Consider the following 144,179-nt stretch of genomic DNA (forward strand, 5'->3'; position numbering starts at 1 on the left):
GTAGAAGACAATAACAATAATCCTGCAGAACCATTAGCGATTTTGCAGAGTCCTGTAGCTGAGGCCAGCACACCTGAAGAAGCAGACATCTGTCCCTCATCCCAGCCCACGGTCAGTCTACTGATACACACCCTCACACAAACTCAAGCTTGTATATTAATCATTTTTAGAAAATCCTAAATCCATTTAGGTTTCATTTCCAGCACTGCAGTTGTTGCCTTTTGGCAATATTTTACTGTTTTGAATATAACCGTTATCATCATCATCATCATCATCATCAATCTGTTATTACATATTAATATATTGTTATTTAGATAGTATATTACAATAGTCTAAGTTCAGTATTATATTTTTTTAGGTTGTATTATAATATGTAATTAAACAATAAATTATGTATTTGCAATAAAAGATTAGTTATTAATTGCAACAACTGGTGACTTAAAATAAAAAGGTCACCTTTTTCATATCTCAAAAGTCTGCAGTTATGACTTCAGTTAATTTTAATTATTTTTTTTGTACTCTGAAAAGCAAAAAAATAATAAGAAAAAAACAACAATATTAAAACCGATATTTACTAACCCATTTCAGATTACAAATGAGAAAGTATTTGATTAAATTGAGATATTTAATCAAGATTTATTTATGCTTATTTCGGTCACATTGAGTAGTTTTCTCATAACTTGGGTAACAACGCATAGGTAATGCACAAACTACACTACTGTTCGAAAGTTTTGGGTCAGTAACTTTTTTTTTTTTTAAAGAAAAAAATACTTTTATTCCGATAGGATACATTAAATTGAGCAAAAGTGACAGTAAAGACAATGTTATAAAAGATTTCTATTTCAAATAAATGTTGCTCTTTTAAACTTTCTTTTAATCAAAGAATCCTGGAAGAAAAAAACATATGGCTTCCACAATATTAATTAAGCAGCAAAACTATAATAAGAAATGATAGTAATAAATTCCATCACAGGAATAAATTACATTTGAAAATATATTTAAATAGAAAACAGTTATTTTAAATTGTAATAATATTTCACATTATTACTGTATTTTTGATCAAAAAATACATGCAGCCTTGGTTATCATAAGCCTTCTTTCAAAAACATGAAAAAAATTCACCCTACACTTTTGAACATGGAATAATTGTGCAACATCGTCTGTCCAAATACACTCATTTCGACAGCAGCATAAATATATGAAATGTCACTTATGTTCACATTAGTTTCCGTCTCCTTTTACACTGACAATTACTCTCATTTGCTATATTGGAAAGTCTCAAGTTGACATTATTAATGTGTTTACATCATTACTAGCTGATATAGATACACCAGATATCGACTACATTGTCTGAACAAACCAGTCAGATTATATTTCTTGCAACAGTGTGGACAATCAGTCCTAAAGAGCTGATCTGAAAAGCAAATCAGATTGTGTGCTGTGTGAACAAAGCCTAATGGTCCATGTCCTCAACAGGGCAAACGCACGAACTTAAAGAAACCCAACTCAGAGCGGACGGGTCACGGCCTTAGAGTGAAGTTCATCCCACTCGCTCTGCTGCTGGATTCCTCACTGGAGGGCGAGTTTGACCTTGTACAAAGGATAATCTATGAGGTGTGTATGATAACATGAATGCCATGTGAACACTTTACACACTGCTTTATTTTGCCCATTTTCATTAACAAATTCTTATTTAATTCCTCTCATTTCATAGGTTGAAAATCCCAGCACCCCTAATGATGAGGGTATCACACCTCTCCATAACGCAGTCTGTGCCGGGCACCATCACATCGTCAAGTTCCTGCTGGACTTTGGTGTTAATGTGAATGCAGCAGACAGTGATGGCTGGTGAGGACACTTTGTTGGATCTGTCAGTGTGAAAGAGATTGATCAGTCTATTCAAGCTAACTGACGTTGTGTGTCTCTATGTGTAGGACACCCTTGCATTGCGCCGCCTCCTGTAACAGCGTGCACCTGTGTAAGCTGCTGGTGGAGTCTGGTGCTGCCATCTTTGCCACCACTATCAGTGATGTGGAGACGGCAGCAGACAAATGTGAGGAGATGGAGGAGGGTTATATACAGTGCTCACAGTTTCTCTATGGTAAGAGTGCCTTTCTTTTCCTCTGTGGGTCTCAGAATAATTATTTGTCCTCACATACCATCCATTTTGAGAATTCTAATGAATCGTATGGGAAAGTGAAGGCAATTTTTAGGATCAGATCTAAATGAAAGTTACTCTACAAAATTTTGAGAGACTCTAGTTTCACTTAATATATGAAAATAGCTGTGTAAGATGACAATATCAAACTAAATAGCTTATTTAAACTCATGTGGTGTTCGGGTCCTTTTTGCTCTGAAAAAAATATATTTTCCCCTGAAAATACTAGTTAATGTTATCGCATTGGACTGAAATTTTGTGACTTTGTTCACAAAGGATATAACTACTTCTAAAAAATGTTTTGATAATTTTCATACTTTTCTGGGGGAGATTTTTCACCTTGTCACACCTGTGATGTTCCAGGGCAAAAATTACCCGGCCTCAAACAAATGCTTATAAATCGCTCATTATGCTATATTATCAACAAAGATTGGATTCAATCTTTTTGTCAACTTCTTATCTTTCATTTAGGACTGGTTTTATATTTATATTTGCTTCTGATTAATTGTAGGCCTCAGCTCACTCACCCACTCACTCTACCCCCACCCACCCACACACACACACACACACACACGCACTGGCTTCACCCTGCTTCAACAGCTGACACAGAACAACATACGCTGTTTGCGTTCAGTGGATACTCTCCAAAATGGCACCAGGGTGACGCGGAGGAGACAAATTGTTGAATAAAGTCATTATTTTTGTTTTCTTTTGCGCACAAAAAGTATTCTCATAGCTTCGTAATATTACGGTTGAACCCGATGTCACATGGATTATTTTACCGATCTCCTTGCTACGTATCTGCACCTTGATCGTGGTAATTACATTTCTGTCTATGGGAGGGTCAGAGAGCTCTCAGAATTCATCAAAAATATCTTAATTTGTGTTCCGAAGATGAACGGGGGTCTTACGGATTTGGAACGACATGAGGGTGAGTAATTAATGACAGAAGTTTCATTTTTGGGTGAACTATCCCTTATATAAGATTCTATATAGAGAACATTTCATGGAACAACAAACCAATATTTATACTGTCACAAAAAATAACACTGACACTGTCATAGAGAGACAATGTCATGCAACAATAAATCTGACCATTGTGACATGAAAAAACAGCACTGCCATATCGAGAACATTTCATGGTTCAACAATATTTATATGCTCCGTCTTTGTGCTAAAGCATTTATTAGTAAACTTTTGTCTGCTTTGTGAGAACATGAAAGCCTCAAAACCTATTGTCATAATATTTTGTCTAGAAGGTGTGATGAAAGAAAGATTATTTTGAAGCAGGGTGAAGCCAGTGCGTGTGTGTGTGTGTGTGTGTGTGTGGGTGGGGGGGTAGAGTGAGTGGGTGAGTGGGCGAGTGAGTGAGAGAGAAAGAGAGAGTTATACTATCAGATTGATGAAATGATATTGGCTGCAGTTCATGGTAGGATGAAATAGAAAACTTGTAATACTCCCAATAGTGTGTGTGTGTGTGTGTGTGTGTGTGTTAGCGTGAGAATGCATGCATCCAAACATGAACAGGTACAAGGCCTTTATGTTTGCAAGCACACGTACATATGTGAACGTGAACATGATCAACATGCTCCTGAACACTAATAGTTTCTATTACTTTCATTCTTTCCCATTCACTTTGAATGGCTGGACATTTTTGACCGGGAACACCACAAGTGTGACTTTGTGCCATTTTGTACAAAATAAAAGCATTTAAAAGCAAACTCCCCGATTAAACATTAAAGTACGCTAGTGCGATAAACAGTGCAAATTTTCATCAGTTTTTATTTAATATTGTGAAAATTATTCATAAATAATGCTTTTTTCACTCAAAAAATGAGGTGCCTACTCTCAGATAAATGAGGCCTATGATTAATCAGAAGCAAATATAAATACAAAACCAGTCCTAAATGAAAGAAAAGAAGTTGACAAAAAGATTGAATCCAATATTTAGAGATAATATAGCATAATGAGTGATTTATTAGCAATTTTTGAGGCCGGGTGCTTTTTGCTCTGTAACCTCGTAAGTGTGACAGGGTTCTGAACACAACACAAGGGTTAAAGAAAGAACAAAAACACTTTTTTACAAACACAAATAAAGCTACAAATGAATAAACAACTACATATACAGATAATTTTTCTTTGATAGTTAGTGATGATATAGATTTCTTGGTAGAAAATGTCATTGAGTGTCACACATTTTTGAGTTCTCATTGCAATTACGCTGCTATAACCAGCAGATGTCCCCAAAGTACAGAGTTTAGAGCTCTTACAACAATAATTTACAAAGATTTAAAAAGCCTGACTTATCCCATCACTACGTGCCCATTGTCGGGCTTTTAGGCATAATCGATGTAAGAATTCTCCAAAAGTTCCATTAACATATTAAGTACACTACCATTCAAAAGTTTTGGGTCAGTAAGATATGTTTTTTTTTTTTTTTTTTTAAGAAATAGATACTCTTATTCAGCAAGGACACATTACATGTATAAAAAGTGACAGTAAAGACACATTACAAAAGATTTCTATTTCAAATAAATGCTGTTCTTTTGAACTATGATATTCTGAAAAAGTATCAGATTTTCTACATGAATATTAAGCAGCACAACTGTTTTCACTAATAATAAGAAATGTTTCTTGAGCAGCAAATCAGCATATTAGAATGATTTCTGAGGGATCATGTGACTGAAGACTGGAGTTCAAAATTCAGCTTTACCATTGCAGGAATGAATTACTTTTAAAAGTACATTAAGATAGAAAGCAGTCATTTTAATATTTCACAATATTACAGTTTTTACTATATTTTTGATTGGATAAATGCAGACTTGGTGAGCACAAGATACTTTTTGTATAAATATAAATCAAATCTTACTGACCCAAACTTTTAATGTACGTTGATCAATAGTATTACTCAGTACTCACCAATATAATGTAACAATTTTTTTGTGTGGTGCTCATGTTAATGCCATAATATCATACCAAATGAGATATTTCCATGCCTTATTAAGACCTTTTTCTCTCTGTGTGTTTACAGGTGTGCAGGAGAAGCTGGGAGTGATGAATAAGGGAGTCGTGTACGCGCTGTGGGAGTATGAGGCTCAGAGCGCAGATGAGCTTTCCTTTCAGGAGGGTGACGCCATTACTGTCCTACGCAGGAAGGACGATACCGAGACAGAGTGGTGGTGGAGTAAACTCAATGACAAAGAGGGCTATGTGCCACGTAACCTATTAGGGGTAGGTGCACACACGGGATATAGCAGCAGAGTATATTTAAAAATGTAATTTATTTCTGTGAATGCAAAGCTGAATTTTCAGTATCATTACTCCAGTCTTCAGTCACATGATCCTTCAGAAATCATTCTAATATGATGATTTGCTGCTCAAGAAGCATTTTTTTCGAGCTTTATTTTCAGGATTCTTTGATGTCCAAATGATCAGAATTTATTTGAAATAGAAATCTTTTGTATATATTTCACTTTTGATCAATTTAATGCATCCTTCTTGAATAAAAAGTGTTAATTCTTTCCAAAAAAAAAAAAACTTTTGAAAGGCAGTGCATATTATGAAATGATATTAATAGCTGTGTCTTTTTGTTTCTCCGTAGCTTTACCCCAGAATAAAACCACGTCAGAGGTCTCTGGCATAACCCTCTCGTGGGTGACCGCGTGGACTGATGTCTCGAGGTGTTGAACCTCCATCTTTCACCTCTATGTGCCACTTGGACCATAGAAGGGGTGAAGCTGCTAAACCCTGAACCTGGAGGCACAATTAACCGCACTTCACACTCTCCAGTGAACACCAGGCCAAACAAGCAGCCTCAGGTTTCTCGGTCTGCCCCCATCAGCTCTGCTACCAGGCCTCCGGATCTCCCACTCCACTCCTCACACGCTCTCTTGTATCCATGTAAAATGTATTATAGCTGTACATCACACCTTGGGGATCAATCGCTTTGACGAGCTTTTCTTTATTTGTAGTTGCTTACCCATGATGCTTTGCTGAGAAGACCAGGGCAGATGGTGCTCTTTGTCAGAGAGAGATTCTGTATACTTTGAATTGAACTGGATGAATGAGAGCTGTTATGGAAGTTTAAAACAAAGGACTTGAATTTTATAGTTTATCTACAAAGCGAGTGTATAAACTGGAAGTATATTAGAGCAGAGAACAAAATATACAGTTTGCATAGAACGATTATTCTGATCTATGACTGAGGAATCCCATATCCTGATGGGCATGTATATGATTCATAAAGGCACATATAACTGAGTGTATGTGTATGAGTGTATAATTTTATGTACGAGTGTGATCTTTCTTTTAAACTGCAGTGAGCATCATGAAGTGTGAAGTGTTTTTCGAAGAGTGTGTGAAGTGTATAGAGAGATTAAGATGAACCATCATTATAAAATCAGTAAGTATTTAGCCTACAGGGACTGACGCTATACAATTTTGTCGGTTTTTTGGCTGTAGAGGGTTTGGCTGGAGCGCCATGGCTCCGATGAATTCAGCTGAAAATTTTCTCTGCATTTACATATTTTATACTACTTTTTTTCATGTTTCTTTATTATACCAGCCCATTCCACTCCACTCCAGTTTTTAGTCATGTGAAATGATTTTTATATTCTGCCATTGAGGCAGTGAAGAGCTTTGTGGAGTTTAATCTTGTAAATACTGTGATGGGGACGGGAGAGGAGACATGCTTGACTCGATGCTGTTAGACTAAACTGCCCGTGTGGGCTTCTGTGAAATACAGTGACTTGCACCTTGTGTTCTATACATGTGCACAATAAAAAGAAATGAGTCGTAGCAAGAAATCATGTCTACTTTGGGTTATGCTCCTTGCTCAGTCTCTCCCTCTGTTTTTGATTGATAAATTGATTAACATCTGGTTCAATGCTCTTTTAGTGGCCTAAAAAAAGCCAATTGACTGAAACAACCATCGACAACTGATAGGAAGTATATGATGGAAGATGAGATCAAAGTTCTTCAGTTAAAAGCAAAGCACTATATTTGGGGCACATCAAATTCAGCCTTGCACTCAGGTATCATTATTCCAGATCTCACTATTAAAATGACATAGAGAAAAATATGGGATGGGGGGGGGGGGGGGGGGGGGGGGGGGAAAAACGATCAAAACAAGCGCATATAAATATACAAGTACAGTTCTTTTGGAAGAGAGAACTACGGTCTTGTAAAGAAAAGAAAAAAAAAAACTGCCCTTGAGATTATGGTTTCTCTAAAGCAAATAATGACCTTGTTAGTCCACCTATAAAATAACCTTAAAGCACAGGGATTATCCGACAGGTTATAAACACCACCAAATCAAAGACACATTAGAAAGGTCTGTAAACATAAAATAAGCTTCCAACATAACCACTAGAGCACCACCCATACAACAGGGCCTTTGCCTTCTAGCAACGGGACACATGCAGAACAGTAGTAAATGAAATGGATTCAAAACTACAGCAATCAAATTTAGTTGATCTTTTAGAAATAACATGCACAGAAAAATCCATGGGCCAAAGAGACTTTATTTCTGGTGTTAAGCTCCATCTTCAACATTGCAGGACGTTTGGGATACAAAATCCTTCATACTGATGGAAGACTCGTCTAACTTTAGTGCCACTACCATTTTGGTGGAGTGTATGTTCCTTGATGTAGTTAAGATTATTGGTACTGGAGGAAGGGAAGACTGGTGGAGGCAGGGAAGGAGTTAAGTTAGGAGTCACGAAGTGTTCACTTCTGCTCAGGCATAAGGTCATTGATCGACTGGCCTGCCTCCAAGCGTTTCTCCATTTCTACAAGCAGCTTAACGCCATCCACCACCATCTGAACCAGCTCAACCTCAGAGAAGCCCAGACGGTCTGCGTTGGAGATGTCAAAGACACCGCCTACTGCAGCAGTGTCAACTCCACCTGGAGACGAGAGCAAGTTTAGTATTGGAGATGGTATTCTGTACAGGTAACTTTTTATGGCTCTGGTGAATCTATACCTGTTCCACGCTTTTGGAGCCTCAGCCGCTTGAGGATCTCACCAAACTTCTCATGCTTGCTGAGGTTAGGAAGTTTGACATGAACGCCACCACGCAACCCTGTGCCAAGGTTGGAGGGGCAGGTTAGGACATAGCCCAAGTGCTCGTTCCACATGAACTCATGGCCCTTCTCTTTGAACAACTCTTCAATCTGCAAGACAAGCAGGTTTGGATTTAACAATGTGCAAACACTGGAGCTGCTCGCAATGTTGAAGGTCTCAGATTGCTTAAAAACCCAACCTTTGTGAGGCCTGTGCAGAAGCGATTGAAGACTTCCTTCATGTTGCCCCCCTTCTGCATGGAAATAACACGAAGGTGGTCTTCCTCATTCACCCAGACCAGGAAGGTCTTGTTGTCATTGTGCCTATTTAAGAGCATTAAGAGGGGTGGGGAGAAAAAAAAAAAAAAAACACACACACATTTAAAGGGATAGTCCACCCAAAAATGAAAATTGTCATTACTTACTCACCTTCATGTCATTCCAAACCCGTAAGACCAGCAAGGGAACTACCACGTTCAAGGCCCAGAAAGGTAGTAAGGACATTGTTAAAATAGTCCATGTGACATCAGTGGTTCAACCATAATTTTAAGCTACGAGAATGCTTTGTGCGCCAAGAAAACAAAAATAACGTCTTTATTCAACAATTTCTTCGCTTCGGTGTCAGTCTCCACCGTGCACTCATGAGAGTACCACAATGCACGTGTGCCTTCCTCTGCTTGAAAACAAGGTACAGCGCATCTGGATTCTACGTCAGAACGCCTCGTGAACACGCACCGACTGACACCGGAGAGAAGAAATGGTTGAATAAAGTCATCGTTTTCTTTGCGCACAAAAAGTATTCTCGTAGCTTCATAAAATTACGGTTGAACCACTGATGTCACATGGACCATTTTAACAACGTCCTTACTACCTTTCTGGGCCTTGAACGTGGTAGTGCCGTTGCGGTCTATGCAGGGTCATTAAGCGCTTGGATTTCATCAAAAATATCTTTGTGTTCCGGAGATGAACTAAGGTCTAACGGGTTTGGAACGACATGAGGGCGAGTAATTAATCAGCTCCAACATTTTCATTTCAAGATGGAATCTCCAAATAATATCTACACTGGATATACTGTATAATAAACTTTAATATTTTAGCCAAGATGGCACCCAATGTATCCACTTTGTAATATAAAATACAACATTATACAAATCTATACAATAGCATCAACATGGCTATTTTCATATCAAGTTGGAATACTCAAATTAAAATTGTATTGCTACTACAAACGTTTTAATTATAAACGTTCTTATTTCATTTTTAAAAATTATGCATTTATTGAAACCAAATCTTAATAAATGGATAAAATGTATTATAACATTGATAAAAGTTATTCTGTAATATTAAAGATGGCACCTAAATGCATCTATTTTGGATATAAAATGCAACATACAAACTATACCAACACGACTTTATTTCAAGCTGGAATTACCCATTAAAATAATAATGATAATAATAATAATAATAATAATAATAATAATAATAATAAATTAATATCCATAGAGAGAAAAGAATTTTTTTTTTTAAAAAACACCTTTCTTTATATTATGAAGAAAAGAGTAATTGACCAATAAATTAATATCCATAGAGAGAAAAGAATTTTTTTTTTTTAAAAACACCTTTCTTTATATTATGAAGAAAAGAGTAATTGACCAAAAAGGCTGCTCTCACTCACCAGATCCCTCTGCCATCGGGCCAGTCACGGGCCATCCCAGAGGCCAGCAGCAGTGGGGACACAGGCTTATCAAATAGGAAGTGGTCATCAATCAGCTGCTGCTGCTCCTCCTCTGTCATGTCCTTGAGGGCATAGTACTTTCCTTTAAGATCACCATCAAGGACACCCAAAGCTGTGAAAACCGCAGGATAGATCACAACACAACTGCATCATTACAGAGTGGATGCTTCAATCACTCATTTCTGCCCACTCCTCTTGAACGACCAATCATGAATCATGTACATCCTATGAAAACAAGTGCCTAGACGAGCTCACCCTCAACGGACAGACCCTCGATGGCCCGTCTCTCCCCACGGCTGCAGTGAGGAGGGAGGCAGAAACCACGGATGCTCCTGCCAGTTCGCACTCTGGAGCTCAGAACATAGTTGGGGTCAAGGTCGTCTCCACCCTATTAAAAACACCACTAAATTAACAGCAGACTATTTTAAAATGTTAAAGCCTATTAGATGCACCAGACAGTGCGCGGTGTACCTGGAGGTTGTCTGGGTTCAGGTCAGTCTTGTGTTTGTCTGTGGGTTTGTATCCCCCATGGCGGTCCTCAATGATGGGGTCCAGGAGATCTTTGAACACTTCATACGTCTCCTCATCTCCAGCAACGCACCCCACCGTCATGATGAAAGGATGACCTGGAACACAAAAGATCAGCAGTACTTCAATATGCCGTGGTGGTGACAATACAAAGAATTTTCGGAAACTTTAACGCTAATGGCCCTCATGATTGTAAAGCGCTTTGGGTGTACAGCAAAATGCTTCATCATTCATTCATGGCAAGCAGATTGTCACAAGCAACAGCTTAATATAGCCACACGTCATGTTTATCACCACATGGTTGGTCTTACAGTAATCATGAGATTCAAGAACACACAATTCCTCTTTTGTTGGGCTTCACCAATATTACACCTTAGATTGTCGTTGCAACTTTCTCTCAGTTTTTGCAGAGTCAAATGCATGAGGGAAAATAAATGGTGCATAATAGGGTTGGGCCAATAAACGATGCCATAGTCCATAACCGATGGCTGACAGACATCACGATGTTGAGCACGGACAGACGAGCTCGACACATGCGCAGTATCACCTACTTGACTCGCACGGTCTCAACATTCACTCAGCACAAAGTCCCCCCCTCCCTCCCTCCTTCTCAATGTCATCATCCATCTCAATGTTTCACTGTAGACATCGTCCGATGTCAATTTGATGGACATCGCCTGCATCACATGCATTAGCCAGCAGGATTACAGCAGCAGGCATGAGGAAGCAGCACGGTTTGAAGGATGCAAATCTGAATGTAGAGGCAGAGTGCAATTAGGTTCAGTGCCTCCTCATTTTGCACGCATCAGGCCCAAGAATGCTTTGAATAGTCAATGCACGCTTTTTGTAAGCACTTAAATATCGGTGCAAAATCCCCATTCTCCATAGTGGAGATGCAGAATATTCAAGCTTATTTTTGTCCTGCTTTTAACATCTAATTACTAAGCTACACGCTTATCACACGGGCATGAATGCTGTCATTTAAAATGTCATCCATTACACATAAATGGTTTAATAACGTTTCTAGCAAAGCGTTCAGAGACCCACTGAATTGTCTATTATTAGCAAAGTGCGTCATTCCAGCACAGCCAGGAACCATGATTTTACTAGCTCAATTTATTTTTGTACAAGACCAGTCAGCTAGAAATAGATTCAAGCCCTTTCAACTTGAAAGTGCAACTTTTTAATTTACTTTACCAAGATGCAATTATTGGTTTTATAATCCGTAAAATCGCCAATTATATGTACAATATTAGAGTCTGAAAATGTGCATTTGTTCTTTATTCATGGTAGATTTGTGAAAACTTAGCGATTATAAATAAAGCTTGGTAGTTGGCTGCAGGTGGTATTAGGGGGAGGGACGTTCTTGTTCTAGACGGTCTCAACATTCACTCAGCACAAAGTCCCCCCCTCCCTCCCTCCTTCTCAATGTCATCATCCATCTCAATGTTTCACTGTAGACATCGTCCGATGTCAATTTGATGGACATCGCCTGCATCACATGCATTAGCCAGCAGGATTACAGCAGCAGGCATGAGGAAGCAGCACGGTTTGAAGGATGCAAATCTGAATGTAGAGGCAGAGTGCAATTAGGTTCAGTGCCTCCTCATTTTGCACGCATCAGGCCCAAGAATGCTTTGAATAGTCAATGCACGCTTTTTGTAAGCACTTAAATATCGGTGCAAAATCCCCATTCTCCATAGTGGAGATGCAGAATATTCAAGCTTATTTTTGTCCTGCTTTTAACATCTAATTACTAAGCTACACGCTTATCACACGGGCATGAATGCTGTCATTTAAAATGTCATCCATTACACATAAATGGTTTAATAACGTTTCTAGCAAAGCGTTCAGAGACCCACTGAATTGTCTATTATTAGCAAAGTGCTTCATTCCAGCACAGCCAGGAACCATGATTTTACTAGCTCAATTTATTTTTGTACAAGACCAGTCAGCTAGAAATAGATTCAAGCCATTTCAACTTGAAAGTGCAACTTTTTAATTTACTTTACCAAGATGCAATTATTGGTTTTATAATCCGTAAAATCGCCAATTATATGTACAATATTAGAGTCTGAAAATGTGCATTTGTTCTTTATTCATGGTAGATTTGTGAAAACTTAGCGATTATAAATAAAGCTTGGTAGTTGGCTGCAGGTGGTATTAGGGGGAGGGACGTTCTTGTTCTAGAGCGCATATGATTGGTCAAAAATAGAGTAGTGCAGGATGAGTCACATTTTTGGACACTTTCTGCTAAAAGTACATGTCTACTGACATTCAAATGTAAAGTAGCATTTAGAAGAGCTCAGAGCTAACACACATGGACTAAAAGCCGCAAAACTCAACTTTGCGAATCAAACCCTTGCATATTTGATCACACCCTGAAACACAGGTGCATTGCCATCTTGAGCATCCGGGACGTCACGTCACGTCACGTTACCTGGGTTGTCAACTCCGGTCTGAATGACGTCATCCACGGTAAAGCCGCTCGGGGTTTGTTTGTCCCGCAGGTTTGCGTACATCTCGAGCGTCAGCACCTTCGCCATGTGGTTGTTGTGCTGGCTGAGGTCGGGATACTCCTGCTCGGCGATGTAGTTCATCTTCAGCTGATTGTGAGTGTTACCGAAAGGCATGACTGCGTCTACCTGGTGCAGATATTTGCAAACAAGGACACGTTAAAGGCAAGTTCAAATCCGACTCAAAGCCAGCCCCTCAGCTGCATTAATGATGTAACAGCATTAAAGCGCATTTGTCACAACGGAGGAATCCGTTTCAGATCGCTTGAACGTCACGGCAACAAACGTGTTCCGTCACGCGCTGTAAATGCATGCGGATTACGCAGTGTCTAACGTGCATTATGAAGATTCATTTATTATTCTCTGAAGCATGCTGATGCGTAATGCGCAACGTCTCCAAAGACCTTGCTGAAAGGGAGGCTGACTGCAAGGTCGTTGCTGATGTTAGGGACACAAGCACCTTGTCATGCACGTATCTGCGATCTTTTGGCCAGCGTATCATTTAAAGCGTTTAAATGTCTCTGTATTGACATTACTAAGCTCGCGACACGTTTAAAGAGTTTAGGTAAACATAAACGGCGCATTGCAAATTGCCAACAGAGCTTAAATACGCGACTTCTGTTTGAATGCCGATGCATTCCTGAAAACACTTGAATCATTAATACACCTCACAAATGTATGCTTTTGTAAATTGATCTGGCAGTGTCATCAGATCATGTTCTCGGAATATTATCACAATAAAGGCTTGATTTAATGATCTCAAACAAAATCCATACCTTGTACTGATTTTCTTTGGGAAAGCGGAATTAATCCTTCCTAAAGTCCACCAGAACCCACACAAAGACTGCTAATGGTGTCCAGACGTAAGCGGCTTTGTTGGGGTTTTTATATCAAGCCCGAGCTCTCCTCTGATTGGACGCTATTTGAGTCCATTCATTCTATTGGACGGCGTCGCATCACATCCACAACATCCAGTATTTGCTTACATTGATCGCATGATGTTTTTCCTTGACGGCTCTGCTTGTCATGGTTGACAACAAAATTGAACAATGTGGAATTCGATCACATGCGTTTATCAGACTCTTGTCTTGCACCTTAACCAGATAAATTGTCTAACCTGTACTAAACAAGAGTAAGTCAGTAAGATTTTATATCTTTTTTATGAAGAGAATCAACTTATATTAGTTGATTATTTAATGCTTATCAGATTTGTATTTATTGATTTATTTTTTGATATTATTATTATTATAGTCTTCTTCACAGACCCCCTGGAGTACTTTGAGGGACCCCTTCGAAATCTATGACTTATTGTTCTGGCTGAATAATTTATGCGGCACTAAAGTCTTTCTATCAGTCTGTCTGTTTGTGTTTGTTTAGGCCTTAATATATATCACCCTAATGCACCATTACTTTGATGTAGTGTTGGAGTGGTTTTGTTTTCCCAGGAAATGAATTTCGGTTAGCATTTATTTCTGGTTTCATGTTGTCGTCCTTTAGATTGCCTTGTGAAACAAAACACTGTTTATGCAAGTGCTTCTTTTTACTGTCTCCTTTAAAGCAGTCTCTTTTGCTCTGTTACGTGATACATTCGGCAGTATCTATATACAAATGAATATGAATGAACAAAATGCTTCAGTCTCACTCAACTAAACCAAATCTTTCAGTAACATAATGTTCTGTTCAGTTCATTATGATTTTAATTGTTTTTTACATTCACTATGGTCTTTGTTCCTAGGCAATATTAACACTAATCAGACCTTTAATGCTGAGAATTGATGTTCATTCTGGTGTCCAGAAATGTAACAATCGTATGTCTGCTACTTCACCTGTTCACTGAATGTACTCTCTTTACTTTTGGTATTTTGTATTTAACAAATATAATTACTCCTATAATTCTTTCAAAAATGTCTCTTACTGACCCCACACTTTGTTATCTGCCGTATAGCTGTAGTATCGTGTAAGAATTTTGCATGAATTTGTTACCAGAATTTGGACCTTTGCATCTTGTTTCAGACAGACCTCCGGTCTTCTCTATATATTGCTAATGAGAACCTTCTGGATTTCCTGGATTTAAGAGACCACCTGCTATGAAGGAAATGATATACTGCTCCTGTAAGTGTGAGGTTGTTGCCTTGCCGTTGTGAGTCTGAGCTATGTTTTTACTAGAAACACAGCTTTAACTATAGTCTCCTGTGTACAGTAAGCTCACCTAGGAGCTTAACTGTGGGCTCATGGAGAGACCTCCATGCTGAGAAGATAATGTCATCTCCACTCTGCTTGACTTCTAGTGTAGTTCAATGCTGTTTGCGTTGCTTCTACCTCCTGCTTTGTCAGAAATCACACAACATATTGCAGTTTGTTTCATGTTAACCTGTATCTTTCTGTTTCTCTCTAGTATCCCAGAAAGCCCAGCCTGACCACACCCTTGTTTGTGATTGATTGACTGTCTCATTGAAGGTACAACACATATTTTGCATGATGTTTAGTGTTCAACTTAGCATTAGTATTAGCATAACAACTGGTATGCTGGTCAGCAAAGGCAGAGTTTTCACTTTGAAATATTCTTTTAAATATTTTACAAATTCTTTTACAAAAAATGTTCGATTTGATAAAGAGAGAACTCATCTCTGAATAAAACCTGAGTCTGCATCTGATGAGTGTTCATGATGGCGGTGTTTTCCCCCTCAACCCTGTAGACTGTTTTTTTTTCTCCCCGGTTCAGGGAGTGCAACGTAGTGTGCACCAATCACATTTTGACAGGGTGAGACAAACGCTGATGTCATAGAGGGTCTAAGGCAGAATATTTAGCCTTTAGCTCGCTCGTTTTTATAGAAACAAAGCATTGGGTAAAATACTGATGGACGAAAAACAACACTGCATGTATGCTAAAGCAGAACAAAAGAGCAGCTATAACAGCATGTCGTGCTAATTGTCACCTTGAGAAGCTCACAAAGCACTACTAGAATAATGAAGTCCTTTTCTCAGATCATTTTATCTTACACAGAAGGCTAACAGCCTACAAAGTCTCTCCCTATAGCTGTGTTTTCTGTCAAGCCCTCCTGACAGGGAGCTGTCAAAATCACCCCTTCTCTCTCTTCAAATGTCTCATTTGCATCGCTCTTAAAAGCATTTAATCCTTTCTTTCTCCCCTCCTCCTCCTCAATTACCTCTCTGAAGCTCTGTGTAGAGGCCAAATCAGCACTATTTAATGAACGCAGACAGGAAACCAAAAATGATTCAAATGTATTCAAATCTGTTACTCGTTCAAAACTCTTTTGGAAGTTGATTTTTAATATAATCACACCTCAGTGCTTAGCTTATGTACACTACCATTCAAAAGTTTGGGATCAGTAAGATTTTTATTTTAAAAGAAATTAATACTTTCATACAGCAAGAACACATTAAAGCCATTTGTTACAAAATATGTTTTTGGAACTTTCTATTCATCAAAGAATCCTGAAAAAAAAGTAATAATAATAATAAATGTTTCTTGAGCACTAAATTAGCAAATTCGAAAGATTACCAAAGGATACTGAAGAGTAAGTAAAATTCAGTTTTGCCATTGCAGGAATAAATTACATTTTAAAATACAGCTATTTGAAAATTGTAATATTTTACAATATAAATTTTTACTGTGTTTTTGATCAAACAAACAGCCTTGTTGAGTGTAAGGGATTTTTTCATAAACATTAAAACATCCAACTTTTGCATGCAATATGGAGGTTTGTTGGATAAAGTTGAAAATATTTAATGATCTTCATTTAATTTGAACAGTATATTAATAAGCATTTCTGGAATGTTAAATGTCTGTCAAAGGCAATTTTGCATAATTTTTGCATATACACCACCAGGACTGATTAAATTCACAGAAGTGAGATAAGTCAGCGTAGCACATCATATATTACATATCGCCTTCAAATGATATGTTCAAACCATTTCTATCTGGCCTGCCTCAGAATGCTCATGTGTGCAGTGACATTGAGCTGAAGGTCAACAGGATTCCTCAGCTTGGCTGTTTTCCATGCTTTCGGTTGATGCATCCCAGCCAGGTAGATTAAAGATATATGTTGCAGCTAATCTGCCTTTAAAAAACCCTGATTACATTGCTTTCTATTGACTTACACTTACATTGACCAGTCGGCAGCCATCTGTTCTCTATTGCCCAATCCAACTGCACCACTCAGATAGTTTTTGAACCAATGAGCATTGCGTCTATAAAAGTCCCTGAATGTAGACACAAGGGTGTTTGCAGCATTAAAATGTTTGAAAAATTGCACTGGAATGAATAGAAAGCTCCTTCATATCATAGTTATTAGTCACATTAATTTGAGTAGAGCACTTTTAGGGACTTCTGTTAAACTGAACTACTTCACAATAAAAATACATTGTATATGGAATAATAAATAGCTAAGATAATGAAAATATGCAGAACTAGTGCATGACATAATGTAATACTGGAAGACAACTGTACAACCATGGCAGATTGCCCAAGTCTTTCGAGTAAAATGGCAAGCGCTATTGTATGCATCAGCTTGGCGCAACCAGTTTTCCAGCTCCTCCATTCAGTGCCCAGTAAAAATTGGCTTCGCCTTTGCTCTTGACCTATTGTGATCACAGAGGCTGGCAGTGATAGAGGCCATTTAAATTTTAACCAGCCAAATGAATTTAGGTCAGCATCGGCTTTCATAAGAGCTTAATTATCTTGAATAATAAATCTAGACTGCTGTCCCTCCTGCTGTGACAGAGCCCATCCATGAGTGGAGAGCCTGCCCTTCAGTCGCTGCGCCAAACAACAGTGTATTCAGCTGAGAGACTGAAGCTGGACAAGAGCACACTGTAGAGTTAAGCACTAAACTTTCTCATGGGGGTTGTTTCAAAACTGTAGGTATATGGTATGGCTGTTCAAAGGCTTTACATGATGGTTAACACACATGTTGGTGTGATCTTGAAGGAATATTCATGGTTATAAACAAGTTAAGCTCTACTGAGCGTATTTAAATGTTAGGAATAGAAGAATAACAAAAGATAAAGTCATATTATGACAAAGTCGAAAATTAGACTTTTTATCTCAGAATTTTGACAATTTTTTCATGATGAAATCATGATCATTTTTGACATAATTTCTATATTTAATCTCATATTTATTTGTTGTCGTAGAACTTTGTAATAATCATAACTTATACGTTTGACTTAGTATCTAATAATTTTGACTTATGTCGTAATTATGATTTATTTAGTCATTATTTAGTATACGTTTAGCTCATAATTGTAACTTTGCGTCTCATAATTTGTCATAATTATGATTTTTTTTTAAATCATAATTTTTCATTTTTATCTCGTAATTATGACTTTTATTTGACATTTTATGATTTTCTTTTCATAATTTTGACTTTTTATCTTATAATTAACTCTATTTTGACTGTTTTTTGTGCTCTTTATTTAGACTAATTTGTGCATCCCTGGTGCAAAGTTAAAAAAAAAATACTGTTAGTTTGTTTACAGCTAAAAATTTTAAAGATGAGAAACCTGAAATATTCCTTGTAGATGGGACTGATTAAAGCACTGTGCAACAACATGCTTTGCTGGGTGCTGTCTCTTTAGTACCAGACTGGCATATTAAACCATTAAGTACTCAGAACCCCTCTTATAATGGATCTCAAGTGAATGTAACACTTTCAGTCTTTGAGAGGGATTACGCTTAGTGCTTGTGAAGAGCTCTGCAGCAAAAGTAACCTGTTCCCGAGTCCATAACGTGTACGTTGTTGTTTAATGTAGTGCACTTAGCTGACTCACCGAAAAACAGCTCTCAGCTGCAGATGGGATGGACCATTCAACAGACACACTGCATTACATAACACACTCACATATTTTCTAATTCACTGTCATTACACACACACATACACACGCTCTGTTTCTCACTGAGTCACACAACATGCAACGTCACAGTGATGTGCATGGGCTATGCAGCAGGATTGGTGTGTGTATCAGAGAATATAATGTCTGTAGCAAATTTATACACAGAGGAAGGGGAACAATCGATCACACTGATCGTGTTTTGCTGTGATATGTGAAATATTATCTAAATTTCAGAAGGAGGTGAGTGGGTGGGGTCTTTGTCTCTCTGTCGTCTGCTGGTGTCTGTGCTGGTCACGTGTAGAGGCATGCATAAGATGCTGCATATATATCATATATCATATATAGCATATATATCATATATCATATACAGCAGACCTCATCTCAAGCTGTGAATGTTTTGGAACAATCTACATTTTGTGTGTGACTGTTCAGTATTGGTTGAAATAGTTTTTTGTTGTTGGAATTCTAATGAATGCCTTGAAGTTGGCTGGAACATCGTTGTTTTTAAAGAAGTAAAGTTAGTGTTACTTTTTTGTTGACATTTCATTTTTTTTGTAATGTTCAGATTTTTTATTATTTAAATTGTTATTTTGAATTTATATTGTTATTGTAAATGCTTTTTTGCTGTCATCTAACACTTAATAAAAAATAAATTGGTAACACTTAACAACAAAGTCTGATTAGCATTAACATTAACAATGAGCATTTGTTGCAGTGTTTTTAAATCTAGGTTAATGTAATTTAATAAATATACAACTGTTCATTGATAGTTCATATTAGCTCAGGTCCATTAAATAATATTAACAATAATAATAAAAGTAACTTTTGATTTTTAATAATGTATTAGTAAATGTAAAAAAAAAATTCAAAAATAACTAGGATTAATAAATACTTTCGAAGAATTTAAATTTTTAGTTGACATTAACCAATGTTATTAACTAATGTTAACAAAACTTATTATAATGTGTCACTAATATATCTTTACAAAAATAAACATTTAATAGCACCATTAAATGTAATCTTTATCCAATCTCAAAATGAGTATTATACTGTACATTATAATGTTGTGATGTCTAAATTCACTTGTAACATTTAAACAATAATTGATTTTAACAATTTGATGTTGTTATTATTATTATTTAATTAATTGAGAAAAATAGTATAGAATTTTAATTTTTGCAATTTATCAGATTATTAACATGAAAATAATTATGAGTTTATCTATTCTGTTCTGTTCTATAATGATTGTAATGTTTTCATTCTGGCGTTTTTCAGTTCACTCATCATTGTGATGGAACATGGCCTCTGTATTTCTCTCGTCTCTCTCTTTCCCCCTCCTCCAGCTCCAGTGGTTTTGTCTAATCTGGATTGGGTGAAAGTGGAAAGGCTCATTTATCCTGTGATGCATTGTTAAACACTCTCTACAGCAGTGTTTATGCGTTCAGCTCCTGTTCCCCAAAACTACTTATTAGAGACAATAACGGAGAGGGAAAAACCCAGTCACCTTCATCTGTTTGCTCCTCATTTGGTTTGCCCTGTGGCCGTCTCGTCCCGTCAAGACTGCAGAGTTATTTTTCCTCCGTTCTCTGCGCTGTAATTGATTTCTGGGCTAGGAGACAAAATTGGACCTTGTGCCTGTGGCCTACATGTCATTGTAGTTCTCGCTGTCTCCTGCAGACGAGCTATCATTAGACCAGTGCAGAATAGCTCTCTCCTCCCGTTTTACACCTGCTGGACGTTCATTCACAGACTCCCATTTGCATATGAATGCCATGGCTACTGTATTAATGAAACATTGCCTCCATTGTTGCCATGAGAACAAAAGTGGCGATGATGTCATGCCGCTCCTTTCACCTCTCCACGCTGGAAGATTAGCTGAGAGGACACAGCAGGCTCATGGAGTAGCTCATTATGAGTGAAGGCATGATTCCCAGCCTCTGCACAGTCTGGATGCCCACGCAGTCTCCCTGCCAACCATTCAGCATAATGGTGGAAAACGGCACATTAAACTGATTCATTTCATTGTTCAAAAGGTCTTGAAAAGGCATGCGATATAGAATCTTTCTTGCTTGGTTGACCTGTTTAGTGCACTGCTTAGATGAATTCATGTCTGTATGAGTTTTCTTACAGTTGCAAAAGACTGAAATGTTGTTGGAGGTTGCAAATGAGAGGCAAGTAGGGATGCACAATAGATTGGAAGCAAATTGGTTATTGGCTGATATTAGAGGTTCGTATTATTGTTTTATTTTTTATTTTAAAGGGGCCATATGATGTGATTTCAAGTGTTCATTTCTCTTTGGAGTGTTACAAGCTGTTCGTGAATTGATAAGATCCCTAAAGTTGCAAAGACTAAAGTCTCAAACCCAAAGAGATGCAGCATCATGACCCCTTTAATTTAATTTTATTTTATTGGTTGTTGAATCTATATTTAAATTTTCATGTCTGTTTAAACTATTTTTACATTTAGATGACTTTTGTTGCCATCTAACACTCACTTAAATTAGTTTCAAAAATGAATCATTTAATAACACTGTTAAATGTAATCTTTAGCAAATCTCAAAAAGAATATCTATAAAGAATATATATATTATAATATATTCATACTGTATATTATAATGTTGTGAAAAACACTGATTTTAGTATACAGTGTTTTATTTTAAATGTATTTACATGAAACCCTGGAGGTTTGTAAGGGCATTCGTGAGTTGATGCAAAGCTAATAATCAACAAATTCAAATGAAAAATTCAAAAAGGATAAACATTGAAAATATACATGTACATCATTTTCAACATTTGTGAGCACAGAAGTTTACAGAATTGTACCAATATTCAAAAAAAAAAAAAGCTCAAGGATGTTGAATGTTTGAAAGTGAAGAATTTAAGACAAACATTAGTATTGTGAATGGTTAAATAAATTATCATTCATATGAAATATATTTTTTTTTACTTTACAGTACAATTGTGCAGTACAATATATTTCTGTCTTCATTTTTTATAATTAGTTAAAAAATGAAATAATAATAATCATTTCCTTTAATGTTTTTTAATAAAAACATTACCAAAAAAAAAACACTTACTAAAAATATTACATATTTTTCATTTTACTGGCATATAATCTTGTCATTATCTGTCATCAGAGAACAGTGAATATCAGAATGTGTTGTTAATTTTAAAAAGTTCGGGACTGATTTAGACTGAGTAGTACTGTATGTTAATAATGGCCAATTATCAGTTACTGACCAGACATTAAGTATAATTATCAGACTGAATTTTGATATTGGTGCATTTCTAGATGCAGAAAACTGGCTTTACACATCTCTGGGGTTTTGGGCTGTATTTCTTCCACATCAATGAATGTGTAGTGTAAAGCTTGCCTTTATCTCTTACTTATTCTGTCATTCTCCCCACTCTCCTCTCTCACCCCATCATGCAGTGAATTTCACATCCATAAGAGTGTTATATAATCATGTTTAATGCCAGTGTCCTTCATCTCTGTATACTGATCGAGCTCAGAGCTGCTCAGAGCTCTTTTCCAAGCAACCAACCCAATGCTAAAATGCTAACAGCAGATAATCTGCCCCAAAAATGTTTATGATACACTGGTCTACATAATCTATTAAAAAGATTAAAAAGGTCATTCTTGATGCCCTAAAGTGATTTTCTGTGTATCTTTTGAAGGGTGTGACAATATGTCCCCAACATCACCTCCCCCCCCAATTCTCCACCACCCCAGTTTCATTCCCTTCATGTCTTCAATTCATCTCTTAGTGTAAACAACTTCTAGGACATTTATTACCCAGAATCCATCACTGTCAGAAGCATCCCCCTCCTACAAATCCTCCTATTAAAAGCACAACATGATTGGCTCTCCTGTGTACCTTCATTTATTTTCACAGCCTGTGTGAATGATGTATCTTGTCTCCGTGAAAATCTAATTAAAACCTACAAGTTGACTTAAACTACTGTTCAAAAGTTTGGGGTCAGCAAGTCTCTTATGCTAAAAAAAATAGTGTAAAAAATCTAATAAAAAATACAGTAAAAACTGTAATATTCAGAAATATTATTACAGTTTAAAATAACTGTTTTCTATTTTAATTTATTTTAAAATGTAATTAATTCCTATAGTGGCTTTACCCCAGTCTTACTCAGAGTCACATGATCCTTCAGAAATCATTCTAATATGCTCATCCTAAAAGTCTTAAATAACATTCTAAATATCTTTACAATCACTTTTGATCAATTTAATGCATCCTAGATTTTTTAAAAAGTATTAATTTAAAAAAAAAAATGAACTGACCCCAGACTTTTAAAATACTTTTTATTCAAAATAGTAGTTTTTTTTTATTGACCTAAACTTCTCATATTGGAGTTATGCCTGCATATCCTTTAAAATGGATTCTTCTGAAAAATAAATAAAAATAATCTGTGTTCAGATGGTTTCAATTGGCCCTTTTATTTAACAGCCACACTTAACTTTTCATCCCAGCCAACTTCACCATGGCCTAATTCATTGTAATGCAGCATCTTGATGGGGTTATGATCATGATTTATATTTAAGTAAATGGGCATCTATTCAAACAGTGTTGATCAAGTGTAATTGTTTAGCTTGGCACCTGCCTTTAGTTTTCAGAGACATCTGGAGGTCCTGCTGCCCCTTTTGGCATTGCTTAACACGGGAACACTACTGTGGCTTTCATACTCACTGTGTGACAATGCTGTTCTATGTTTTTCTCAAAGCAAGTTGCTCATCAAACCTCTCTCATCTGACACCTGTGACTACCACCGAGCCATGGGAAATGCAGAGGATTTCAAAGCACCGTTGACAAGATGCATTCACAAAGACTTGCTAAAGTGTTTCAGGGACATGGAGAGCAATTGTCTGCAGACTGTAATTATCCTCTCGCATGATAGTTTGGTCTTGCCTGGTCTCAGCTGTTTGGTGCTTGTGCTCAAACCTACACACTTTCACCTCTCTCTCTGGATAAAAGGCCACGAGGATGGAGGGAACTGAGGAACTGGGACAGAGGAGGGGAGGTTGCAGCCCACCTGTCTGAAAGATTGAGTGTCTTTGCTCATTTTCCACCTACAAGTGCTCTCACAGTTTAAACTGCTTTGCTGCATTACATACTGTGTGTAGTGCATTACAGCAGTGTAAAAATGTAATCCGTAAAGTAACAGAAAAAGTACTGGCAGCTCATTACCGGGACATTATCCATTAATTTTACAGACATTTCTGTTAACTCTAAAACACAATGCAATGCTTTGTTGCCTATTGCTTACATAGGCGGCTGTCTTCAAGACACCAACAGGGTAAAAACATTGATCCAAGGAAATATCAAACAATCATAAATGTGTTTGCCAATATGGGGAAAAAAATGTTTTCAGATGTATTTTAAAATATATTTCAAAATATATACAAACAGTAACCAAATGCTAGCATATATATTTTGTTCTTTTAGTATTTTTATATGGATTATAGTATTTATATAGTGTGTGTATATATATATATATATGTGTGTGTGTGTGTGTGTTTCTATATAGCTTTATTTTTTATTCATATTTTTTTTGTATTGTTAGTAATTTTAGGGTTAGACATTGGGGTTAGGATTAGGCTTGAATTTATTTATCTTAAACTTATTTAGTTTTTAAGAAAACATTTAAAATGTTCATTTTAGTTTTTTATCTAAAATGTATAGTTTGTTTTATTTCAGCTTTATTTCAGTTACCAAAAATGATTTAAAAAAATTGTTAGAAATAATAACACTGATTTTGATAAATGTATTTTTGATACGTTTAGTTACTTATTCCTCATATATTTATATTGACCACAATATTTATAAATATTCTTCTGCTGTTCACAAAGTATATTTAGCATGTATTTGAAATATTTTGGCTATATATATACAGTATGTATATATATATATATATATATATATATATATATATATATATATATATATATATATATATATAATCTGGAACACTATACGCAGCTCACGCACCATGCTAAATTTTGCTGATTGCATTAAGCACAGTTTCCAATAGAGTTTGACATTAGCATGTTGCTAGGCTAATTGCATTATTTAAAGGGGTCCTTTAAATAATGTACTTTGTTAAACTCTCCATTGTAATTAGATTTAACTGTTTTTTTATCAATACTTTTTAGTAATGAATTAAATTAGGCCCTATTAGTCTACATTTCTAATGACTCTGTCCATCATCTTGGATACTTTTGTCATTGAGCATGTCCTAAAATGTTCATTAGGTTTTGGAACCGAGCTAAAGGCTCTCTTTTTTCATTCAGTTTTATGTCTGATAGCTCCATTTGCTGAATGGGTTGAGGCACTGAAGCACACAGAAGGCTTTTTTCTTCAGAGCAGAAGTTAGAAACAGCAATTAGGCACAGTCTGCCTTGAGTTATGAATGATTTAACATCTCATCTACTAGGCTGCATGTGGGATTTGTACATTAAGAGTGTCACTGTCCACTCATGCCTTTTCCAAGTGCCTTTGAGACTTCTCCTTCTGTGATGTTTTCCTCTCCTTGTGAATGTGCGAAGCTGATAAGGTGAGTGCATGTGTGTGAATCTTTGTGTGTGTTTAAAACATAGGAGGAGGAGCCACTGCAGTTAATGCTGCAGTGCTGCAGTCTCCCATGATGCACCTGGGCATCTCTCACTCCTGTTAGGACTTTTATTAACTTGTCCTTTATCCTCTTGTCCTTTCTTCAAACAGTTGTTCTGTCACTCACACACACTGTTCCACTGCAGATGAAGGAAGATGCTGGTTGCTGTAAGATGTCCTTATATAACCTTGCCACCAAGCTGGTTAATATGACATGCTTTGGAAATTGTTTAGAAAGTATATGTTCATATAAGAATCTTAAAATGTATGTTATGCTAACATTTCACTCAGTGCTCAAAAATGTATTTATTTGGTGCAGGAGTATATATTAAAGTATTGCACATTTTTTATATATATATATATATATATATATACATTTAAATAATGTACTTTGTTAAACTCTCCATTGTAATTAGATTTAACTGTTTTTTTATCAATACTTTTTAGTAATGAATTAAATTAGGCCCTATTAGTCTACATTTCTAATGACTCTGTCCATCATCTTGGATAGTTTTGTTTTGTCATTGAGCATGTCCTAAAATGTTCATTAGGTTTTGGAACCGAGCTAAAGGCTCTCTTTTTTCATTCAGTTTTATGTCTGATAGCTCAATTTGCTGAATGGGTTGAGGCACTGAAGCACACAGAAGGCTTTTTTCTTCAGAGCAGAAGTTAGAAACAGCAATTAGGCACAGTCTGCCTTGAGTTATGAATGATTTAACATCTCATCTACTAGGCTGCATGTGGGATTTGTACATTAAGAGTGTCACTGTCCACTCATGCCTTTTCCAAGTGCCTTTGAGACTTCTCCTTCTGTGATGTTTTCCTCTCCTTGTGAATGTGCGAAGCTGATAAGGTGAGTGCATGTGTGTGAATCTTTGTGTGTGTGTATGTGTGTGTTTAAAACATAGGAGGAGGAGCCACTGCAGTTAATGCTGCAGTGCTGCAGTCTCCCATGATGCACCTGGGCATCTCTCACTCCTGTTAGGACTTTTATTAACTTGTCCTTTCTTCAAACAGTTGTTCTGTCACTCACACACACTGTTCCACTGCAGATGAAGGAAGATGCTGGTTGCTGTAAGATGTCCTTATATAACCTTGCCACCAAGCTGGTTAATATGACATGCTTTGGAAATTGTTTAGAAAGTATATGTTCATATAAGAATCTTAAAATGTATGTTATGCTAACATTTCACTCAGTGCTCAAAAATTTATTATATTGTCCTATCATAACAAACCATACATCAATAGAAAGCTTATTTATTCAGCTTTGTGTATAATATATATGAGATTTATGTATAAATCTCAATTTCCAAAAATTGAGCCTTAAGACTGGTTTTGTGGTCCAGGGTCACACACACACATATACAGTGGGTACGGAAAGTATTCAGACCCCAAGGGGGTCTGAATACTTTCCGTACCCACTGTATATATATATATATATAAATATATATCACAAACAAAATGTACCTTTTTATTTTTAAGTATAAATCAACCATGCATTTTAGCAATCTTACAAAATATTTATAATAAAATAATATACGTAACATAAAGCCAGGAAAAAAATATCTGTGCTTACAAATGTTTGAAACAGTGTTTACAAAAATGCAGTAACATCTATCACATAACATCTATCTATTTATCAATTTATTTATTTATTTATAAGTATAAATTAAGCCTGTGTACATTTTAGCAATATAAAATAACCAATTAAAATAATATACATAATATGATAATATATAAACAATTCATAAATGATATGTATATAAATAAATAAATAGCAACTTATAACACAAGGCCCGATGTATGCTATGAGGATGTTAGGGGTGTTCAGAAAATCTGTCTGAAAACAGCTGTTTTTTATTTCCATTTGATGAGATTAGTTGTGCAGAAATGATACACTTCACGTTAAAAATAAAAGAGTGATTAACCACAATTCTCAGGATATAGGCAGTGGAAAGCTTTTTCCAGTCTGAATAGTTCAGGGTCAAAACAACCTTGTAACATTCAAAAGAGGCACTGGACACAAGTCAGCATTAAAGAGGAACGGAGAGAGTGAAAGAGGAGACATGGTGTCATTTTACTTCTGCTATACCTTTTCCTGCATTACTCCATTTTATCAGTCTCATCTCTGATGCATGGCTTGGTCTAAGGCCATTCACTACCAGCCGTGGCACTCTGATTACATTAAAGTTTAATAGCAGTGACAAGCAAGAGAAGTACTGCAGCCACTATCCCGTTACACATATAAACCCTCCTCCAGCTTCCCCTTCTGCGTGTCTTCTTCATCAACTCACATCTGCTCTACATCTTTTGCTCTGTCTTATATTCTCTCCCTATTTGCATTTTCAGGTGATCTATTCCTTTAAAGGGAAATTCTGTCCTTATTTACTCACCCTTATGTTGTTCCAAATCTGTATGGATTTCTATCTTCTGCTGAACACCAAAGAAGATATTTGGAAGAATGTTGATAACCTAACAGTTTTGGTTCCCAGTGACTTCTTTTGTCTTTTTTGTCCATACAGTGTAAGTCAAAGGGAACTGAAACTATCTGGTTACCAACATATCTTTGTTTGTGTTCATGAAGACAGAATGTCATCATGAGGTTCGGAATTGTTTTTTTTGGGTGTACACAGGTGTAAAATAACCCACAAAAGCATAGGTGGCATTACACAGCAGCTGATATTACATTAAAGGTATGTTCATAACTCCTGGCAAATCTACCACCTAAAGCTTGAATCCTTAGCCTCAAAAAGATTCTTTTGAATTGTGTTGCACAAATGAGCACAGGAAATAACCTTAACAAGACATTATCTTCTTTGACCTTCCTTTCATTTAACATCTTCAAATACCAAGTGTATTTAAGGATAAAGGTTAGATTCAATCCTGTGACAATTCAGCCAGTTCTTACGGTGACGTTGGAGGAGAGACAAGTTTGTTAATAGGCTGTAGTTGATAGTGTAACTGAATTGCTGTCAGGTTGCGGCAGGACTCTGAGAGTCATTGCAGCACATTGTGGTCTCACTGCAGCACTGCAAGGCTCATTAATTCATGAGGAAACAGCCTCAGCAGCAAAATGGAGGCATGTGGATGCAGCAGCACATCCAGAGCGGGAGGGGTGTGTGCTCCACACTGCCTTACCTCAGTCAAAGGGTCACCCGCCGCTCTGAATTTTTACCTTCTGAACAGGAATGGCTTGGGCTCAGAGGAGTTTCACTGACCTTGTCAAAACAGATTGTGATAATATTGTTAGTACAGCATATGTGTATGCTTGTGTATGTATGTGTGTGTGTGTTTTTAAAATACTACATAAAATGTCTTTTGTATTGTACATTTTATGTCAAAGTATACGTTTCTATTTTTATATTTCCTGTATTTTCTGGTGTTGGGGGAGGGACAGTCTCATTGTAGAGGGCATCTGATTGGGCAAAAATCTGTGTATTACAGGATGAGGCATTAATATGTTTTTCCCCCAGAAGAAAAATACTATACATTTCATATTACATGTGTTTATTCAATACAAGTGAATACTGTCAAGATGACACTAAGGGGGTGTTTACATGACACTGTTTTCAACTAAAAACGAGTTTCAAAGTGCACGTTTTTGAAAACAATACCGTTATCTTATCTGAGTTAGTGAAAATGGATGGATCCATGTGTTTCGAGATTGACAACTTCTGTACGTGAAACTTCTCAAAAACGGAAAAACTTTTCCTGTATCTGAAGAGAACGTAGGGTCTCGCCAGGTCTCCCCATACTTTAGGGCCCGTTGCAAAGCGACGTGCAGCCCATGGCTATGCCTGCATTGAGTAAGCTGTCAGTCCCCTTTTCAAAAGCTGCCCTGTTACCGCGGCAACAGGCTCAGTGTCTCCATCACTGCCATTCAGGATTTCACGGCCTCTGAAAACGGCAGAAGCAGGTCCCACATCAGCATCATCTTTCATCTTCCAGCCTTTAACACCAGACAGGTTGTGTTGTGCTGCGAGGTCTCATGGGCCAGTGTCTGTGTGGATCTTACTGCAGTTAAAGCTGCTTTGTTTCCTCTGCTGTAAGTCTGTTTAGTTCATTTTGTGTCTTTTCTGCAAGTAGGCTACCCGTTTCCAAAGCATAAAGAGATATTCTGCATGTGTTTTACAGTGACTTAGGTATGACATAATTTCTTAAGGGAAGAGTTCAACCAAAAATGAAAAGTTACTGAAAATTTACTCACCCTCAGGCCATCCAAGATGTAGATGAGTTTGTTTTTTCATCAGAACAGATTTGGAAAAATGTAGCATTACATCACCAATAGATCCTCTGCAGTGAATGGGTGCCGTCAGAATGAGAGCTGATAAAAAACATCACAATAACCCACAAGTAATCCACATGACTCCAGTACATCAATTAATGCCTTATGAAGCAAAAGCTGTCTTTTTGTAGTAAAAAAAAAATCCATCATTAAGAAATTGTAACTTTAAACTGTCACTTCTGGTCAAAATCAAATCCATAATCCATGGTAATGCTTCCTCCAGCAAGTATTTAAATGCTACATTTTTAGATGAACTATTCTTTCAGATGAACTCTAATCTATTTCCACAATCTCCCTGTTGTGATCATGTAGGTATGGCACTGGATTTACATACCTTCTTTCCTTTCTTTTCTTTGATGTAAAAGTAGCTGAGTATCACCAAAATAACACCAAAGTTTGTCAATTTTGTGGAAAACACAATATGACAGAAAGCCAAGGGACATATTAAACTTTCACTCCATGTCTGTGCTGTACAGCGTGATGCTATCACAGTCCTCTGGCTGCCCTCCACTTGCTTGTCTATAAACCAATCTCACCAAAACAATTTCATCCCAATACGGAAGAGGATTAGGGCCAAGCAAAAAATAAAACCATCTCGAGATTAAACTAGTTAAATTTCAAGAAAAATTTTGAAATAAAATGTTGTGAATAAAATTAGAATAAACCAGAATAAAGTCATTGTGTTTCAAGAAAAAAAACTCGTTCAATTTCGAGAAAAAAAGTCAAAATAAAATGTTGAGAATAAACTCATTAAATTACAAGAAAAAAGTCCTTTTGTTTTCGAGAAAAATTAATTAAAGGGATAGTTCACCTTCAGTTGCTGATCCCTATAAGTCAGTGAGGCCAGCAACTGAAGGTGAACTATCTTTTTAAATTTCGAGAAAAAAATCTAAATAAAATATTGAGAACAAAACAAATTAAATTTCGAGAAAAAAGTTGTGTTTTGAGGAAAAATTCATTAAACTTTGAGAAAAAGTCCAAATAAAATGTTGAGAATAAACTCGTTAAATTACGAAAAAAAAAGACTCTGTTTAAAAAAAACTTGTTAAATTACGAGAAAAATGTAGAAATAAAATGTTGAGAATAAAATTATTACATTTCAAATTACAAATACATTCAAATACATTATTAAAGTTGTTGTGTTTCAAGAAAAAAAATTTGTTCAATTTTGAGAAAAAAGTCGAAATAAAATGTTGAGAATAAACTCATTAAATTACAAGAAAAAAAGTAATTTTGTTTTGAGAAAACTTGTTAAAAGGGGATAGTTCACCTTCAGTTGCTGGTCCTCATTGACTTGCATAGTGTTTTTTTCCCCCATACTATGGAAGTCAATGGGGACCAGCAACTGAAGGTGAACTATCCCTTTAAATTATGAGAAAAAAAGTTGAAATAAATTGTTGAGAATAAACTAATTAAATGATGAGAAAAAAAAGACTGTGTTTCGAGAAAAACTCATTAAACTTTGAGAAAGTCGAAATAAAATGCTAAAAATAAATACATTAGTTTGTTCATTTGAACGTTTCAATCCACGTCTGCAGTGGCGTTGGTCCTATGGAGTAGAACTCCTGGAGGTAGTTTCTGACATGATCAACTAGAGTTGTGTATGCCTCCATCCATAGAATGAAACTGCTCTATCTATCTGTACAGCCATTAATGGAAATGCTGTATGGTTTTAGTTTAGGGCAGTGGCTATTTGCGGCTATAGTGAAAATAGCAAAAGATGCTTTTTGAACTATACGTGCAAATAGCCATAGATGCTATTTACTCTAAGTGAAAATATTGATATATTCTATTTACACTAAGTGACAACAATAGCATTTTTAGCGATGTGCTATTTACATTAAGTGAAAATAGCGATTTTATTTACAGCATGAAAAAGTAGCAGATCTTTGCAATAAGTGTAAATAGTAATTAGATGCTATTTATACTTATAAATAGTGACAGATACTATTTGCCCCTCATTATTGTTGTACATTAACAGGATGCAATAATAACATAGTGTGAATGATTTTATTGATCAAAATTATTAAATAGACCTCATTGGGACAACAAAGCCCTCCCTATAGCCTATTACCCCTAAACCTACCCAATTAATACATCATTATTAAACAGTCGTTAGGCAATTGATTTCCACTTTTCCGATGTGATATGTGATGAAAAAAGGAAGAAAAAGCGAGTTCGAACTCTGGTCGATCGCATCATATGCTACATCCACCAGCATTACTCTCTATGACCTATGCCACTGCCCAACGAGGTAAAAGGAATATGAAATGATTGTGTTTATACTTAGCATTTTATTTGGCCTTTTTTTCTAAATGTAACACGTTTTGTTCTCGAAACACAATGACATTCTCGAAATTAAATGAGTTTATTCTCAACATTTTATTTCGATTTTTTTCTTGAAAAACTGCGAGTTTAATCTTGCATTATAATGACTTTAATCTCTAGATGTTTTTTTTTATTATTATTGTTTGGCCCTAATCCTCTTTCGTATCCCAAGACGATTTTACTGTAAAACATAGAGGTGATCTGTCACGGTTTTGTTATGTTTGTGTCTTCTGTGACCTATAGGTTTCTCCTCATGTGTTGTGATTTGATTTGTCACTTAATCAATTAAAGGAGACATATTATGCCCCTTTTTACAATATTTAATATAAGTCTCTGGTGTCCTCAGAATGTGTCTGTGAAATTTCAGCTAAAAATACTCCACAGATCATTTATTATATCATTTTGAAAATGCCTAATTTGAGTGGAAGCAGAAACGCGCTGTTTTTAGTGCCTGTCTCTTTAAATGCAAATGAGCTGCTGCTCCCCGCCCCCTTTTCCAGAATAGAGCTGTGCCATTACAGCTCGTACCCGCTAAAAACATCTGTTCTGTCAGGACCACTATCGTCAAAGATGATTGACAATTAGCATGCAGTTTGGATTGGCGGTATGGTTCCGTTCTGGGCAAGAACTCCCTGCGCATCCATGCAGCCTAGCATGGATGAGAGCAGGGATAGCAGCGATAACCCCCCCCCAGGGTAAACAGAAAAGAACCAACATAAATGCATTGCAGATATCTTTAAAGTTCAATAATGTTATGCACACATTTTAGAATTAGTCTGATTCAAAGGAGAATCAGAAGGCTGAATCCTGACTGACAGAGGAGGAGTTGGGGATGGAGGAGGGTAATTAGCTATTGAGCAATGTGAAAACTGCTGCTACTATTGCGGGACCTTATATATGAATGCTTAGATAAGTGTCTTATTCCCATAGGTAGATGGGGATCAGCTGAGAGTCAGCTGATGTGAGCTTGACTAACGTGACCTGCCAGAACTAACGCTACGCTTGATTTTTGGTTCTGATTATCATGTTTTTTCGCGCTGATATCATGCGTTCTAAACCATATGAGTTTAAACTTCTGATATAAGGTTTTCTGAGAACACTCATCCGAAGCACACGGAAAGAAAGCGGTTGTCACAGCATGTGAGTACTAAACTACGTTCTCATATTTCACACACGTTTACGTTAAGAACACACATGAGTTACAAAAAACAGTCGGTTATGTCTGTGAAGGTAAACAGCTGGGAAATAAATCGCATGTTTATTTTAGATCTGTGTGGCAGCAGCAATATGCATTAAATAAATCAATAAATCCACTGCTCTACTGTCTCCTCTGTGGCTGGGACTCTAAATAGTGATCTGTGCCCGTCTGTGCAGCCAAAGACAGAACAGTTAGCATGTTTTGCTCAAACTTTCGCCATAGCATTAGAGCTACGTTGTCGCTTGTGGAAAACATAATAACGGCGCCATGGGTGTAAACTTACAGATTAAGGGGCGGTAATATTATAATGAGATCCCTTTGCCACGTCACCAAGGGAGCGAAATCAGACGTGCTCGTTTTTTCAGACGCTTGCAGAAAAAGGCTTCCCAAAACAAAGTTACTGGGTTAATCTTTTTCACATTTCCTTGGTTTGTAGATGCACGGGGACCTGATTATAGCACTTAAAACCTGGAAAAGTCAGATTTACATGATATGTCACCTTTACGTCATTACCTTCTGTGCACTTACACTCCCCTCTTGTCTCTGTTGTATGTCCGGTCTCGTCAGTTTGTGGATGCGTGAATGTTTAGTGTTTCCCTGTCATTTGGATCGTCGTGCCTGCCTGCAGATTATTATACATGCCGATCCGTGACAGAGAGAGGGGTTAGTGAAAAAATATGTATGGATCAGTTGTTCACAATAAGATCTATAATATGCATTTAGAAAATAGATTTTTATTTAATGTCGATTTTAGAACAGGACACAGATTAGCACTGCTAACTGATTCTAAAAACATTTTTTTTTACTAATTGCCAGAATCCTGTCATTTGTATTTAATTGACGATTAGCTTGCATCAAGCTGTTGGATCATGGGATTAGAAGGAATGCAATCACACTACTTCTCTTTCCTACACATTCACTCACAATGACGTAAACAGCCTCTCAGTCACACATCATGGCAAATCCACGAATGGCGTGCGGCAAGTTGGGCACACCTGATCTTAGTATGTAATACAGTAGTGTTCAGGTGAGAGTAAAGTGGATTGGGATGTCTGCAGTGCAGCCAGGAGACAAAACACCGGTCTGTCAGGCCGCTCTGCACTCGCCTTATCTTCTTACACAAAGCCTTGCTCCATCAGTGGACACACACACACGGTAAAACAGCACAACATGCCATATATGAAAATTGCATATATTTCAGATGCACGCCGAGTGATGGCTTGATCGCTGTGGTTATTTTCTGGCCTACAGTATTTTTGTGTAAGACACATAGCGCATCATGCAGGGTTCACGTCACATGACAGTGTACAGCTTTCTCTGTAATCCATAAGCTGCTTTGGTGGAGGGTGGAGGGTAGAGGGTGGTGGGGGAGGTACAGGGATTCGACTGTTGGCACAAGTGTGGCTTGCCATCGGGCACGTGATGAAAGGTGACTCTGCACTCTGTTCAGGTTAATGTATGAGCTGAATTATGTCATGACTTTTGTTTTTTTCTTTCTGCTTAAACACTCTGCGAAATTGCTAGACAAATTGTATTTTTTTTCCTATGTTGACATATGTTTAATGCGACATACTTTGTTTTCTTTCTTACCACTGTTGCTATACACCAACATATCTATCTATCTATCTATCTATCTATCTATCTATCTATGTATTACATAATGTGGAAATTAATGACAAATTAATTACTTAAAATAAAAAAATAATTGCTGTCACGTCACTAGCAATGCCAGATCCTCGCAGCTCCTTGTTGCTTTAGAAATTTTTTTTTGTTTGATTCAACATAGAATTCATTAAATTGATCAAAAGTGACAGTAAAGACATATGTTATAAAAGATTTCTTAAGAAATATTTTATATATATAATGAACCAGTATGTCTCATGTTCAAGCTATAATATGTACATTTACATTTAGTCATTTAGCAGACACTTTTATCCAAAGCGACTTACAAATGGACAATGGAAGCCATCAAAATCAACAAAAGAGCAATGATATGCAAGTGCTATTACAAGTCTCAGTTGTAAATAAAAATAAAAAGACAAATAGAATAGAAAAAGAATAGAGCAAGCTAGTGTTAGAGGCCTTTTTTGATTTTGATAATTGTATAATAAATAAAAAGAAAACATAGCTATAATACAAAAAGATTGTAAAAGCTAGTGTTAGGTTTAAAAAAAAAAAAGAATTAGAATAGAGAGTGCTTGTCACGCCCCTGGACTCTTTGTGTTGTGTTTTCTCTCCCCAGGTGTGCCGTGTTCCCTTTAATTAGTCATTCCTTGCACCTGTGTTTTCCCAATCACCCAGTGTTTAAAAGCCCCAGTCCATTCAGTTAGTGTTTGTCAGTCCTCGAACGTCATTCCTTGTTTTCCAGTGTCTCCTACGGTCGCCATGTGATCATTAAAGACTGTGAATTGAAGTTATCTCCGTGTTTCCTCGCTCCTTGCCTCCCGAGAAGTGTGGCAGTGCTAGAGATAGAGGGTCAAAAAAAGATGGAAGAGATGTGTTTTTAGCCGATTCTTGAAGATGGTTAAGGAGTCTGATTGAGTTGGGCAGGTCATTCCACCTGGAGGGAACATTTAATTTAAATAAATGTATGTATATAATATTTATACAACATGAAGCTATAAAAGTATTTTGTTTATTTTGAGCTATTCTTTATGTTCTTTGAGAATAGAATAGAACAGAACAGTGAGATCTGCCTTTTCTCCCTTTAAAGACTAAGATTCAGAAAGCTTCCTGGAAAGGGCTTGGTGACAGAACATATTAAAGAGTCATCAGCAATGCGTGTTAGCAAGGCATGCCAGAAATAGCTCCCTGGATGCGGCACTGTGAAACTTGCCTTAGTTTCCAGCCACAGAGAGAGAGAGGACTTTTCTTTAATGGCACAGATGAATACTACACACGCTTATGACACTATAGCTCTCTTCCACACATAAAATGGATGTTTTTAGTCCTTCACATGTCTTAGTGTAGGGGAAACAGATTGAAAATGGGCTGTATATGATGGACAGATGGTCGGTGTATGTCTAAAGATCACATTAATACTGCTTTAATGCTATGTGAATGTGTGTCTGTGATTGTGTGTACAGATGGACTGGCAGTGGGGTGGTTTGTCAATTTGGCATGACATTATTCATAAATCATCACACCAGGATGCACTAATGCAGACACTGCCATGGTCTATTATTATTATAGCTTAAGCTAGTTTGAGTGTCAATAACATTTAATACATTTCTTAAGCCTAATATCCATAACCATAGATCAAAATTAAAAGCACAGAATTTTATTGATCATGATTTTCATTCATATATTCTGTCGTAATATTTTATTTTTTTATCCAAACTCTCACTTTAATTTTTTTGTAAAATGGCATTTCATGAAAGCAGCATCGATAAGAAAAAAAATGTAAATGAAATGTTAAACTGCACACTTGGCTTTGAATGCTCTGATGGCTGCACACAATTAGCACTCATACTTATCAAAGAGAGCATTTTATCACCCTCCTAAAGAGCTCTTATCACTTCTCGCCTGTCACTGTGTATAGTCTTTATCATGACAATGCTGATAGCTGCTGCTTTCCATCTACACACTTCTCTGAAATCTTCAGAACCTTCTCTTTTTGAGAAGTGAACATATATTTTTATGTTTTTATGCTTCGCAAACCTTTATGCATATGGTCTACACTCTTAAAAATAAAGGTGCTTCACGATGCCATAGAAGAAACTTTTTGTCTAAATGGTTCCATAAAGAACCTTTAACATCTGAAGAACCTTTCTGTTTCACAAAAGGTTCTTTGTGGCGAAAGAAGGTTCTTCAGATTATAAAAAGGTAAGAAAGAGATGGTTCTTTAAAGAACCTTTGACTGAATGGTTCTTTGTGGAACCAAAAATGGTTCTTCTATGGCATCGCTTGAAGAACCTTTTGAAGCACCTTTATTTTTAAGAGTGTATGTAGGAGGTAAATGGAGAGAGGTTATAGAGGACACTTGAGAGGTATCTGTAGGGGGAAGGATGGAGCCCTGACTGAGGGGGTGCGGGGCGGGCCAGTCCTGCTGGGCTCCCTCTGTCGGCCCCACTGTCCCCATCTGGACTGTGTTTATCAGTCTCAAGGGTCAGTACTCAGTCACAGTTCTCCTCCAAACACCTTTCCTTTCTCACAGATAGAGGTGAGACTCCATCAGGGACCGATCACATGGTCCATTTAGACATCAGAAATATACTGTGATCTGTATCAAACTTGTTTCTATACTCTATATATTCATATATTCTATCTATATATTTGTGTTTTTTTGTATATGTTAACTGCATTAACTCTTTGCAAATGCACATATGATCCCTATTTGCTAGCATGACAAATGTGTAGACTAATTCATACAACTTTAAATCATTATTCTCTACTACTACTACTAAAATGTATTAATTATTTTTTTATTTATAATCATGAAAGTATAGCAGTGTTATAATAATAATAATTGTTGTCAACGCACAAACTGCATGGATTAGACAATCTGATGATAAGAAGATGTTTTATCTGCTTCATTTTATACTGCTCACAGATTTTAGTTTTTCACTGGTTATGTATCTGAGAATATACATTTGTATTATGTTCAGTATCCTATAGCAGAGCTTTCCTGGGGTGTTCAAGACAGTGAGTCAGACACAGTTGCGTAATATCATAGGTCAGAAGTTCAGTCAGACCCACATACCCCTTATCAACACTTCAGTCAAACCTGAGAGTGTTATCATATTCACACAAATGCACTCATGTTAAAAATACACATACAGTACCTCAACATCCGCTTTCTTCATTCACTTCCCTTCCCTTTTACTCTCCTCCTAAATGTCTCTGACATTTCTTAATCCCAGTCCATTGTGGTAAAAAATAAACCACTGATTCGATTAACTCTTTAAAGCAATTCAGGGAAAGTGTAGTGTATGACTCTATTTTTAGCCTTAAAACCATCTTACTCAGTCAAGTCTGTGCTCTTATAAGTCAGTCTTATGACTGTAGGTCAATCTTATGAATATTTTCAAAATGCCCTGAAGTGGAATAAATGTCTTACTAATTTTAAGCTATTGTAGGTGATCGGAGTATATTCAAGATGCAAAACCAGCACATGCTTTATAAAACCATGCAGACCAGTCTGTTCCTGATTGTGATGTCCAGACTGTCTGCTTCACTCCCCCCTGTGGCTCTCACTCCAGACACAAAGGATTTCTCTCACTTTTTCAAACAGCTTTTTGATACCCCTTCACACGCATGAATAAACTGATAGATGTGAGCCGAAGAACAGATTCTGAGCCTGTGAGTGTATGAACATTATGTGATGAGAAAAAATGGTTGTAAATTAAAGGCAGCTTTTTAAAAAACATTTATTCTAAATGCTTAACACTCCTAGTGTTCAGTCAATGAAAAGGTGCTCTCAAATAGTTTGGCTTCTTCCTAACCTGCATTTGGTCTTGCAACTAGTGCTGAAATGGTCACACTGTTAGCAAACACCCTCATTTGGCCCCTGCTAAATGGGCTGTGACAATGTAAAACTGGTACTCTGTCATCACTACCCGGACTGTAATTGATTAGACCCAGGATTGACTGACTAGTGACTGGTTAATCTGTCTGGTTTGTCTGCCTGGCCTAATTAACATAATTAAATAGAAGAATATATATTTTAGGGGCACTGTGGTTTAAGGACTGAACACTATTATTCAAAAGGTCAGTGAGATTTTTAAAAATGTTTTAAAGATGTCCCATATGTTCATCAAGGCTGCATTTATTTGATCAAAAATACTGTAAAAACAGTAATAATGTGAAATGTTACTACAATTAAAAATAACTGTTTTCTATTTGATATATTTTAAAATGGAAATTATTCTTGTGATGTCAAAGCTGAATTTTCAGCAGCTATTACTGTTTAGTGTCACATGAAATCATAAATCATTCTAATATTCTGCTGATTTGGTGCTCTAGAAACATTACTTATTATTATAAGCAATATTGAAGCAAAAAATATATATATACAGTATATATATATATATATATATATATATATATATATGATTAAATTTTTTGGAAACCGTGGGTTCCTATTGGGTGCTTGGGAAGTGCTAATTTTGGAGCCTGAGTCTGATATTCGTTTAGCCCATTACTGCAGCAGAAATGCTGCTAGGGGAGAATTGTTGTCTGGTAGTTTATTCCTGAGTCAGGACTCGCAGTAATCATTGTGTCCTTCTCTCTCACATACTGTAACAGACTGCAGTGATGTATCTGTTTGTAATTGTGTGTAATTAGGATTATGAGAAACACTCACTCTCAATGGGAGCGTAATTATAGGGAGGATTTCTTACAGCCATGGCCAGTGCTTGTAAACATCCGGTTGATGGTCAGATGGTCAGGTGTACTAGTCTTTGCAGTTAGTTTTGTAGCATGTCATTCTATTGGGGGAGTTAAGCCTGAATCAATGTCAAATTGTGGTGATTAGGTCAGGAAGTGATTTACTGCAGCAGTAATTCTTCCTCGTCTGGCAGGTGGCACTTTGATTCAGCGTAGAGTCACGTTATCAAATGCAGTACTTTCACAGAACACAAAAGAAACGTTTAGTAGAATGTCTGAGCTGTGGTGACCTTTTTACTTTCACTGTATGGAAAAGAGCAGCTTAGACATTCAACTAAACAGCTGCTTTCGTGCCAATGAGGTTCTTTTAAAAATGGTTATTTTCTTCACTGAAAGCTTCTTTGGGGAACCCAAAATGGTTCTTAAATGGGATCGCTGTGGAAGAAAACTCTTTTGGAACCTTTCTATTTAAAAATGTAATAAAGAAAGGTTTTCAAATGACGGTGAATAAATGATCATTTTTGAGGTAACTATTCCTTTAACAGGACCTTATCCTCCAGGTATAACCTTCACCACGCATAATAATATACATAGGACTCAGACATCACAGACGGTTTCTGTTGTGTTTGCAGTTTTTGTACTTTGTCCCCAGGTTATTTAGAACAGAAGGTATTATATCATTATCTGTAAGGAAGAGAGAACAGAAGGAAGGACAAAATGTGTACAAATACATTTTAAAAAATGAAAAGAAATGGCATAACACTGGAGCAGATACTCCAAGGTTTCCTCAAGTCAAATTCATATAAAACATGATGGGTTTGTCAGGATCCACAGAGAACTAATCAATCATGGACAATCCAATATAGTAAAAACATAAAAGACGTTGGCCGTTTCATTTGGAGCCCTTTTTAGCTCATGCAGTACATCAGTCATCATGTTGTAGTTTATGGCACCCCTGTGATTGTCTTTCAGTAATTAAATAACCTTTGTGACCCTGAAATGGCCTCTGTGCACTACAGTCAGTGTATTTATATATATATGATAATTAAATACCAAAGCCATACTGTTTATTTTTGACATTTATCATATTTAAATATGAATGCGGTGAGTGTGAGTATTTACATATCAGACGGCTACCCTATACCTCCAAATATTTAAATGTCAAGATTACTGACATCCCTCCCTACTAATGCCATTTTGATATGTGAGTCTAATAAAAATGCAAAATTGGTACATTTCGGAGGATTACATAACACTATTGGGAACAGACAGGAGGGAGTCAGTCAGTCTAGGACAATGCTGGCGTTGCTAAAAGCAGGCACTGATCTGAAATGTACTTTCACCTTCTGCTTTAATTGTCCTTTGCATAGTCCAATTTCCACAAATGAGCAGCATGTGTCACTCTCACAAGTGTTAGAGTGCTAACATTATTCCATTCCAAAAATATCTCAAATAATTTAATTCAGAAACTTGAGAATTAGACTTTAATGCAGAATGTATATCATTCTTTGTTAAATTCAGAAATTAAAAACACATGTTAAAGCCATTTACAGTCATTATTATTTCATAATGTAAGATATTCTGAAGCTCAGCATCAGTTTTACTTATTGTTCACACACCAACAAACCCCTCTCTGCGTATTCTCACATTTACCTCCCACTGCTGCTGACTATTGTGTGTCTTTTCCAGCTTGGCTTCCTGTCACCATGGAAATGCCTCCTTGTCACAATGCCTCTGTCTCATTACGGATTCTTCCCAAAACGTCCTGGAAGTGATGTCTGGTCTTGCCCGACAATGTGAGTGTGTGATAGAGAACAAAACAGAGGGCTAAGCTAAACTAAGGAGAGAGTATTCAATCTATTTTGGACTATCAAGCAGTGCTGGTTCTCAGTATTAGCTCAATCAATTATTTGTCCAACATGCACACATTGCTGACAGTGTTGTTTGTTAATTTCTCTTTTCTTTTCAATAAAAATAATTTGCTTTCATGACAAAGTGTGACCTAGTTCAGTAACGAGGGTCTCGGAGTGCAAACCCCCCATTCTACAAAATCTGCATAATGGGTCAACCCAGCCTGCTTTTCTGAATTAAACTACTGTGTATCTGAAACTGTTTCATGTGCCACTGGACAATACTCTCAGTCAGTAGTTCACATGCTGGCATGTGAGCTGATCTAGAACCAGTTTAGTTGTTTGCTTTTTCATACGAAAAAAAGAAAGCAACAGAACAGGCCAATTTTAATGCAAGCTTATTTTAGTCCGCTTGAATCTTGTCTGGATTGACACAGTAGGCTGGAATCACTTGATTCTCTGGTCACAAATGTTTTAGCTATGCTTGTTGTGCTGTTTCAGCGACAGATACTCTATATAGACAATAGTAAGTGGCTCAGTTTACTTGAGTTTGCTCTTTATAGCACTTTGAAGCCTCTATCAAGTAACAAAATAAAAAGATTAAATGTTTAGCATGAAAATACACTCTTAAAATTAAAGGCTTTTTTGGCATCTAAAATTTTCTTCACTCTAAGAACAAAAAAAATTTATTTTAAGAACTGCTCACTGAATGGTTCTTTGGGGAACCCAAAGTGGTTCTTCTATGGCATTACTGTGAAAACCCTTTTTATTTTTAAGAGTGTAACTTGTATTGTCATCACTCTCAATTCAAACTCACTACTTCTGCTAATGCACCCTTCTGCATCACTACTGATGATGTCATACTCTCCTGTCCTTACCTCTTTGCTTGTTTACATTTGCTTCCTCTATTACAGTGTCATAAATGACTAATATGTTGAACCAGCAAGCATGTTTTTGCTCTCTTATGCCAGACACTGAGTTGTTATCGGTTCTCTGTTTCTGTGTAGACCAATATTGTTAACAAGTTGTATTTAGGTACAGTATGCGTTATCACAATAATTGTTACATGAAATTTGTATATTTTGACAAAAATGATATGATAAAAATGATGATTTGAGCCAGGTGGAGTTCAGAGCTCCTGGAGAAAGATTCTGTGGCGCAGCTGAGGGCCAGTGGCGCAGGACTAATCCTGCTAGTCTTAGTAACCGACCAGCTGCTGCCTGTCTCCTGCCATAAAAGCCTTATTCAGACTCTCATTATTCTTTTTGACTTTTGTACTAATCACTGTCTTTCATATTCATCACACATACTGTGTGTATACTTTATGACCTCATTCTTTCACATCTGTGGTTTTGAAGAGCTAATCTGGGTGCGGCTGTGACTCATTTGATGGGAGCTGGGACGTGATAATATTCTAGGAATAAGTCAGATTTTCCCAAACTCCTCAGAAAAGCTGTTTCTGTGTCTGAGTAAAATTTGTCTACTGATGCCAGCACATTGTAAATGTGCTATCCTAATTGAAAGCTCTTGGTAAGGTCAGAAATTAACCAGAGCTCAGGGCAAAAATGTAACTGATATTTCAATTAATTCCTGAAATGAATTCCTCAAGTTGTTTTACCTGTTGTCTAATATATTTTTCTATTCTAGGCCATAAAGTCAAGGATTTAGCTCCTCTGCGAACAACACAATGACCTGTAGGCTATATTTACTGTCTCTGAAGTCAGTGTTGTTGAATGTGTAGCTAATATGAAAGAAAGAAAAATCATCTTCTAAAGCACTAAATGTGACAGTGCACAATCAACTCCTTAAAACAGTGAAATGTATTACCAAAAACAAAAACGAAAAAAAGAGAAAGAAAATCAACTGCGACAGTATTGATTTGATTTTGTAGGGAACAGTGAGAATTGGTTAAAAAAAAAAACGGAAAAAGCCTTGTAAATATGCCCCTAAAAATCTATTCCATGAGGCATTTTTTTGTAAATAAGTAAATAAATAAATAGTGAGAGTATTGTCTAATATTTATGTGTGTGTGTGTGTGTGTGTGTATATTCATAAAAAGGAGGGAAGGGGGGGGTAATATCATGGTGTGTAACCTTGTATGTGTTCCTATGTCTTACTTTGATATAATATTCAGCATGTATTTCCACATACATGTATTTCTCTTCAGGCCTCAACCCAAGAATCCGTTTTTCTCCTCAATCTACTCCTGTTCCCCAAGATGGCTGTATATGCATGTTTTGTATGACAGAGAGAGAGGGCCTTGCAACCTGCAGTCACTGCATCCATCTCTCTGATGCCCTGGCTGAGACGAATAGATGTGGGATGCATACTAACAGACGCCTGCCTGACAAACCAGAGTCCGGGTTAAGACTGCTTGATGTGTGAGGAGCTCTCAAAGCCTGGCAGTCATTTTGAAGATGGTGGCAGATGTGGGCGGTTATGCATGTATTCTGAAAGCCTGTCTGTGTGTAGCCTGTTAAGACCGGCGGAGTTACATAACAAGGTTTTCATCAGCGCGGCAGTAAACAGCTGAGTGGAAGGAGGAAAGTGTGTGTGTGTGTTTGGGGGGGGGATGGGGGGGGGGGGTAGTTGAGTTTGCAGTGCGATAGATGGAGCTTGTCTTGCCGAGGGTGGGGGTGGTCAAACAATCTGGGACAGACAGCCCATGTGATCGTCGCCATGGTGACAGGACGAGCTCAAAGGCGAGTGTAGTTGCTCACAGCATGTAGTTGCATATGAGTGCGTTTGTTTATGTGCACTAACATTCATTATTTTCTGATGTTGATAAAGAGACTAGCTCCATGTGTGTGTGTGTTAAGTAGCTTCACAGGATTATAGGCCTATTCAAAAACCCCTTTCTGTGTAGCTGGACTTTAATCACTGCCATGCATTTTTGCACTGAAATGTGGAACTGAAGAGGATGTACATTGCAAAATCCTGTTTTAAATGTACTGTGAAAAACAGTGTGAAATGGAGTTGGATGACTCAGGGGTTTTCACAGATCTGCAATGTGGTTTGGGCCGCAGTGTTGGGTCAGTACTCTCATAAGACCCAGCATGTTTCATAAATCAGTTGATGAAGTGATGTGAAAGGCAGCAGAGGAAAACATAGGAGCTCCATGTACAAACTGGGTACTCATACCTTTCTTTCGTACATTTCTTTTTAAGAAACGAAAACTTTTATCCATCAAGGATGCATTAAATGGCATTTATAATGTTACAAATAGATTACTCCTTCAAATAAGTGCTGTTCTTTTAAACGTTCTTTTCATCAAAGAATAAAAAGAAAAAAAGTATTAATATAAATAATTATTACAAAAATATTAAGCAGCACAGCTTTTCAATATTTGTTCCTTTGTATGTCTTCACATATAGTGGAATGACAATACATTTAACTTAACTTGAATATTAATATTATTGATAATAATAATAAATGTTTTTTTGCAAATCAGCATATTAGAATGATTTCTGAAGGATCATGTGACACTGAAGACTGGAGTAATGATGCTGAAAATTCAGCTTTGCATCACAAAGTACATTTTGAAATATATTTAAAATAGAAAAAAGTTATTTTAAACAATACATTTGACACTTTTACAGTTATATTCACAATATTAGTTTGTACTGTTTTTGGTGAGCACAAGTGACTTCTTTCGGAAAAAAAAATCAGACCACAATCTTTTGAACGGTAGTGTTTTTAATATGAATACATGTGAACTTTTTAATGGCAGTCAGTGCCGTTAATTCGGTTAGCATAGCTAATAAGGTGATGTTAAACATTGGCCCATTGAGTGAAACTCAGATATTAAAACAAGTAGTGTTTAGATTATTAAAATAAGGCATATTTATTTCATCGTCTCACGCCAACCACGAAGATCACTACCATCCCTCGAGGTTTTCATTCTTGTTGTGGATCAGTCATTGTTATCATTGCTCTATCTGCCCCTCCTTCACTTCAGAGGCAAGCCAAGCCACACTGTCAATGAGATCTATCAGGGCAATCCCATGTGGCATGTACACAGTGAGTTTTGTTGGATTTCAGCCCCCTCTGCTGTTGACGATGGCTTTCAACACAACATACATAGTCACAAGTGACTCCTAACAACTTTCCCCAAATAGAAAACACTGATTTCATGTTAAGAAGGATCATGTGCAACATTAAATAAATTGAAATGTCAAAATTTTTATTTTACATTGTCACATAACCCTTCTTGCCACACTCTTAGTGTTTACTACTGGGGCACACCATGGCATGAAAACATTGTAGAAAAAGTCAGTACATTTCTCCGGGAAAAAAGAAGAAAGAAAATGCAGTATTTGCCTCTCTGTTTATCATCGCCTAGTCTCCACTAATACTATCTGTCCTTGTTTTGAGTGTTGTAGGTCAGTAGATTGATTGAAGAGTGACTGGACTCCAGACAGTTATAGAGCAAATTGAATTTGCTTTTTCTGATATGGGAGAACAAAACAACCTGTTCTCTTCACTGCTTAAATGTGATTTAATACTCGGTTAAGCAGAAATTTGTCAAAACTATTGCTTTCTTCTCAATTCTCCTTCTACACCAGTAATCTCACGTTGTCGGTCTCTGAAGAGATCTCAAACTCTACTCTATGTGTTTCTGATAGTTGAAATGTCAGCAATATCTAGCAGTGGTCCTCAATCAGGGTGCCGAGGCTCATTAGGGGACCTCAGAAAATTTCCACGAGGGCCTCAAGATGACTTAAAATGATTACAAATTTTAAAAAGCATTTAAAATAAGCTAGAACAATTAAAAATCAAGTCATAGCCTAACTAACGCTATCTGTCCTAGTTTTGATAGATTGATCGAAGAGTGACTGGACTCCAGACAGTTATAAAGCAAATTTAATTTACTTTGTTTTCTGATATGGGAGAACAAAGCAACCTGGGCTGCTTTTCTCAAAAACATCGTGAGATAAGTAGATCGTAGAGGCCATTGGTGGCATTGGATCTATGATCTACGTAGGCTTACGATGCTTTTGGGAAACACAGCCCTGTTCTCTTCAAGGGGAGCTGTGAGGTGACAATTAGGCTTTTATTCACCTTATTTATGGCTGCTTGTAACTATATGTATTAAAACTGTGACAACATCTATCTAAGGAAAATATTTATTCTGTGTATCAAAGGGATAATAATAATTATAATTTATTTTTATATTAATAATAATGTGCATTAATTTCAAATGGCAAAAATTTAGCCATTCTACACAAAAATCACAAAAACATTCAAATGTTCTTCATGAACATTTATGTCCATTAGCAGCTGTTAACTGCCATGTTGTGGTGAATGTAGTCCTCTCCATCTGCTCCTTCTGCCGATAATTCATCATAAAGAGCCCGGTGGCTGCAGGTCCGAGTGGTCATCAGGGATCCCTCTCACTCCTTCTTCCCAAACCCCACACAGGCAGCTCACTCGAGGGAGGTGTGGGGCGAAAACCACTTCTAATTTTCGAGGAGCACTGCTTCGGCTGTCTGATTGTACTTGCCCCACCAGTCTCTTGAGCATGAGTCTCACCATTACCTGGTTAGCCCAAGCGATGCCCAATGCAGGAAGCACCTTACTGCCCACCAGCCTGTGTATGATAAGTTATAAACGACTTACTATAGAGCTTCAGAAGCTCTAAATATGATTGGTCCAGTTTTGTAACTACACCAAACCTTCTGAAATGAGCTGAGCATAAAATGTAATCGGATCTTTCTAAATCACCAAGTATAGAAAAGCACAATATGCTTAAGGCACTGTGAATATTTACTGGGATGTGTTCAATAAAAGACATGAAAGATGAGAGTTGATTATGTGTTGTTAGCTTAAGCACATCGTGTTTTGGGGAATTTGATGAAGATCAGATGACATTTTATTAATGCAGAAAACCAGCCAATTCTAATGGGTTTACATACTTTTTCTTGCCACTGTATATGGGCCGTTTTGCTGCTGGCTAAACTGACACAAACACACTCACCCATAGTCGCACCGTCCTGGATTTGGTCCGTCCACAACATCTGTAACCTGGAGCAGAGAAATAGCATAAGAACAATTTCTATGTTTTTAAATTCACAAGATAAGATCAATGGCGTTCGCAGAACATATTGTATAGCATTTCTGATTAGGTGTTAGAAATGAGATGCCAGTCTAACCTGGTTGACGCAGACTCCAGGTGCACCATATTCATGACTCAGGCGGTGAAGTGTGTTGGAAAAGGCCAGCAGGTGGCGTGACCTCTGTACAGCCTCATCAGCCTGGAACTCACTGCGAAACAGAGCCGCCACAGAGTCCAGCACCAGCAGTCTGACCAGCCCTCGCTTCAGCAACACGGGCACACGCTGAGACACGCACGCCTGCAGAGCCTCCTGCTCACATATCAACCAGCATTAAGTGCTTTCTGATGGTTATTAACTGGTTATTATTATAAATGTTTGCCAGTCTCACCAGGTCAACTGCATGCTCGATGTAGATGTTGTCGCTAAAACGCTGACTGTGGATCACAGCTGGTGGCAGATCTGCTCTGAGCCGGGGCTGCAGGGCAATGAGTTGCCTTAGTCGTTTGATAGGGAAAGAATCCTCAGTGCAAATATAAACAGCTCCTGTTAAATTACCATATAAAATGTGATTTAATACATCAGTTAAGCAGAAATTTGTCAAAATGATTTCTTTCTTATCAACTCTCCTTCAACCCCAGTAATCTCACGTTCAGGGGCGCCGTAACGGGGGGTGTTTGGGAGGAAGGCTAGGAAGATTCCAAGGGCCAGGGGTCCGGAACGTGACATTTACTTCCCGGTCAGCAACTCTGCCAAAATCAAAGTCTTAAATTCAATCGAGTACCTATTGTATTATTTTTAGCCTAGTGTTGTTTATATTTCAAAGACAGATAAGCGACTGCAAATATAACGAACAATACTTTATTTTATCAAGCCAATAAGAGAAAGAGTGCGATAGCATATCGGCTAAACAACACACTCCCTTCATACTATCGCGCTTTCAGACCGCGGTCTGCCACCGGACCAGTGCATTATCAAAATGGGGGTGTCTGGAATGAAAGTGTTTAACTAAGTCGAATAACTGGGATTATAAAAGAAACATTTATCATTAATATTTCCTAAAAGATGTATTCTGCCATAAAGGACACATATTAGTTAAATAAACTAAGCAAAAATAACTAAAAGAAGAACTGTGGCGTAGCGGCATACTTTATTTTATCAAGCCAATAAGAGAAAGAGTGCGATAGCATATCGGCTAAACAACACACTCCCTTCATACTATCGCGCTTTAAGACCGCGGTCTACCACCGGACCAGTGCATTATCAAAATGGGGGTGTCTGGAATGAAAGTGTTTAACTAAATCGAATAACTGGGATTATAAAAGATACATTTATCATTAATATTTCCTAAAATTTGTATTCTGCCATAAAGGACACATATTAGTTAAATAAACTAAGCAAAAATAACTAAAAGAAGAACTGTGGCGTAGCGGCCACCCCTCTATATTCAGTTTTCAGAGCAGCCCGCAATGTTGTATCGCGGTTGGGTAGAAAATCGTAACAGTATTAATGGTGTTATGTATCAAATGAAATATATGACCATAAAAAAATGAATTTAGTCCTTTTAAACATGTTGCTCAGTGAATGCAGTTTGTGAAACCTGAGAATAAATAGGACTGGTGGACACTGGATATTGCTTGATAGTGTTTGATCTAAAGTCTCTAACGTTACTTCCTTTGACCGGTGAGTGGCTTGCTATTGAAGGAAGGCTAGCGTTAATGTCTTCAATTTATGCGCGGCATTATGATATGAAATAAACGATAAAATGGCCTGTTTGTATTATGTTTACATTTGTATCACAGGTCTTATGCAAGCTAGCTTTTCATGTGGTAGCATGTGGTGCACATATCAAAACATTAGCTTAGCAAGGTTTATAGACACTAGAAATATACAATAGATATAATTTTAATATAAAGATAACCCTAATATGTAAAATAAAAATGATACGTGAACGACAGTGAAAGTGGCTCAAGTAGGTGTGGTGTTGTTAGTGAGCACTGCGTTCTGTAGCGAAGCGGACTGTTGGGGGAGGTTTGAGATCTGGAGACTCGGGTTCAAATCCCGGTCTGGACGTGCAGTGTAGTTTACTTTATCATTCACGAGTTTATTGCAAGTTTCTGTATCATTTTATTAAGTATCCTATTGTAATATCTGAATAATAAATAAAAATGATACGTGAACGACAGTGAAAGTGGCTCAAGTAGGTGTGGTGTTGTTAGTGAGCACTGCGTTCTGTAGCGAAGCGGACTGTTGGGGGAGGCTTGAGATCTGGAGACTCGGGTTCAAATCCCGGTCTGGACGTGCAGTGTAGTTTACTTTATCATTCACGAGTTTATTGCAAGTTTCTGTATCATTTTATTAAGTATCCTATTGTAATATCTGAATAATAATAAACTGACGTTACCAAATAGATCATGTGTGTCTAGTCAAATGTTTCTTGTTCAGTAATGCTGCTCATGTTATCTTCCTCAGGGCTGGATCTTGCTGCCAGCATGAGTCGTCAGTGTAAGAGCTGTGGTGGAGCAGACATCGACACAGGTCATCTTCATGCATGAAATTGTTGTGCTCGCCTACTACATTTAAAAGGCTTACTTTTTCCAATCCGTGCTCTTTAAATGGCTGAGCACTGCTTTCAGTGGCAAGCATGTAACTTTCCAAATGTTTTTGGCCCCGTTCACCTTCGCTTGCTTCAAGTTTTTTAGAAATAATATTTTCAGTGTAGAGAGAAGAATCTTTTGTAGACGGATTTTTAATCAACTCGTGTTGAAAATCACCGTCAGGAATGTAATGGTCCATGTATTCTTTCAGGAAAAGCTGGTCACTCACTTCATTGCTATTTGGATTGTGGTTTGTTGGATTACTGATGGCAATGAGAGAATATAAAATGGAAGGCAAGGTTTCATTTATGACGCGCGATGCATTTTTTGATCCTCTGTAGAAAGCCGAAGCAGAACTGTCGTCACCAATCATCACAAAATTGTCTTGATCTTGACCACTCCTTTTCATAGGAGTCTTCTGTGGGAGGTCAACCAGGAAAGATCTGTAGTCTTTAAACAAGCCATCAAAAGAGTTCTGCTGCCCTGCAGGTGTCAGAGATGGACCAGAACTGTGTTTGATAATCGATTGAGGGTTAAACTGCACACCAGATTGCTTGAAGTGTTGGGCATGTCTGTGTGGATAGGGAATATTGCTGGCGTCGTAACCGTGTTCTGATGTCTTCCTGCCTTGATTTGATGAGGGATCTGCACGGTGTGGAAGTCCTCTTTGCAGAAACTGTGTCTCCTCCTCATCTGTAGAACAGCATCCTCTGCCAGGCTCATAAGGAAGGTCGTTTGGCCACGGTTTAGGGTCAAAAACAGAGGCTGCGTGAGAGTTGATAAGGTTTCCTTGTAGTCCTTGTAGGTTATGCAGAGATACAAAGAGAAAAAATAAATTAAAGCAATTCTTTTGATGAATTTTCCTGTAATAGAAAGTGTTAGTACAAACCTTTTACACCTGTAGTGTCTGTAATTTTGACTGTACCAAATCCAGGTCCTTCAAACAACCTGGATGTAAAAACCTTTTTAACAGAGTCAAGTGTATAGAAGCATCTCACAGTGAGCCTGAAATATTCAGAAGGGAAAAAAAGGAGCTGATCAGAATTTTTTTTGTTTTCAAAGATCAATCGTATTTCGCCTAATTCAATTTTCACATATTTACTAGTTTCATATATTGACAAATACCTAAATTTTGATTCCCTTGTAATGGCTGATTCCTGGTCAATTATGACACCTCCATCAGAAATGACCTCGTTTTCATACACAATGTAGCCGTCACCCAACTACACAAGGATGCAGATTACATATCCATTACTGAATAGATATACACTACTGCTTAAAAGTTTTTGGCCTGTAAGTTTTTTTTTTTTTTTTATTAATACTTTTATTCAGCAAGGACACATTAAACTGATCAAAAGTGACAGTAAAGACATTTATTGCAAAATATTTCTATTTCAAATAAATGCTGTCCTATTGAACTTTCTATTCATAGTATTCTGGAAAAAAAAAAAAAAAAAAAAAAAAAAAAGACAAATCCGCATGTCAGAATGATTTCTGAAGGATTATGTGGCACTCCTGACCGGACGAATACCTGCTGTAAATTACGCTTTGGCATCATAGGAATAAACTGAATAAATAAAATATATTCAAATATATGTACAGTGTTTAATACATTTATTGACTGTAATTGGGCATCCGAATAAAAAAAAATAATAATTATAATAAAGTGTTTTACTATTCTTCTGCCTTTCTTGTAAAACAGTAAATTAGAAAATTCATGGATAACAACAATACTCATATTTTAGCATTACAAATACAACTATGACAAAAGAGCTTATACATACTGGTGGATTAACCTTCACAGAATCAAAAAAAGATTTTGTAATCAGTCACTAATACTGCTAGTTTAGGGCAGTTGCTGCACAAACCTTACATTGGGTGGTGGTGGTCTAATAAATTTGGTAAGAACTGCAAATATAAAAAGGTTATTTTTAAATTATAACATTTTACTGTATTCTTGATCAAATAAATTCAGCCCCCTTGATGATTATAAGAGACTTCTTTTAAAAACATGTTTAAAAAAATCTTACCGAGCCCAGATTTTTGTGTGTCGGTTGTATATGACTAAGGTCAATTTATGCATTTACCATTAATCTAGTTCCACATGCATCCACACCAAAAGAAAACATGACCCTGGTCTCATCAGTTGCCTTGGGTCTGCATCTTCTGTCTAGAAGGGTTGTGCTGCTAGGTGGCACTGTTGGCCAGGTTTTTGTAGTAGTTGCCACCACGGTCATCATTCCATCTGTGGAACACACTAGAACAATAGAAATGATTGTTTATTAGTGGAGAGGTAACATTTTAAAGCTTATAAACCCTGTTAGCATTTTATGGTGTCTTGCCTGTTAGTTCTTCAGTCTGAAAGTAACAGTTCTTTGTTGTTCTCTTGTGAATCTCCAGAGTCTTCGAGTCTCTTATAAGAATTTCAAAAGTGCCAACAAAGTTTCTCAATGTGATGTCCTGGAAAAACAGAAACCTAAAATATTAGGTTTAAAAGTATATTCTAGGTTTAAGATAATTATTAACTTACATTAATTATTCTTTAAAATTACTTTTAGTATTTATTTTAATATAAATAAATTTTTGGATGCACAAAAGTAAATAACCCTATAAACACTTCCATTTGTTTTCTTTTTGCCAAAATTATTTTCAGATGCTGTTATAGCTCAAATGTATTATACTAATGTTAAGAACAAAAGGAGATCTGAATCAAGACTGCCATGACATTATGAAAGTCAACATGTTACTTGAACGACAAATGTTTTTCTTTGCCTCATAAATGTAGCCCGATGTGAAGAGTGGGACCTCCAGAGTCATACTCTGACTGTCGTTTTTCAGTATGTATCCCTTCAGTCTGGATAAGTCAGATGTGAGCGCTTGATGCCCCACACAGACCTCCCAAAGTCCAGCTTGCTTCGGATGATTTATTCTGAATATTATGCTCTGTGCTGTACAGAAAGCAGTGACATCTGGAGGGACTGAATGAGAGGGAAACAAATACAACTTAGATTGTTGGTCACTTGCATGTTATGTAATTTAAGGTCATTAACTCCTAAGACTTACAAGCATCATTAACATGTGCCACAACAGAGACATGGTGGAAAAATGTGTCATTTCGCTCGATGATATTTAGGGTGTAGTTAATTTCTACAGAGTACTGGAGAAGTCCTTCACCCAAATACTGTCAATTAGAAATTAGATTTTATTTTTAATAATATAAGATAAATATAGTACTGTGGGAATGATAGATAAAAGAAAAACCCTCACCATTCTGTTAACAGATTTATCTTCAAAAGGAACCTTAATAATGAAGCCATGGGTCCCATTGATGTGGGGAATTTTTGTAATGAGGTAATGCTGTTGAATGGCATCCGTTACTGACAGATTGTTCTCATTCAGCTTGATTGCAATGAGCTCCACATCCGAAGCAAAACTACCAAGATATACAGTGAACACTTCTTCACGAGGCACAGTTTCTGTTAGAGGGCAAAAAATATAACACGACTAAAATAAATTTGCAATCATCTAGATCAAATAAACTAATTAATAATAATAATAATAATAATAATAAGTATTATTAATCATCACACATTACATTTTTTGTATTTTATAATAAGTAGCATTTAGTTATGTCAATAAGCTGTTATTGGTTATCAGAAAAATAATCTGCATCAGTCATAAATCAATATCAGTCTATTGTATAATGGTAAAATAATAATCTCACCATCTATAGCGAAAGGAATCCGAGGAACTAGTGGTGTCTCCATAACTCGTAGCTGGCGATGTCTGGTCTCTGTTTCATTATCATCCATAAACACATGCGAATAGATGTGCTCATAGCACAGGAGAGCCTTGTAACTCTCTTTATAGACATTATTTTCGACTAAGCTCTGCAACAAACATGACACAATTATTGATTTTCTTTCTTTTTCTTTTGCATAAATACACAACATTAGTTATTGGTTTGTCCAGTACATACCATTCTGGAACCTCCTGGTGCACCAAAAGGCACTGATACTTGCACCACCTGCCCATCATCTCCAAGTACGTAACCCATGGCTTTCCTGGTGGCCTCGTCCAAGAGCCGAGCATCCACACCCAGCTCAATACTCCTGCTTACAAACCCAGGGAAGTCCTGCACCAGCGGGGTCATGACTTTGGGAGTTCTCCAATGCAAAATCACTCCATCAAATGAGCTAGGGGCTGATAAATATGCAACACTGAGAGAAAAGTATGGCGTATGACAGCCTGAATTGTTAGTTACAATTAAGATATTATATGTACATTTAATTCACCAACAATCATTTCTATATAATGTATCAGAAATTGAACATGGCCAAGGAGTTACCTATCGTACATGCCGCAGACGTGTCAAGCATCACTACAGCCCATTTCTGCCTGAAAAACACGGTTGCATGAATCACCTCTACAGCAATGCGATCAATCTGAGGAAACAACAAAGCTGATTTCAGCCTTCATGTTAAAATCATGGTGGAACCTGCACAATTAACATTTAAAGGGATAGTTCACAAAGACATTTAAACATTTTAAAAAATCTTACCTTTGAACGGTAGTATATGTACAAAACATACAGAGACATTTTTGAAAATATCTTTTGTGTTCCACTGAAGAACTTCAGTCATACTGGTTTAGAATGACTTAAGGGTGTGTAAATAATGACAGAATTTTGATGTGAACTATCCCTTTTAGTTTCACCTGCCTCTGTGATTGTTGAATGTGTCTGATTGTAGGCAGAGCGAAAGACCACCCTGTTTGGAGTGGAATCCAGCATGTATCCCATTCGCCTGGCATCAGCGATAGACATCGCATCCAAGCTCTGCAAGTCCTGATTCAGGAACATTATCTGCCACTCGGAGATGGCAGATCTCTGGGCCTACAAGTGGAGATACAGAGCTGGCAATAAGAAATTCAAATTCTTAGAAGTTCACACATGCAATTAAAGTGTCAAATGTAAAAAAAAAAAAGAAAAAAAAAAGGGGTCAATATTTCTTACAAAAGCAAGAGCAGCCAGCCAGGGAGTGTTGTGTTTATCAGATCTGCAGGGTATATCTCTCGCCACCGTCACCTAGTTTAGAGAAAACCAGATATTGCTGACCAGCTTTAGTATTAATGTACAACTGTAGTATTTATTAATATTTTGAATTAGCTTTTATTTATATATTTTCAGTTTTCATTCTAATTTTAGTCATTTTCCTATGTGCTTATTTTTTAATACCTATGTTTACCTTTATTTCAGTTTTAATAATTTTCGTTTTTAATTTTCATCCAATATATTTATATTTTACTCCAGCTTTATTTAAAATGAACAGAAACCGTTTTTAATAGTTTTAATTAACAATAGCAACACTGCATACCACACAGGATTTACATTGCCTGCCTTGACCAGTCCTACCTCTATGTAGTGTTCTTCACAGATGATCTCTTTTGAGGACCAGTCAACGGGCAGTGTGCAGTTCTCGGTGAGAGAGTATTTCTTCTCTATCCCCGTATGGTCAGTCAAAACAACATTCAGCTTGAAAAGGAAGTTGCTGTCATTCTACAAGACATCATACAACAGAAAACAATGTTCTCAAAAAGCCATAATCAAGACTCATAGATCTGATAGTTCTAGAACTAATCAATGCAGTTTTGTCTTTGGACTTTTTTTGTTTTAATGAAACTCTTGCCTGGTTTTCAGTGTGGCAGGAGAAATAGGAAGCTCTCAGAGATGCCCGGCCATTCAAGTTGTTCAATGTGTAGCCACACATGGGTGCATGATCCTCACTAATGATATGCACTCCATTTTCAACTTAAAAAATATGCACTGATATGAGAATTAAAATATAATGTGTGATCATTTGTGGTAGAGATTACTGTCAAGCCATAGCACCATACCTACAGCCTCAAATCTTGGGACATGGCCTGCAAAGCCCACATCAACAGACACCCAGAAATATCGATCGCGACATTCGGTCTCAATGGCACCTGCAGCATTAAAATTCATTACAGCGTTGGATTTAACAATGTACTATTATATGTTGAAATGTTGTTCATCACTATAAACAGACCTTGTGGATCAGTGGTAACATAACTTCCTTTCACATCGCACAGTTGAAAGCACATGAAGAGAAGCCTGTGGTATATCAGTTCTGCGTGTCAGTTTTGTGATTCAATATGTTGTGTTACATCTTTGCATATTCATGTGTTGTAAACTGGTCACAGAAACTTACCCAAAGCAGAAGCTAACATCCATGATTTGACAAAAACACTAGCTAAAGAAAAATATATATAATTGAGCAATATGCTACTGAGAGGGAAGCCAATAGAGTTGTGGTTCATTTGTATCGTCCTGTCACTCTCCTCCGAGCTCCTCTGACTTGGTTATCAGTCTCAGGTGTGTCAATCAATCTCCATTTTGGTTGTTATAGTAACACTTGTGTAGAGACATTGGCCCCCAATAGGTGTCACTGGAGTAATCATACAATGTAATGCTGTTTTTACACAGACATCCTCTGGAGTGCGCTAGAGCTGTATTTAAAGCCTTAACATGTCGCTGGTCAATAATAGGCTTTTATTTGTACACCTGTTTATATACTATAAGCCAAAACTATTCCTATTCAATGTAATTGTCTGATTTGAGCTTGGCCTTTAACACAATAAATTTTATTTTTTGTTTCTTTTTTAGGTACTTCCAAAGCTCCGGTCTTGGGCAGTGGGTTCCACACAAGTCTGGGAAAAGAATCGCGAGCTCAGACACTCCAGAACGGTAGGCACACCTTTATATTAAATTATATTACTTATATTAGTCAGCAGTGGAGTGTAGGTGCAGTCAGTGGATGATCAAGGTTTATAAAACATGCAGACTTAAAGAGACAGTTCACCCTAAATTGAAAAGTCTGTCATTATTTACTCACACTCATGCCGTTCTAAATCCATATGACTTTCTTTCTTATGTTAAGCACAAAAGGTGAATTTTTAAAGAATGTCCTGGCTACTCTCTTCTATATAAGGAAAGTGAATGAAGCAAAAAATGAATAAAGGACCATAAATATAAAATAAAAGTAGCTCTTGCATTATATTCTTTATCTTCTGGAACAAAGCCATATGATAGACTATAATTTAAATTCTAATCAAATATAGTGCCATTAGATGCATCACATATAGTATTCTTGTGGATGCATATTCCTTTAATTTTATGTTTCAATAAATCACCTACATTAATTTCTGACCCAGTTACATCTCAAGTGCTAATTAAATTTACATCATTTGCATCTGCACTTTTCTGAAAAACATACAAGATGTAATTAACTGTTGATCTTTTTCATAGAGCTGCCTGTTAAATGTCTTTGGGTTCCAGGTGTGTGTTGATTCAGCAAATATAAGGCATGGCATTGTGTAAATATGTACTTGGTATATGAATCAGAGGTGCTGTGAGAGCAGTGAGTTTTGTGGCATTATATTATAAATTTCTCAATTACACCTGTCTGTCCTGGTGTGTTTTCTGAGCTTTAACTTTAACTGAGAGCAAAATACTTTGAGAATCAAGGTCACCAACTGTATGAACACATGATTCAATTTCAGACTCACAGAAGCTTCTCATAACAGATCAAAAACTTTTTAAATGAGTGACACATAATAGTGCTTATGAATATGTCTGGCAGGTAGTTTTAGTTTTAAAAGGTTCTAATAAACCTTTCTGATTTATGAAAGTGTCTCTGTGGTCACAAACACAAGATTTTATTCATTAAATAAGGTGTCCCGTGTCACTGCAGTGTTGCGGCCGTTATGTAATTCTGCTGTCATTCAGAGAGGTCACCGCAGACCTGGCTGATAATCCAATGGCATGTGCAGCGTGAAAAATACTCTGGGATTAGACAGGTCTGGAGCATGTATCAGAGAGTCGGCACACAGTGCTTCCAAAATTGAAGGATTATGCACTTAAAATCTTTTTGAGTTATTTTTGGCCTTGGCCTGCCAACATGACACTTGACACTGCAGCTTCTGGGCTCCGCAGTTGGGGAACAAAAAGTCAAACATCCACTTTAACACGTGGTTCTGTCTATACCATTGATAAAAAGTAAAGCAAAGCAAAAGTTTTCATACTTACTGATGCCAAGGACCCCCAAATGGTGTACCCCAAGTGTGATTATAAAGACTGTGTGTTGTTTACAAATTAAATTCATTAAATTCATTCCTAAACAGTATCTATAAAAGCTAAATAAGGCAAAAAAAAATCTTCTTTTTTTTCCCCAAAAAAGTTTCCAAGGACCTCTTTGCCACACCCTGGGTATCATCGGTTTCCAGTTTGAGAATCATTGGGCTAATTAAAAAGTTTGATGCGTCTATGCATCTGCTAAACTCATTATCACATATTTGCACATTTCGAGGACAGATTGATGAAAACAGTTGTTTCTTATAAACACATCTACATGTGGAGTTTCAAGCATAATGAATGACTGGAACATGCTAAACTCATCACATCTGTAGCCTTTCTACTCAGCAAAACAGCTTTGCATGTATGACATGGTGAAGCGGCCTAAATCATTCTCATTGTTTACAATGTGGGAAACCTTCACTGTCTGGGTGAACAAGGTCTTTTGCTAAATGATGTGTTAAGTAAACAGAAATCTGCCAGATAGCCCACTGGACTGTGGATTTGAATATGTTAAACACATCGTAGCCCGACGTGGGATTTCAGGGCAGACTGATTTATTCTGTGCGTCCAATGAATTACAACTTGGCCTGTTTTGAGATCCTCTGTGAAGGAGTAAATGTATGAGCGACTGTGAAAGAAGGGAAAAGAGGGACGTGGCCTCATATGAGACGTAAAACAGCTGTCTTTCTGCCATTTTTCACTTCCAGGCTCCATTAAAAGCCTGTCTAGCTGTGCACCGTTCTCATGACATCAGTGCTACTGGAAAACCAAACAGGCATGCCTTGTTGCACGAGCGTGCATGTGTGGATCTGTGTATGTTTGCTCAATCTGATGCATATGTGTGTCCTGTCTCTAGGGAAACGACAGATACACAACCTCGGCAGCCAGCTGCAGCTGAACCAGCACTGCCTGGACACAGCCTTTAATTTCTTCAAGATGGTGGTGAGCAAGCACTTGACACGAGGGCGAAAGATGACACACGTCATAGCCGCCTGCCTCTACCTGGTCTGCAGGACGGAGGGAACGCCACGTATCCTTCTCACAATGATCCTTAGGTTGTGAAACCCAAGTTAAACACTTGGTAATCCATAGAGGAAAGTGTGCACAGTCGAAATAAGGTTAGGCACATTATCCAAATTAGGTTACAGCAAACTTAGGAAAATAAGAGTAAATCTCAGGTCTTTAACAGCAAGAATCCTTTAGCTCAATCCTGTAGTCATGGGTTCAATATATAAATAATGTTTATATACTCAATATATCAATATATAAAATGTGAACTTTATATATACCATTATATATGTATTTGTGTGTGTGTGTGTAATAAAATGTTTTGGTTGCTGTTATAAGCAACTAAATGAATAAGCAAGATTTTTTTGGTTAGCCAGTATCATCAGAAGTTGGACCAGTACCAAACCAGCATAAACCAGCATAGAAATTCATGCTGGTCTAAGATAGTCTCTTTTATCAGTCCATACTTTCCCTAGGGAAAACCTGGTTTAGGGTCTGAAGAGACGTGTCAGGATGTGAAAACAATAGTGCTGCAATATGCTGCCAGAGAAGAAAGAGAGGAAGGGGAAGAGTGTTTACTGCACCTTTCGGAATCTCAGAGGATGTTCCCTGGTGTAAATCATGGAAAACAGGCCAGATTTTCAGTCGCTGTCCCGGTTGTGTACAAAAGCTACTGAAGTGACACTTATTTGACCTAAGTCGAATTCCTTGTGAATACTGTTGTGAAAATGTGAAACTTTTTTGAGAGACTGAAGTAAAATTCTGAAGTGATAGTTGAGGGAAATATCACTCCCCTGTTCCACGTTTTAGTTTTTTCCCCAACCCGTCATAATTCTGTTCTCAGATTATGTGTGTTTGAGACTCGCTACACCTGTGTTACAACACAGCACATCTGGATAGTGTTACAGCGCTGCTTTCACTCTCTGTCTCACAAACAGACAGACTCTTACTCACACCAACAAGCACCATCCTATGTGTCTGTTTGGGTCACACCCAGATCTCCACTCTGCTTTTGTGTAGCGTCAGGCCTGACTGGGTACCTGGTGTGCCGTTTAGAGTTGCCAAAGGAGAATTGTTACCTGTCTCTGGGTGGGGCTCTTTCAGATGCATGCTAAGATACTTCACATTAAAGAGCAGACACGAAAATAAGTTGTCCAGTACTTTACAGACCGCCAAACCCATTCCAAATATTGTCCTATTTTTAAATGTGTACTGTTCGGCTTTGCCTCATCAAACATCCATGCATTTACTGTATCTCATGCATCATTGTGATATATCATAAACAGAATTATTTGGACAACTGTATTATTTTTAGTGTTCAACTAAATTAAGTATATTTGCAAAGTATTTAAGTATTTTAAAATAATTCTTAACTAAAGTATTTACAGTATTACAAGTATTTTCTTGTTCATTGTAGCCATTTAGCAATGTTTTAACTTTTTGGAGTGTTTCTAGCAGCCAAACATCTTGTTTAGACCGGTCCTTTAAGATGAAGATTGCCTGTTGTTCTGCAAACATTGATTCAGTGAGCTTCACTGACCTGATCTGGCAATTGTTGGGTGGACAGGTCATGATTTTCAGATGCTCATCATCAGATTCTTGGGGGGGTTTTTTTGCTTAATGGTACATTAAATGCCCAGTTCTAAGTAGAGGGATCCCTTCAAATGCATGCATCTTACAATGACGAGATCGCTGCATTCATGTGCTCAGTTTTATCAACTACAATGAACCTTTCATGCGACGGGAGTAGATCTAAATATAATGCTATAATCAACACTTTTCACAAATAGATAATCTCAACAGCTGTAATAGTAAAAACGTAGTAAAAGTTTTAGAGAGAACTCCACAAGTAATACTCATTATGCCAGCCAGTCATAGCAACGGGCGTTTCCATTGAACTCTCACAGCAGACACGCCCACTCACCGTTCAAATCAGAGGGCTAAAATCAGGGTAGAAATTAAATGCCCTTTTATTTCAAAATTCTGACAATTTTATATTATAAGTGCAACTCGGGAAACATTATGAAATAATAAAAAAATGCAGTTCATGACCTATTTAAAGAAATGTCCTAAAAATAAAGTACATAAAGATATTTTTTAAATGTTTTGTATTACTATTTTTTTTAGATGCTGCTATCAATATAATTTTGACCCCTTCAGTATATCTGCAGTTTTTGTCAATAGTTCATATCTGGTCTTGTAGCATTTAAGAGATAAGACAGTTATCAATATACCACTGATGTCAGTCTTAATCACTTTAATTTTAAATAAGTATAAATACTCTCTGTCTTTCACAGCAGGCTGTAATTAAGGCCGTCAGAATCCTGATAAAGTGGGATTAGCTTGTCTTGTAGTGATGCTAATCTCTTTGCTAAAGGGGGCATTAGTCACCATGGAGACACGTGCCTCAGGTGTGTGTGTGCTGCTCAGGTGAGCAATAACAGATGGTCAGGGTGAATCTCTTGCAGAGATAAGGAGATCCTGCATGCCGAAGCCTGTTGATGTAGAGATGATCGGTACTGAGCCGTCCAATGTTAAATTAATCACTGTGACCAGGATTGATTTAGGAGCAGGATTGACTTCTTATTGTTAGCTGTATAGTTAGACAAAGATGTTTAGATCTTTATCACACTTACAACCCTTTTTTTATGATATAATCTAGCTGTTTTGTATTCTTCTTCCCTTAACTGATGTGCAGACATGCTTCTGGACCTCAGTGATCTTTTACAGGTTGGATTTCTTTCATTTCAGTTCCTTTCATATTTTTTTTCTACAATACTTACTCTGAATAACATGGCGCAACTTAAGCGGCTGTGGCTAAGTTGCATGATGTTCAATCTTGAAATAATCTGTTATACCCTCCATATGAAAGAAATACTGCATGAGGTATTGCATATGACATAACAGGTAAGCAGATGCCAGTGTTGGGCAATAATGTCAGAAATTCTGTTATATTTCCAGCTTCAGTTCATCTCATATACTAGCATAGATTCTCTTCATTTATTAGGCCAAACTTGTTAACATTTCAGTGATTTACACAGATATAAATGCAGGTAGTTGTGATTTATAAAATGTTGTAACTCTGAAATCTGATTGGATAATTCATGTACAAAGCTATTATACTCACACACTTAACGGCATATAGAATTAATTATGTATTATTTAATAAATCACTAAGACATTCAAGGCAGTGATTTTACAATAAGATCATAAAACCTCTGCAATGCACATCTTTTAATGCCTTATTGCTGTATTACACAGCAAGTAGGTGATATGGGGCTACATTTTGTTTGTGAAACAATACACAATATTGTCTTCATGACAGTATATACTCTATAGTTTTTATTAGTAGTTATTTTAGGGCCAGACATTTCTGTGCTTAAGCACTGGTGTAATGTTATTTTTACTCCCCAGCTGTCCACTGAGCTGGATCTGCTATAGAACAGACACTGGACGTTTGGGGCAGAGGCTCAAATATGCCATGAATCTTTAGCAAGTGTAGCCACACCCAACTCTGACGAGAACACAATTTTTCCTGCCTGGATGCCAGGCTAACTAGGGACCTAGTGCTCAAGTCATAACCCCTTGTCATTATTAGCGGGTGTCTGAAGTTTAGTGTGTGTGTGTATACATATATAATATATTATATATATTTTGATTGCTTCCATTGTCCTCATTTGTAAGTCACTTTGGATAAAAGCATCTGCTAAATGACTAAATGTAAATGTATGTAAATGTAAATATATACAGTGGGTACGGAAAGTATTCAGACCCCCTTAAATTTTTCACTCTTTGTTATATTGCAGCCATTTGCTAAAATCATTTAAGTTAATTTTTTTTCCTCATTAATGTACACACAGCACCCCATATTGACAGAAAAACACAGAATTGTTGACATTTATGCAGATTTATTAAAAAAGAAAAACTGAAATAACACATGGTCCTAAGTATGACACACACTACCGTTCAAATATTTTGGGGCAAGATGTTATTGTTTTTTACTGTATTATTGTTTATGCCTTTGTGAGCATAAGAGGCCGCAAACCGACTGTTTTAAAGACTAATTATGGAACATGTTTAATTGTGGAACATCCTCGTCTGAAGGATCAATTATCGTTAACATGGAAAATGTACCCATTAAATAATTCAGACCTTTCAGTTCTATTTCTTATTGTTGTAGGTTAATGTTTACATTCTGGGAAAGACCTTCCTACTGTTGGCTAGAGAGCTCTGCATCAATGCTCCAGCCGTCGGTAAGTCTCCCTGTAATGACCTCTCTATGACATCTCTAATGTAATTCAGCTGACCGGAACAGTGCTTTTGAATGAACCTCATTAATAAAGCAGGCAGCATCTCTCAAAACAATTCATTTGCTAAATTAGTTACCAATAATACACTGTGGTTGGATCAATACAAGTATACTCAATCTGTTCATCTGATTTGGCCTATAGATTCCTGGTTGCTTCAGAAGGAAGATGATTTGCTGTTGTCGTACTCTCATCCACACGTTGAGCTACATTCTCTGCAGTAGTCTGTAATTCAAGCTATTTCAGGCACAGGTTGAAATGTTTTACCCATCTGGAAATTATATTCATAGCAAGTTGCAGTCTAGCCAGATGTTACTAGGGGGCACTGCGTCATGTCAAAAAAACCATTACGGTCCATCATATTCCCCGCAACCATTTTCCACCTTCTGTGCACACTGTGAGGACTGAACAGGTCTGCAGTTTTTTAAACAGACTCATCTAATCAGAGACAAAATGATTCAAGTATACACCAGGGAGCATCCCAATGTTAAAGTACTGGGCATAATCCAAGAATGCAGTCTGATTAGCAGCTCTCCATGTGTCATAATTCCACATTCATCTGTTTTTGTGTGGGGTTTTTTTTTTTGTCAAAAATCTGCTGTTTTACCAAGCTGCATCTGCTCCATGTTTACTAAACCCTCAATTAGAATGCAAACGGTAGAGCAGCATATTCTATGGGCTCAATTCAAACAGACTCCCTTTTGAGTTCCTCATGCAGCCCGCTGGGTATAATAGGTTCTTTATGTGGCCTTTCAAGATGAATATTTCATCCACACTTAACAATCACTGTCTCATTTACACAAGCCCATTGCTGTTGTGGTGTGTGGGTTCATTTTTTTGGATTTCAGTTTGAATATAATACATATTACATAGTTAATTTGCTCATATTACCTCATTCAAATTATTTTATTTTAAAATGTATACAAGTATACACTTTAAAGACATCTAAAATATAGATTGAGTTCAACCTCCCTCGTTGCTGAAGTTGGGATTGAGTAGAATGGCATCATTATTTCATTCTTTGATGCATTTCATGAGTGTCTATTAGGGCTGCACAATTCATCGAATTTCTAATCGCAATTACAATTATGGATGCCACAATTACGTAATCGTTCAAAGCGGCAATTAATCGTTCAAAGTCCACTTATGAAATTCTGCATGCTTAAGATATGTTTTTTTTCTTTCTACATGGCATCTTAAGGGTTTTTCCATTGTTTTAGTTTTAGTATAACATTATAATACCATTCATATTTTTACAAACCAATCCGATGTATATTTGACATTTACAGCTTAATACTATAGAAAAAGCACTAAAGGTTTTTCAGTTAGAGTGTTTTCAGCTTGTTTATTTTCATATAAAAATACGGCATGCAGTTGCATCAAACAATGGTATAAACATCATTCAATGTTAATTGTGATAATCATAATTAATAATCACAATTACAATTTCAAGGGAATAATCGACAATTATGATTTTTGTCATAATCGTGCAGCCCTTTATGATTAAGAAGTGAAAACAACTTTGGATTTGAGTCACAAAAACGTTTATAATCTGCAGTTCAGGAAGCTGATCACTAATACAAGACATTTTATTTGTCAGTCAGCATCAAGCTGAAAACAAATAAGTTATGTACAAAACATGACACTAGTGGCTTCCGTCCACTATGAAGAGCAGTACAACTTTCTTCATATATATATATAGAGAGAGAGAGAGAGAGATCTGCTTGCTGCAGCATCAATAATTAAATCAAATATATCATTTTTGCAATAAATAAAGCTGAAGAACATTCCTTCCATCTGAGTCCACTGTGATTCTAAAGCGCCATTACCATCAAGTTCACTGCTGCTACATAATAAAGGCAAGAGCCTCACGAGACCCTGTATTCAATCCATCTTAATTCCAGTGAGCGGAATGCACTGCAATATGGATGTCCTGACAATTTCAGGCATAGAAGACCAGCTCTGGTATCTGACCCCCCTGTACACCAGTTCCGTTGGTACTGTCCGAGGAACACTGGAACTGGAAGGTCACCTTTCCACACTGCACTTCCGTCATACCCTCCTGTCCAAAGTAACTAAGTTCATTCCCATCCAATACGGCACTGACTGTGTAGAAGGTGTCCTGCTCCACTTGGACCGGGTGTTCAAACCATACAGAGAAGGTGTTGCTAGATCCGTCTGAAACAAATTTTGTTAGGTTCTGGGCCAGTGTCACTCCTTGGCGCTTGAGTTCAATCTTGGCACTGTACTCTGCCTTTCCACCACTGGAACCGTACAAGCCAAGCCCTGCAATGAAGATCCTCTTGTCCACCGCAAACTGGATGCTATCGCAGCGTCCGCGGTAGCGCCATTGGTTACTACGGTAAGCCGAGGACTGGAAACGATGGCAGCGCTGTGGCGTCAGACCCTTTCTTTTCTGCAGTGGGAATTCCAGCTTGGGCTTATTGGCAGCCGTGTACCACAGGAAGACATCATGAGTCTCTTCCAGCGTTAAAAAGTCTGACTGTGCAGCTCCGTTGGCGAACTCCTCCAGGGTCATGGTTGGGATACGAACCAAGTAGAGAGCCTTGCCCAGCACTGCCCTTTTATTACGAGAGGTCAGTCCCAGTCCCTGCCTTTTGCATTCAGCCACAGCCCAATCGAGAGCCGCCTGGAAGACCACCGCCTCCCGGGTGTTGAGAGTCTCTCGCTTTAGTATGATCTCCAGCGTTTGAAGATCAATCTCACAGAAACCCTCAGAGTGAAGCGCCAGCTCAGCCTGAGCATCAATGACCTCCCAGCACCGCTGGGTCAGCTCAGGCTCCTCAAACAGTCGACTCTGGGACAACAACACACAGGCATTTTTGGCCTCTAAGCTTGTCTCCAGAAAGGTGACACAGGCCTTAGCCAGTGCAGGCACTATATACTTTTTGGCAGCGTACAGAGTGGCCAGCACTGTATCCGCTTCAAGTTCAATCTCATCGCTGTACATGTACCTGGAAGTGAATAGAAAAAGGACTTAGAAATCAACAATGTCTTTTTTAATAGCTGTTATACAAGCATTAGGCTTTGCAGTGATTGAGTTTAGAGTTACATGCAGGGGTCCGCAACAAATGATTAAAAAAAAAATATGAGGAAAGATAAAATGCATCTTAGAAATCTGCTCTTTGTATTCATATTAAACCATATTAATCCAACATTCAAGACAATTTTCAATGTGATAATTCTTAAAAAATATCATGTGGTGTAACCAAGTAAAAATTATAAAATTTTCCTTACATCTTGAATACATGAAAATACTTTTTTGCTTATTTTTCAAAAAAGAAAGAAAGAAAACATCAAATTATTGATTCATAATTATCATTACATTTTAAAGGAGTTAAAAATCAGAACTTTATTTATTCACCTTGACAGTCACGAGGAGGGACTATTTAACATTTTTCTCGTCCACATTGGTTTCACCAAATGACTTTTGGTGGACAAAAGTTTTCCAAATATTAATAAGCAGTGGTTACATTTTTTTTTCTAAGAATTTGGAAAATGAAATTGAAAATGAATTGAAAAGAAAATGAGTGTCACATCATTGACACATAAATTAAGTGCAGAACTTACTTCAAAAGAATTAAAAAAGCAGCAGGCTCCACGTCAGGAATATGAATATCAGATTCTCCTTCTGCTAGATCTCCGTAAAACATGGCACCGAAAACAGAACTCCCCACTGCCAGCACATACTGGAAGCAGAAATGCCGCAGAAAAGCGGTCAAGCAGAGCCTGATGAAAGAGGCATTTGAGATGCGTTTTGACTCGGTAGGATTCGCTCACCTTGTGTGCTGGAACTTTTTGGGATGCGCCGGGCGGGCCCACAACAAAATGAACATCTGCCATGAGTTCGTTATTGAACATCAAAGCATTCCTGAAGAAAACAAAATGCCACAGAATATTTCGTTTATGGATCCATAACAGCGTAGATGATTCGAAAAGCAAGCCGAATGCGCCTTACCTCTCTCGCAGTGTCGGGTGAGTGGCCTGCCAGCTGGCAGTCTCGACGTTATTATTGTTGATGTTCTGCTGAGTGGCAGTTGTAGTCGGCGTTGTCACCGTTTGAGTGACTTGGACGATGGTCTTTTTGCTGGCAGCTGTGACTGCTGTGCTGTTAGTGTTGGGAAGGTTGGTATTTATGCTGGCAGGATAGAGTTCTGCAGCCATCTTCTTCCTCAAGGACAAAGTCACGATTTCATAGCATACTGGCAGCTTGCTGAGCTGTTTCCCACTCTTTCTTGTCCTTTTCAATGTTTCTGGAAGCAAAAGGAAAAACGTCAAAAACTTCATGATCCTGCCATATAGGCAATCTGGCGTTGCTGGCATCGGCAAGTCTATCCACCAGTCTGCAGAGTAATTAAAAGGCAGGTGTATCGGGGAAAACAGCTCCCTTTAATTTAATTAGAAATTACAAGACAAAGTCACTCTAAGTGCACGCGCTTCCTGGGCATCATTTACAAAACAACATCAACGTAACCGTCCAGCAGAAATATTCCAGCTCGAAGACTTTTTCCTCTTTCTCATCGCATCCTCGCGATCCTTCAGCTCGGACTTTGTACAATGAAAGTAACGTTAACAGGATGCAAGTGAAGCAAACTACGTTCGGTTGAATAAATCAAGAGGTCCCGAATCGAACACAGAAAATGCTACGTGGTCCTTGTCATCCTACATATCTGTGGTGTATCCCCTCTCAAGCGTCTCTACTCTGTATCGTAAAGCCCGTTTTGTGTGACGGGCGACGACGCCCAGCTCTCTGTTGACAAATCAAACTACGAGTGAATCGGACGTCAGTGGCCCACAGACGCCTCCCAGAGCCGAACCGCCAGCCCCCCTTGCGCCGCTCGAGCACGAATGAACCCTTTGCTCATTGTTTTTAGGGTTAGGAACCAAGAACCGCTCCGTTAAAAAATAAACGAATCGAATTCATTTACAGTTCAGCGCAACACTGATCAGCGTCGTTGAGTCCCAAACGAATGACTCTTACGAGTCGGTTCTTTTTAGTGAATCAAAAGCATACGCGACCAGGGTAGTCCGACTATGAATCGAACGATTCTTTTGAATCGACTCTATTGCATCAAAACATTTACGAGTCTATCGCAGCCTTGCTGAAATAACCTGACTCGCAAGTTATTAATTTCATGTAATAAAGCACAAACTGCTAACGTGTTATGTTTAAGGCTCGTGAAACCTAAATATTTGATTTATATACTGGGTTGTTTACATGACAACGTAGCTAAAGATACATACACAGTGGTATTTAATAAAAAAAAAATAATACAAATTGAATTAAATATGGTACCGCATATTTACTGCATTATGTGAAATGCGAGACAAGTGTAATCCAATTTAAATGCTTAAAAAAGCTTATGCACATATTTTTGGGGGGGAAAATGGTAGGCTATTGCATTTATTTATGTTCTGTTGAATCTGACCTAATGTTATAATTTACAAATTGAGGACATTAAATGTTTTTCTTTCTCAAAACGTAGGCTACTCAAAGAATAATGGAACCTTTAAGCAACTTGAATCGGCAGCGGAGCCAGAATCGTTTAATTCACGATATATATATATATATATATATATATGTATTGTTGACAATGTATGTTCATGTCACCACTTCCACCAAATCAAAATGTATCGTATCTTACGCTAGTGTTATCCATGTCATCATCACCGGAGGCCAGATTTGATCAGCTTTATATGAAATCTCGCGCAAAGCATAGAAGGGATTTTTTTTTTATTTCATAAAGTAACTTTTGCCACAACGCGCAATACAGAACTCAACGCATTACGACCATCACCGAGCTTCAGTTGCAGTGTTTCAACTTCATAAGATCAGTCAATTTGCTGATGCAGCCTTAATGTCTCATAAGGGGATAAACATCTGCTACCAAGTGCTCAACATGCTAAGCAAATCTTTGATGTGGTCGGTAGAAATATCGTCCGCGTTCACAATTAACATGTCCGATCAAGGATTATAGCGCGAGCATTCTTTACAAACCGGGTTTAAAGAGATAAAGTAGCAGCAGAAAAGAGCTACCGTCAGCATAGACTTGTCCACCAAAACGGACTCTTTAGTCGAAGTAATATGAATCATTGTTCGCGATTCATTAAAGCAGTAACCGCAGAGGAACTTAAATAGCAGATCATTAGTCGTTCTTTACCTTATTGAGCCGACCGAAGCGCAGCTGCCAGGAAAATACATTCAGGTTTGATGTTTGAAGGCTCGCTGGCAGCCAGGAGCCATGTTAAATCTACAGTGTGCAGAGAGAGGGAGAGGGAGAGAGGGAGAGAGAGAGAGAGAGAGAGAGAGGGAGAGAGGGAGAGAGGGAGAGAGAGGGGGTTGGGCTTGCACAGCTTTCCCGGATCTCCAACAGAGGGCTCCGGCGCTGGAAACTGGATCCCTCGCATACGATAAGCGGCTTATCTATCTCACACAATTTAGACAATGATGTTTTATGCCAGACAAAGTGCGTGAAACATGCACACAGAGAGCGAAATTTACTAAATGTAAAGCACTTTCAGTAAGTCATTTTGGGTCAGAGAAGCTGGTTTAGGTCTTAAAGGTGCGCTGAGTAATGTTTTGCTATTTTAAAAGTTTTGCACATTAAGAATTTAATAACCCTTTTGAGAAATTATTATTAAAATGACATAAACTCACATAAGATGACGGCTCCAATCATATCCATCTTTTAGAAAAAGCTGTGTTTATTCTACATGAAGAAGTAGTTGGTATTAACATGGCAGTGTGGGCATAGGGAAATAACTTGAAGAACAACAAAGTGCATTAAATGTTAAAACTATATGCACAAAAACAGTGTGTTTATGATTACGATAATAGATTAAAATAACATGATAAGAAATACCAGTTTGCATTATCAAGCAGCATTAAGAGCTGTTTTTGTACAGCTAAAAATAACTGGAAGCAGACACCCGAAGCCTTGCACATTCAATTTACTAATGGCTGCACCCACTCTTACATTAAAAATTAGGTGGATATAACGCTTTTAGTAAGTGCTCAAAGTTAACAAACAACACAAACCAAATTAGCGAAAAAGCTGTACAATACGCAGCTGTGTAGCAGCAACAGCCATTAATGTGACAGTTTATCACTGTTGGCAGATACTACAGAAATGAATAAGAAGTATACCGTAAATCTCACAGGAAGTAGTAAGTCCTGAACTTTTCGCCTACTGTTTTGTTAATATTGTGAATTTGGACACTACTCTTTTCACACTCTTTTCCCCCTTCTATATAGTATAGGGAAGAATGCCTAATCTCCACCACCATTTTGTAGTGCGTTCCATTTCATCAGGTGGACAAGGGAAGTTTATATGGACAGACCTTCAACCTCTAGATTTTAAACGAGGACACAAGTCTACTCGTATGTACATTTCAGGCAGCGGCATAATACCACAGTGCAACACGATTGTGACGTCACCACACCCCACCCCACACATCTCTAGTGTATTATATATGAACTATTTAGAGGTTTAACAGTATAATACCTTGCAGTTACAGTAAGATGACGTTTTTTTCACAGTCACTGTTTATTAGTTTTGTCGTAGAGTATTCATTCAGCAGTTTTGTTCTCTTATATGCATTTCTATAGTTTTATGTGGATTTTTATACATTTACACTTTGGGCTGCAGAATTAACTGCATATTGAAAATACCACGTCTGCCATGTGCTAATTTCAAAAGATCTTGATGAGTGCTTTCAATTTAGCACTCCCACTGTGTCAGAATCAAGCTTCCCCCTAAGCAAATGATGATTTAACAATTACAGACAAGTGAAGGACAAGGTCATAGAATAAGTTTGAGACATCTGATCCCTCAATGCATCTTCTAAAGGATGTCATTGTTCAACCTAGATCAGAACCTGTTATAGCACTAAATTGAAGAGCATCATCTGTAATTTTGCTTAAGTAGAGTCTCTGTTGTTGGAATATGCAGCATGCGGCTTTCTCAAGGAGGATTTTTCCTAACTGTACTGCTGTGTACAACCCTCACCCAGAGGACTCTTTTTTTGGCAAAGCCAAGTTTCCCATCCCCACCAACAATTCTCACAGATCTAATTGATTATTTCTCCCAGTAGAGTCTCTGTTGTTGGAATATGCAGCATGCGGCTTTCTCAAGGAGGATTTTTCCTAACTGTACTGCTGTGTACAACCCTCACCCAGAGGACTCTTTTTTGGCAAAGCCAAGTTTCCCATCCCCACCAACAATTCTCACAGATCTAATTGATTATTTCTCCCTGTATTCATTTGTCACTTTTCCCTTAATCAAACTCTGACAGCCACAGTCTCACAAATCAGATAATTTTACAGCCATGACTGAAATAGAAGTCTGAAAATCAATTTATTTTTCAGAGCAGTATGGATCATTCCAAAGAATGTTACATAAGAAAATATTTTTTTTAAACGGCACTGAATATTTGTTCTGTCAACTGCTCTGCTCTAGTACTGCATCAATAAATATTATAATTTAATATAAAATTGCTTGGCAGTATAAAAAGGCCAGTGACAGACCCAGTCTCGGGAGATTTCAATGAACATGTCTCATAAGTGCAGGTGCAGTCCTTATAGTGTAGCCTTAGATAGGATCATAGATTTTCTCATTTCCTTCTTATTAGGACAGCAGTGATGTTTGGTCTTTATTGGGCCAGCAGAATGAGTTTACCCAAGGACTTAGAAGTAGGTGGAAGTGAGGGATATTTGCTCCCACGGATTGACTAAGCCAGGCCTCTTTTAAAGGTTCCCATAGGAGGACTGTGTTCTAGATTCAGCATGGAGTCAAGGAGAACAACAAAAAAATTATGCTTTTTTTAATCATTTGAAAGGGCACCAGCTAAACGAGGTACACCGAGATGAAAAGCCTTGATTTGTAATAAAGTCAAACTCAGTTTTCAAATTGGAGTTACAAATGTAGGTTATGTTCTTCGTGTCCAGTCACTAATTACATATCTGTTGGTTTCTATTCATAGATCCATGTCTGTACATTCCACGATTCGCCCACATGTTGGAGTTCGGTGAAAAGACTCATGAGGTTTCGATGACTGCTCTCAGACTGCTGCAGAGGATGAAAAGAGACTGGATGCACACGGGACGGCGACCATCAGGCTTGTGTGGTGCAGGTAAATTGTCCAATGTTCTAATGATAAACACTCTGCTGTTGTATTTGGAGGTCTCTTGGAGGTTTTGTTCACCCAAAAATGAGAATTCCATCCATATTTACTCACCCATATGTCATTGCAAACCTGTACGATTTTCTTGTTTATCTAGGGAACACAAAAAAAATACAATTTGAAGAATGTTTCAGCTGTTCATGTCCATGCAATAAAAGTCTGTGAGGTCCTAATAAAATCCTTGATCATCTCATGATGAACACAGAGTCTAAATCAAATTGAGAAGACTTGAATCAAACAACCAACACCAACCTCCGAGTTGTTAAAAGATTCACTACGCCTTCTTTGTCAGCTCGAAATGAAAATAGTCTACGTGTTTTTTTTTTGTCTTCAGTTCTGCGCATCTGTCAGATCATAAAGCAAATCCCTTAATGTGCTAAAAGTTTGACATGGGAACTGGAGCAGCGAGTTCCATAACAAGGATAAAAAGGAGATCACTGCAAGTGCTTTACCACCGCACAGATCTCGGTGCCCTCGATCTGAAGCAGAACGCAGTGGTCTCTGCACTCTGTCTCAGGAATAGAAGGCAAACTTCCTGCCTGCATCTCTAGTCACTTTTCCCATCTAACATCCGCTGCTGCAATATCTGAATAATTAATAATTCAACATTAGTCATTCACAGTATTCAGGGGAATATGGTAAGTGTAAATGTCATTTTTCTGCATTGAGGTTGATTGTTTTTGAGTGAGGGGAGTAAACACAACTACACTTCACCTTCTGTCTCAGAGTGTGAACACTGCAAAAACAAATATCAAGATAAAAATAAAAAAATGCAAAAGATTCACTCTTGCACTCATGTGTTTGTGCGAACGGTTTCACTCAGAAATGATTATTCATCAGTAAGTTTGCACTTTGTTTTTTACTGAATTTAGGATACAGTTTAGAATATGCATTTATTTGTGAAGAAATTATTAATTCTATTTAGCACCGATGCATTAAATTGATTAATTTGACAGTACATACTTTAACATTTTTACACAAAATTCCATTTCAAATAAATTCCGTTCTCTTTCTGTTCATCGAAAAATCCTGAATATGTATCACCATTTCCACAAAACTAATAAGTAGCACAACTGTTTTAAATATTGATAATAAGAAGACATGTTTCTTGAGCAGAAAATCAGCATATTAGAATGATTTCTAAAAGATCATGTGACACTGAGGACTGGAGTAATGGCTCCTGAGAATTCAGCTTTGCATTGCAGGAATAAATTAAAATTTTGAAATCTATTAAAATAAAGTTGCATTTTAAATTGTAATAATTTTTCTACTATAAAAACGTTTTGTTTATTTATTTAATTTTATTAGAAACTGAACAACTAAGTGAACATACAACATACAAGTTTTACTTATTTCAAAGTAACAAAAATGATGTGTGTCCAAGCAATGAAGATATATAATAAATATATTGAAAATGATAATACTATATTATTGTTAGTAAACATTTTACTAACATTTAATATGTAATATTTACATTTTTGTAAACTGTCATTTTTTTGTGTTTTTATACAGATCAAAATTGATCTGACAAAATGCTTTTTTTGTGCTTTTTAGGACAAAAAAATCCTACACAAGTGTTAGTGAATAAATATATTGTTCGCTTATAGAAATATTGTCTAAATATATTGGATGAGCATTTGGTTTTATGTTGACAGTGGATGGAAATGGGATTGGATAGGCTTGTTTTGTTGTTTTTCCCTTAAACACAACCCCGCAGCACAATTTACATAATGCCTACTAACCAGGTTATTGTATCGCACAACACACCTCAACATCTGCAGATATTCCTTTTACAAATGCTCCCTTACTATAGAAAATGCACTCTCAACACTTTTGTATATACACTGTATATTTGCACAGGGGTGAAATGTCATACAAATTGAGAAAAAATACTGTTTGGGACTAAACATTTATCCTCATTTTCTCTCCCATGTCCTCCCAGCTCTGCTCGTAGCAGCTCGTATGCATGAATTCCGTCGTACGGTGAAGGAGGTGATATCTGTCGTCAAGGTGTGTGAGGCCACGCTGAGAAAAAGGTGAATATCATGGCTTATCTGAACATATTTTTAGGGAAATTGACTGCTATTGTCACCCAAAAACATGTAGTGTCCAAACTAATGTTTGAAACATAATGTTTAAATATCTCACATTTAATTTTTCACAGTAGAACTAGGGATGTACAATATATATCGGTACCATATTGGTATCAGTCAATATTGGATATATCTTGTCAATATTATTAAAAATAATTTAATTACTGTATCAACCAGGCTGACAGAGTTTGAGGAGACCCCCACCAGTGCCCTGACCATCGATGAGTTCATGCGAGTGGACCTTGAGAAAGAATGTGATCCTCCGTCTTTTGTTGCAGGACAGAAAAAACTCAAGATGCAGCAGGTACTCATATGGGGGATACATGGCTGTTGAGATATTTATTTATTTATTTTTTCTTTTTTTGAAAGAAATTAATGCTTATATTTAGCAAGGAGACATTAAACTGATCAAAAGTGAAATAAATGTATAAATACATTTTATACATACACAAATACACTTTTTACAAAAGACTTCTATTTCAAATAAATTCTGTCCTTTTGAACTTTCTATTCAAAGAATCCTGAAAAAATATATCACTGTTTCCACAAAAATATTAAGCAGCACAACTGTTTTCAATATTGATAATAATAAGATATTTTAAGAGACTTATTTCAAAAACATTTCAAAATCTTACTGACCGAATACAATAGTGTGTGTGTGTGTGTGTGTGTGTGTGTGTGTGTGTGACCAGATATGAAGCTATGAATATAAGATTCAGCCATATGAGACTCTGGATAAATGATTCTCTTAATTGATTAATTGATGTTTCAGCTGGAGCAGGAGCTGGCCAAGAAACTTGAGGAATACCAAGGTTAGTCTGTCCTCCTGAAAATGTGTGTCCAAGCAATGAAGATATATAATAAATATATTGAAAATGATAATACTATATTATTGTTAGTAAACATTTTACTAACATTTAATATGTAATATTTAAATTTTTGTAAACTGTCATTTTTTTGACAGTTTTGACAAAATTGATCTGACAAAATGCTTTTTTTGTGCTTTTTAGGACAAAAAAATCCTACACAAGTGTTAGTGAATAAATATATTGTTCGCTTATAGAAATATTGTCTAAATATATTGGATGAGCATTTGGTTTTATGTTGACAGTGGATGGAAATGGGATTGTATAGGCTTGTTTTGTTGTTTTTCCCTTAAACACAACTCCGCAGCACAATTTACATAATGCCTACTAACCAGGTTATTGTATCGCACAACACACCTCAACATCTGCAGATATTCTTTTTACAAATGCTCCCTTACTATAGAAAATGCACTCTCAACACTTTTGTATATACACTGTATATTTGCACAGGGGTGAAATGTCATACAAATTGAGAAAAAATACTGTTTGGGACTAAACATTTATCCTCATTTTCTCTCCCATGTCCTCCCAGCTCTGCTCGTAGCAGCTCGTATGCATGAATTCCGTCGTACGGTGAAGGAGGTGATATCTGTCGTCAAGGTGTGTGAGGCCACGCTGAGAAAAAGGTGAATATCATGGCTTATCTGAACATATTTTTAGGGAAATTGACTGCTATTGTCACCCAAAAACATGTAGTGTCCAAACTAATGTTTGAAACATAATGTTTAAATATCTCACATTTAATTTTTCACAGTAGAACTAGGGATGTACAATATATATCGGTACCATATTGGTATCAGTCAATATTGGATATATCTTGTCAATATTATTAAAAATAATTTAATTACTGTATCAACCAGGCTGACAGAGTTTGAGGAGACCCCCACCAGTGCCCTGACCATCGATGAGTTCATGCGAGTGGACCTTGAGAAAGAATGTGATCCTCCGTCTTTTGTTGCAGGACAGAAAAAACTCAAGATGCAGCAGGTACTCATATGGGGGATACATGGCTGTTGAGATATTTATTTATTTATTTTTTCTTTTTTTGAAAGAAATTAATGCTTATATTTAGCAAGGAGACATTAAACTGATCAAAAGTGAAATAAATGTATAAATACATTTTATACATACACAAATACACTTTTTACAAAAGACTTCTATTTCAAATAAATTCTGTCCTTTTGAACTTTCTATTCAAAGAATCCTGAAAAAATATATCACTGTTTCCACAAAAATATTAAGCAGCACAACTGTTTTCAATATTGATAATAATAAGATATTTTAAGAGACTTATTTCAAAAACATTTCAAAATCTTACTGACCGAATACAATAGTGTGTGTGTGTGTGTGTGTGTGTGTGTGTGTGTGTGACCAGATATGAAGCTATGAATATAAGATTCAGCCATATGAGACTCTGGATAAATGATTCTCTTAATTGAAATGTCATTGTTTCAGCTGGAGCAGGAGCTGGCCAAGAAACTTGAGGAATACCAAGGTTAGTCTGTCCTCCTGAAATAAGATATTGATTCTCTCTATTGACTCAACATGGCATCTGAATGCTCTCTGTGGTGCGTTATCTTGGCTACACTAAGCATTTCAAGATTTTTTTGATGATTATGAATGTCAAGTTCCCTTGTGGTTTAGAGTGCCCACATTACCGACAGCAGCTGTTTCCATAAATGCCTCCATATATTAGGACTATACATCATTACTTGACGTGCCATTAGCATACATAATCTGAACGTTGAACACACTCTACCAAGGAATCCATGTTGCATGCTGAATATTTTTCAGACAAAAAATCTAACTATCAGAGACATCAGGCTTATGTGTATGTGTGTGTACGTTGTCTGCAGGTGAGATCAACTCATACCGCGATGAGATTGAGACACAGCTGGCAGCGAGCAGCAGAACCAACCTGAGAGGGATTTATGCCTCCTACGCAAAAGAAGGTAGATCAAATCAAGTGCTCTGCATGTTTATTTATTACACCTAGGCTCATCTGAGCACAGTTCACTGATGATATTTGTTCTTAATAGATAGTATTGTGTGGTTTTATGCTGATTCACGTGCAGATGTTGGTTTTTTATTCATGCTGTAACACCCTTTTAGATGATGACTGTGTTTCTTTGGCCTCTGGGATGACTGGAGATGAAGAACTAGAGGATGAGGAAATGGAGGCAGCAGCTCAACACCTCAACCAGGAGTTCATCAGTCAGGTGCTTCAACAGGGGGACCGGGGAGGAATGGAGGATCAGGAGGGGAGCAGGGATACAGTACCGCTCTCCAGTCAGGCCACACATGTGCCACTGACAGCCCTCCTCGGGCCTCTGCCCAGTGCAGCCAGCCTTGGTCTAACAGACTCCATTCGGGAATGCATCACAGAAGAAGACACAACAAACAGTGAGTGTGCCACTTCCTCAGCACAGTATGATGTTCTCTTTGGCCAAACAAAGCATTCATTACAACATACTGTGTTTTTCTTTGCTCTTTTATATGATAAATTGTGGCTATGTACTGTATACTCTCAACATTCAGCATTTCCTGTTTTTCTAGTGATGATGCTTTTTTGTGAAAAAATCTGTTTAGTCAGTAGTAGCTTTTGAACGGTTCTAAACAGTTTTGACTCAAAGACTCCCAAGACAAGACATTATTCAGACCCGTTTATCTAAACCGATGGTAATTAAATAAATAAACAATTTAATTTAGTATTAATTTATTAATTTAAAAAAACTAAAAAATAGGATGTCAGTTTAACCTTGTACATCTTTATTTTTAGTGTTTTTAGCTAAATTAAGATTACATTAATATAGATTCATTTTTCATTCACTTTTATGACTGATTTAATAATTTTATGTTATTCGGGTCCCTCTGAATGTCTGGAACCACTGTTCTAGATGGAATCTGCAAACCTTTTTCACATTTTCTGTAAGCATTTTAAGGGAAAATGTAGTAAAAGGTGTTGATTATGGCTCAAAGTACTACCAGGGTTCACACAGTACTGGAAAACTTGGAAATATCAGGGATATGAGTTAGGCTTGCCGCGATAGACAGTGCTGACGGTGATACCGTTGTTAAGCCGCAACACCGGTTACGTCACTTGCCCAAACATAGAAAGTTCTATGTTTTATAAATAGGCTAAAGTGAGTTTGACGTTGTATTTTGTTGTTGCATTCAAGCAATTGACGCCGAATTGACGCTAATTCGAAAGAAAAGTGAAAGTAAAATGCGCACGGTGCTTTTAAGCTATTTAAAAGCGAAGGAAAGCGAGGAAAAGAGAGAAAATTCAAACGAACAATTGCTTTACACCGAATTGCCGCTATTTGAAAGTGAAAGTAAAATCACACGTCGATTAACCAGTAGGAAAATTTCCTCACCGTCACAACCCTAATACGAGTTTGACTTGGTTTGGCCTGGAAAAGTCACAGCAATTATTAAATTCTTAAAGGGTCATGGAAAAATCTGGAAAATAGACCAAATGAGTTCTGGTCACAGATGGAAAACACAAAATTCATGGATATTTAGAGGTCAGGAATCATGTATGATTATTGGTCATCAGATTAGCAACAATATTTAAATTCATCGTGAAAGTAAAACTGACAGTTCTTTTTTTTTTTGATTTTGCAGCATTTATTATAAAGAATTTATCAGTGCATACCATGATTTAAAAAAAAAAAAAACTTCCTGTAATTTTACATAAAAAACAATAACCAATAGCCATGACGAGTGGCCAACAGTGGCTCAATAGCCAGCCAAGTTTCAATCCCTCTCCTCCAGCAACCTGTCACTCACATGATATGATCGCAGTCCAATCAATTCCCGATAGACAAAATCAAGTCCCATCTTACATTCTTTTTCTCATTTGAGAAGCCATTTCATTCGGATATACGTCTCACAATGGGGGAAAAAAATAGTTGCAATTTTAATTTCATGTTGACTTAAAAAAAATGATAAAAAGTATGGGTCCATATGATCTTATGAATGATTTGAATTGCTTGATATACTATTTCATAACAATATTATATTATTAACAATATTTTATCCCATTTTTCTAAAGGTTCAAACTCTTGTGGTCCATTTGTCTGTTAAAACTAAATATTTCCTGGTTATATCAAGCAGAATATGTAGTCACTGGGTTTCTTTGTTATAAGATGGATGACTGTAGGAAATGTGGTGAATGTTTAATCTTTAGGAAAGCTTTAACCCTTTGCTATTGTGAAAGTCAGTGCTCCGATGGAGGGTCTGCCAGACATAATCACTTAGAGCTTTTTGAAATCCTTTTAAGACATTTAATAAGAGCTGCTCCAATCTTTCTGCTTCATGCTGTACAGCAGAGCAAAAGCCACAGATGTACTTTCTCATTATAGTGTTTTTATGCTGATCTCATTTCAGTTTATAGAGAACATATGATTTCAGAGGCAGGAAACGTATGGAGCTTTACTCCGAGGTAATGAAATTATGTCCTGTTTTACTTGCACAGATGACTATTCATTATTTAACTGTCATTCAGTGATATCAACATGAGAGGGTTCAGTTAAACAAAAATAAATGCAACCTTGGTGAGCATAAGAAATATTTTAACAGTAGTACATGCATTATTTTTGTTATTCCTGTGATAGCAAAGCTGAATTTTCAGAAGCCATTATTTCAATTTTCAGAAATCATTCTGATATGCCGATTTGCTGCTCAAGAAACTTTTATTATTGTTATCAGGGTTGAAAATGGTTAATATTTTTGTGGAAAACTGTGATAGACGTTTGATGAATGAAAGTTCGGAAGATGAACATTTATTTGAAAAGATTTTTTTTTGTAACTATGTAAACTTTACTGTCACTTCTAATTAAATTAATGCATCGTTTTCAGAAATCATTCTGATATGCCGATTTGCTGCTCAAGAAACTTTTATTATTGTTATCAGGGTTGAAAACGGTTAATATTTTTGTGGAAAACTGTGATAGACGTTTGATGAATGACAGTTCGGAAGATGAACATTTATTTGAAAAGATTTTTTTTTTGTAACTATGTAAACTTTACTGTCACTTCTAATTAAATTAATGCATCCTTGCTGAATAAAAGTATTAATTTATTTAAGAAAATGTTGAATGTTAGTGCAGTTAAGCAGTATTGATCTTCAAAGCATTGATAACATTGAGTTAGGACCATTGTTAAGAACATCTTTTGGTCAGGATGCATTCAATCAATGGCTGTCTGCAGCAGATCACTTTATTTACCAAAAGCTTTAGATTATTGAAAGACAAAGACTCTGAAAATAAAATGTCACAGGACCCATCAGAATATCACAAGATACGGCTCAGCAATACTCCTGACCTCAGCACCTGCTCGCTAGCTGAACTCTAGCCATTCCCTTTTAACCTTTGACCCTGACCCCTGACGACTCCTCGACCTAGGTGTTCCCTGCAGCTCTAAATGATGAGCAGCAGTGGTTTATCTGAATGCAGCATATGTCTCCTCCGGCCAGTCTAGGAGATCGGAGCCGAGCTGCTTTATTTTAAAGCAGTTTAGACTGTGATATGCTGTCTGAGCGGCTTTCCGTGGACTATTTCTGCTATGGCAGTTTGCTGATACATTTCCCTCGTCATCATTGTACTTTTGCAGGAGAAGGTGATGATTCTGCAGGAGGGAAAGCCTCTTAGTCGCTCATAAAGACACTAGCTGAACTCTGGCCATTCCCTTTTAACCTTTGACCCTGACCCCTGACGACCCCTCGACCTAGGTGTTCCCTGCAGCTCTAAATGATGAGCAGCAGTGGTTTATCTGAATGCAGCATATGTCTCCTCCGGCCAGTCTAGGAGATCGGAGCCGAGCTGCTTTATTTTAAAGCAGTTTAGACTGTGATATGCTGTCTGAGCAGCTTTCCGTGGACTATTTCTGCTATGGCAGTTTGCTGATACATTTCCCTCGTCATCATTGTCCTTTTGCAGGAGAAGGTGATGATTCTGCAGGAGGGAAAGCCTCTTAGTCGCTCATAAAGACGGCTTTATAGGGTTACCCCATACAGATTTGGCCACCAAATCTTTGGTAATGCATTTCAGATTGACTCAGTACCGGCAGCTTTACCAAGATAGTTGAATGCTCAGGCTTCAAAAGAATCTTAATTTCCCCTGCACGGACAACACATGGTTTTCATCAAATTTTCCAAATGTCTCTGAATCATCAGTGACTACTGTTACTGTTTTGGAACCAAGCAGTTAGCACACATGCTCTCATACTCTGACCTATGGTGCTCATGTAGGCGAAACAGTTTGTATCCAGCTTGTGACATTTACCAGTCCCGTTCCCCATTTCTTTTTTTCTCCATGTGAGTGGAAAAAAGTCTAGTATAAAATTAGGAAAAATAAAGGCACATATTGATCTTATTGAAGACAGTTATGTGACTCTATAGGTTTAAATCCAATTAGTATGTGGCACACTAATGACTTTATAATGAGCATACTAATGAGTTTCCTCAGCCCCTCGCGGACTTATAGCAGGCTGTTCACACACAATGCGTTCTTACTAGGGATTTATAATATAACAGTACCATAGTGGTTATCAGACAATATTAGAGTTTTTTCCCTGTATCGACCGATATCTATATATTTAATTGAGCGTTGTACAATCTGTACATTTATGTTGTCTTTTTACTGTATTATCATTGTTAACTTAAACTAAAACTATTAATAAAAATAGTTTTTGTTTGCTTAAATAAAGCTGAAATAAAATGAAATTTAAATATTAGGTGAAAACCTTAGAAAAAATAGAAATGTTGTATTGTCAACTAACTTACGTTGAAGCTGAAGTGTTAAAATGACTAAAATTAATAGAATAGATTAAAGCTAAATAGATATATTTAAAAACTAAAATGACAAAAGCACATTTACTAAATGGAAAAATAAACGTTTATTCAAAATATTAAGTACTATAATAGTAGATAACTAACACTAAAATAGCATTGCTTTGCCGTCATTTAACACTCATTTAGTTCATCTTTATAAACACTGTTCAATGCAAAATCTTAGGAAATCTCAAAATTAATAACCATTTTTCATACTGTACATTGTAATGCTGTGATAAATTTGAACTTCCTTTAATAGACACAGCATTTTAAAAATGCATTGCTCATACTGTGAGCCCTTGAAAAACCAGTGAGATAGTGTATGCTTACATAGAAACATTAAAAAACAACACATCCCTTGTAAATGGCCCCTAAAGCTTACAGTTTTAAGTGCCTATTCCAGGGGTAAAAAAGTGAAATTCTCCTGTCTGTCTGTATGTATTGAGGGGCATGCCATGAGTTTATTGCAGCAGGGACACTGATTTATTACACCTGCTTGCAACTCGTCCCATACTGCATTGCTACACTGCATTTCCTGTTGGGCACTGAGGTTCAACTGTGATGATGCTGCCTCATGGTCCAGTACGCTCTGAGCGCTGTCCCTCCCTCTCTCTGCTTTTAATGCCACTCCTGCTTGCATGTGTAAGGTATCGATCTAATGGCCTGCATGCAGTCAGACAGCTGTGCTTGATTTAGATAGACCAATAGCTTGGGGAACGAGAGAGTGATGGGAGACTGTGTGTAGATGGAGATGACAGTTAGTCTAGGAGGACATTCACTGAATGACACATTGGAAAGCACAGCTTCTGCCGGCAAATACAGCATTTAACCTTTCAAGTAGATGTGTTTGACATGATCAAAACATGCTGAGGGATAGCGGAGAGTAAAAGGCTCTTTTGTAGTCTATCCACATCTGTAGTTAACGGCATGTGCAGAATGTCAATATGTTAGGGCAGATATAGAGACTGATTTAAAAGATACTGTAGCTGCCTACTGTAGCTGACCCGAAGACAAGAATACACACACATACACACATACATTCTTCACTTCTTGGCCTGCTTGCCCATGGCACAGTCAGAGTGAGCAGGTGGTGAGGTTGGAAAAGGCCCTCAGAGGTTATCATGCCATATTGCAAGAGGTTTTTTTTCCACCTTGTCCTCGTTTTTGTATGAGCTTGAAACATTCCCTGTCTGCAAGATCTTTCGATTCTTTTTCAAGCTTTGAGCAAAAGAAGTTAGTTTACATCTAGAGTAAATCTCAGTGGATCTTCATAACATGGTCGTCTCTTGTTGGCATTGTGAGAAATCTAATAATTCATCCTTTAAATGATAACACCAGTTGATCTATAAATTCATTTGATTAAATGAAAAAAAAAACAGATGATATGTATTATTATTTATTACAGCAATTCACAGGTTGTGGTTTATAATATGATGATTTATAAAATAATCTACAAACATTCATCCTTTCAAACTCAAAATGCAAATCTTGATCCCAGTATTCATTCATCTCTGTGGCATTTCACAGTGGAGCATCAAGCTGATCTGTTCATTTGCATAATGATTCATATGATTCATTATGTAATCTGGATTATGTTCAGTCAAGTGCATACTCATATTAGAGGCTCGTTCCTCGTTGAAATATGTTGGAGCATATTGAATTAGGAGCATTTAATCTTGTTTTGTGTTCTTAATATCATCACACAAACAAAATGCCACGTTTCTGAAGAAGGCAAAGGGACAGTTTGCCCTAAACACAAAAGTTTGGAACACAAAGGGAGAATTTTGAGGAATTGTCAGACAGCTTTTTTGCATACTAATTCGTAATGATCCAAAATGACAAATGACATCTCAAAAGTTGAGACTGTTTCAGGTTTTCCGAAGCCAGATTTCAAATTAATTATGGTGCCGCAGGTTGGATGTCAATAATATCAAATCATTGGATTGCACGTGTCTCATGAACAAATGTCGTAATTGATTTGAGAAATACAGAGTTCTGGCATGAAACTCTAGATGGCGCAGTCCGATAGGTCTAACTCAATCTAACCTAATGACATCATTATCACATGGCACAGCTGATTGGTTCTCTCCTGTATCGGTAGCCCGCTGCTTAACATTCAAATATATGACTAGTGCTTGCTTTAGCAGTTGCAGCTTGCTGCAGAAACCCTTCACCTTCCCCAGCTCCACCTGTATAGATCTGCTACGAGGTGGTTCATGTATGCTATATGGGGGTTATTTCATGTATGTTATATTTGCAGCAGCAATATTTCTTACACGCCCACAGCAGCTTGTTGTGGATGTATTGGCAGTAGCAAGTCTCGGTACTTGCTCTGTCACAGCAGCGTAGCAGATCTATTTCGCCAAGACCAAATACATTAACATTGTAATGTACATTATAATGCCGATCCCACCGAGAGTTGTCATGACATGATCTTTTTTGGAGTTTGACATGTTACTTTGTACTGTTGTGCAATTTTAGAGCTATGAATGGAAAACTAGAGAGTTTAAATTATTAAAATATTCTTATTTCTTTCTTGCCATGAACATAAGAAGACATTTTGAGATTAATTGAATGTTTATTTTTGGAGAAAAGCTGCATTATGCTACACCCTAGGGTTTTGCATTTAAATACCATTGCTCATGTGAAATGTCACTGGTGAAATCCAGTCATTCCAATAGGAATTGGGAGTTTAATGTGAAGGCAAAAAAGCCCCCATGCAGATTTAGCTCATGTTCAAGTTGGTCATGGAAATTCAACACACTAACAAATAGAAAGCTGCTTAGTTCGAAAGTAACTTCTGTGTGAGCAGTGCTACATATATCTGTATTCTGCGGACAATTTTTTTGACAATGTGACTTTTTTAGGCTACAAAATTTCACTAAAATTGGTGTCTTGGGGCTGTATAACCATTCCCTGCTGGTTGCATAGCTTAGCCTGTGTGACCTTTGGGTGACTCCTTTCAAGTTTTTCAACTCCTTCGAAACTGGAGCTCCTTGTTACCATCATCTATCCAACTCCAATCAGCCATACTCCAGCCTTCTAAAGAACCGAAACTTGATCTCGCCATGTTGTTTTTCTTTCTCCCTTCTATCCAAGCCGGCTGTGCAATCGCTCTGGGGAAACGCTGTGATTTGCTCCACTGGGTTTGATATGTGACAGCCACTCCAAGCTGCCTGCAAACAAGCCCAATTCCCTCACCAGTGTGCCCATGTTGGTCCATGCCTGAGCAAGTACCCTATCTCCGTCTTATGGACGAGATACCTGGATTCAATTACAGTCCTGCTAAAGATTTAGAATTCACCTCCCAGTTGAAAACCAGGTATTAGAGGAGCAGGGTGTTGGAGATAGTAGAAGATGTAATACACGGTGTGAAGAAGGCAGTAAGAAAAAACACAAACATTTGATATGAGACACTGGCCTTTGACTGAAATCATGTGACAAAGAAATTGTGAGTTAGGACGAAAACATCATCTACACAAGTACATATGTACATATTTGCTTGACAATGAGGACAACATGGGGAGGATAGATTTACCTTCCGATGTATGTGCCATTAAACTGGCTGTGTTGTTATTCAGGAAGCTAATTATACATTTGTCAACAGTTTAACTTTTTTAAAGGGTCTTTAAACTTTTTTTTACCCAGAACCTACAAATATGGTGCTCCTTTTATGAAGTACCCACTTACTAAAATATAAAGGCAACTGCATATTTTCATGTATAATGAAATGTAAGAAATTAATAATAATATTATAACAAGACAACATACTGTTTATAAAGACATGCTTTTATATTCTACTTTATATAAAATTATTTAAAGTTATAATATTTTATTATTGAAGTAATGTTAGATTAATAAATCTTTAGAATTTTATTAAAAAAATTGATTTAATTTAGATTTATTTATTACTGTTAAGAATTGTCAACGGAATAAAATAATCATGATTAATTTAATGATTTCTGGTCTATAAAAGGCAATGAAACAGTAATAATATCAGATGTGTTATAATTACTGTGTAAAACATTTAATCATTTTTTTTTTTCTTTGGACCCTCAAGCATTCCAGTACAGACCCCAGATTATAGAATGTGACTTGTTTTTCTTTCCTTGGCTGTTAAACTGGAGTTAGAATCTATTTTTTAAAAGGTGCCTCTGATGTTTGCATCTCAAATGATACTCAGGCAAATGATACTGGACACTACGGCATTTGAAGTAGTGTGATGTGTCTTAAACCTCACACATGCAAGTGTAAGAATCTGAGATGGGGACAGATTGTGACCTATTTTCTTTTGTCTCAGTTCAGATATTTAAATCCGGTCTCCCTGGCCAGTCTCGCTGTGAGAATGTCAAAGTGTATGAATGCGAGTCGGATGGCTACAGTAGAGACGGCGTTCAGATCTCTCTATGTTCAATCAATGAACATCTGGTCTTGATCCACAGAGGCTCCACCAATCCAATCACACTTTTCCCAGGCTGACTTTTGCAGCTCTTTACATTTGAAGAAAGCATTTTCGTCATACTAAAATCAGCTTTCAAGTCGCTTACAGAGAAAGGTTTGCGTGTGTGTCATTGTTTGCTTTAGTTCAATCCTTTGGCTAGGTTTTTAAAAAGGTTAGCTTGAATAGATCACGCAAAACTGAATACAAATGATAATCAGAATCAGAGTATTTCTTTTGTCTTATCTAGAGAGTTTATACTTGATACATCATGAGTAAACACTATTGATTATTGCATTCCAAATGTTCATATGTTTTTAATTCTCTACCCATTAGATTCCCATTTACAGGCAGACATGCTGCTTTATTTTGTGATTGTTTTCTTTCATCATGTCTATTTACAGTTCTCTCGTCTTGCCCTGAACTCATTTATATTTATATATTTCTACAGACACATGCTAATTGTATTCAGGTGGTGTTTATAACACATATTTATGTGAATCTGAGGTTACATCAGGCCATTGAATTAGCATACAGTAGCATTGCTCTTCATATTTACCTCAATATGAGATTTTAATTTAGGGATTAATAAATGTGACACTGTGGATTTTAAGACAATTTGGGAAAGTGTTTGAGGAACACAAAATCCTTTCACATCACCGCTAAGCCTATTAATGGCAATTACACAACAAAGAGCTGGCAGTGCGTGCATTATTGAGAGAACACCGCCAAAGTACTTCCTGTGTAGTGCACCATCTCAGACAGCTGTAGACTCCAGTCAAGCAGGACAAATTTCATTCTGACACAGGAAATTCACCTGAATAGCTTGCATGCTATCTGGTGGGAATTGCTTCCCCCCCAAAAAATCCTCTTTCATTTTATAAATTTTTGTGTCTTTGTCTTTTTGTAGTGGAAGATAAATCAAAAAATGGGGAACTAGATCTGGATGGGATTGATGAAGAAGAGATTGAAAAGGTACATTATGTAGTTAGTAATTAATGGATTTATGGATCGACTTTTATATTCACTTACACTGCAAAAAGAATTTTCTTAATCAGTATTTCTGTCTATTACTTTTTTTCTGGTAAAATATCTAAACATCTTTACAAAAGAAGATATATTTATATCTATATAAATATAAATGCAAAATTCTGTAGGTAATAAGACATAAATCTCACAAAATGTTGGATTTATGCTTAACATTTTGCTTGTAAAATAATATAATAATCTCTAAAGGCATGTGCTATGTCTCATGCAGCTTTGCTTTTCAAGTAAGTCTTTTTTTTTGTGGAAAAACAAGACGAAAATACTAATGAAGAGAAAAAAGATTTTACAGTGTAACACATTACTGTGTTGTTCTTTGAAAATGGAGCTTGAAATTTCTGTTGAACTTTAGCAGGTCATGTGAAGTTCAAAAAACTGTCTGATGTTCTGCATCCCAGATTTACAAATTATCACCTCTTATCCTTACTTATCAGCATGGGCCTGTTATCTTCTCTGCAGTACATTTTGAACGAGATAGAGGTGAAGGCCAAGACAGAGCTGTGGATGAAACAGAACGAGGAGTATTTGAGGGAACAGAAAGGTAAGCATATAGGAGAAGAAGAGCTTAATGCATTTATTAACACAAGCTCATACACTCAATCTGTGCTGACGTCAGAGGCATGTGTCCTACCAAGGGACTGCTCAGCCAAAGAGATAAAAATTCAGTGAAAGGAAGGATTTTGTTGTGAAATTAAGTTTGATTTTTACTGTGAAAAATAAAAGATTGACCTCCTAAAGTTAATCTGCTCAACGTTGTAAGAGTTTTTTGAGTTTTTAAAGCCCTTTATTTTTTTATTGCTTTTTGTGTCTAGTCTAAAACACTCCATTTGATAAAGCCATTGCGTCTCCCTATTTTGTTTTCAGAAAAAGAGGAGAGAATAGCTAAAGAGAAGGAGCAAGGAACCTATAAGGAGAAGGTGAGCATGTTGTGTGTGTGTGCGTTTGCACGTCTGCCTTTTTCTTATGTTGTCAACGTGGGCTTTCCTCCCATGCCAGGGTCTTCAGACACTCAGCAGCTGCAGGTCCTAAGAGACCGCATACTTTCCATTTTAACTTCACTTGCTCCTCTGGTTTCACCCCAGGCTCTCAGTGTCGCCTCTCCTTAACCTGTCTGCTCTGACATCTGCTCCGTGACTTCCAGTCGGGGTTGGATTAGCCAGCCCTGCTCTGCACCTCTAATGAGGTGCCTTGAGCCTGATAGCAATTTCAGGTACAGTAGTCCACTTGCTGACTGTGAAGAGACTTGTTCCGCTTTACCACACGAGGAACATGGTCAGCGGTGACCAAATCAGATGGTCTTGATAGCTTTCCCAGGCTACTAATGGGATTCTGTCACTTTGTTGTTGACAGCTGTTAGCCTGACATTATTGTATCAAGGTCCAGTGGGGAAATACACTGTTTAAATGATACCCAGATGCCCAAAGAGATAGAAATGCTCACTTACTTAAATTCCCAGTATGCTTTTAGCCTTCAGAAATGTTTTTAGAAAGCCAAAGGACTCTTCGCTATGAATAAGAGTCATCTAAGCACTGACTCCAATGTTTGTTTTTCACTGTAAACAACTCTTATTCCAATTTGTCTAGCCAAAGAAGCCATCCAAGAAGCGAGAACCGATCCTGGCCAGCACTGCGGGAGAGGCCATAGAGAAGATGCTGGAGCAGAAAAAGATCTCTAGTAAGATCAATTATGATGTTTTGCGGGACCTCAACAGCAAGGGCAGTGGGAGCAACACCACCCAGCAAGCTGAGGATGTGCCTGCCGGTGGCTCTGGCCGCAAAAAGTTGACCCGCCGCAAGAAGCAGCCAAACAAGAGCAATCTTGGCCTCGCTAAACCCGCAAGACTCATGGGCAAGAGGTAAGGATTTAATGAAGAGTGAATCTGTTGTTTGTTTGTTTTTTCACTTGGTTACTGTTGGCTCACAGTGCGCTTTGCACCTTTTTCTACTTTTTCACTCCGTGAAACCACTAAGTCTGTCTTTATGTAGTAACAGGGACCTGCTCCAAGTGGCAAAGAGACTCTTTTGTTCCTCAGACAAAGGACATGATCAAAAAGGCTGTTCCTTTGCCCTTGGAGGACTAAATTTTTCTTCTTGTCAGCCTCCAACATTTTGTCTTTGCTTTGCTCCTTTGGCTGACCTTCACAGTCATTTCCACCAGGAGAAAGCTTGTCATCAATTCAGTGCCAGGACTGTCTGTCTACCATCACCTGGCACCCTGTAGTGCATGCTGGGAGCCTGCCCCTTCTCCAATTAATAGTCCTCCAGGGCTCCAAACGTCCCTGTGAGAGAAGTAATGAATATACGACAGACGGAGCGCAAGATCATGACTTCTACACTTTGGCGTTGAAAGATAATTTCTCATTGTGTGATGCCTTTCCTCCAGTCCATTTCGTTAATGATAATTACTAATTTCATACTGAATGGTGAGATGGTGATGAATCAGACATATGAACGCTGTCGGAGACCTCATATCCTCAAGCTTCCAAAAGGCAATTTACTGACCCCTTTCTTTTCGATCATATGTTCATGAATGTGTTTGAAACAAACTATACAACTCTCACATTACTTTTATTACCTTTGAGATTTTTGAAATATAAATGTAGTGAATATCCTGAGGATATAAAAACATAGCCGGCTAGTGTTATCACTCTCTTTGTCTGGTGGAAATGCAATACATTTTTTGAAATTATATTTTTATTACACTACCGTTCAAAACCTTGGGCTCGGTAGTATTTTTAAATGTTTTTTAAGAGAAGTCTCTAATGCTCACCAAGGCTGCATTTACCATTAAAATATATATATATAGTTTATTAAAATGTATTTACAATTTAAAATAATAGTTTTCTATTTGAATATATTTTAAAGTGTAATTTATTCCTGTGATGAATTTTCAGAAGCTGAATTTTCAACATTACTCCAGTCTTCAGGATATTTCAGAAATAATTCTAAGCTGATTTATTATTATTATCAATGCTAAAAACAGTCAGTAAATGCCAGTAAATCCTCTAGTGTTGTAAGGCATGATGTAAGTCACTTTGTTTGAACTGTTGTTCGCCTCATCAGCTGGCAGACTCGCAGAGGCCAGTGTAAAAATATTAAATCATCATATGTTGCTGACACTGTGGAACAAATTGGACGATAAACTTGAATTTAGTTCCAGCTTCAGTTGAGAGAGCTTGCTCCCACTCCTGTTGAAACATGAGAACATTTGTAATGAGCTGTCATGGGAGGGCAAAGAGTTTTAGTTTTGTTTCCATGACTTGCAAGTAGCAACTGTCTAAGATATTTCACAAAGTACTTTTAGAGATAAATGGTTCAAAACAGCCAGTATCCCATTTTCTCTTCTGGATTTGTTAAGTGTGCAGAAATAAATGTCTACAATTGCCCAATTGCTCATCTTTCACAATGCATCAAGTGCTCTCTGTCAGAAAACTCACACTCCAACTGATCAAAGCACATTTCTTCAAACATATATTTTTTACATGAGCTGGTACATAAGTTATTTTTGGGCCTGAATAGATCTATTTGTCATATATCTATTTGTCTATATAGGTCCTGTTGTTACTCTTCTTCACTGCCTTGACTAGCTAACAGACCCATTCTAGACGCTCTGCTAACCAGGTAGAATTGGTAATTCCCCTCCCCCTTTACCAGCCTTACACACCAGCTGCCAGATTGAACCTCTGCACGACCTCCAAACTAACAGCAACGGTGAAGCACTTCTCCTATAAGATAAGAACTTAAAGTTCTGTCATTTCTTTCCTCCTTTTTTTACTTGTTCACCTGTTCCTTTTCCTTTTCTATCCTTGTCTTTTAGTAAAGGCTTGCCATTCTTAAAACTGCTGGGATTTGCTTTTTGAAGTGTAAATCTGATCTCGCTGCATGAGGATGACCTGTCTATGCCTCTCTTCTCGGCATACCTCAGAAAAAGTGACAGCCTGACAGAACGCTTCACATCCCAGCTCCAGCGTGCTGCTTGATCCTGTTTCTGATCCTCGTTTTACAGTAACAGCTACCGCTTTGAAATCAGACTGATGATTTGAGGAGCAGCATCGACCCTGGGGATTTGGGAGTGAAGAACCATACATATTTCTGCTGTCTACCAGGTCCATTCTGTTTTTTTAGCTCCTTGACAACGTGAGTGGAGATTTATTTGTAAATGTTAGCTTAAAGGGATACTCTTTACGGGATACATTAATCACTTACCCCCATGTCGTTCCACACCCGTAAAAGCTTTGTTCGTCTACGGAACACAATTTAAGATATTTTGGATGAAAGCCAGGAGGCTTATGACTGTCCGATTGACTGCCAAGTAAATTAGACTGTCAAGGTCCAGAAAAGTATGAAAGACATTGTCAGAATAGTCCATCTGCCATCAGTGATTCAACCGTAACGTTGTGAAGCGACGAGTACTTTTTGTACGTGAAGAAAAGAAAAATAACGACTTTATTCAACAATTCGTCTCCTCTGTGTCTCTCTGCATCACTGTAGTGCCATTTTGGAGAACATCCGCTGAACGCAAGCAGCGTATGCTATTCTTGTGCGCTGTTTTTGCTCAAATCAAAGCGTAAATACACGTAGAAAACATATCCTTGTGTCGCGGCTGACACAGAAGAGCGTACACCGTATTCTCTAAAATGGCGCTACGGTGATGCGGAGAGACACAGAGGAGACGAATTGTTGAGTAAAGTCGTTATTTTTGTTTTCTTCGTGTACAAAAAGTATTCTCGTCCCTTCATAACGTTACGGTTGAACCACTGATGGCAGATGGACTATTCTGAAGATGTCTTTCATACTTTTCTGGACCTTGACAGTGTAATTTACATGGCAGTCAATCGGACAGTCACAAGCCTCCCGGTTTTTATCCAAAATATCTTAAATTGTGTTCCGTAGACGAACAAAGCTTTTACGGGTGTGGACGAATTGTTGAGTAAAGTCGTTATTTTTGTTTTCTTCGTGTACAAAAAGTATTCTCGTCCCTTCATAACGTTACGGTTGAACCACTGATGGCAGATGGACTATTCTGAAGATGTCTTTCATACTTTTCTGGACCTTGACAGTGTAATTTACATGGCAGTCAATCGGACAGTCACAAGCCTCCCGGTTTTTATCCAAAATATCTTAAATTGTGTTCCGTAGACGAACAAAGCTTTTAGGGGTTTGGAACGACATGGGGGTAAGTGATTAATGACAAAATTTTAATTTTGGGGTGGAGTATCCCTTTAAGGCCAGACGGTATGAGTTAGAGTTGTTGGAGATGTGCTTTACACCAGGCCTACACTGAGTAAAGTACACAGCGCCTCTCATTTATTTTGCCTGGCACATCCGGAAATAGCCAATGAGGCCGAGTGCCCTGATGCGTTTCGCAGATCCTCCCTTTCTGTTTGACCCAACTCAGTTTCCCAAACTAAAATGTCATTGTTTCTACCCTAACGTTAGTCCACTTCCAGCAGTATGACTTTTAGCTCATTATTACAGCAGGCTTTCAATGTCCATACTGTTAGACCCTATCGACTTGTGTTCTAGAGGGCAGGAAACCAAGGCAACCGACTGTGGAGTGTGTCATTCGGTCCGTCTCAATGGAACTCCTTGTCGCCAAAAACCCTTCACAACTTCCTAGCAACAAAAACAGCAGAATGAGTCATTTTGTTTGTTTCTAGCGTGGTCACGTTGACCCAGGACCGGCGTGGAACCGTCTGGCTGTATAGAAAAGTTATTCTCTAAAGACTTTTGTGGTTGTACTTGTGGGCCTAAGTGAGATAAGACGGTAGGAAGGACCTCTTAGTTTCATCTTGTGGCTGGTTCTCGACCTCTAAGCTTGGTCAAAAGGTTTTAGACCGGGTCTCTCAGCATGGAGTGCTCCATTGTTTGAGGATGCCATTTATCAGTGGGTTGAGATCTGTTAGTCCTGAGGATGTCTGGTGGTGGGAGTAAGGGAGCCACATCCTGCTGATGGGAATCATGTTTGGTCGAGGCGAAGCAGCTGGATTGTTTCATTTAATATAGTGAGGTCACTAAAAATAACTCTGGATTTTAGAGTGGCTCTAATCAAATCACAATAATAAGGGAAGGAAATTCATAGTTCTTAGACTATCATAGAAATTATCCACATTATCCACAATTATCCATAATATTATCCACAATATTTCAGAAATAAAAATCTCAGACTCTTGCCATCTACAGATGGACATTACCGTTCAAAAGTTTGGGGTTGAAAATACAGTAAAAACCAGTAATATTCTGACATATTATTACAATTGAAAATAACTGTTTTCTATTTGAATATATTTTAAAATAAAATGTATTCCTGTGATGGTGAAGCCGAATTTTCAGCAGCCATTACTCCAGTCTTCAGTGTCACATGATCCTTCAAAAATCATTCTAAAATGCTGATTTGCTGCTCAATAAACATTTTTTTTATTACTATCAATGTTGAAAACAGTTGTGCTACTTAATATTTTTTGTGAAAACCGATATATTTTTCAGGATTCTTTGATGAAAAGAAATGTAAAAAAAACAGTATTTATTTGAATTTATTTATTTGACCCCAAACTGTTGAACGGTAGTGCATTTATAATCTTAATAATCTCATATCTCATGTCTTGAAAGGTTTATATGTTACTGTTAAAATATGGAGAAAATTTATGAGATTTTTACTTTCAAAACCTGTTGTGCTCTATAGGCCTCCCGCCGACTCTCCTCCACACCCATCACTCATTTCAGCAGATGTTACAAGGCCAGAGATCTGCAGGTGATGCCGAGAGGCTATGTTAAAAACCTTGCGAGCTCTCTTACCCTTCCCTTCCATCTGCACTAGAGTCACAGAGGGAGATTAACTCAGTCGCAGTACACTTCTCAAGCTGTGTCAGCAGGAGTCTTCTCCTACTCAAATTCCCGGACTGACTCGAAGCCATTAATGGAAACTTCTCTCTCCTGGTGGCATGGGGCAGATATGCATGTACAGATGTTATTGTGATTGCAGGTGATAGAACCTCCTGTGCACTTTCCTTGCCACTACCAGGTTTTGATCGCCTAGTCATACAGAAAGCACTACAGGTTTTGGGCGAAAGCTGTTACTAAGCAGCGGTCCCTTTGATGAGAAGAAAATTGCTACTTGCTCCATGGAGGCTTTGCGCCTTTTTAAATTCTTCGTGTTTGATCGGTTCAGGGCGTTTTCACTCCCACACACTGTTTTGTTTTGTGGTAGGCAATGATCAAGAAGTTGCTTCAACAGCGCCATGGTTGGTGACTGTGAATAATATGAGTGTTGGAGGCAGTTTACTGGATACTTTTAGTGTATTGCACATTTGAGTGTGCATGTTTTGCATATGTAATTTTGGTGTGTCTATTCAAAATGTAATCACTACTTTTAAAAAGTTTAGGGTCAGAAGTCTCTTATGCTCACCAAGGCAGGATTTATTTTAACAGAAAACAGTAAGAACAGTAAAATTATAAAAGTATTATATTTTAAAATGTATTGATTTATAAAATGGATTTTAAAATGTATTCCTGTGATGGAAAAGCTACATTTTCTGCATCATCCTTATTAAATTCTATTATTTTTGTGGAAATCATGATACATTTATTTTCAGGATTCTTTGATGAATAGAAAGTTCAAAACAAGTGTTACTTTTCATTCATTTAAAGCAAATTTTATTTAGTAGTTTAATAATTTTGATACATACATATATAAATAAATTAGATTTTTTTTATTTAGATATTTAAATATTTTATTATTATTTTTTAAATATTTTATTATTTTCTTTTATTTATCTTTTACAAGTTCTGTGCCTGTGTGACATGGCGGACAATCTGCCCTCACAAGCTATGTATCCATCTGAAGTGAAGTAGTGGTGAAATCACTCACAATGCTGAACAAAGTCACAATAGTGAAATCAGGGACAAATCCCTGTTGCTCTGGACTGCTGGAGGGTTAGTTATAAGTAGGATAATCACACCTTTCTTCTCCTCCATGGATCTTTATTTCTCTCGAAGCCTTGTCCCACCTCCCCTCTGTTGCTCTGGACTGCTGGAGGGTGAGTTATAAGTAGGATAATCACACCTTTCTTCTCCTCCATGGATCTTTATTTCTCTCGAAGCCTTGTCCCCGAGTCAGACCCCTGGGGGCCTTCCTCAGTGGCCTGCAGGAAGTGTGATAAGATGCCTTGTCACCACGAGGTGTAGAAACCACTGAGCCCTAATTGTTGTCTCCTCCAGGGTCAGATTGCATGTCTTTCTTCTGTATCTCCTCCATCATGCTAGATCTGAGAGAAGGAGCTGAATGCATAATGGCTTTGTCCTTCAGAAAGTGGATGCTCTGTGAGGATTTTAGGGGAAGCTTTTTTGTTGCTGCTGTTCTCAGTGCAGACAGATTCTGTGCACGCTTCCCCACTGATTTATATGAGTTCAGTGATATTTGATGGTTACTATTGATATTTTTCTAGCTGTGCAACCACTTTGAGGAGGAATGAGGTTCACTCCTAAAGGGGTAATAGTGGGTTTGGCTATTATAGGTCATTGGAGACCAGCTGTAAAGTAGTTTAGACAGTGATTTGAACCCCATTACCTGATGTTTTGGTTTTGTTTACATGCCTTCTATCCTTCACCTTTTCACCTTTTTGATGGGAATATTTCATGTGTTTCTGCTAGAAGCTATTTATCAAATAAAGGTTTAAGGTTTGGTTTGTATTTGTTTTGAGCATCATAAATGCATAAACAGGGCTGTTGAATGATGACGGAGCATTTGGCTTTTAAAATGAAACAGCCAAATGAATCTTAAGTCAATGAATTACAGAATTGTCTTATAAAGATTGAGTGTTTCTTTGTTTAAAGAACACACAATGTACCTTTTTTGCCTGCACCTTTAAACCAAGTAATTAAAAGAACTGGTTCATTACAGCCATTTTTGTGAATCAGACAATATGGCTCATGTCGTGTTCAAAATGCTGGTGTGTTTTATTTTTTGCGGCTTTTGTTATCATTTTAGCGGCATTATGGAGCCCTGACAAATGTATATTTTAGTTAATTAATTTTGAATTATTTATGAATATTTGAATTTTATGTTTAGACCTGCCCCTCAATCTGCTCTCCGACTGCCACTACAGTAAAAATTCACACCTTAAACTTAAACGCTTATCAGGGGTGGAACGGTTCAACTTACTCACGGTTCGGTTTGTATCACGGTTTTAGAGTTGCGGTTTCGGTACGGTTCGGTATGTGCTATGTTTAGGCAAAAACTATACTGTCAAATAAAAGAAAATAAGAATAATCTATCTAACTACAAGCAACAGCACAAATAAATACAATAGAGTAAAGATACAAATAAAATAAACAGTGATTTTCAGTTTTTTTTAGGTAGGTCTAACAGTTTTCAGGTACAGAAATTGAATAAAGTAATGAAATGTAAAACAGCATTGCATATTTGACTGTATAAATTAAAGATTCATCTTTATTAAAGTTACAAAAGCTATTCAATCAAGAGCAGTGAGTGATTTCTTTGTTGTTGCTGTTTGATTAATATTAAGAAAGTGCTGTCACTTTAAGAGAATTCACTGATACAGTGCACTGATACAGTACGTTCAGCCGGCTATGTCTGCTATAGGATACTTACCAATACGGGCATTTTTACATACTTTTGGTGTGAATTTGTCCGTTTAAACACAATACTTCAAAAGAAAGCTTAATATTTGCGCCTGAGGCGCGGGTTTGCGCGCTTCGGATGAGCGCACGCACAAATCTTCTCACTGCTCGTGCGAGCTCGTGTCCTCTGGTTCTTAAATGTTTAAACTGGCAAAGCTTAAACGAGTTTAGCTTAAACACAGATATCAACGTGTGCTGTTCAGGTCTCACCTGTGCGCGCGCGCTATCAGCACCCGGGTGATGACGGAATAAATGACTGCTCATATTCCAGCATACGGCATTCGCATTGAACAAGAGTGAATGGTTTGTCCACGGTTTTTATTATTTTATTTATTTAGTTTTTTTTTTTTTCATCGCTGTTGTTGTAATGTATTGGGAAGCCAGAATGCGCATCCATCAACAGAAACTTTAGCCGAACCCTGTTTGTTTTACGTGTTATTTATAGCAAACCATATTACAGATGCGTTGTCAGATTTAAGTTGAACCGCGGTACTAGCGTGTGGAGAACCGTACGGTTCGATTTTTTCCCGCAAACCGTTCCACCCCTAACGCTTATACCCCCAGCTGGAGAGCAGGGATTACAGTTGCGTAGTGGCACCCGAAGCTGGTGGAGAGCCTCCACCCATTACACATCTCTCCCCCCTTAGATTTATTTACAGAAAGCCAGCTGCCGTGTGATATTGGTTCAACAGAAATATTACTTCCCCCTGTCAGATTTCATTGACATGCATTATTGACAGACTGGCATATGTGCCGGCGGAACAGAAGTGCTCCCTCTGAAATGGCAGAGTCTGGGCCAGCCTCTTTTTTTTTTTTTTTTTAAATGAGAACACACTAAGAGCTGTTTAAATGTGTTGCCTAGCTACAAAGCCCATAAGAACACATCAGTAATAGTGGAAGTGTTTGATTTCCACTCTACAGCCTTCAATGTGTTATATATAACCCATATGTGAATAAACTGTTAGCTTTGGTACTCAAATACTCATACATACTTTATTACTAGAATTACATATATGTTTAATCTGTAGCTGTAGGATGAGGAAGCAACTGTGTAAATTAGTACCATAACTTTTATCCTATGTTATTAAAGCAAAAAGCCATGAGAGACTGTGCATTAAATTGATTTTAGCTTGAGTAGATGGTTCTGTGACATGATTATAGACATCAATGTTCAGTAAAATATTTTTATTAATAATCATCATATGTATTTCATTATTAATCAAAATAAACAATCTTCCACCAAATAAAATTGTTTGTCAGCTTCGCCGTAGGCTGTTTATGGTTTCCAAGCAAGCATTTTTACATAAAATGTATGGTTATAGTTTTGAATTTATGGTTGCATCTCATCCAACCAGAATTTAGAGTTAAACTGTTTGTTTTATTATGGATTTTAATGATTCATGTATTGATGTTATATTTATATTGTACATTTTATATATTAAATATATTTATGATTATAATTATAATGGTATTACGAATAGTTTCAACTGTAATATTTATTATAATTATAATAATATTTTAATACAAATTAAAAATAATAATTTTTTAGTAATAATCTATGATCTATCTATAATCTAATACATTAAACTAATAAATCCAACCAGGTTCAGCTATGTTTATATATGATTGGAAACAGGCCTAGGAAAAGCATACTGAACAACTGTATATGCTTTGTTTGCTTGCTAGTTTATTCAAAGTTTTATCTCTCATATAGACCTGATGGTGTTTACATCAATGCTTCATTCTGCCTTTGAAAGAGTCCTGGGAGATCCTAGGAAATTATTGATGACAGAGCAGTGTTGGGATTGATTGTTAAGTGGGCAAATTTGTCTTGCATGAATTCGCTCCATTAGCCAGTTCATTCACCATCTGGCCCAGGGTGGGAGCAGGCTGCCGGGGGGAGTGTGAAGCCTGGCATAAGGACTGGGCGTCCTCACCAGCTTCACCCATTCAGCCCTGAGGGCACCCCGTCTGACCTGTGGATTGGCCCATTTTTATCTCCTCCTGAGAGGTCACAAGAGGGACACCCAAAATGTAGCACTCTGTTCAATAATGCAGGTCATCCATCTGGTTCTGGTGATTTATTTTCAGTTAAGATGCCACAGTTCTGTTCTACAGATGTACCGATTTTGACTTCACACTTTCGCCTGGTGCCAGGCACCTGTGAAAATCCTGTTGAGGGGGAAGAAATGCACAGATGCTATCTGATGTTGTAGTGTGTGAATGTACCTCAGACCTCCTGTGTACAGTATTTCTGAAGATAATGCAGTGTTTAACCACTATGATTTTACTAGGCTGACAGACTTTTCTCAATTTAATGAAATTAATTTCCCAGTATATTAAATAGAACCTTCTGTTCTGACATATTTAACTCAGATTCAGCTGTTTAGGTCCTGCTGAAAGATCATTCTCTCTTTAAAGTATTAGTTCACTTCCAGAATAAAAATGTCCTGATAATTTACTCATCCCCATGTCATCCAAGATGTTCATGTCTTTCTGTCTTCGGCTGCAAAGAAATTAAGGTATTTGAGGAAAACATTCCAGAAATTTTCTCCATATAATGGTCTTCAATTGTGGCCAACGGGTTGAATTGTGGTTAAAGTATATACATGTTTATTTTTTTAAGAAAACGACCGATCGATTCGCTAGATAAGACCTTTGTTCCTCAGCTGGGATCATGTACAGCCCTTTGAAGCTGCATTGAAACTATGCAACTATAAATTTGGACCTTCAACCCGTTGGCCAGCACTGAAACCCATTATGGAGAAAAATCCTGGAATGTTTTCCTCAAAAACCTTAATTTCTTTGTGACTGAAGACAGAAAGACATGAACATCTTGGATGACATAGGGATGAGTAAATTATCAGGAAATTTTTATTCTGGAAGTGAACTAATCCTTTAAATTGGGTGCTAATTGGGATTTTTGCCACGATTGTGGCCTAAGGGACATTTTGGAGATCATAAAAGATTTATTTTGTCTTAGGGCAAAATTGAAAGCTTTGGTTCACACATGCAAATGGATTAATCGCCTTTACGATATCTTAGTCTCAGATGAAGTTTTAACAATATCTCAGTAATCATTTCAATTTCGTATGTAAATAAGGATGCCAGAATGAACACAGACTCTAAAGACTTTAAATACCAATCAGTGCTGTCAGTCACGACCAAAGTCTTAGCTAAGATGTATATCTTACAGCCTGACATAAAAGATTTTGATGCAGCACAGTCTGTTCACTCCTAAAAAATTCTCAATATGCATATGTTCACCTACTGGAACTGTCATCATGCGTATTTCATAATGACACTGTACTTTTTATCTGTTACAATGAAGCTGAATGACAAACAAAACAAATTATCCCAGAAGCATTTTGTTGTTTTATAGACTACTGTTGAAATGTTTGGAATGTTTCTTGAGCAGCAAATCATACAATTTTCAGAAGTATTATATGACACTAAATACTGGAGTAATGATGCTGAAAATTCAGCTTTTCCATCACAGGAATAAATTACATTTTAAGATATATTAAAGTAGAAAATAATTATTTAAAATTTTAATAATACTTGACAATATTACTGTTTTCACTGTATTTTTGGTCAAATAAATGCAGCCTTGGTGAGCATAAGAGACTAAAGAAATACTAAAAAATATTCCCGAACCCAAACCTTTGAACAGTGGTTTACAGTGATGTTGCTGATAAGTGACAGTGACATTTTAATATCAACAGTGTCTCAATGTTCAGAGAATCAAGACCCTTGCCTGTACCCAAATTTGTATTCACAATACACTAATTCATAGGGAAATAATGAGACATAGCATACAAAAACTGGAATTTCATTTAAACGAAAAGACTGTAAATTCAGTCAACCTTGTTCTTAATCTCATGTCATACATACTTGGTTTGTGGCCTTAATGTGACCCCTGCTTTTGGCAGACCAGTTGCCCAGCAAGGTGCATTAGCAAACGCCACTGCATCACACTCCACTGTAAATCACACTTAGCTCACAGTGCAAACACACACCTACTGACATCATTGGTCACTTACCCTTCACTTTTCAGAGTATGCACACGCAATACTGAATGTGTGGTTATACGGGACCCTTCTTGACATCTAACCTCCAAACGCATGCAGGCAGGGCCCTCACAGGACCCAGTGGCCCATGTCACATGCCAGAGGCCGTTCAGCTCAGTGTCACTCTCAGTCATGTGTGTAATATGTGAGTGTGGCGCCCAGGAGGCTTATGGGGGATTGGGTTGTGATGTGGTCAGCCCCTGCCGGGCATGAAGGAGCAGTGCTGTGGAAACAGAGATAGAGAAGACCAGAGTTCAACAGTCATATTTAGAGCTTGTCTTCGAGATACACATATCTGAACGGTCCTGTTCTCTGTCTGCATCTTGTATTCTCTCTCTCTCTCTCTCTCTCTCTCTCTCTCTCTCTCTCTCTCTGCCACTCACTGATCTGACATCACTGGACTGCAGATGCCCGCTATTAAAGGCATAAAAGAGCTCTTGAAGAATAATTGGATGTGTTTACAGTGTTTTGCCCTTCTGACACTGGAGTTGTGGCTGTTAATTCTGCCCGGTTAAAGGGCCTCGGTGCCGTCTGTGTGCCTAGCCGGCTGATTGTAATGTGTTTAGAGACGAGCAGACGGTCTGTCATAAATTGCATCAGTGATTTATAGAGGCGGCCATAGGAGGGTCAGTGTTCACTGTACTCAGGAGCCGGTGTACGTCTGTGTTCGAGCGAGAATGTCTGACATGTGCATCAGATTGTGAGCTAATGGCTCTGATCCAAATCTTGATGAGTTGCCTGGCTGTCTGCTGTCTTCATAGGCTGCTGCCTTCGAAAACACTGTGTTCTAATCTCTTTCATGTAATAGCGCCATCACATTAGCGAAGCTGCAGTGAAATTTTGTAGACAGACACAAGTAGTTCCATTGTCAATAGTGTAGTGATGCATTAAACACTGTTTACTTCACTTACTTCCAAACCAAGCAGCATTGGTAAAAACAATAAATTAACATTTTAAAGTTCAATAAAATCAATGCAAAAATCTTAATCCTGTGGATTCCTATTAAAATGACATGCAATATCACTGTAAAAGTGTAAATGTGATAGCACCTTAACTCTAAGGGTGTATTCACACCTGTCTTGTTTGGTTCGATTGAATTAAACTCAAGTTCGTTTCCCCTCTTGGTGCGGACCTTTTTGGCAGGTATGAATACAGTAATCGCACTCGGGTGCGGACCAAACAATTGTACCAAGACCCAGCTGAAGAGGTGGTCTCGGTCCACTTCCAAACGAACTCTGTACGGTTCGTTTAAGGTGTGAATATGACCCGACCTCGATCCGATCCAATAGCAGAAATCACGCTCCGAAACAGACAGCTCGCGCATATAGTACTGTTGTTTCAATGGCTTAAATAATTAGTTTTTAAACTACAATGCTTAAAAACACATGCAAATGATGAGTTTTCGTGACCATGGCACACAGCAACGTGACGTGAGCGCGCTAAATAGGCTAAAGCTTGCCGCAAAAATTACCATGACTAAGTTGGGGGAAAATGGTAAGTAGATATTTGAATCATTTATTAATAAACTAGTGTTTTATGAGTCAGTGTCGCTATGAAGTTGATGATCCTGACTCGCCATCTCATCATTGGACGTGCCTTTAGAAAGAAATGCATCTTTACGGATTACATAATAATAAGAGGTTTTGGATTTGAATTATTTCGTTTTGTAGTCATTTAACGCTTTCTATAGATATATTCATCAAGTCTGTAAGGAAAATATTCGCTGAGTTTCGGTGCATTTTTGTGAAGCGCTCCTGTTCAAGACAGAGACGGCAAGCGCATCCTATTTGTTTTCTTTATTTAGCACAACGTTTTCTTGATATTGTGAGTGCACACAAATAAAAATAGATGCTTTACAGTTCTGAACAATGTATTATTCTTACCTTTATGAGCAAAAATGACAGTGTATTTAATTTGTTTACACTGATGTTCTGAAGCGCGCTTCAGCTTCCACTCTCTGCACAAACGATTGGATATGCACCTAATAGCGCACATTTATATAGGTTAAATGTTTAAAATAACATTGTGATATGCTTTAAGTATTTTATACCTGTAGATTTTATTTTCGGCAAGTCGTAATTACAACATCGTATGACATTTTACTTATGATGCTCATAAGTTTCTTCATATTGCGTTAGTATCTGATAACACCAAATCATTAAAAGTATAAAAATTGCACTATGAAAGATCTCCATGATTAGCCTGTTTTTGCACTTCCTGTTTTTCCCTGCTTAAGAATTTCTGTCCAATGAATGGATGACCTTAGCACACGTGTGGTTTTGGTTACAATTTCTGGTTCACTTGCAAGAAAGGGCAGTGTGAAAGCGAACTGCACCAAACAAACAAAAAAATCAACGTTGTATTTGGTCTGGATCAAAGCAAGTGAACTAGCGGACTTTCCTTGTGTGAATACACCCTAAGTTTTGTTCTAACCGGGGCATGCCACAATGGCCATTTTTGCAGATATTTTTTTTTACGCCTTCTGTGAAATTTTTTACATTCCCATTTGCTCTAATATCAAAGGAATAAATCCATGATAGCGTATCTATGACTTTACAAAATAGGAAAGTCTTTTTGGAAAGGAATTGAGAGATTGATTACATTGGTCAGAAGAGAGAAAAATGACAAATTTGTTGGCAAATTTGTTGACAAACCCCCTCAGCCATTGTATAAGAAATACTCAAGTATCAATGTTGACTATTTTTCTGTAATTAAATTCCAAAGTGACATTATAAAAAATAAAATAAATAAATAAGAATTAAAAACATTTTTTTTAATGAAAATATAAAAAAACTAGATTTACATTGTTAATAACTGTGGAAACGTGCCATATGGAATAAAATACATTTAAAATATTTAGTGCTGTCTTAGATTTTCGTCAAAACAAGGATTCAGTTTTGGTGCCTACTGTTTGAAACAACCTCATTGTACCGGGTTATAAGCTATGTTATGGGGAGTATGGCATCCTCACTCACTTCAGCTGAGCTCGTGCATTCGGTATTGTAAGATTATCTACGTTTCTCAATCCCTGCAAGCAGAGGCATCCGATGCACAATATGAGCTCTAGATTTAACTGGAGGCCAATTCACTTCCATGGCTGAAGATTTGTTAGTGTATTAGTCACACTCGGGTTGTAAATCTGCGCCTATTCCCAAGACTATTCACTCTGCGAGGCCGCTCGGGGGTGATTGTGTTTTCCAGTAATGTGTTGGATAATCCTAATGCTGGAGTTATGTTGAGGATGTGTGCCAGGGCCAGGACACTGGTGCATGGAGCCGATCTGGCCAGAACAGACTCAACTGGGCTCTGTCTGGCCAGCATGCTGCAGATGGCTAATGTAGGCCGCCACTCCTAATGAGTTACCACAAAGGAAGCCCCTTTCTCAGCATGTACTTTCTCTCTCGCTCACTCTCCGTCCTCCTCCTCTCTTTCTTAAGCAGATTAATTAGCAGCACTTTCCCTTATCGGCCAAGAAAGTGCTCTCACTAAGTCCGTAGGGAGATCTCACCAGGGAGGCGCAGTCACTGCCCAGCTTTTCTGCACTTTACTTTGTGTTTATATGCATGTGTGAGTGTGTGTGTGTGTGCTTGTGTGGGTTGTTCTGTGTATTCAGACAATATTGAGACTCTATGTGAAAGCTGTATTTGCAAATGCAGCATTCAACAATACTTTTACAAGTATACCAGAAAGTAAGACATTAGAATGTATATGCAACATAACAGAATGAAGAGCTTACACCATTCATGTCTGTCTTAGTAAAGCTTTCCAAAATGTGTGGATTTTTTGGCTTGCATCTTCAGTGGTATTCACTATAAAGCATCCTAAATCTTTAAGAGGCAACTTTCTATAGACAGTCAGTGCTGTTTTGCATATTATTGTGCAAATGCTTGCCCAGTTATAATACTATTTTTATGCACAGTCATTCTAGCACATTCAGGTGAAGCTCTGGGCATTTGAAGGCACCTTACACAACAAACCACACGCTATTTTTTGTAATGTGAACCGTACTGTATGAGATCTGGCAAAACTGCTTTTAGCCATTATGCCCGAAAATCTGTAAACTTTCCCAGGTTGAAATGAGACAAGCTCCAAGCATTCAGATTTTTTAAAAATCTGGTGAAAACATATCTTTTTAAGTTAGCTTTTGAAATTTGACATTTAAATTATTATTATTAATTATGAATAATGAAACCCATAAGACCTATATCATCTTCAGAACACTTTTTAATTACTTTAATGTTGCTGTCTATGCAGGGAAAGCTCTCTGATTTAATCAAAAATATCTTAATTTGTGTTCTGTGGATGAACGAAGGTGTTACAGGTTTGGAATGACATGAGGTTGAGTAATTAATGACAGAATTTTAATTTTCGGATGAACTATCCCTTTAAATAACTTATCTATATATTCTTCTTCTGTCTTATATGCATAAAAATCATCAGTCGTGAATAGACAAAACCTTTCATTGCCATTGTAGCACTTTAAGCTCCAAACCAGCTAATCATAATTGTGACATAAATAGCAGTCTGTCTTCTCAGTTTTCACTGGACTAACATGAAGCCAGATCAAGGTCATTCTCATTTCAGAAAGTTCCCTTCTTCCTCACTCGCATTCCCCCATCAAACTAATTAATGTTTTATACTGGTCTCTTTAATATTAGCCCAAAATAGTGCTGGTGTTTGATGTTTAAATCTAGTCGCCGGGAAGTGTAAGCTAAGCATTTCATCAGCGCCACAGGGCTTCTTTAGCCCCAGTAGTGCAGGTCTCAGTGTGAATCTATTGCTTTAGATATGCCTCAGTAATCTGCTATGGGGTGGGAGTAAAGAGGGGGCAGGAAGTATGCTTCATATTTTCATATTTTTAGAAGGAAAATTAGGCCAGTTATGAGCTCTTATGTGAATGTATAAGCTGCTCTGAAGAAGTTTGAGGCCACTGAAGATTCACTAAATAATTATTTTATTCTTTCTGCTTTCCTTTCTTTAGACTCCGCCCCTTAATATCGTCCGCACCCAAGAAGAAGACAACAGCAGCCACACCGGTAGGTTGACTGAGTGCCTTGTATTATTACTTAATATTTTAATAGGTTTATTTTACATTGGACATCAAGTGGTAATCCAACATTAAAATATGTTTCAAATGTTAGTAGGCCCAACGATATGCAAAATTAAATTTTATAAATGTAATATGTCATAGTTTTAAATGTTTGGTTTGAAATTTTATGATTTCAGCCAATAATTCACACAAAACACCTGTCATCACAAACCATAGTTATTCTTGTTGCTACCAATTCAATTGGAACTACAGCCCTGGACATTAAAAAACAAATTTATAACTATGCACCTTATTTCATAACCCAAGATCTAATGTGATTACTGAATAACATCCCAGTGCAGAACTGTTTGTGGTCTGTTTTCTTGTTGACCTAATGAACAATATTTCATGAATATCAGCTTAGTTGAGGTCAAATCAAATTCACTTGACTAAACCTACTTGACTTCAGTGGTAAATCCATCACGATAATCAAATACTTCATAGCTAAATGTCATGGCAGTAAATATCGAACCAGCATATTTCACAATGCAAGGAAAATATGGCATATACAGGTACATTTAATTGAAAGTCAATATTTGTGATAATGTTCAAGGCACAAAAATTGATGGATTGCCTCTGTGCTCGCTTCGGTCTTAGTGTCTCTGTTCAAAATAGTCAGGCTTAAATAAACAGCAGTGTGGCCTGAAATGCATGTACAAATAGACAAAATAGCTGTTGTGGGGGGAAAATCACGCACAACATGATTGCAGGGGCCAACTTTGCTCTTGCAATGAAGCCCCCCGCTGTCTCATCCAGGTTGCTGCCAAGATGTTCTGAACTAAATCAGTTTTATATAATGTATTGTGCCTTTCTCAGAGAGATTCAGAGGAGAGTCATTCTTAACAAAGAAACATTAGCTGTTTGCCCTTTTTTCCCACAAAACAAGAACAAGCAGAGCATTCATGCAGTGTTTGAGACATGCATTAGAGGTCTTAGTTCAGATGTCATAAGAAATTGTAGAATGTATTAAACAGAAAAGTACTGGAATATTATCTTTTATCTTTTTCTTTATTTTCTTCTTCCTAATGAGATCATTAATGCCCCAGCCCAGATTCTCTAGTCATTAGGCCTCTGCTTATCTCTGTGATCCCAGCCCGGGTTACTCACTCTGGGTGTAACCCACAGGTGAGCTGCAGGGCGTCTTCTAGGCGTTTGCCAAGCTTGGCTGCCCCTATTACAAGAACCCCTTAACTGGCATTGCCTGAAGAGCGGCCTCACGGTACAGCGGCAAGACTTTCATGCTCTTCCTTCGTTTTTCACAACATGATAATTGATTTAGGCCTCTGCTTCCCCTGAGCTGTACTTCCTTACGCAGATGCCTGCTGGGAAATGTAGCCCTGATTCACTTGGGCTCGTTCTTTTCGATTGAATCAGTTTTTTCCTCGACTGTGTAGAATCACTATTTTTAGGGTTTTTTTTTTTGGACAGAGAGTAGAAAATGACAGGAAATTATTATGGAGAAAAGAAGCGGAGGGGAATCAGCGGAGGTTGAAGGCCAGAGTCAAACCTGCATTTCCCACATGAGCACCATGATTCAACATGTCAGATGCACTAATGCTAGCCACTACACTATGGGACAGAGTAAGAATCAGTATTGAGCATTATTATAGAAAATATTTGTGAAAAAGAGATTAGGAGTTGTTGCAGGCCAGATTCAAACCTGCATTTCCCACATGAGCACCAAGATTCAACATGTCAAATGCATGTATGTTAGCCTCTACACTATAGTGCTGACTAAAAGTAGCATTTAAATTAATATAATATGGAAATTATTCAGGAATGAAATAGGGAAATGTGATCAGGACTTGTTGCAGGCCAGATTCTAACCTGCATAACCCATATGAGCAGTTTTTGGAACATTGTGGAAATTATTTGGGAAAAAACAAGAAATGGGCTCAGAACTTGTTGCAAGTCAGATTCAAAACTGCATTTCCCACACGAGCACCTTGATTTAACATGTCAGAAGCACATTTGCTAGCTACCACACTGTGGTGCCATCTAAGAATCAGTATAATGAACATTATTATGGAAATTATTTGGGGCAAATAGGATCGGGACTTGTTGCAGGCCAGATTCGAATATACATTACCCACATGAGCACCACAGTTCAATTCATTAGATGCACACTTCTGTATTGAACATTATGGAGATAATTAGGCAGATTGAGCGGGAAAGGGATCAAGATACATTGCTGACCAGATTCGAACCGTAATCACCAACATAAGCACAACGATTTATATCTGACAGTAGAATTTCAGGGAAGCATTGTTAGTTTATATACAAATCTGTTGTCTCTTATTGTTCTAAAACATTATTTATTTCAGGTCACTCCTAGCATTACCATGATGTTGCCTCCTGCAGCCCCAGAGCCCCCTCCGGCCCCCACCCCACCCCCCGTGTTGGAAAGTGGGCCTGTGGCGTATGAGGAACCCGCTGAGGAGGAAGAGGAGAATGAGGAAGAGGCGGAGGTGTCTTGCATTAGCGCCATGGAGCTGATAGGTGGAAATGGTCAGTATGTCACAGCGGATTGTAGTCATGTCGCTGACAAGGATAATGAAGTCACGGCTCAAGGGTTCAATGAGTTCAAAGAGTTTACTAGATTAGTTCCAAGGTCTGACTCTTTTTTGACTCACATTTTACAAATTGTGTAATGCTAAGTGGGCTGTAACTCTCTAGCATTCGTGGCAGACTACATTTGAAGTGTTTATCATCTTGATAAACTGCTCCTATCTCTGCTCCTCTGCAAGTCATACATCTACAAATAGTTGCTTATCCCAGTAGTGTCCTAGTAGCAGTCTACCAATATAATTTGATCTAATCTTTAGCTTTCCCTTTTTTCAACATGTATCCAGAAGTGACAGAATTCATTACAATCTTTCTTTTTACAGACTACGGATGTGAAGCTGAAGAAGAGGAGGTATTTTAGACTGCACCCTATCGTCTGTTCCCTGAACTTCTTCTCATCCTCCTATCCACTTCTATTACTCCCTATGGCAAGGAGAGGAGAATTTAAGGCACATTTGAGACACCTACAATATGCTGCACGTTTACGAAAGGTCATTCTCCCTCACAGTGCATTATATGACTGGTTAAACTGCAGCATCTGGGTGATGAATGAGCTACAGTGGGAGAAGGTGGCTGGCAGCTTTAGATTGAAGAACATAAAACCATTTTAGCACTTTGCTGGTGTTTCACTAAAAGTTCAAGAGACAGGAATCTCTAAAGTAGTTTCCTGAGTATCTCTGAAAATGTGTTTTACAGGTGCAGGATTTGAACCTGTTGGTAATTTCTGAAAGGTAATTTGTTGTACATTTACATTTGTTGTACAACATTAATTGTAAATACATAGTAGGAAGCTGTGACAATGTCACTTTTAGTGTTTTAACTTTTTATTTTATGGTATATCTGTATATATGTACAAGTAACGGTGTTTTGTGCACTGTTATAATTCATAATTTCATGAAAAAGTAAATGTTCCTGTGTTGGATTATGATTCATATTAATGTATTTTACAGCTATGTTATGACCCTCATTTTGTAACTGTTTTCATTAGATCATCAAATGTGGATTTCAGAGTGCACAGTGAAAGCAGAATATTTGAATGTGTATGTAAATAAATTCACATCGGTTTAGGATGTTTTAATGATGATTTTATGGTGCTTTTGCATTCATTTTGGTGTTTAAAAGCCCAAATCCCCATTCATTGTAGTTAAATGGAAAAGAATGAGAGCACAGTCTTCTTTTGTGAATTCTCCTTTTATGTTCCACTGAAGAAAGAAGAAAAGTCATACACCCTTCACTTTTCAGAGTATGCACACGCAATACTGAATGTGTGGTTATACGGGACCCTTCTTGACATCTAACCTCCAAACGCATGCAGGCAGGGCCCTCACAGGACCCAGTGGCCCATGTCACATGCCAGAGGCCGTTCAGCTCAGTGTCACTCTCAGTCATGTGTGTAATATGTGAGTGTGGCGCCCAGGAGGCTTATGTGGGAAGGAGCAGTGCTGTGGAAACAGAGATAGAGAAGACCAGAGTTCAACAGTCATATTTAGAGCTTGTCTTCGAGATACACATATCTGAACGGTCCTGTTCTCTGTCTGCATCTTGTATTCTCTCTCTCTCTCTCTCTCTCTCTCTCTCTCTCTCTCTCTCTCTGCCACTCACTGATCTGACATCACTGGACTGCAGATGCCCGCTATTAAAGGCATAAAAGAGCTCTTGAAGAATAATTGGATGTGTTTACAGTGTTTTGCCCTTCTGACACTGGAGTTGTGGCTGTTAATTCTGCCCGGTTAAAGGGCCTCGGTGCCGTCTGTGTGCCTAGCTGGCTGATTGTAATGTGTTTAGAGACGAGCAGACGGTCTGTCATAAATTGCATCAGTGATTTATAGAGGCGGCCATAGGAGGGTCAGTGTTCACTGTACTCAGGAGCCGGTGTACGTCTGTGTTCGAGCGAGAATGTCTGACATGTGCATCAGATTGTGAGCTAATGGCTCTGATCCAAATCTTGATGAGTTGCCTGGCTGTCTGCTGTCTTCATAGGCTGCTGCCTTCGAAAACACTGTGTTCTAATCTCTTTCATGTAATAGCGCCATCACATTAGCGAAGCTGCAGTGAAATTTTGTAGACAGACACAAGTAGTTCCATTGTCAATAGTGTAGTGATGCATTAAACACTGTTTACTTCACTTACTTCCAAACCAAGCAGCATTGGTAAAAACAATAAATTAACATTTTAAAGTTCAATAAAATCAATGCAAAAATCTTAATCCTGTGGATTCCTATTAAAATGACATGCAATATCACTGTAAAAGTGTAAATGTGATAGCACCTTAACTCTAAGGGTGTATTCACACCTGTCTTGTTTGGTTCGATTGAATTAAACTCAAGTTCGTTTCCCCTCTTGGTGCGGACCTTTTTGGCAGGTATGAATACAGTAATCGCACTCGGGTGCGGACCAAACAATTGTACCAAGACCCAGCTGAAGAGGTGGTCTCGGTCCACTTCCAAACGAACTCTGTACGGTTCGTTTAAGGTGTGAATATGACCCGACCTCGATCCGATCCAATAGCAGAAATCACGCTCCGAAACAGACAGCTCGCGCATATAGTACTGTTGTTTCAATGGCTTAAATAATTAGTTTTTAAACTACAATGCTTAAAAACACATGCAAATGATGAGTTTTCGTGACCATGGCACACAGCAACGTGACGTGAGCGCGCTAAATAGGCTAAAGCTTGCCGCAAAAATTACCATGACTAAGTTGGGGGAAAATGGTAAGTAGATATTTGAATCATTTATTAATAAACTAGTGTTTTATGAGTCAGTGTCGCTATGAAGTTGATGATCCTGACTCGCCATCTCATCATTGGACGTGCCTTTAGAAAGAAATGCATCTTTACGGATTACATAATAATAAGAGGTTTTGGATTTGAATTATTTCGTTTTGTAGTCATTTAACGCTTTCTATAGATATATTCATCAAGTCTGTAAGGAAAATATTCGCTGAGTTTCGGTGCATTTTTGTGAAGCGCTCCTGTTCAAGACAGAGACGGCAAGCGCATCCTATTTGTTTTCTTTATTTAGCACAACGTTTTCTTGATATTGTGAGTGCACACAAATAAAAATAGATGCTTTACAGTTCTGAACAATGTATTATTCTTACCTTTATGAGCAAAAATGACAGTGTATTTAATTTGTTTACACTGATGTTCTGAAGCGCGCTTCAGCTTCCACTCTCTGCACAAACGATTGGATATGCACCTAATAGCGCACATTTATATAGGTTAAATGTTTAAAATAACATTGTGATATGCTTTAAGTATTTTATACCTGTAGATTTTATTTTCGGCAAGTCGTAATTACAACATCGTATGACATTTTACTTATGATGCTCATAAGTTTCTTCATATTGCGTTAGTATCTGATAACACCAAATCATTAAAAGTATAAAAATTGCACTATGAAAGATCTCCATGATTAGCCTGTTTTTGCACTTCCTGTTTTTCCCTGCTTAAGAATTTCTGTCCAATGAATGGATGACCTTAGCACACGTGTGGTTTTGGTTACAATTTCTGGTTCACTTGCAAGAAAGGGCAGTGTGAAAGCGAACTGCACCAAACAAACAAAAAAATCAACGTTGTATTTGGTCTGGATCAAAGCAAGTGAACTAGCGGACTTTCCTTGTGTGAATACACCCTAAGTTTTGTTCTAACCGGGTTATGGTTAGTTCATGCCACAATGGCCATTTTTGCAGATATTTTTTTTTACGCCTTCTGTGAAATTTTTTACATTCCCATTTGCTCTAATATCAAAGGAATAAATCCATGATAGCGTATCTATGACTTTACAAAATAGGAAAGTCTTTTTGGAAAGGAATTGAGAGATTGATTACATTGGTCAGAAGAGAGAAAAATGACAAATTTGTTGGCAAATTTGTTGACAAACCCCCTCAGCCATTGTATAAGAAATACTCAAGTATCAATGTTGACTATTTTTCTGTAATTAAATTCCAAAGTGACATTATAAAAAATAAAATAAATAAATAAGAATTAAAAACATTTTTTTTAATGAAAATATAAAAAAACTAGATTTACATTGTTAATAACTGTGGAAACGTGCCATATGGAATAAAATACATTTAAAATATTTAGTGCTGTCTTAGATTTTCGTCAAAACAAGGATTCAGTTTTGGTGCCTACTGTTTGAAACAACCTCATTGTACCGGGTTATAAGCTATGTTATGGGGAGTATGGCATCCTCACTCACTTCAGCTGAGCTCGTGCATTCGGTATTGTAAGATTATCTACGTTTCTCAATCCCTGCAAGCAGAGGCATCCGATGCACAATATGAGCTCTAGATTTAACTGGAGGCCAATTCACTTCCATGGCTGAAGATTTGTTAGTGTATTAGTCACACTCGGGTTGTAAATCTGCGCCTATTCCCAAGACTATTCACTCTGCGAGGCCGCTCGGGGGTGATTGTGTTTTCCAGTAATGTGTTGGATAATCCTAATGCTGGAGTTATGTTGAGGATGTGTGCCAGGGCCAGGACACTGGTGCATGGAGCCGATCTGGCCAGAACAGACTCAACTGGGCTCTGTCTGGCCAGCATGCTGCAGATGGCTAATGTAGGCCGCCACTCCTAATGAGTAACGACAAAGGAAGCCCCTTTCTCAGCATGTACTTTCTCTCTCTTGCTCACTCTTTCTCTCCTCCTCCTCCTCCTCCTCCTCTCTTCCTTAAGCAGATTAATTAGCAGCACTTTCCCTTATCGGCCAAGAAAGTGCTCTCACTAAGTCCGTAGGGAGATCTCACCAGGGAGGCGCAGTCACTGCCCAGCTTTTCTGCACTTTACTTTGTGTTTATATGCATGTGTGAGTGTGTGTGTGTGTGCTTGTGTGGGTTGTTCTGTGTATTCAGACAATATTGAGACTCTATGTGAAAGCTGTATTTGCAAATGCAGCATTCAACAATACTTTTACAAGTATACCAGAAAGTAAGACATTAGAATGTATATGCAACATAACAGAATGAAGAGCTTACACCATTCATGTCTGTCTTAGTAAAGCTTTCCAAAATGTGTGGATTTTTTGGCTTGCATCTTCAGTGGTATTCACTGTAAAAGTGCCCTAAATCTTTTGGAGGCAAATTTCTATCAACAGTCAAGTGCTGTTTTGCACATTATTGTATAAATGAGTGCCCAGTTATAATGCTATTTTTTAAGCAGAGTCGTTCTAGCACATTCAGGTGAACCTTTCGGCATTCAAAGACACCTTGCACATCAAAGTCTATTTTTGGCATACCGTAATGTGAACCATACAAGATCGGGTAGAACTGCTTTTAGACATTATGCCTCCTTTTTACAAATATTCACATTTTCAGAAAGCAGGTGAAAACATATATTTTTATGTTAGCTTTTGAGGAAATTATTATTATAAGTTATTAATTATTAATAATGATGATGATGATAATATTTCCTCCACTTTGAGTTGCATTTTGTGTAAAAGGTGCTATGCAAATGTATTATAGACTGAATAATATCATAATGATTATTATCATTGTGATTAATATATTAACATGATTTCCTCTTGCTTTATAATTTTATTTGCGAAAGGTGCTATACAAATTAAATGTATCATATAATTATAAATAAATACTTATTTTGTACTCAACTAACTTGCCTGTATATTCTTCTTCTCTCTTATATGTATAAAAATCGTGAAGTAGACTAAAAGTTTCACTACATTTGTACCACTTTAGCTCTAAACCAGCTCATCATAATTGTGACATAAATAGCAGTCTCTCTCCACAATTTACACTGGACTAACATGAAGCCAGATCAAGGTCATTCTCATTTCAGAAAGTTCCCTTCCTCCTCTCTCTCCCCTTCCCCCATAAAACTAATTAGTGTTTTATACTGGTCTCTTTAATATTAGCCCAAAATAGTGCTGGTGTTTGATGTTTAAATCCAGTCACCGGGAAGTGTAAGCAAAGGATTTCATCAGCGCCACAGGGCTTCTTTAGCCCCAATAGTGTAGGTCTCAGTGTGAATCTATTGCTTTAGATATACCTCAGTAATCTGCTGTGGGGTGAGAGTAAAAGAGGTGGCAGGAAGTATGCTTCATATTTTCATATTATTAGAAGGAAAATTAGAACGGTTATGAGTTCATGTCAATGTGTAAGCTGCTCTGAGGATGGTTGAGGCCACTGAAGATTCACTAAACAATTTTTTTACCTTTTTGCCTTGCTTTCTCTAGACTCCGCCCCTTAATATCGTCCACTCCCAAGAAGAAGAGGACAGCAGCCAAACCGGTAGGTTGAATGAGAGCCCTCTATTATTACTGTTAATATTTTATTTTCCATTTAAAAGTTTATTTTACATTGGTGCATTGGTACATTACCATGGTTATTCTTGTTGCAACCAATTCGATTGGACCTACAGCCCTGGACATTAAAAACCAAATATATGGCAAGAATTTTCTCTTCTGTTTTTTAACTCTGCACCTCATTTCATAACCCAAGATCTAATGAGATTACTGAATGGCATCTCAGTGCAGACCTGTTTGTGGTCTGTTTTCTTGTTGACCTAATGAACAATATTTCATGAATATCAGCTTAAATTCACTTGATTAACCCTACTTGACTTCAGTAGTAAATCCATCACGATAATCAAATACTTCATAGCTAAATGTCACGGCAATAAATAGCGAACCAGCATATTTTACAATACAGGGTAAATATGGCATATACATTTAATTGAAAGTCAATATTTGTGATAATGTTCAAGCCAAGTTGATGGATTGCCTCTGTGGTCACTGGGTCTTAGTGTCTCTCTTCAAAATCGTCAGGCTTGATTAAGCACCAACGTGGCCTGAAGTCAACCATACTGAAGTACATGTACAAACAGACAAAAAAGCTGTTGTGGGGGAAAAATCATGCACAAAATGATTACAGTGGTCAACTTTGCTCTCGCAATGAAGCCCCCCGCTGTCCCATCCAGGTTGCTGCCAGTATGTTCTGAAATAAATCAGTATTATATAATGTATTGTGCCTTTCTCAGAGAGATTCAGAGGAGAGTCATTCTTAACAAAGAAACACCCCAGTGGGGTATAAAAAATAAAGTTGTATATTTTAAAATATATTCTCTGAAAAAAAGTCTTATTTTACATAATTTGCTTCTCAATTTAATATTTCTTGTTTTATATACTCCCTTTGTTCCCACAAAACAAGAGCAGAGCATTCTCTGGGGTCATAAGGGGTCTTAGTTCAGATGTCATAAATACTACTAATAAATTGTAGAATGAAATAAAAGCATTAAACAGAAAAGTTCTGGAATAGTATCTGTTATCTTTTTCTTAATTTTCTTGTTCCTAATGAGATCATTAATGCCCCAGCCCAGATTCTCTAGCCATTAGGCCTCTGCTTGTCTCTGTGATCCCAGCCCGAGTTACTCACTCTGGGTGTAACCTACAGGTGAGCTGCAGGGAGTCTTCTATGCGTTTGCCAAGCTTGGCAGCCCCTATTACAAGAACCCCACTGCTGCTGCTTCCCCTTAACTGGCACTGCCTGAAGAGTGGCCTCGCGGTACAGCGGCAAGTCTGTGCTATAATTACCACTGAGACTTTCATGCTCTTCCTCCAGTTTTCACAATATGTTAATTGATTTAGGCCTCTGCTTCCCCTGAGCTGTACTTCCTTACACAGATGCCTGCTGGGAAATGTAGCCTTGATTCACTTGGGCTCGTTCTTTTCGATTTAATCTTTGTTTTTTCCTCGACTGTGTAGTTTCACTAATTTTAGTTGTTTTTTTTAAGGGAAGGGAATCAGCACAAGTTGCAGGCCAGTCAAACCTGCATTTCCAACATAAGCACCATGATTCTACATGTCAGATGCACTAGCCACTACACTATGGTGCAGAGTAAGAATCAGTATTGAGCATTACTTTGGAAAATATTTGTGAAAAAGGGATCAGGATTTGTTGCAGGCCAGATTCAAACCTGCATTTTGTCAGATGCATGTATGCTAGCCACTACTCTATGGTGCTGACTAAAAAATAGCTTTTAAATTAATATGGAAATTATTGAGGATAAAGTAGGGAAATGCGATCAGAACTTGTTGCAGGCCAGATTCAAACCTGCATTACCCATATAAGCAGATTTAATATGTTAGATGCACATATTTTAGCCACTACACTATGGTACTGACTAAGAATCAGTTTTTTTAACATTATTATGGAAATTATTTGGGAGAAACAGGAAATGGGCTCGGAACTTGTTGCAGGCCAGATTCAAACCTGCATTACCCATATAAGCAGATTTAATATGTTAGATGCACATATTTTAGCCACTACACTATGGTACTGACTAAGAATCAGTTTTTTTAACATTATTATGGAAATTATTTGGGAGAAACAGGAAATGGGCTCGGAACTTGTTGCAGGCCAGATTCAAACCTGCATTTCCCACATGAGCACCATGATTTAACATGTCAGAAGCATATTTGCTTGTCACCACACTATGGTGCTAACTAAGAATCAGCATATTGAATATTATTATGAAAATGATTTGGGGCAAATAGGATCGGGACTTTCTAGGATCTTTTTAGGATCAGGCCAGATTAAAATCTACATTACCCACATGTTCACCACAATTCAGTGTGTTAAATGGGATCAAGACACATTGCAGATCAGATTAGAACCGGCATCACCAGCGCAAGCACATTTTATATCTGACAGTAGAATTTCACGGAAGCATTGTTAGTTTATAAACTAATATGTTGTCTTTTATTGTTCTAAAACATTATTTATTTCAGGTCACTCCCAACATCACCATGATGTTGCCCCCTGCAGCCCCAGAGCCCCCTCCAGCTCCCACCCCTCCCCCCATGATGGAAAGTGGGCCTGTGGCATATGATGAACCCGCTGAGGAGGAAGAGGAGAATGAGGAAGAGGCGGAGGTGTCTTGCATTAGCGCCATGGAGCTGATAGGTGGAAATGGTCAGTATGTCACAGCGGATTGTAGTCATGTCGCTGACAAGGATAATGAAGTCACGGCTCAAGGGTTCAATGAGTTCAAAGAGTTTACTAGATTAGTTCCAAGGTCTGACTCTTTTTTGACTCACATTTTACAAATTGTGTAATGCTAAGTGGGCTGTAACTCTCTAGCATTCGTGGCAGACTACATTTGAAGTGTTTATCATCTTGATAAACTGCTCCTATGTCTTCTCCTCTGCAAGTCATACATCTACAATTCCCCTTCAGGAACTCGAGCTGCATCGAGTCGCTTTGGGAACGCCCTTGCGTGACCGCGTTCTGAAGCACGTGTCAAATCCGTCCAATGGAGCAGCGAGACGTCACGAGCAGGGTGACGTAAGCACCAGAAAGCATAAAGGAACATCCGGCCGGGCGCAAACCAGCTTCTGCTCTTCAGTAGCGCTCTGTGTATGTGTCTGTCTATTTACTGTTGTCTGTCCGCACAAGCACTCATATATATAAAACAATGAGAAAGTCTATGGCGAGCGAACGGCATTACAAACGCTGTGTTTCTCCCTGCCCACGATATCTGGCGGCAGGGGATACACACGATGTGTGTGTCGTTTGTTTAGGAGCAAAGCATGCAGGCCCGACGTTAGGGGCTTCTTGTCGTCGCGTAAGGCTAACGACGGATGCCTCTCTCATGGGCTGGGGAGCGGTCATGAGTGGCCGCTCTGCCTAGGGTCTGTGGGAAGGCCATCATCTCTTTGGCACATCAACTGCCGGGGAATGCTGGCCGTGTTTCGAGCTCTGACACACTTCCTTCCAGACCTAAGGGGGCATCAGGCGTTTGTCCGCACAGACAACACATCGGTGGTCTCCTACATCAATTGGCGGAGTTATGGGAGCTGTGGGCATGGCCCCTGAGGGGGCACAGCTCCTAGCATCTGGTCTCTCAACTGAGGTTGTTGAGACTGTACTCCAGTCCAGAGCTCCCGCCACTAGGAAACAGTATGCCTTGAAGTGGAAACTTTTCGCTTCATGGTGCGGACAGTGACTGCAGGACCCAGTCAACTGCCCAATTGGTACAGTTCTGGAGTTTCTGCAGGAGCGATTCTCCGCAGGGTTATCTCCCTCCACTCTGAAGGTATACGTGGCGGCCTTAGCTGCTTACCACGCCCTTCTGGGTGGTCAATCATTGGGAAGACACCCACTTGCCACTCGTTTCCTCCGTGGCACCCTGAGGCTGAGGCCAGTACAGCGCACCAAGGTGCCCTCATGGGACCTGGCTGTGGTTCTGGAGGGCTCATGCAATGCCCCCTTTGAACCTATAGAAGAAGTTCGGTCAAGTTGCTCAGGCTCAAGACCATCTTTCTCCTCGCTATTTCCTCACTAAAAAGGATCGGGGATCTTCAGGCACTCTCTGTTTCATGCTTGGAGTTCGCTCCAGGCATGGTTAGGGCATTCCTTTACCCGAGGGCCGGGTATGTCCCTAAGGTGCCCACTTCTTCACCAGGGCCCATAGTACTTAAGGCATTCTGTCCTCCTCCGTACCAGGAAGTAGGCCAAGAAAGGCGTAATCTGCTCTGTCCAGTTCGAGCACTGGACGCTTACGCACACAGAGTTGCCCCGTCGCGTAAGGCAGGTCAGCTTTTTGTTTGTTTTGGTCCGCCAAAGAAGGGATTTCTGGCGACCAAGCAGACTACGGGTAGGTGGGTGGTCGAGGCCATCTCACTAGCCTACGAGTCCTCTGGCCTCCCATCACCTATGGGGGTCAGAGCGCACTCGACCAGGAGTATGGCGGCCTCCAAGGCTTTCAGCCTGGGTGTGGCCTTGCAGGACATTTGTGCTGTGGCGGGCTGGTCCTCTCCACACACTTTTGTCCGCTTTTACAACCTAGACCTGGCTTCTACCCCAGGTTCCCAAGTTCTCTCTTCGTGATGTGCTCATAGGACACACACACAGGCAGGGACTTGGTAGTATGGCGCAGTTGGTATTCTCGTTCCCAAAGCGACTCGACGCAGCTCGAGTTCCTGAAGGGGAACGTCTCTAGGGTACGTATGTAACCATGGTTCCCCGAGGGAACGAGACGCTGCGTCTCTTTGCCATACTCCCTGCATCCCTGCAGGCGCTACTTCATCGAAGCTGGTTTGCGCCCGGCCGGATGTGCCTTTATGCTTTCTGGTGCTTACGTCACCCTGCTCGTGACGTCTCGCTGCTCCATTGGACGGATTTGACACGTGCTTCAGAACGCGGTCACGCAAGGGCGTTCCCAAAGCGACTCGACGCAGCGTCTCGTTCCCTCGGGGAACCATGGTTACATACGTAACCTAGAGACGATAGTTGCTTATCACAGTAGTGTCCTAGCAGCAGTCTACCAATATAGTTTGATCTAATCTTTACCGTTCTCTTTTTTCAACATGTATCCAGAAACAACAGAATTCATGACAACCTTTCCCTTTACAGACTACGGATGTGAAGCTGAAGAAGAGGAGGTATTTTAGACTGCCGTCTGTTCCCCAAACTTCTTCTCATCCTCCTATCCACTATCCACCACTCTGTATAGTGAGGAGAGGAGAAATTAAGGCACATTTGAGACACGTATAATATGCTGCACGTTTATGAAAGGTAATTCTCCATCACAGTGCTTTATATGACTGGTTAAACTGCAGCATATGTGTGATGAATGAGCTACAATGGGAGAAGGTGGCTGGCAGCTGGCAGCTTTAGACTGAAGAACATAAAACCAGTTTAGCACTTTGTCAGTGTTCCACTAAAAGTTCAAGAGACAGGAAGCTCTATAGTAGTTTCCTGAGTGTCTCAGAGAATTTGTTTTACGGGTGCAGGATTTGAACCTGTTTGTAATTCCTTAAATGTGAGGATATTGATGTCTTCTTAGCTTGCTAATAATATTGAATGCTTTGTGGGAAAATGTAATGGCGATCTGTTGTACATTTACACTTGTACAGAATTGTACATATACAGTAGGAAGCTGTGAAATTGTCACTTTCAGTGTTTTAATTATTATTTTTTTTGCTATTTTGTCTGTATATATGTACATGTAACAGTATTTTGTTAGATGCACTGTTATATTTCCTAATTCCATGAAAAAGTAAATGTTCCTCTGTGTTGGATTATGATAAATATTCATGTATTTTACAGCAGTGTTATGACCCTCATTTTAACTGTTTTCATCAGATCATCAGATGTGGATTTCAGAGTACACAGTAAAAACTAGTGAGCAGAATATGTTAATGTGTATGTGAATAAATTCACGCATGTTAAGGATGATTTTATGGTGCTTTTGCATTCATTTTGAAGTTTAAAAGCCCCATCCCCTATTCATTGTAGCTTTTGGGTTCCACTGAAGAAAGAAGGAAAGTCATACAGATTTGGAACAACATGACAGTGAGTAAATGACAACAGAATTTTACATTTTTGGTAGCACAACAAGCATTGTGAATTCATTTCTTCATGTTTTCCCTACATTCCCTTTCTTGTTTCTTTTTATATTTTTCATGTCAAGCAAGTACTGTACAGTAGTTCCTTACAGCTGAAATTCTTAAAGGGGGCATATGATGCTTTTTTAAAGATCATTATTTTGTGTATTTGGTGTAACAGAATATGTTGACATGCTTTAATGTTCAAATGTTCTGGGCCAGCTGACCCAGTGTATTGTGATTGGCCGAACACCGCAAGCACTCGTCGGAAATGTAACGCCCCTTACCATAATCACGAGCTTAATCTTTCAAAATAAATGTAAAGACTGAAAGGGGAACAGAGTCTCGTGACAGACACAGTGATGAATATGTGTTTGCAGTACACAAGCCACGGTTAAGACAGCTGACTCCACTGTGATGTGTCTCGCTCTCTCTCTCGCTCGCTCGCGCACACACACACACACGATGCGCAAAACTCCACATTTGAACAGTCAATAGCAAATACTTAAACTAATAACAAAACAGTAGCTGATTCAGAAGCGCCAGATTGTCATAGCAAAGTCAGAATTACTTCCTCTCCTAGGTTCACGAAACGGTCGTCCATAAAATGCATTGCTGTTCTGTTGTAAGTAATCTTAAAGATTCCTAAATGCATCTACTTTCGGAAGGCCAGATAAAGTGCTTTTGCTTTCGCCTAGAAACACACAGCGTCTCCCTGACATGCTGCTTCAACACTAACTGCGGTTACTGAAACCACGCCTTCTTTCTTTGCGTGCACATTTGGGCGGCATTATGCAAATATTTCCACATAGTGAGGTAGATATGTGGGGGCGTGTTAGAACGAGCCGTTTTAGGGGGGCGTGGCAGAGTCTTAACTTTGATAAAGAATATCTCTTTAGTTTTGAGACTTTAGTCTTTGCAACTTCAGGGATCTTATCTATGCACAATCAGCTTGTAACACTCCAAAGAGAAAGGAAAACTTGAAATCGCATCATATGACCCCTTTAAATGTTATTTGCCAACCAAACCCCTTTGACCTGAAATATTTACTTGAAGTACCCCAAATATTTTATATTAATATTTAAATGACTGAACAACACGTTCCCATGTTTACAGTTCTCTGATGTTGGTTAATGGTCACATGACATGCAGGCAAACAAATAAATAGTTTGATTAATTTAGATTTTTTTTTATTTATTGTAATTTTTATAACTAAATTAATTATTAGCTTTTCATTAACTAAAAACCACTTGCAGTTCTCTCACAAACCCTAGTTTGGCAAACCACAGTATGCTACACGTCTACACAGACTCACTTCCCACATGCTACACGTACGTCTGTGATACAATTACTAATGTCTCAAATCAGATTTGTTCAGGAGTCATGGTCAAGGTGGTTTAAGACTTCGATTCATCAGTGCTTCCTGAATTTCATTAGAAGAATCAAGCTTAATGTCTTTGTGCGACTATGATCTAAGCATTCAAGAACCACAAAAGCTGAAACATACAAAACCGGGTTTCATTTGTGAGTACTGTAATGGCTAATGATATAGATATTTTATGAGTCTGCGGTCAGACGAATGCGATGGGTTTTGCCTGTGGCTCATATACCCTGACAGAACTCATCAACAGATAAATCATTAGAATGACAGAGAGAGATCCAGGTGAACCGTTTACCCCTAAAGCTCCATCAGCCTCTCTGTGTGAAAGGCCGTATTCATACAAGGCGAAGCAGTATGCAGCTACCTGGAGGTTTAAGACGTGTTTGCTTTCGAGAGTATGGAGAAACTGCAGCCAATTTAACCCGCTCTGCTGATCAGACTGAAGGGTAACAAAACACTATAATGGTCTGTTTCTGCAGTACTGCAGCCTGTCACTCACATCTGATTTGATTTGTCCACAGATGCAGGCTCAGGGTGCTCTTATACTTCAGCTGTATCGGGTTCAGTTCTTCAAAGCATTGTGTTCAAATTGCTTCCCACTCTGTCTGGCTGCAGACCCACTCTGGTTTCAGCCAGGCTGGTATATTAATCACGCAGTCCTCTCGGAGCAAGGTTAACATTGTGATTTTAACATCCCGTAGATAACCGCAAGGTATCGCTGGATTGTGTTTCATAATTACCAGCCCAAACTGAAGTTAGTTATGTTTCCATGCAGCTTGTTAAGGAGAGTTATGCTCATTACCATTTTTGTTACAATGTGTTTGAAGGATGATGATGAAGCAATGAAAGAATCCCATAGATTTGCATTGAAGGAGAGATGCAAGCAATGTGTTGAACAGAATTAGGGTATTTTGACTTGGGCTATTAAACAACCACCCAGGAAACCACCCACAACTCTCTAGTATGTTGGCATGCATTTTCTTCATTTAATTTCTTGTAGGTTTGACTTTGTCCCTAGGTTCGTAAAAATGAACGCATAACGTAGTTCGTCTACCTAAAAATGTAGTGCCACTTCAAAAGAAGATTTTGGCAACTTTGAATAACCAACATGTTTTTAATTAACGGTGCACTCAGTTGATTATGTTTTGGTGAATGATACATCAGTTATACTGACACCTAGTGGTGTGGATGTATTATCATGCAAATGTTTTCCATTAACAATACAGAAATACCCTATTCATAGTCGTTTTAGGTTAGGATTAATTCTGTGAGAGCTACATTTTTATAATTTTTTTATTAGAATGTTATTATATTGTTATTTTATGAGGCTATTGATATGACTCGAGTCTTCATCTTATTTGAGTACAAATAATATTTTAAAAATACTATTCACATTTTTTACTAAGGAAAAAATTACTAAATGCACCTTTAAGGTTCCACCCAAAAATGAAAATTGTTATTTACTCTCCCTCATGTCATTCCAAACCTGTATAACTTCCTTTTTTTCTGCAGAATACAAAATATATTTTGTATTTAAGTATATTGATAACCAAACTATTTTGGTTCCCATTGACTTTAATTGCATTGCATTGTTTTGATTCATTTAATTGAAGTCAATGAGAACCAAAACTGTTTGTTTACCAACATACTTTAAAATATCTTCTTTTGTGTTTCACAGAAGAAACAAAGTCATACAGGATTGGAACAACATGAGTGTGAGTAAATGATGACACATTTTTAAGTGAACTATCCCTTTAAGAATTCATGTATGTTTTTAAAAAAAATATGTGCTTCTTTTTGTCCTTCATTACAGCTGAGGGATGAATTGAAATGACCTTGGTAATCGACATCATGCCACAGATGCTTCTCGTAGACTTTAAGTGGAAAATAATGGATGATAATGTCTTATGACACTCATTAGATACAATGACGGTGATGATGATTGTGATGAATAAGTGATTAATACAGTCCCTTTAGGTTTCACAGCAAATGCAACGTATCATGCTGTTTGCACCCTTTCTAGTCACAGGCTGTTTTGAGTTGCCCTTCGCCTCGAGCTATGGTAAAGCCTGTGGATTGTGCATTATCATTTTCCTGTGAGCCACAGACCAGCTGTGTCCTGGAGGTTGAGGGTAGAGGGCTGTGTGATTCATACAATATGACGCTTCTCCTGTATGCTGTGTGCTGGCAGATAGCTCATCTGTCTCCTCTGACTGTAGTCACTCCATTGGGCTCAGGTGAGAGTAAACATGACCTTATTGATCTTCACTATGTTTGTTCAGGCCAGACCAACATATAAGCTTATCATAAGCATATACACCTCAAAAACTATTGCAAAATAATGCACTCTGGAGGTGGTAATGCAGCCATGGTGCGAAGAGGACCTTGTTTATTTTTTATTTTTTAACAAGTCAGTGGCCTGTCGTCAACTATTATTATCACTCTTGCAAATATAAAGGCTGTAAGAGATGTTGGAGGCTATATGATGGTGACAATGAAGTCATGCAACTGTGGTGTAGTTCAGTTATAGGCTGTTATATGTTGTAACCAATGATATAGCCTATATCTTTTTTCTTCAGTTGTATTAGGATTTACAATTCATAAACGTTGTGTTCAGCAGGGAAGATTATCATGATGAAAGAAATGTGTAAGAATCCTAAACTTTTGTTGGTAACAGAGCTGATTTTCTGTAATAATCCAAAAGTCAATAGAAAATCCTATTAGGTTTTTGTCAAGGGAATCAGGTTAATGCTAACTTCGAGGGTTTGGTCTACAAACATTACATTGTCAATTTAAAAAGCTAAAAGTTCAATTGTGCGCTAATCAATGTCAGTTTCAAAACAGTGGACCAATCAGAAGAAGTCGGGGGTGGGGCAACTGTCCCAAGCATGTGTGAAAATAGCTGCTGTTCTTGTCTTTCCATTATATTCCTCTTTTTTTTTTTGCCGTAGTATATCTCATATTCCACATTTTTTTACTGTTCTTCACTGCATCTCACATTTTCTATGTGAACAACCCCTAATTAATCACTATTTTTGTCATGTTTTCCATTTCTAATAGCAAAACTGTGCAACATAATATGGCCTCCTTATATCTGAATTTCTCCAATGAAAGTTGTCCTTTCATCCTCTCATTTGCCCCAGCTCTGCCATACTCGTCATGTCTCTCTGCATCTCTTTGAGTTATTGCAGGATGAACTAGAGAAATACGCAACCTATCTCTCTTTTCCTGCAGTGTACCAATTATGTAACTGTTCAGAGGTTGTCCCACGCAGATACACAGAGATGCTGTCACGTCTCCAAATGATCACCGTCTTGTAACGGTACACTATGTAGAAAACATCCTCTGCACTATCATTCCCTGCTGAGTTGTCTTGTGCTTGTTGTCTGCTAAATTTAATGCGCTCCCGGTGATGGGGCAGTGCTCCATGCATCCCCTCACTGCTCAGCTGTTCTGGGAAACAGTTTCGCTGAGGGAGACCCCCGTCCTTTGTACCTTCAAACCCAAACCTATATGATACATGTCTCTTAATTACGCACAAAAGCCCAAAGGTGTGGACAATAAAATTTTACATGCACATTAAGAGGTATAATAACACACCATAGCCATGAAGAGACAAACTCGCCAGGGCCCCATTCAAGTGACAACGAGTCCCATCCCAGCCCCCTCTGAGCCATCTGCTGCTCCGCCACTTGTGTATTCTCCTGCCTCACTTCTTGAGCCCTGACATTTATTCTCTTCTAGTTTTTTAAAATAACCTTTATTTAACCAGAGTGCCTAATTACTTTCTCATTTATGATGCAAAAGGTGAGGGGCAGTTCAATAACACAGGACAACGTGTGACATTAGCTACAATGGTACATAGTTACATAATTTAATGTTATTAAATAAAAATGCTTCTGTAAAATATTTTAATGTCAAAACAGTTTGCATATAATTTGCTACAGCAGTCTGTAAATGAAAAGACTGTAAATTAAATCAGCAATGTTTCCACATCTATTTTTACACCTGTTACTTCAAATTATATCTTGGTTGGTTTCTCTCATAATGTGCATTTCATGCTCATTAAGGATTGACTTGTTTTCTGTTAAACTCATTTTTAGGCTTTCAGTCTGTTGAATGATGGTTAAGCTTCATGTTTTGTTGAGACAGAATTGACTCTTTTTATGTTTGGGGTCCCACAGTTGTGAACATATTAAATAATAATAGTAATTTCACAATTAACATTTAGTATTCAACTTCTTTTAATATTTGCATTTAATATATTCAGATTTTATTTAAATTAGTTAATAATGTTAAATATTTTGAGTTTATTCATATTTAACTTTTTATATTTTGTTTTACCACAATGTAGGCATACTGTACTTTTTTTCTAAATTGCAATTGGTATGCATTTTGTTGCAATTGTTTCGGTTTATTGTCATTTTGACCCTGCCACAAATAGTTTGTATAAAAATACAATACAAGTCCAAATAAATAATAGGTTATTTATCAGAGAATCTTTCATATTATGTTTTATAACTGGAGTTTCTGAGACCCTAAACTGAGTATTTTTTATAGCTTGCTATTGCATTTAAATTATGTGTACACTCTAAAAAATGCTGGGTTAAATACAACCCCGTGCTGGGTAAAATAGGGACAAACCCAGCAATTGGGTTGTTTTGAGCCAGCGGTTGGGTTACTACCCAGAAGGTTGGGTTAAACATTTAACTCAACCGCTGGGTCAAAACAGCCCAATTGCTGGGTTTGTCCCTATTTTACCCAGCACTGGGTTGTATTTAACCCAGCATTTTTTAGAGTGTATAATCAGTTTTCATAAGATTATGAAAAGCCATGAAGTATCAATCTAACACTTAAAGGGAAAGTTCACCCAAAAATGTAAAATGCTGTCATCGTTTAATCAAACTTATATTGTTCCTAACCTGACTGTCTTTCTTCTGTTGAACACAAAAGAAGATATTTTGAAGAATATTGGTAACCAAACTGACTTATTTTATGTTTAAACTGAAATAAGTAAAATTAATAGTAAATGATGACAAAATTTACATTTTTGGTAGGACTATCCTTTTCTAAGTATATTTTAGATCTAGCAGAATGAACTTGGTGTCTCTGTGACCCAAACAGAACATGATGGTTAACCTTTCGTTATACACTCTAAAAAATGCTGGGTTAAACAACCCAGCGCTGGGTGAAATATGGACAAACCCAGCAATTGGGTTGTTTTGACCCAGTGGTTGGGTTAAATGTTTAACCCAACCTTCTGGCTAGTAACCCAATCACTGGGTCAAAACAACCCAATAGCTGAGTTTGTCCATATTTTACCCAGCGCTGGGTTGTTTTTAACCCAGCAATTTTTAGAGTGTAGTATAAAAGCAATGAAATTTGGCTACCTTGGCTTCGTCTTAGTGCTCTTCCTTGTCGTATGTCTAGTAGCACCATCTGTGTGGGAAACATTTTGGGAAAGTCCCATTCATCTGTTATAATATCATGACATAGTGTTGCTTTTGATCATCAAAGCCTGCAGCAATCTCTTCACCATCAGACACTTCACTTGTAGCCTGTAAATGACACAGCGGTTTCTTCATCACAACCTCAAATATAATAAACAAGACAAGGTAACCATGACAAGACAGGCAATATATGCCTGACATGCTAAACTGAGAACACGTTTTACTTGCATCAAGTTATTTGTTTTTTTTAAAGAAAGCCTAAAGGTATGCTTCATTTCAGAGCTGAGCAGAGATGCCTGAGTTTCCTAACTAAAGTAGGACTACAGAGGAGGCTGATAAAATGATCAAATGTTTGGCTGATACCCATAGTAAACTTACTGAGAGTGCTTGCGTTTCAGTCTGGCTATTCAATTTAGACTGTAGCACACTTCATTTAACCTGACTTTGAATTGTTCAGCGCACTTCCAATCAGACTTAATTGTCTCTCCCACTCACATATACAGTCATGCTTGGCGCTCGGTAGGATACTCAAGTGTATTGTTGACTCATAACATTACAATCAAATAAAAGAACATGAATGTAAATACATCTGACAACAGACATGCATTATAAACAGACTGGTCCTTAGCCTCTGCAAGACAAACAGCAGTGAAACGTGTTTCTATGTTAAATAAGAAACTGATTCATAATCTACTGTACCTTATTTGTAATGCAGATGTAAGCTATTTCCTGTAAATGTGCAAGACTTCCAATTCATTAGGCGCTATAGGTAAATAACTAGAATAATGACAAAGTGCAGTAAACATTTAAAGTATTTTCACTACAAACGAGTGTGTTTTGAATGACTAGTGTGTTTACTAACTGCAGCGTTTCATATCAAACCTGTTTGTTTATCTTTTGTTTTGTTCCGTTTTTCCTGTATTTCTTCATCAGACATTAATTTGTGTGTTTATACTTACCACTTCACGTCCCACCATTTATCAATCTTTGGTGAAGAGTTCTTGTGGATTGCTTTATTTTTCCACTTATATTCATTGTGTTCGGACTCTCTGGTGGATAGCACGTATGCTGATCCCTACCAATACTTATTTCTTACTTTCCTTTTAGATACCTCAACAGCACTGTTAGAGACACCGCTCACCCAGAACACCATTAATTCAGTTAATAGGAGCTCAGCTGCATGTGGCTCCATGTGATAATCAGAATCAGGGTCAATTTTAGGGCGATTCGTCACTTCAGTCATAACACATCATCACCCTTCAGTCACAAAAGTGCAAACACACATACACACACCTACTGGCTTCTGTCAGGCATTTGATGCTGGCATCTCAACATTAAAAAAAAAACAGATCCAAAGGGCTTCTGTATAGTTTGAAATACATTTTTCTAATGGTTTTCTCAGTTTTGATTGTCATTTGGGATCAATGACACACACACACACACACATATATATATATATATATATACAGTAGGTAGTCAAACGGAATGCTTATTACAGCCATGTGTACCGGTATATATACAGAATTCAATTTCACACTCCCACAATGGCACACACTAGCAAAAATATCCCAAGTGCTGATAAATTGGTGGCCACAAGTGTGCAGCTTTTATCTGTACATGTGGTTAAACATGATTGATGCTGTTTTTATTTGATGTAGTTATTTATTACCGTCTCCTCTGTCCCTAAAGAGTCTAATCGGATAGAAACAAAGATACAGTAGGTAGTCAAACGGAATGCTTATTACAGCCATGTGTACCGGTATATATACAGAATTCAATTTCACACTCCCACAATGGCACACACTAGCAAAAATATCCCAAGTGCTGATAAATTGGTGGCCACAAGTGTGCAGCTTTTATCTGTACATGTGGTTAAACATGATTGATGCTGTTTTTATTTGATGTAGTTATTTATTACCGTCTCCTCTGTCCCTAAAGAGTCTAATCGGATAGAAACAAAGCACCCATGGCCTTTTCATTTTGCGTGTGGAAACGAACATGCGGTAAAAGTGCTTTATTTTGACTGTGTCATCTGTCTGTTGTTCCCAAAATGCTGTGGTGATCACAAATAACCCCGCTTGTTATGGTTCATTACATCCCAGGAAATTGCCGGGCCGTTTTCACGGTTTGTTGAGGAAGTGTGCAAATAATGGACATGTGCACCGGAGCTATAAAATAGCTGTTTTTGATTTGGGTTCTTCTTGTCTTCTTTGACCTGCAGGTCTACTCAGACACACATAAAGAGCAAAAAACATAATTATCATCCTCTTCTTGTCCAAATTCATCTGCATCATTGAGTGTGAATAAAACCCTTTTCCCATGGAAATTCGTTTTATATCAAAGCAGTTAGTGCTCTTGCACGGCTTGTGTTATTTAAATGAATGAATGGCAATAGAAGGATGCAGTTAAAGCACAGTTCACCCCCTTAAAATGACAATTTTGTTATTTTCACTTGTTTCATACATGTGTGACTTTCTTCCATGGAAAACAAAAGGAGATGTTTTGATGAATGTTCACCCTGCTCTTTTCCATACAATAAAAGCATGTATATCAGTGCAAGAAAAAAACATCTGTAGAATAATGATATGATAGCTTTGTGTGACAGACAGACTGAGCAGAGTGTTGCATAGCAAAGTGCTGTGAACAAAAAACTTTTTGTTAACTAAAATAAACTAAAAATAACAAAAAGGGGTTATAATAGAATAGAATAATTATAACCCTGACTTACTTTGTTGCTCAGAAAACCCTTAACATAATATAATATATAATATAGACTAAAATACAATTAAAATAAAACAAATGATAATTATTTTTAGTTTTTGATACATGGCGTACTGTAAAACTTAAAATGTTTACAACCTGCCTGCATTAAACATGAAAATGCCACTATATAACATGAACATAGACGTGTACTGAGAAATTTATTGGCTTTCATGGAAAATTTCAGGGCTTTTTGTTGCAACATATTCTTGTTGTCCATATGATAGAATTGGATGCTATGATGTGTAAACTTGGACTCAAAATGTCATGTATTGATGCACCTAACATTACATAACCCACTAATATACTAAAATATTCACTTTTTCACCACCTCTCAATCAGCAGGCAGACCATAGCTTAAATGTTGTTGTTGTTGTCCATTTGAAAATGAGCTTGCTGTTTTCCATACTACGCAGGGCCAATAAATCAACTGCCAGGATTCGGATAACTTTCCTTAGAGGACTAATGCTAGAGGCCAAAGGAGACACTAAACAGACTGTTTTATAGTCACTGCATATTAAGCATGTTTATAATAGCATATGCGCATGTTGAAAATGCATTCCAGCTTGTGTGTGTGAGTGTTTGGTAACAGAGATGGAATAATATGGGAGGAGAACCAGATGAAAGAGACATCTCTTCTGGATCAGCACTGGCTCCTCCATCCCTTTCCCTCAGGGTTGACTTTCACTTTCCCCTCATCCCTTTCTCAACCTCAGTTTAAGGGCTCAGGAAGGCTTGGATGGTTGTGATGTCAGTAGGGAGGTTTGGCTGAGGTTAGCATTGATCCCCCCCTCAGGTCTCATAAATCAGTGCCTCTCCTGGGCCGCGAAAGCGCCTCCATCTTTGCCTGGATCAGCTCTCATCCATTTGCACTGTCACTCTTAAATGACCCTTTCTCTCAACGCCACCCTAAGGTCTGAGAATAATTTCCAAGAGAATTAAATCTGTGTTGGCAGATTTTGTGCAAAAATTGCCCTTCCTGTGGGGTTCATGTGTTTTCTGTCAGCTGTTTTTTTTAAGATAACAAGACGTTCTCTAAAGCTGAAAAAGGCTGAGCTGAGTGATGTTTGCTTGTTACTATTCAGGTATGACTTCAGTAACAGTTATGCTTCTTTTGTGCAGTATTTCATTGCAAAAACCTGTTTGAATCTTTTTCATTAGCTATCCATGTGCTAAAAACACTCAAAAGTATGCTATAATGCTACACCCAGCAGAGTTATTTCAGTGTCATTGAGATACAGTTGTTTTTTGTTTTAATTTGTATGCTTATATTTTTAAGTTGAATTTAATAAATATGTATAATGTATGCTTTCCTGGCAAGTAGCTGAAGTAAAACTTTTTTTTAATATACTATTTTACTCCACTAAACATTTATTTTATTTCAAGTAACGACAATGTTTTTATGGTTTTGGTTTTAGTTGACTATAGTCATTCTTTTCAGCACAAACACCCCTCTTTTCTATGTAATGTGTGGTTACTACTGTGCATTTTACTCACAAAACTCTGCTGTGACAATTGAAGGAGATCCTTGTACAATTTCTATCGGTAATGGTGGCAGCTATTCATCAAATAAAGATCAAATGATCAAAAAAGTGGTAACCTGCAGTTGTTTTACTTGTTCTAATTTATAAAAAAAGTGTTTTTTGTATATCTGGGTATTTTCTCTTGACAGGCTGATTTAGTCAGGTTAAATAGCATTTTTACTTGAATAAAACCAATTAATTTAGATGTTACCAAATTAAGCACTATTTTTTGTTTTCGTTTTATGTACAAGAGCATTATAACTCACCAGTGTTTATTTTTATTTTAGTTTGTTTCACCATTTTAATATTAATTATAGCTTTTATAGTATTTATAATATTTATTAATATTCGGAATTAGCTTTCATTTTTAGATTTTCTTTTTCATTTTAGTATTTTTATGTGCTTTGCATAATTCTGTTTTAGTTTCAGTAACTTCAGTTTTATTGCAGTTATTTGCCAAGGCACCTAATGCCTTTCATCTCATGTTTATATTGTTTTATTTCATCTTTATGTTTAATTATTGAAAACAGTAACTATTTTAGTTTTAACACGGTCAACTCACATATTTTCTTATTAATCCTCAAAAAGGCAGCTGTTCAGTCTTCAATGAGTCTCTGACCTTGTCCTTCCGGTTGGTTGTTAGGGAAAGAGAATCCTGATTATGCGTCAGTCTCTGTGGTGAAGTTCTGGGCCGGTTAGACATCTCTCAGCCCTTTGTGCCTCATGCTGTGGCTGTTGTAATTGAATTCATTAATAGATTCAGAGGCCCGGAGCCGAAACGCCCCCTGAGGCTATTGACTTCACTGTGCCCCTTTTGGTCGCCAGATCCTAGATGGGGTAAATCCTCAGATCCAGACACCAAACTCTAATCATACACCAAACTCATAAACACACCGTGTCTGTTTTGATCACTTCTGACCAGTCTAGCTCCATGGCAACTCCATGTGGGGCCTGTCAGATGTCTCCTGAGAGCAGGGGTTAGTGACCTAGGGGGAACTTTGACCTTCAGCCCTATGTTGACATGAATTGAACAATAGAGGTTATATTGAGTGTTTTTATGAAGTGCAGGTGGAGATGCGAGCACTGCACGGACCAGAGAGACCAGAGAGGGCGGGATGCAACAGATGGACACACTCTGCTGGACACCATATATGAGACTGTGCGGCATAATGACTTCCACTCTGCGCCTAAATAATCCTCAAAGAAACAGGTTTTATGCCTTTAATTTTGTATTTAATTTTGTTATTATGCTTATAATTTTATAACATTTTCTAAATATTTAAATATTTATTTAAATCAAATGTATTATAAACGTTGAAAATAGATTGTTAAAAGGTGTATAAAATTATATATATATATATATATATATATATATATATATATATATATATATATATATATATATATATATATATAAAAAGCTGCATATTCATACTATATCCCCTAATACAACGTAAAACCTAACAAATGTTCTAACTAACACATTTTAGTTGACTTTACTTAATGTACAACAGTTGGTTGATTTTAATCATAAAAATCTAGTAATCAGTTCAGATAAATTGATTGTTATGAGTACCATAATGTCAAGCTAGTTTATAGTTCCCAGCATGCTTTGCTTCAGACTCCAGGATTAAATGTTGAAATAAAATGTTATTTTATGTGTTTTTGCACAAGATTAATATAGGGGGAGATCTGTTAGAGTTTAATGTTCTGTTCTGTTATGTTGGGTTTTAAAAGGGTTTCTGTTAAGTCTGAATTTCTGGGGAGGTTACCATTGCGCTAAGGAGTAGAGCTTGTGGTTAGGTCAATGATGGGTCTATAAACATGAAGATGACATACTGCTACATTTAAAAAGCATTAACTGCAATTGTTGATGCTGTGATATAGATTATATTAGCTCATACATGTGTGCTATTGCTAACTGGCCAATCAAAGCATTTAATTTACTGGAGTTGCACTTACTTGGTCTATTTAAAGGGATAGTTCACCCAAAAACAAAAATTACCCCACGATTTACTCACACTCAAGCCATCCTAGGTTTATATGACGTTCTTCTTTCAGACGATTGCAATCGGAGTTATATTAAAAAATGTCCTGGCTCTTCCAAGCTTTATAATGGCAGTGAATGGTGGCCGAGATTTTGAAGCCCAAAAAAGTGCATCCATCCATGAATCAGTCACAGAGGGCAGCTCTCACTGCATAACCAATCACACTGGTGTAAATTACAGGGAAGTGAGGGGAAATTATAATGCCCTAAACATGCTGAGGTTTCTCAAAGTGTCAGTGTGTACAATTTGCAGTTTATTTTCAGCATACACACCTTTTATGTAATTTTAAGGCCCTTTCAAATGGCATCAGGGCTTCACCACTAGTGCTATATGCGTTGCTTTGACTTCCACATGAAAAGCATAGCAGACTATTTTTCTAGATAGCAAGCAGGAAGTGTTGCTAGACAGTAAGCAGAGAAAACATGTTTTTGAGCTTAAAACAGAAAACATCATCCTGCTGATGGCTTTTGATACATTGTATCAAAAGCTGAAACTATCGCAGGATTCTCTTGAATTTAAATTAGTTCATGAACTGAGAAACTGTGTACAAAAAAAAACATTATGAAGCATTCACATTTTTTTTACTGTTTTAAAGGGGTCATATCACATTGCTAAAAAAGTACATTATTTTGTGTATTTGGTGTAATGAAATGTGTTTATGCGGTTTAAGGTTAAAAAAACACATTATTTTCCACATACTGTACATTATTGTTTCTCCTCTATGCCCGCATTTCTGAAACGTGTCGATTTTTACAAAGCTCATCGGTCTGAAAAGCGAGGTGTGCTCTGATTGGCCAGCTATCCAGTGTGTTGTGATTGGCCGAATTCCTCAAGCATGTGACGGAAATGTTACACCCCTTACCATACTGTGATGCCGTGTCCCGTTGTGACGAGACAAAACCAATAAAACCCATTACAAACGAGGCATTTGTTGCATCCAGTGGGGACATAATTACTGATTATAATGACTTTTATAATACAACTATACTGTCTTTTTACGTGTTGTGTTGCATCGCGCCGCGGAAACATAAAACCATGTCTGCATTTTTGATCGGAGAAATTACAAACAACAGGCGCTACTCTACACTGCTCAAAACTCGCGTTTGAATCATCAGTGGCAAATCCTTTAAATATGAAAGCATACTTACAGGCTGTGAGTCAGCATTATTTGTCTGAACACTGGCATTGTAGGCTACTCTCCCAAGAAACAGTCCTCGTCTTCTCCGTAAAATGCATTACACACCTCTGAATATTTGGGTTGAACTATTCTGGAACAGTGTTGTAAATACAACTTAACCACTGATGTCTAGTTGTGTCCTCTTTTGGAAGATCAAACAAAGTAGTTTAGCTTTCACAACGAAACACACAGCGTCTCCACGACATGGCGGCGGCGGCAACAAAACTACAGCGAGAATAAAAGTTACACCTTCTTTCTTTGCTTGAACATTTGGGCGGTGTTATGCAAATCTTCCCACACAGTGACATAGACATGTGGGAGCGTGTTTAAACGAGGCGTTTTAGGAGGGCGTGGGCGAGTCTTAACTTTTATAAAGAATATCTCTTTGGGTTTGAGACTTTAGTCTTTGCAACTTTAGGGATCTTATCTATTCACGAACAGCTTGTAACACTCCAAAGAGAAAGGAAAACTTGATATCGCATCATATGGCCCCTTTAAAGTATTTTCTGTTGCTTTTGCTCTAGAAGGCAAGGTGGGAGCAGTCACTGCAAGGAGGTTTCATATCATATGTCTTGCATATTGTCTAGTAATTATTGGCCATGCTTTGAAAGGTCAGCATCAAATGGGGTCAAAGTTGAAATTGTTTGAACTTTGATTGTCACATTACAACGCTTGAGCGGCTCCGGGTACGTAAGGAGGTCTGTGATACATGGAGAAAGCTATCCTAGCATTTCATTAATCTCAATGGCAGTAGCTCAGCTGCCCTCCAAAACATCCTCTATAATGAAATATATGCGATTGATATATTGCCTGCAAAAATGAATGTAGTCAGAATAAATGGTTACTTATGAATGGCCTTCAGTTGAGATGGGGAAAGATGCTTTTTCCCCATAATGGTGTAGTTACAACATCTACAGTACCAGCAGGGGCTAAATTGGCTATGCTAATGAGCTAAATGTAATGTGAACAGTTCACTCATTATTAAACAAACAAACAAAAAAAATGTGTAGGTTTTATTCTGAAATAATTTTCATTCAGCAATTGATAGTAAATTCCACCAATAAAAAAATAAATGGCAAGTAACATTAAATTAAACATGAAATTTTGAAGTAAAAAGATTGCAACAGTTTTTTCTTTTAAAATATATTTTTTACAATGTTGTGTTTTGTGTATTAAAATGTTTTATTGTGTATTATATTTTATATATGCAGATATTAAGGTCATGGAAAAAATCTATATATAAACCTATAAAAGTACAGTAATAATTTTTTTAAATTTTATGTACAGAAATTTTTTTTTTTAATTCAAACAGGCCCATCTGACTGTTGCTTGTGCCAGGCCTACTTATTCAAGCATGTCACACATAATTACAATGACAGTTTATGATAATCATAACTAGGCCATATAATCCGGTGCTCATTTTGTATGTTAGTTGACAGGCTGTTAATACGCAATCCTCACCACAATTTGTACCCTCCATATAACCATTCATATTTTTACACAACGGTCTGACTCATGCATATGTGCTATTATTAGCCATATCAGTAAGTACACATCGATTCCATTTTATAAATAATAGCATGTATCACATAATATGAATGTACATGCAGTGGAGTAGAAAAAGTGCCTCCATGGTTGACATACTGCTTCAGAAATGATAGGTGATGTTTCAGTGGTGCCAATACATAATAATTAATAGTACCATAAAGACCTTGAAGCACCAGGTACCACATTACAGATTTGTTTTCAAAACCTACATCATTACTTCACTGTGTCATTTAGTGAGGAGAGTGAGGACTGTTGCACCTCTAATGGTTCTTTAATTATTGAGACACCAACCGATTATCTTAGCAGGAAAAGGCATGGATCACCTTTGAGTACTTTCATTTACAATGAGCGAGCAGATAGTGTGGCACAAATGCCAGATGTTGTTTTTATAGAAAGTCTGCACAAAGCGTTTGAACAAAGCTTTGTGCGCATATATAATTGTTTTATGTAATGTATAACAATTATATGTACAACATATTTAAATATATGTATGACACATATTAAATATTCTAATATGTAATAATATTTATTATATAAAATAAATAGTCATAAATATTATGGCATGTTTGTTATGCCATTCTATTTACTGTATGTTCCAGTCCAGTGTTTGTTTGATCTAGTAAACACATTTTGTCTCAGTTCAGTGAGTTTGCTCAAAACAACCTTTAAAGTTCAAATGCACTTCGTTTCTATATCTAATTATTTGTAGTAGAAATGTAGCTTGGTTTATTACTGTAAAAGGGTCTTGAACCCAGGACTGCTCATGTCAAAATAAAGAACCATTTGTTTCATTTTTGACTGATCATTCGTTTTATTTATTTTCCCCCCTTAAATATATGCATTGTGTATTAAGCTTGTTTCTGCAGTGGGATAAAAAAAAAAGGTAATGGCGACTTTTAATCTCACAATTCAGACAATTCTGAGTACATTGAATTGCGCGATATAAAGTCAGAATTGCAAGATATTTTGAGAAGAATAGTTGGAATTGTGAGATATAAACTCGCAATTGTGCGAAAAAGTCAAAACTGGAAAAAAAGTCACAATTACCTTTTTTACTTTTTATTCTGAGGCAGAAAAAAAACTGAATTGCAAGAGGTAAACTCAGAATTTAGAGAAAAAATTCTGAAATGTATACTCACAATACTGAGTTTACATGTAAAAAAAAAAAAAAAAAAAACCTTCTGAACTGTGAGATAAAAAGCTGCAAATAACCTTTCATTTTTTTAATCCCAATATCATAAAACAATGTTAACTCATGCTTTTTTGTTGGTGGGGAAGGGGTCATGTCATATCTTGCCAATTAATGTGATAGCCTCCAGATTTCTCATACCCCAAATCTCAAATAAACTCCTGATTATGTCCCTGATATATGGCGGCTCATTATGTGAAGGGTTCTTTTGTGTTTTCCACCTGGCGTGTGGGTGTTTGAGTTTTAAGCCCCAGTCAGTTCCCCCAGTCTCAGGATAATTAAGGACTGCAAGACCTGTTCTTTAAGAAATTAAGACTCGCAGGTTTAATGACAATTTCAAGCACGGTGCTGGCAGAAATTACATGTCATATTGTTCTCTAGGATGAAAAAAAATGCATTTACATTTGCATTAGTGTCAAGATTAAGTTTTGTTTTGTTTTTTTTTAGTTATGGATAGGGGCTTTCTGTTCTTTGTATTCACGGTTGGCATTTTCCTCAGTACAGACACGATTCTATTTGTTATTTAAGAGTATGATGTGATGTACCAGCTGTCAGCCTAGTTCTCTGCCACCATCTGCTGTGATCTTAGTTAACAGTATATGTAGAGAAAGAAGGAATGAAAGTTTGAGAGGGAAGCGCTGTAATGCCCTGTTTACACTGACAACGATATTATTGCTGAAGATGGTGAGATCGCTGTTGGTTGCGAGTAGGCAAATCATATCCCCTCTTACTCATTGCCTGATCAGAAATTATGAATAATGAATTTATTGTGATGTCTTGTTCTAGCTAATCAAAGGAGCTTTTCTTAATAATTTATGCTATGCTAAGCTAACAGGCTAAGCTGCTGAAGGCTGAAAACGCTAACTGAAAACACAAACAAAGGGAGGTACTTCTACAATATTTTCTATAATTTCTACTCCTCAATCACCAATTCACATTGCCAGCTAATGGTCTGTTGACACTGCATATTGTTTTATGTATATACGTCCCTTAAAGGGATAGTTCACCAAAAAAATTAGAAATCTGTCATCATTTACTCACTCACATGTCATTCCAAACTGCTGTAGAACACAAAAGAAGATATTTTGTCCATACAATGAAATTCACTGGCTCCAAAATCACTCTGGACTCCAATGACTTGAATGGGCAAAATAAACAAATATATGAAAACCAGAAGACATTTTTCGAAATATCATTTTTTTTGTGTTCCACAGAAAAAGAAGGCCATACAGGTTTGGAACAGCATGACAGTGAATAAATTATGTTAATGAAACTATAATTTTGGGTGATCTATCCATTTAAGAGAGCCACCAGTGCTCCAATACACTTTGGCTCATGGCATAATTGGTGTCGAATATGAATATCCAGGGTCACAGAGGTCTTTTTGGTATTCAGCATAAGTCACTTTCCTGCCAAATGATATGGCTTATTATTAGCTGAGTCGACTCATGGGGAACACATGGAATCGGACTAATTGACATTGCTAATTGCGCTGAATGGCATCCCAACTAAGGTCAGGGTTGTTTCAGATTTCACTGGGTATCTGTAAATGTGCCTGTATTGTTTATTGTGATGTCTTGTTCTAGCTAATCAAAGGAGCTTTTCTTAATAATTTATGCTATGCTAAGCTAACAGGCTAAGCTGCTGAAGGCTGAAAACACTAACTGAAAACACAAACAAAGGGAGGTACTTCTACAATATTTTCTATAATTTCTACTCCTCAATCACCAATTCACATTGCCAGTTAATGGTCTGTTGACACTGCATATTGTTTTATGTATATACGTCCCTTAAAGGGATAGTTCACCAAAAAAATGAGAAATCTGTCATCATTTACTCACTCACATGTCATTCCAAACTGCTGTAGAACACAAAAGAAGATATTTTGTCCATACAATGAAATTCACTGGCTCCAAAATCACTCTGGACTCCAATGACTTGAATGGGCAAAATAAACAAATATATGAAAACCAGAAGACATTTTTCGAAATATCATTTTTTTTTGTGTTCCACAGAAAAAGAAGGCCATACAGGTTTGGAACAGCATGACAGTGAATAAATTATGTTAATGAAACTATAATTTTGGGTGATCTATCCATTTAAGAGAGCCACCAGTGCTCCAATACACTTTGGCTCATGGCATAATTGGTGTCGAATATGAATATCCAGGGTCACAGAGGTCTTTTTGGTATTCAGCATAAGTCACTTTCCTGCCAAATGATATGGCTTATTATTAGCTGAGTCGACTCATGGGGAACACATGGAATCGGACTAATTGACATTGCTAATTGCGCTGAATGGCATCCCAACTAAGGTCAGGGTTGTTTCAGATTTCACTGGGTATCTGTAAATGTGCCTGTATTGGTGAATGTTTAATTGAGGATGGAGAGAGGGTGCAGAGCGGCAGATGGCCTCTCCCCATACTACATTCTCCTGACAATTATTGAGTGCACTCATTCAATCCCACAATGCACCTCAAAACAAGTGTACCACCGATGTACACTTTACAGCTAGCTGCTAGAGAATAATGATACACTGTGAGCATCACATCAACTGAATTCCTATGTCTCGCCAGAAGATGACATCTGTAGAATAGGGTATTTGAAGTGCATTATGGGGGGAAGTCGTGGCCTAATGGTTAGAGAGTCGGACTCGTAACCCAAAGATTGCGGAACCACTCGCAGAAAAACAAAGAGGAGAAATGGAAGTCCTGCCTTTTAGTTAAAATAGCCTCCAGAATGCTGTTTTGAGCTTAAGAAGCGACATTTGAGATTTTATTGCTGATTTGTAATATGCTATTGAAACAATCCTGACAAACGGTAGTGGAGATTTTCCCCCCCATTCAAGTAGCAATTAAGAAAATGGTTTAGCATTTTACTAATTTCACTCCAAGTCAGTTAATTGTGCAGCCAAATGCTAAACTATTTTCTATAGGTATAATCACTACTTGAATGTGAAATACAAGATGGCTGCCAAGTAAAGTGACTTAACGTATAAGGACAGTTCACTCAAAAATTAACATTTGCCACCATTTACTCACCCTCAGATTGTCCAGACAACACTGAACCCCAATGAAAAAAAAAAAAAAAAAAAAATTTGGTCACATGTCACGTCACTCACTCATTATTTCTTTTTGGTATTTTTTAGTGCGAACACACTAATCACACTATTTATGCTAAAAAAAAAACCCGTCATAGTTTCAGAAAAGGGACATCACATTGGTAAGGTTGTCAGACGCCCAGATACAAGGGTCACAAAACACTGAAGCACAAGAGAAAGAGGGAGACCATTAGTGTACTGGCACAGGAAATGGTGCTCATACTGCTGTTTGATGCTTTTACAGTACACTTCACAGGCCACACATTTCCCCTTTAATTGCCGATGCTAAAGTGCCCTTTCGGACCGTGCTTTCTACCAAAGGGGAACCCCACCACCTCTGGACCGCGATTGTGCCCTCGTCACACCACTTCTCCCCTGCCCCTCCGGAGGTCTGTGCACGCCATGCAGAGCATGTGTGTTTCAGTTTCCTGCTCGTATCCATCTGTATTTTCCCATTTATTTGCCAGATCATAATCCAGATCCTTCATCATTATTCCTTACGATAATGAAGACATCTGTCTGCTTTGTGTGGAGCAGAGTGGCGACAAACATGCTCGCGTTTCACATGCCGCCTTCTGCCGCCGTTCCAATGCCAGGCAGCAATATGGGGCAGCATTTGGGCACTGCGCCCTGAAGACTTAAATCCGCCTGGCTCTCTAATGCCAGCAGTGCCCTCCAGTGCCTCCTCCTCACACGGCCTCCTGGCTGCAGGAAAGTTGAACCGCCTGAGTGGGCAAGATCACCGTGATGAGAAGTTGGTTCATGCTAAGTCTTCCTTAGAGGTGTTAAACAACAGATGTCCTCACTTACGGCAACACATTGTTTATTCAGCTTGTGGCATTTGTTTGCTTTCTTTTTACAGGGGATTTAGATCAAGAGCATGGTTTTAGAGAAAGGAAATCTGTGATGAAAACTATGATCACACAGTTTAATCACTTATTTTCAGCATTGGCCATTAGACACAACTGGGCAAAAAATCAAGAAAAAATATTAAATGTTTCTAAAACAAACAAAAAATAGAACCTCTATAAATGTGCCTAGAATTCATTTTTACTGACCGGATAGCTTAGCGGATTTCAAACGATGCAAAGTGTAAGGAGCCAATCACACATAACACATTTTTGCATTTAAAAACAACAGATGCAGGGCAGTGGAATTAAAAATGGAATTAGAATTAGGCTTCTCTAGGCAGTCTAGGCTTTGAGACTGCTTTTAACTTGAGTGCCTTGTTTTTGGAACACCATGTCATGTGCTAGATGCTGCAAAAGATGTGATGGTCAAAGATGTCAGTCTAGCGCATCTTTACATAGAAAAACAATGGAAAAGTAGCACCGTGGAATTCAAAAGCATGTCCTGTGTGAACACCCCCTAAAAATGGAGGCGTGTTCAAGCCAGTTTTATTTATTTATTTATTCAAATATTCTATATTTATACATTCAATATTTCTTAAGAATTCTAGCTTGAAAACATTTTGGGGAAACAATTTGACTGCAGATTGACCAATGAGAACAGAAACAAGTTTTGCAGTAATAGTAATGACTTGGATCCTTATGATATAGAACAGAGGTGCCCATACTTTTTACTATGAAGGGCCAAAATCAAATAGATTGAGTGGCTTTGGGCTGAAAATAAATGTTGCATTACATCCAACTATATTATATTATAAATCCTTTTTTTTAATGAAAGTCTCTACATTTCAATGTAAAAATAAAACAAAAATTGGGATGGCATGCCAACTTTGGCCTGCAGGCCCTGGTTTGGACATCTCTGATCCAGAAAGTCCACACAGTGAGCCTAGGGACTCTGAGTTGCTCTTGAGTCTGCATGATGGAGGGATCACTCATCTCACAAAAGCATCTCTAAGAATTTGTGGCAAAACCTCAAACAAGCCTGAGTCTCTCACCACAAGCCAATTCTCTGTCCCAACCTCTTGACATGGCAGCAGAACAAGAGAGGTGTTGGATTCTGAGCTGAACCCTGTGGAGAGCAAATCTCAGTAAAGCTGCTAAGGTTATGTTGAAGCGGTGCATGCAGGCAAGCTGTCAGGTACAGGGAGACTTGCCCATGATGGGGATGCCAGAGCTCTCCAGGCTCCACTAAACCAGCACTCATCCTCTCTCCATCTCGTTCTCTCTCTCCCTCTTGTTTGTCAATTCTGCAAGGGCTGCCGCATCACCACATGTGGCATTAACCATGATACGCCTGAGCTGAGACGTCCACTGTTCCC

General features: G+C 37.7%; 6 protein-coding genes and 1 long non-coding RNA gene across 14 annotated transcripts in view; 3 read left to right on the forward strand and 4 right to left on the reverse strand.

The window, feature by feature from the left end:
* The window catches only part of LOC107560381 (apoptosis-stimulating of p53 protein 1-like), a 61,571-nt gene extending 54,608 nt beyond the window's left edge, over window positions 1–6,963 (forward strand). For all 5 annotated transcript variants that reach the window (XM_016244541.1, XM_016244542.1, XM_016244543.1 and 2 more), the window contains 6 exons: window positions 1–111; window positions 1,477–1,614; window positions 1,715–1,848; window positions 1,935–2,101; window positions 5,190–5,389; window positions 5,760–6,963. The exon at window positions 1–111 is cut by the window's left edge and continues 620 nt beyond it. In XM_016244541.1, coding sequence (XP_016100027.1) covers window positions 1–111; window positions 1,477–1,614; window positions 1,715–1,848; window positions 1,935–2,101; window positions 5,190–5,389; window positions 5,760–5,801 — 792 coding nt within the window. In that variant the 3' untranslated portion in view covers window positions 5,802–6,963. The remainder of the gene's footprint in view (window positions 112–1,476; window positions 1,615–1,714; window positions 1,849–1,934; window positions 2,102–5,189; window positions 5,390–5,759) is intronic.
* Window positions 6,964–7,660: 697 nt separating this feature from the next.
* On the reverse strand, window positions 7,661–13,878 carry LOC107560383 (creatine kinase, testis isozyme-like). Of its 2 annotated transcripts, XM_016244546.1 has the most exons (8): window positions 13,776–13,877; window positions 12,924–13,128; window positions 10,427–10,581; window positions 10,211–10,343; window positions 9,896–10,067; window positions 8,421–8,544; window positions 8,142–8,331; window positions 7,661–8,064 (listed from the first exon to the last, which is right to left on the reverse strand). In XM_016244546.1, the coding sequence occupies exons 2-8, from the start codon at window positions 13,114–13,116 to the stop codon at window positions 7,886–7,888; spliced, it is 1,146 nt and encodes a 381-aa protein (XP_016100032.1). In that variant the 5' UTR covers window positions 13,117–13,128; window positions 13,776–13,877; the 3' UTR covers window positions 7,661–7,885. The 2 variants fall into 2 exon arrangements, with proteins under 2 accessions (XP_016100032.1, XP_016100033.1); XM_016244547.1 differs by lacking the exon at window positions 12,924–13,128 and having other exon boundaries at window positions 13,776–13,878.
* Window positions 13,879–15,016: 1,138 nt separating this feature from the next.
* Window positions 15,017–24,009, forward strand: LOC107560376 (uncharacterized). The gene is made up of 3 exons (XR_001605721.1): window positions 15,017–15,111; window positions 15,395–15,456; window positions 23,593–24,009. It is a non-coding gene; the product is annotated as an uncharacterized lncRNA (long non-coding RNA).
* Window positions 24,010–46,635: 22,626 nt separating this feature from the next.
* Window positions 46,636–48,442, reverse strand: LOC107560377 (DNA repair protein XRCC3-like). 2 transcript variants are annotated; one of them, XM_016244535.1, is made up of 5 exons: window positions 48,170–48,442; window positions 47,911–48,065; window positions 47,619–47,831; window positions 47,444–47,490; window positions 46,636–47,056 (listed from the first exon to the last, which is right to left on the reverse strand). In XM_016244535.1, the coding sequence occupies exons 1-5, from the start codon at window positions 48,246–48,248 to the stop codon at window positions 46,810–46,812; spliced, it is 741 nt and encodes a 246-aa protein (XP_016100021.1). In that variant the 5' UTR covers window positions 48,249–48,442; the 3' UTR covers window positions 46,636–46,809. The 2 variants fall into 2 exon arrangements, with proteins under 2 accessions (XP_016100021.1, XP_016100020.1); XM_016244534.1 differs by having other exon boundaries at window positions 48,149–48,442.
* A 1,531-nt stretch (window positions 48,443–49,973) lies between these two features.
* LOC107560371 (uncharacterized) lies at window positions 49,974–56,544 on the reverse strand. Its single transcript, XM_016244529.1, has 18 exons — window positions 56,347–56,544; window positions 56,185–56,249; window positions 56,012–56,101; window positions 55,804–55,925; window positions 55,530–55,673; window positions 55,131–55,202; window positions 54,837–55,010; window positions 54,465–54,561; window positions 54,096–54,319; window positions 53,841–54,006; window positions 53,384–53,592; window positions 53,180–53,297; window positions 52,889–53,094; window positions 52,459–52,576; window positions 52,204–52,373; window positions 51,242–51,339; window positions 51,006–51,121; window positions 49,974–50,914 (listed from the first exon to the last, which is right to left on the reverse strand). The coding sequence occupies exons 1-18, from the start codon at window positions 56,367–56,369 to the stop codon at window positions 49,974–49,976; spliced, it is 3,153 nt and encodes a 1,050-aa protein (XP_016100015.1). The 5' UTR covers window positions 56,370–56,544.
* A 241-nt stretch (window positions 56,545–56,785) lies between these two features.
* Window positions 56,786–110,446, forward strand: LOC107560373 (transcription factor IIIB 90 kDa subunit-like; the record flags this gene model as incomplete). The annotated part of the gene is made up of 17 exons (XM_016244530.1): window positions 56,786–56,882; window positions 59,128–59,301; window positions 61,978–62,009; window positions 63,460–63,532; window positions 72,590–72,739; window positions 74,733–74,826; window positions 75,061–75,187; window positions 75,656–75,695; window positions 77,606–77,701; window positions 77,862–78,152; window positions 87,933–87,997; window positions 88,526–88,607; window positions 88,931–88,983; window positions 89,650–89,921; window positions 106,756–106,810; window positions 109,188–109,371; window positions 109,752–110,446. Coding segments are annotated over 17 exons (1,923 nt in total), but the record flags the coding sequence as incomplete, so codon positions are not given.
* Window positions 65,369–69,863, reverse strand: LOC107560384 (BTB/POZ domain-containing protein 6-B). Of its 2 annotated transcripts, XM_016244549.1 has the most exons (5): window positions 69,769–69,863; window positions 67,566–67,860; window positions 67,388–67,478; window positions 67,178–67,296; window positions 65,369–66,561 (listed from the first exon to the last, which is right to left on the reverse strand). In XM_016244549.1, the coding sequence occupies exons 2-5, from the start codon at window positions 67,769–67,771 to the stop codon at window positions 65,529–65,531; spliced, it is 1,449 nt and encodes a 482-aa protein (XP_016100035.1). In that variant the 5' UTR covers window positions 67,772–67,860; window positions 69,769–69,863; the 3' UTR covers window positions 65,369–65,528. The 2 variants fall into 2 exon arrangements, with proteins under 2 accessions (XP_016100035.1, XP_016100034.1); XM_016244548.1 differs by lacking the exon at window positions 69,769–69,863 and having other exon boundaries at window positions 67,566–68,622.
* Window positions 110,447–144,179: the final 33,733 nt, after the last annotated feature.

Source organism: Sinocyclocheilus grahami, unplaced genomic scaffold, assembly GCF_001515645.1.
Source record: "Sinocyclocheilus grahami isolate Dianchi unplaced genomic scaffold, SAMN03320097.WGS_v1.1 scaffold722.1, whole genome shotgun sequence".
Lineage (NCBI taxonomy): Eukaryota > Metazoa > Chordata > Actinopteri > Cypriniformes > Cyprinidae > Sinocyclocheilus > Sinocyclocheilus grahami.

Bases quoted from the DNA above. Each gene is read 5' to 3' on its own strand.
- LOC107560371 (XM_016244529.1), bottom strand. From the start codon at position 56,369: ATGGATGTTAGCTTCTGCTTTGG. The intron at 55,674-55,803 runs GCAAGAGTTTCA...GATGTCTTGTAG, and splicing joins CCTGCCACACTGAAAACCAG to AATGACAGCAACTTCCTTTT. The intron at 54,320-54,464 runs GTAACTCCTTGG...CATATTTATCAG, and splicing joins GTCTGCGGCATGTACGATAG to CCCCTAGCTCATTTGATGGA.
- LOC107560377 (XM_016244534.1), bottom strand. From the start codon at position 48,248: ATGTCACGTTCCGGACCCCTGGCCCTTGGAATCTTCCTAGCCTTCCTC. The intron at 48,066-48,148 runs GAGAGTTGATAA...GTAATTTAACAG, and splicing joins TGAGATTACTGGGGTTGAAG to GAGCTGTTTATATTTGCACT. The intron at 47,832-47,910 runs GTGAGACTGGCA...ATATGTGAGCAG, and splicing joins TCGAGCATGCAGTTGACCTG to GAGGCTCTGCAGGCGTGCGT.
- LOC107560383 (XM_016244546.1), bottom strand. From the start codon at position 13,116: ATGCCTTTCGGTAACACTCACAATCAGCTGAAGATGAACTACATCGCC. The intron at 8,545-9,895 runs GTGAGTGAGAGC...GCTCTTAAATAG, and splicing joins CCCGATGGCAGAGGGATCTG to GCACAATGACAACAAGACCT. The intron at 8,065-8,141 runs GTATAGATTCAC...TCTCGTCTCCAG, and splicing joins GCTCCAAAAGCGTGGAACAG to GTGGAGTTGACACTGCTGCA.
- LOC107560384 (XM_016244548.1), bottom strand. From the start codon at position 67,930: ATGCCAGCAACGCCAGATTGCCTATATGGCAGGATCATGAAGTTTTTG. The intron at 67,297-67,387 runs GTGAGCGAATCC...TTCTGCTTCCAG, and splicing joins AAAAAGTTCCAGCACACAAG to TATGTGCTGGCAGTGGGGAG. The intron at 66,562-67,177 runs GTAAGTTCTGCA...ATTCACTTCCAG, and splicing joins GCTTTTTTAATTCTTTTGAA to GTACATGTACAGCGATGAGA.